Consider the following 144,179-nt stretch of genomic DNA (forward strand, 5'->3'; position numbering starts at 1 on the left):
CATCCTCTGTCGCCCCCTTCTCCTCCTGCCCCCAATCCCTCCCAGCATCAGAGTCTTTTCCAATGAGTCAACTCTTCGCATGAGGTAGCCCAAGTACTGGAGTTTCAGCTTTAGCATCATTCCTTCCAAAGAAATCCCAGGGCTGATCTCCTTCAGAATAGACTGGTTGGATCTCCTTGCAGTCCAAAGGACTCTCAAGAGTCTTTTCCAACACCACAGCTCAAAAGCATCAATTATTTGGTGCTCAGCTTTCTTCACAGTCCAACTCTCTCATCGATACATGACTACTGGAAAAACGATAGCCTTGACTAGATGGACCTTAGTCGGCAAAGTAATGTCTCTGCTTTTGAATATACTCTCCAGGTTGGTCATAACTTTTCTTCCAAGGAGTAAGCGCCTTTTAATTTCATGGCTGCAATCACCATCTGCAGTGATTTTGGAGCCCCCCAAAATAAAGTCTGACACTGTTTCCACTGTTTCCCCATCCATTTCCCATGAAGTGATGGGACCGGATGCCATGATCTTCGTTTTCTGAATGTTGAGCTTTAAGCCAACTTTTTCACTCTCCTCTCTCACTTTCATCAAGAGGCTTGTTAGTTCCTCTTCACTTTCTGCCATATGGATAACCAATTCACTTTGCCGTACAGCAGAAACTAACACGACTTTGTAAATCAATTATACTCCAGTGAAAATTAATTTTGAAAGGGAAGAAATAAGACTTTCCACACCTCATCACTAGATGTTAGTTAATAAGTAAAATTACAAATCAGAAAATTATTCCATAAACATGGCATCCAGGAAGGACTGATTTTGGGGGGAGCGGGGAGGATGGGGAAGGGACTAATGTATTTAAGTCATTTTAGCTGCTTTATGTTACTAAACTAGGAAACTTGATATCTCCATCTCCAGTCTAAAGATCTAGCAGTTCATGGCCCCAACATTTATCCTTCCAGTCATTTACTGCAAATGTGTTGACCTCTATGGGATGATGTAAAGAAATACAATAATCAAAAAAAAGAAAAGAAATATGGTAATCAAGACCTCATGATGTCAATCAACTTCCATTTCACCAGCAAAATCTCTCTGTTCCTCCCATCTTCCTGCCCCAACTATCTTTATCCTTTAGCAATATCATCTCTCACCTGTAGCTGATACATGTCTGGTCTCCTCATCTCTTCCCCTCCAGTCTCCTCCCAAGCCAGTCCCTAAACAACACAGTGATGTTCCTGCCACGTGAAATTTGATCATGAACCACCACTGTTGTAAGCCAACTGGTGGCTTCCCACTGCCTCTCTAAAGACCAGGCTCCCAAACTTTGGTCCACACTGCTCCGTCTGCCTCAAACAACCTCCGTGGCTCGCCATGACTTACCAGCTTCCAGTCTTCAAGACTGAGTCAGCATTCTTTGTTCCTCCAGGAGTTTTGCTCCCCATCAGGCTTGCTTGTGTGTTCCTGTTCTGCCTTTCTAAACACAGCACCTTGGGTTCACTCCAGTATAAAGTGTATCACACTGACATGTATTCCCCAAGCCCACTTCAATGCCTGGCTCTTCCCAAGAAAGCAGATCTACACAGCATCTTAGGTAAAGAGTCACTCAAAACGAAACTGGTCATTCAAGATGAAACCTGGGGGGAATATCTTAGAAATTCCCATGCCCACCTACTTCTTTATCAGGCCCGAGATTTCCCTCTTTGTTATAAAACTCTGTTACCAGTGAGGCTCTTTCCAGAAATCAATGTTACAGAATCATTAAGAAGACTTAGCACGATGACCACCACATCAGGAATTCACTATATCTTTCTTTAAAATCAATTGTTATTGGAGTAAAGTTGCTTTACAATGTTGTGTTAGTTTCTAATGTACAGCAAAGCGAATCAGTTATATGTATACGTATATCTCCTCTTTTTTGAATTTCCCTCCCATTTAAGTCATCACAGAGCACTGAGTAGAGTTCCCTGAGCTATACAACAGGTCCTCGTTATTTTATCTATTTCATGCGTGCATGCTCAGTCTCTCAGTCATGTCCTGCTCTTTGTGACCCCATGGACTTGTAGCCCACCAGGCTCTTCTGTCCATGGGATTCTCCAGGCAAGAATACTGGAGCGGGTTGCCATTTCCTCTTGGAGGAGATCTTCCTGACCCAGCAATCAAAACCACTTCTGCTTTGGCTCCCTCATCGTAGGCAGATTCTTTACCACTGAGTCACCTGGAAAGTCCTATTTTATATATAGTATACATAGTTAATTCCAGTCTCCCAATTCATCCCACTCCTCTTTCTGTCCTTGTGTCTTTTGTTTGTTTTCCACATCTGTATCTCTATTTCTGCTTTGCAGATAAGATCATTTATACCATATTTCTAGATTCCACTATATGCATTAATGTATGACATTCATTTTTCTCTTTCTGTCTTCACTCTATGACAGTCTCCAGCCCCATCCATGTCTCCACAAATAACTCAATTTAGTTCCTTTTTATGGCTGAGTAATATTCCAAAAGCTATGACCAAACTAGACAGCATATTAAAAAGCAGAGAGATTACTTTACCAACAAAGGTCCATCTAGTCAAAGCTATGGTTTTCCAGTAGTCATGTAAGGATGTGAGAGTTGGACTATAAAGAAAGCTGAGTGCCAAAGAATTGATGCTTTTGAACTGCGGTGTTGGAGAAGACTCTAGAGAGTCACTTGGACTGCAAGGAAATCCAACCAGTCAATCCTAAGGGAAATCAGTCCTGAATATTCATTGGAAGGACTGATGCTAAAACTGAAATTCCAGTACTCTGGCCACCTGATATGAAGAACCAACTCATTAGAAAAGAACTTGATGCTGGGAAAAATTGAAGGCAGGAGAAGAAAGACATGACAGAGGATGAGATGGTTGGATGGCATCACTGACTCAATGGACATGAGTTTGAGCAAGCTCCGGGAGACAGTGAAGCGAATGGAAGCCTGGTGTGCTGCAGTCCATGGGGTCTCAAAGAGTCGGACACGATTAAGCCACTGAACTGAAACTGAACTCTATATATGCACATCTTCTTTATCCAAGGAATTCACTACACGCTTTATGCAGGTCGTCACCTGCAAGCTCTGGGCCCATTCAGGGAAACCAGACAGCATAAAACTAGGAAAACACAAACCAACTCAAGTTCCTGAGTGAGAACAAACACTTACACAATAAGTGTACCCAGTATCTCCTGGGCTCCCATTTAGTGCAACAGAGAGCATTCCAATTACATAGAGGCAGAAAAGAAGTGGGAAGGTTTCAGCTCAGTTCAGTTCAGTCTCTCAGTCATGTCTGACTCTTTATGACCCCATGAATTGCATCACACCAGGCCTCCCTGCCCACCACCAACTCCTGGAGTTCACTCAAACTCACATCCATCAAGTCGGTGATGCCATCCAGCCATCTCATCCTCTGTTGTCCCCTTCTCCTCCTGCCCCCACTCTCTCTCAGCATCAGAGTCTTTCCCAACGAGTCAACACTTCACAAGAGGTGGCAAAAGTACTGGAGTTTCAGCTTTAGCATCATTTCTTCCAAAGAACACCCAGGGCCGATCTCCTTTAGAATGGACTGGTTGGATCTCCTTGAAGTCCAGGGGACTCTCAAGAGTCTTCTCCAACACCACAATTCAAAAGCATCAATTCTTTGGTGCTCAGTTTTCTTCACAGTCCAACTCTTACATCCATACATGACCACAGGAAAAACCATAGCCTTGACTAGATGAACCTTTAGGGGAGGAATTAGTCTCCATATGCTTAACTTTGTAGCTTTTGCTCACAAATTATTTCAAGTGTGTCATGTTAAATTGCTGATACATGCCTCTGCTGGATGCCCAGTAGCCTCTGACCTTCCAGAGGGAGGAACTCACTGCCCTCTCTCCACGCTGTCATCCATCCCGGTGATGAATACACAATAGGTACTTAGGGCCTGATGTGTGGCAAGATTTGGAAATAAATTCATTAAGGAATGTTATGTTCACCTGTGTCTGGTCAACTGGAATTGGGTCTGTGTTTGCCTGCAGGGACCTTGTATTTATTGTAGTTCTTATTTTGTTTCTGTCTGAGATGCATCAGCCTGGAATTCCTCTTCCCTGAATGTAGTCTCCATCAGGGCTCACACCAGTATTGGATGAGTATTCTTCACCAGAACTCTCATACATGATCTCTGCCTCCCTTGCCTGAACACAGATGTCTAAAGTAGTAAATTTTTATCCATACAGATAGGATGGGGGTAAATGATGAGGGTCCTCACAGGGTTCCCTCTTGAAGAGTCACACCCATTTTTGGACACTGGGAACAGGATGCTCAGGAGAGGGAAGAAGGAGGAGGGAGGAGCCTGCATTGCACGGCAGTTCTCGAGTCTGACTTGCTTCCACATCTGTCACTTACCAGCTGGAAGTCATGAAACATTCTAACCTATGAGTCTTGGTTTTCTCATCTGCAATTTGGAAATAACCATAGTGCTGAGGACACAGTTCATTTCAGTTCAGTTCAGTCGCTCAGCCGTGTCCAACTCTTTGTGACCCTATGGACTGCAGCACACCAGCCTTCCTGTCCATCACCAACTCCTGGAGCCTGCCCAAAATCATGTCCATTGAGTTGGTGATGCCATCCAACCTTCTCATCCTCTGTCATCCCCTTCTCCTCCTGCCTTCAATCTTTCCCAGCATCGGGGTCTTTTCCAATGAGTCCATTCTTCACATCAGATGGTCAAAGTTTTGGGGTTTCAGCTTTAGCATCAGTCCTGCCAATGAATATCCAGGACTGATTTCCTTTAGGATTGGCTGGTTGGATCTCCTTGCAGTCCAAGGAACTCTTAAGAGTCATCTCCAACACCACAGTTCAAAAGCATCAATTCTTCAACACTCAGCTTTCTTTATAGTCCAACTCTCATATCCATACATGACTACTGGAAAAAAAAAAAAAAAACCATAGCCTTGACTAGACGGACCTTAGTCAGCAAAGTAATGTCTCTGCTTTTGAATATGCTATCTAGGTTGGTCATAACTTTTCTTCCAAAGAGTAAGCATCTTTTAATTTCATGACCACAGTCACCATCTGCAGTGATTTTGGAGCCCAAAAAAAAAATAAAGTCTGCCACTGTTTCCACTGTTTCCCCATCTATTTGCCACGAAGCAATGGGACTGGATGTCATGATCTTAGTTTTCTGAATGTTGAGTTTTAAGCCAACTTTTCACTCTCCTCTTTCACTTTCATCAAGAGGCTCTTTAGTTCTTCTTCACTTTCTACCATAAGTGTGGTATCATCTGTGTATCTGAGGTTATTGATATTTCTCCTGGCAAACTTGATTCCAGCTTGTGCATCATCCACAGGTAGTGCCCAAATCCAGAGCCCAAATCTTACGCAAACAGGTAGTGCCCAAATGCTAGCTTCATTTTTCATTAGAAGAGAGGATGAGGCTTGGGATTCAAGACACCATGTCTCCTCTTAGCATTTCCTGAAATGAAAGATGTTCATGTTTTCCAATTCTGACTTATGGCATGAAGAGGAGGGAAGGAAATGATCAAAAAGAAGTGACTAAAGAGGCTGTCTCTTTATGGAAGAAGGATTAAATGGGTACAGCACCCTACCCCCTCCACAATAAGGAAATAGAGATGATGAATCCCAGCTACTCTATTTATGAATTGTGTGGCATTAGAAAGGATGTTGAACCTCTCTTATCCAGTTTCTCACTTCTAAATGGAGGATTGAAAAAGAGCTACTTTGATTTGTGAGATAAAATGCCACTCTTTAAATGAGATTAAGGTTGATAAAGTTTTTATTCCCAGATAGGAAGATTCACCTTATTGCTTGTTAACTAGTGAATGGGACATATTCACTGGATTATGTGAGAGTTGGAACCTTAAATTAAAGTGGGTCAAACCTTTTGAGGGCTTCCCTGGTAGCTCAGCTGGTAAAGAATCCACCTGCAGTGCAGGAGACCCTGGTTCAATTACTGGGTTGGGAAGATCCCCTGGAGAAGGGAAAGGCTGCCCACTCCAGTATTCTGGAGAATTCAGTCCATGGAGTTGCAAAGAGTCAGACACAACTGAGCAACTTTCATTTCACCTCTCAGGAAGAGATGAGGATTCAACAAGGGCATATAGAGAGCACACAGAATAGAATGTCAGCAGAGTCTCAACTAATAGGAGTCCTGCCTTCCAAGGAGACAGGGAGCAGTTTACTCAGTTCTCTGAGACTCAGTTTCTATAAGAGAGAAGCCATATAGCTACCTGACAAGTATGTAGATTGAGAAAGAGAAAGAGAGATTATAGATAGACAAGAGATAGATAAATAGAAAAGAGATAGATGATAAATAGATGAGAAATGATAGCTAGATATTGGATAGATAGATTACACATGCATAGATAGATGAGAGAATGATAGGTGATAAAAGATGAGAAATGATAGATAGGTATTAATAGATAATAGATTATAGGTGAAAGATTATAAATCATAATCTATAATAGATTATAGAGAGATTGTCTGTATCTGCATAAAAAAAGCACCCAAAATTGAGTGGCTTTCAAAAACAGTCATCTGTTTCCTTCATCTCTGTGGGTCACAAATCTGAGCACAGTTTAATTGGGCATCTCTGCCCCAAGAACCCTCACAGGACTTAGATCAATGCCTTGGTCTAAACCAGTCTCAGCCCGAGGAAGGATTCGCTTCCAAATTCCCAAACAGCGTTGTGGTCAGGACTCATTCCCTGGACTGGTGGACTGAGGCCATCACCTCTTCCTTGGCTGCCCAGCCCCAGTTCCTGGCCACATGGCCTCCCAAGGGCAGCTCACCGCTTGGCAGGTGGACACGTGAGCCCATAACAAGGGCTCAGGATGGAAGCCACCATCTCCGTGGAACCTCTTCTCGGAAGTAACATCCCATCATTTCTGCTCTGTTCTGCTGGCCAGAAGTGAGTCCCTAGGTTACATCCATAGTTGAGAAGAGGAGATTACACAAGGATATCAATACCAGGAAGGGGAGGTCATTGGGGGGCAACTTAAAACCTGCTGACCATGATGCCAAGGACTATGAAAAAGCCTTCATGAGTCTATTAAACTCATTGGAGCCACATGTTAGCAGAAGGCACTTTACTCTTTCACATCTTCCCATGTCAATTGCATGTCTGATTTTTTCCCACCCACGCTTGTTTCCTCTGACTTTGAGGTGCAGTCAGTGAGGTGGGGTTGGGAGAGTGAGCCCAACAGGACATGAAGGAGGGCAGTGAGCTTTGGATGATCAACAAGGCAGAGGTCAGCCCTGGCTGTCCTTACAACACCTCAGCATTTCCCATTGTGTATTTCCTCCATGTCTAGCTGCAAGATGGAGCCACCCCTTTGGAAAATTACATTTCATAGAAAGTCGGCTGTGGTTCCACTTTCTTCTCCCTGTGTAAGCAAAAGATGGGAAGATCTCTGACTTGTCACAACTGTTGAATCTTTCTCAGACAAGATTTGGATGGGGCCTGAGCCCTTTCTCTAGGAAAGAAAGTGAAAGTGAAGTCGCTCAGTCCTGTCCGACTCTTTGCGACCCCATGGACTGTAGCCTACCAGGCTCCTCCCTCCATGGGATTCTCCAGGCAAGAGTACTGGAGTGGGTTGCCATTTCCTTCTCTAGGGGATCTTCCCAACCCGGGGATTGAACCCGAGTCTCCTGCATTCCAGGCAGACATTTTAACCTCTGAGCCACCAAATGCGAAACTTTAAAAGCAACCCGAATGATGTGAGCAGCTCTCAAGAGCAAAGTGATCCAGTTCCCATGTGATCTGGATAAAGTGGAAACCAAGACACAGGCAAAGAGACACAAGCTAACAGACAGAAATGAGATGCTTCCCAGAAATTAGGGTAAAGGGTGAGGGACATTTCCAGAGGGAACGCTCTCCCAGTGAAAGAGGATTTAGTACCCTGAGCTTTGCCATCAGCCTGCTACAGCAGACTCCTCCATCACTTTATTGTGATGCTCATAAAATAAAGGCTAGTCCCATCCTAAGGAAATCTTCCACCTTTTCCAAACCATACTATTAAGTAGTATTAGCTCCTTGGGGTTAGGCCACCTTAACACAGAGAATGTGTGTTCCTGTGGTTTGCCTGGAGTTGTGCTCATTTAAAAACCTAGGATACCATGGAGAAATCTCCCCGGGGACTAAGATAAGTTTAATGAATCTAAATCTCAGCAATGAACTCATCTACAAAGTTTCCAAAATAATTAGCCCTAGGAAGGGCACTGCTTGTTCATTCCAGTCCCCACCCTCATCTCAGCAAATTGAATGCTTAGGAATTGAAAGACAGGGACTTCCCCGGTGGTCTAGGGGCTAAGACTTCACCTCCCAATGCAGGGAATAAGGGGTTAATCCTTGGCCAGGGATCTAAGATCCCACATGCCACATGGTGCAACCAAAAGTTAAGAAATTAAGGAATTGAAAGAATGAAAATGTGTTTTCTTTCTCAGTTCTGTATGATTGAAATGGTAAGTCTCCATAGACACTCAAAGGTGTTTATTCACCCATTTTGTCCAATGAAGAGGGTTGAAGAGCTTGATCTCTTGGCTTTGTGTATAGCCAGTGTTCTTATCAGCCCAGCATCACTTCCTCCTTTTGGTAACAGCACCCGACTCTTATTTCAGGGACTGCACTTTGGGAACTGCACATTGTCCCTGGGAGGCTGTGAATCAGGGCATCCTTCTCTGCCCTACCCTCACTAGCAAGTGGTCATGTGACTGAGATTGACCAATCAGAGGACTTTTTTTTGCAGGGAGCTGGGGTCCAAAAATGATATAACTCAGGCCAATTACAGTCTTCTTTAAATTTTTTTTCCCATTATAGTTGATTTTAAGTTATTGAGTATAGCTCTCTCTGCTATGTGGTAAATCTTTATTGATGGAACAGATGGTTGCATCTTTGAAAGTTCACAACTTGAAGACTCGTATGTAGGGGACTTACTGTAAGGTGTGAGAAGGTAAACCACAGTTGTATGAACAGAAAGAAGTGCGATCCTTGGGGGCCATCTCGAAGGCTGTCTTCACCTCTCGATTGCCTCAAAAGTACCACTGCCGACAGTCTGAAATGCAGGCTTGCCAACAAGAAACTAGGATGACTTTGTCCCAGTCCTTGTGCTTAATAGAAATAGGAAGACCGTGACTGTGGTATCTCTGCCAAATAGCAAATGAAAGTGGCATTTGAAAACTGCAATTGGTTCTCCTTTCAGGGAGAAGGTCTGTTCTGCTGAATGATCTACATATCAGTGCACTGCAAGTAGAGATATTAAACGCCTTAGTAGATGCAGACGCTCAGCAATGCAATACCATCTTCAAAAGACATCAGTGAAATGATCATTACTTGAATTGTCTTTAAGGAAAACTTCAGAAGGTCCAGGTTGCCTTGAAATGCAGCATCTCCCAGCGTCAAGAGGGAAGGGCTATGGTTTCTACGAGTCTACACCTCTTAATTAACAGCCTTGCACTATCTGACTCCAGCCCAGCTCTCCAGCCTTGGCACCCACCCTTCCCTACCAGAACTCCATGCACAATGGAAAAAACGCTTCTCCGAACTTGGACACAGAAACACTGGTCCTCAAGACCAGAAGCATCCCCAGGGATATGCATTCACAGTGAGGGGCCCGGCTTGCCACGATGAAGGGGCTTCAGACATAGACATTCCAATCCCAGGTTTCATGAGTGAGGTTGGCAAAAAAAGGAGAAGCAAAGGGAAAGTCTGTGTTATACCAAAATTGATCAAGTGCCGCAGGAGCCTTCATCTGGGATTTGTGATTGTCCCCTCTCTGTTCTCCAAACTGTGGCCAGATAAGTTGTTCTGAAACCTTATTCTCCTCATGCCATTCTCCAGCTCTGAAACACTTCAGAGACTTCCCATTACTTCTAGGAGGAGGTATGAAATATTTAGTTAGAAGCTCCAAACTCTGGATCTGGTACTTCTCTTCCTCCTTCTCAGAGCAACAGTTGCACTGAATCTCTTGATGGGCCAAATTCCTTTGGCCTCAGGACCTCCCTTGTTCTTCCGCATCCCCACCCCACACCTTTACCATCACTTCTAAACCCCTGTCACTCACTCCTAACCCAGCTTGCCCTTTTGTCTTTCTTTATTTGGCTGCATCGGGTCTTAGTTGTGGCACATGGGATCTCCATTGTGTCATGAGGGATCTTTTGTTGGGGCACACAGACTCTCTCGTTGGGCTTAGTTGCACTAAGGCATGTGGGATCTCAGTTCCCCCAACCAGGTATCAAACATGAGCCTCCTGCATTGCAAGGCAAATTCTTAACCTCTGGACAATCAGGGAAGCCCCATGATTAGTTATCGATTACTTGTTCCCCACTATCCAATGATAGACTCCAAGAGAGAAGAAACAGTATTGGTCTTGCCCCACCGCTATAACCCCAGAGCCTGAGATGGTGCCTGGCATGTGGAGATACTCAATAAATATTTGTGGAGTGAGTGAAGCTGAATAAAGATGAAATAGTCTACAAACTCTAGCCCATGAACCAAATCCAGTCTATCATCGGAAGTTTGATTACAATACAGTGACAGCCACTTCTGTCTGCCTCATTGCCTGTGGCTAATTTCATGTTATGATGGCAAAGTTGAGTCACTGTCGCAAGGCCGTCTGGTCCACAAAGCCTAAACTATTTAGCCCTTTGCAGAAAAAGTCTGCTGATCCCTAGACTAGATGTCAGTGCTTCTCGGGAGGTGAAATGGATAATCTGAAAGCAAGAAAGTCTTATGAAGCATAAATGCATTCTCCTCCCATATCCATTTTATGTCCAGCAGAATGATGTAGATGGGCAAGGAGGCTGTGTTTCAGAAACTTCAGGAACTTGGCACTGTTGACCAGGCTGCAGTGAGCACTGAATATAATGACCTTATGCCTTGGTTGAGGCATAAGTGACTAGGTACTCAAACCTGTGACAACTAGTGATGATAGCATTCAAGGTCAAATTCAGAAGCTGGACTCTGGCCTTATTGTAGGTGCTGTCACTGACCTTGGCTTCTTGTCATTCTTGGTCTTAATCAGCCCTAATGGCTCTGTCACCTTCCAAGGCTAGGTGGACCCACTGCATGTTATGATTGATCATCTGTGTCATCTCAGGGCTTCTCAGCTCATTTGTTTTGCCCTAAATGGACAAGGGCTCTTTGACATCCAAGAATGACTTCATTGACGTGCAGAGCAAAGTGTCAACCCATCAGGGCCCTGTAGACCGAGAGGCAGCTGGACTGGAGAGCTTGACAAAGCAGCGGGGGTCTGTGGAGTGACACTGAGTGTCCAGCCCATGTTGGAAAGAACTGGTGGTGACTGCAGTGCACACAGGAAGACAGAACTCAGAACATCAAAGGCAGAGAGGACTGTGATGAGGAGTTGGTCTCTGAACTTAGGGCCATGCCTCAGAAACTAAGAATCACCAGCCTTGGGCTAGCAGAGCTTATAAAAAGCTTGGACTTCTGGGGCCAGCTCACATGCCAAGAACCAGAATCTCTTGGGGGAATCTGAGACTCTATATTTTTAGCAAAGACTCCAGGTGATTTGGGTGTCCCTGAGGCTTTGAAATGTTCTGAACTAAGTCCATACTATTTCCCTGTTTTACTTTCTACTACCTAGACCCATGGGTCATAGTTGAGGGAGGAGAAAGATTTAGGTAAACACCTCTCTTTGGAACAGGAGGGGGAAAATTCAGGGATCAGCTTCACACTAAAGAAGACAGTTCACCTATAGACTTCACATGGTATGTTTGAATGAGCCGGTCTGGCCATGTGCTGGGTCCACTCAATAGCATTGCTTTAATTACTGCACCAACCTTAAGTCAGTGAAGTCTTGACTGAGAGGAAGTTGAGTCACAGGTTAGAGGAACAACATACTAGACAACTCCCAAGTGGCAGAACTAGAATTGAGACACGGGACTGCCAAGGATTCAAGGATTCTTTCTATTGCCCCTCAGTTGTCTTCCTACAAAGAAAGCATTTATCCCTCCCACCCTGTCTTCTTTCCTCCCTCCCTCCCTCCCTCTTCCCTTTGCTTTCTTCCTTCAGTGATGTTGTCGTTCCAGCATTAAGTCATGTCCAACTTTTTGTGACCACATGGACTGCAGCACACCAGGCTTCCCTGTCCTTCACCGTCTCTTGGAGTTTGCTCAAACTCATGTCCATTGAATCAATGATGCCATCAAACCATCTAATCCTCTGTTGCTGCCTTCTCCTCCTGCCTTCAATCTTTCCCAGCATCAGGGTCTTTTCTAATGAGTCAGCTCTTCACATCAGGTAGCCAAGGTATTGGAGCTTCAGCTTCAGCATCAGTCCTTCCAATGAATATTCAGGGTTGATTTCCTATTGGATCCACTTGTTTGATCTTCTTTAATATGGGGGGGTCATCAGACTGTCTTAGATCAGGTCACTCAGAAGCAGACCCTAAATGAAGGATTCAAGTACATGTGATTTTTTAAGGAACCAGTCCAGTAAGGGAGTGGAGACATCACAATAGGGAAGGGAAAGAAGTTTCAAGGAGCAGTTGTGGGAGAAGTTCCAAATTCAGCCTGAACCCATACCTGTCTCTGGACCAAAGCTCATCCCTAAACCTTGAAGGAAAGGTTTCATACTTTCTTGCTAGTCATTGTCAGGAGCCATTGGAGTGAGAGGTGAAACTCCCAGACATTTCTGGCTTTCAAATAGAATCTTGGGAAACTCCAGCATTGAAGGAGATGGCTCCCAAAGTCAAAAATTTTGGATATACCCCACAGTTCCCAGTCTGATTCTCTTCTCCCAGCCGTTGCCCGTGTCCGTGTTAGTTTCTAGGGTCCCTAGAAGGTTGACATGGATTATAGGATTTAGGATTGTAATAAAAGAGAGAAAATGTATTGCCAACAAGGGCATCTTTTACTACCTCACATCCGTTCTCTGCTCATTGCCAAGGATGCGATGCTTGCCTTAAAGTGGAAAGGTTTGACTGCTGATCCATTTGCATACAAATTTTCCTTTTGTTCCTTCTTCAGCCTAGCGGTAGCTCATTTGTTAAGGACTTGCCGGCTGATTCCCTATAACCTTCTTGCTTCTAGTCCTTTATGGCCTTGATGGGGACCTGAATTTCCCTCTGGTTTGGAAAAAAAAAAAAATGACTCAACTTGGGTTGTCACAGACAAAATGCTCCAGACGATAAAGGAGATGATTTCAGTGAGGCTATTGCAATAGGAGGAACATTCATTAGTAAGAATGCCTCCGGTGAAAGGAAGGGGTCTCAGGTTTTACAGAGGCAGGGAGGCAAGGACGTCATTGACAAGTCTTATGGGGGAGCATGAGAAACGATGGGAACTGCCATATTTGAGTCACTGGGGGACGTAGATGTGAGTCTTATCTTGGGATGTGCAAGAACAAGGTCCTTTGTGCTTATTCATTTCCCTGGGAAGCTAAAGGGTGAGGGTACTTCCCTGGTGGTCCAGTGGTTAAGAATCTGCCTTGCAATACAGAGGACTGGGGTTCAGTACCTGATCTGGGAACTAAGATCCCACAAGTCATGGGGCAACTAAGCCCACACCACAACTAGAGAGAAGCCGGCATGCTACATCAACAACAAAAAAAGATCCTTTGTGCCTCAACTAAGACCCAGAGCAGCCAAATTAATAAATATTGGGGCTTCCCAGACGGCATTCCTGGTAAAGAACCTACCTGCCAATGCAGGACACATAAGACACGGGTTTGATCCCTGGGTTGGGAAGATTCCCTGGAAGAGGACATGGCAACCTACTCCAGTATTCTTGCCTGGAGAATCCCATGGACAGAGGGGTGTGGCAGGCTATGGCCCATGGGGTCGCAAAGAATCAGACATGACTGAAGCAACTCAGCACAGCACACCTCTTAAGCATCACTGTTTTCCAGGGACTACAGGGCTCATGGAAAGTTCAACATTGCCAGGATCTTCATAAACACGACACAGAAATTAGCCCCAGAAAGTTGGAAATGATTACCAAAAACCCTTGAGGGACTTTTGCTGTGGATACTCAATCAAGCTGATATTAACATCTAAACATCCAAAGCAATGCTGTAGATTGAAAAGAAGGGATTCCTCAGCCTAATTTCTATCCTTAGAGAAGAGTTGGAGTCATCACTTGACATTTTTTCCCTAGAGATTCTTGTTTTGATAAGGACGACCTCCCCAAGTTTCAGTAGCTTTGGGTTTGACATTTATTGGTCTCCCTGGGAGCTGGAGAAGGACATAGCTGAATGGAAAGTCAGGGAAGGGAGAAAGAAAGCAGGTGTGGAAGACCGAGCGTGATCATCATGCGAAAAACTCATACAGTTAGGCTGCTGTGAACAGAGACCTCGACCTCTTATTTATGGCAGGTCAGTAATCTGTAATGACTATTCAGCAATCTAGATGAGGGAGGCAGTGTCTGAGCTTTTGGGAGAGTAAAATCCAAGCAAAGAAATTACACCTAAATTTAATTCAGTGTAACAGGCATAAGCAGCCCCTCTACTCGCCAGAAAGTAGGAGCAGTCAACCTGCACCCCCGGCTGGCCTCCATCTTCTTCTTGTTCATGCACGCTGCGCGCTCAGTCGCTTTAGTCGTGTCTGACTCTTTGCGACCCCATGGACTGTAGCCCGCCAGGCTCCTCTGTCCATGGGATTCTCCAGGCAAGAATACTGGAATGGGTTGCCATGTCCTCTTCCAGGGAATCTTCCTGACCCAGGGATTGAACCCAGGTTTTCTGCATTGCAGGTGGATTCTTACCATTTGAGCCACCAGGGAAGCACCTGCCTCTAATTGCAGGCTTTCTCTTGCCCCTTCAGGACCACAGACAGCACCGTAATCACAGCTGCATATATTTGCATAGCATGCTAGACTTTTTCCACCTTTTCATCAGAGTTGATTCCCAAAGCGAAGGGGGCGGGGGTGTCTAGTCCATTACACCTGTTTTCGCAAAGAAGCCAGGTATGGGAAGTGACCCACCATGCGTCTCACAGCTGGGAAATAGCACAGCTAGAGAAACCCAGGTCTCCTGGGTGACGTTCCTGACATCCTGTCTCATTGCCATGTTTCTCGCTTGAGTTATTTGCATTAATAAGTAGGGCTTGGAGACGGAAATTATCTCTGTCCTGATCGTGGATCTCAGCTGCCCCACGAGGGGTGTATTCCATTTGCCCCCCAATTGCTTCACCTTTGGGCATAGAGAAGGCTCCACTGGGTTTTTCTAGTCTTGCCCTTATCTGCAAAGGATGCTGCCCATAGAGAAATCTTTCTATTTTCCCCAAAGGTAAAAGAAAAGAAAAAGAAGAAAAAAAAAAAACTTTAATTCTGTTTTCATTTAAATAGCCATGAGAATTGGAAACTCAAGATAACCAATCAGTTACTTGCTAGTGGAATTTTCCTGGTAAGGAGAAAGCACTTAGACCCAAAATGTATACATTTCTTCCAAAATGTCATTCAACATCTATCTCTTTCCCAGATAGTGACAAACGCTCCATGTTCCTGTCAAAATGCCAGCTTTCAGCACCAGCCTTAATAATAAAAGCCAGATCCAAAATCCAACAGAGAAATTGCAACTTTGCCAGCAAAGAGTTTATCATCACATTTTATTTTAAGGTCCCAGGCTCACTTTTTTTTTTAAAGAGCCTTTACTGTTTTCTCTTAATTAAAAAAAAAAATCAGTGTATGGAACCTGCCAGGTGGTCCAGTGGCTGAGACTTCACATTCCCAATACAGGCAGCCCAGGTTCCATCCCTGATCAGGTCACATGCCATGACCTGATGCAGCCAAATAAATAAGTAAATATTTTTTTAAAAATTTCTACCCAGAAGTAATCTCTCTACTCACATTTTTTTAAAACTGTGAATTTATTCCCTTCAGTTGAGCTTCCTTCACGAGAACCTTTCACGAATACACATTATTTTTTTATTTCCTAAAATATGATTGTTGGGATGTTTCAAAAACCAGAAGAGTACTAACACAAATATCACTTGTGCTTCCAATTTGGCTAAAGCTGTTAGCAACTACATGGCACTAAATAATAAGCATAGAATAAAAATAGATAATTGCAATTATTTATTTTTTATTTGAGATAGAGGATCCATCTTCCCCATTTTCCCCTGATCTTTCTTTTATCTCCTTCACCCTGCCCCCACTTCCATCAGAGTCGGGGGTGGCAGGGCTAGGGGGAGTTTATAACCTAGCCACGCACTCAGGTTATGCTGTGTGTGTGTGTGTGTGTGTGTTAAGTGCTCAGTCGTGTCTGACTCTTTGTGACCCCACAGACTGTAGCCTGCCAGGCTCCTCTGTCCATGAATTCTCCAGACAAGAATACTAGAATGAATTGCCATTCCCTTTTCCAAGAGATCTTCCCGATCCAGTGATCAAACTCATGTCTACTGCATTGCAGACAGATTCTTTACCGCCTGAGCCACCAGGGAAGCCCATGCACTCTGGTCATGCTATGAGAAGTTATCAATATTATTACAAGATTTATCCTTCTTGCATCTCTCTGAAGAAACCCCAAGGATCCCAGCAATGAGACTCATTGGCCTGAATCCAAGCTAGGAACATCAGGATGAAGTGAGGACTCTGGAGAGGTGGGAATGCAAAAGATGGAAGATGAGAGACTGGGGGAAAGGGACTTCTGAAGGGGATTCACTGGGGAACTTCTGTGTACTGTGTGCTGTCCTACGTGCTGTACACAAATTATCCCATTTTAACCTCACGAAAATGCCACAGAGTGGGTATTAATATGTCCCTGAGAAGGAAATGGCAGCCCACTCCAGTATTCTTGCCTGGAGAATCCCGTGGACAGAGGAGCCTGGTGGGCTACTGTCCGTGGGGTCGCACAGAGTCACACACGACTGAAGCGACTTAGCAGCAGCAGCAGCATTTTACATCTGGGAAAACTGAGGCTGATGGAGATCAGACTTGCCAGTGTCACACAGTTATAAGTGACAGAATCAAAAATCTAGCCTGGATAATCTGACCTCAGAGCACAGGCTCTGAAACCTTTGCTGTCCTTATTGTCCTGGGGCAGCCCTCCTAGTCCCAAGGGGTTCTGGAAGTCTGTGTTTTTCTGGAAAGAAGGACGAGCTCTGGTCGGAGGTGTCCTACCCTCCCTCCTTCCCCTACCAGAAGCCACTGGACAACTATCTCTGGGACTGTGGAGGCAGGGGCTTTTCCTGTGACTCTTCCTGGTCACAAGGGCCTGCTGCCCTGATTCATGGCATCCAGGTGTTAATTACTTAACACCAAAAACCCTGCAAGTGGGGCCAGGGCACCTTCTTGGCCCCTTCCCACTGTCTTCCAAGAGCCACACAGTAAAATCCCAGCCTTTGGAAATTACTCACCTGCGTCAGTCTGTGGTTTCTCTGGCCCAGCCCCAAACTCACTCTTCAGCCTCATTTCCTACCAAACTCGGCCCTACCCAGTGTCAAAACATGACTCGCATGCTTGTGAAGCCCAGGCTAGGAACCACGTTAAGCCGTTCAGAAGCACTGTCTCCTTCCATGCCCCAGCCGCACTTGATGTGAGGCTTATCATTATCTTCCTTTACAGACAGAGAAGTGAACCAGAGGCTACATGATGGAGCAAGGATCTGACTCCAGGGGTGTCAGACTGCTGAGTCCATGTTCTCACTACTGGGCTAAATGTCTATAAGGGGTTATCACAGTAGCAGGAACAAAATAACCTTTGGGTATCCTTTGGGGAAAAAAAGTTCACAAAATTAATTCAGCTCTCTGAGAGCAGACAAGCTCTAAGAGAACAGGGAGGGAATTTGTCTCAGATGCCTAGACTAGAATTCAGCACATAGTAGATGCTCGATTAAGAACTTTGAATGAATGAATGGCTTGAAGGCTCACTTGGTTCATTTATTCTTCCAACAGACACACCTATGTGTCAGACCCAAGGATAGGAACTGTGATTGCAGAGATGATCCCACAAGGAGTTCAGGGTCCAATGAAGGAGACAGGCATATCTGATGCAGATTTCTAAACTAGAAGGAAGCCAAGAGAGAAGTCTACATTGTATATGCCTCACCACTCTGTGCAACTTGCATTCACAGTAGGACAGGTCTGTAATTCAAGTTTTAACCATCAAGGGTTGCCATTCCCCAGTTGTGGACTGAGGGTTAGAGAGTGACTTCAGGAAAATGAAATGCATAGGGTCCCTCATCCTAGGATCCTGTACCAGGTGGACTATACACATCAGGTTTAATGAATTTGGTTCATCTGTCTGGTGAATGACTCTGCACATCAGGTTTAATGAATTTGGTAGACTGCTGTTTACAGGCAGCCAAGAGTTATTCAACAGCTGCAGCAGACAGCAGCTGATAAAGAGCCCTGGCTCTGCAGACTGAGGTAGTATGTCAGGCCTTTGCCACCTTACAAATCACATAAGAATAGGCAAATTAGCATCAAGGAAGAATAGATACACACAGACCTCAGATCTTTCTTTTTCTTGAAGTATCAGCATGGAGAGAACTTAGAGTAGGCAACAGGCCATCAAACTTTTGAAATATGAAGAAAGATGGCTGGGGGAGGGAGCCCCCAATTTATAAATTACTGGAGTGAGGAGATGCTACCTGGTGGGGGGCTGGCATGGGATGCGCATGGGGAAGAGAGATGTACTCCATAATTTTTGGGTCCTGACATAACCCTGATGATTGGTCTTGGACTCAGCATCCTTTCATTCAGCTGTCCATTCACTCACCTGCTCAACACATAGTTTTATTTTCTGAGCACCTCCTGGGTCCCACGCACTGTTCTCTTTGCCTGTCACACAGAAGTAAACGCCTTTTGGGATTTGCATTCTGTTGAGAGAGACAGATCGTGAAAAGAAAAATGAACACACAACAATGGCAAGAGCAGCGAATACAGACACATACCATGCAGGCAATTAAATAGGACAATGTGACGGAAGACACAGAAGGACTACGGGGTGCCGTTCTGGTTGGGGGTTCAGAGAAGGCTCTCTGAGGGGGTGACGTATGAGTGGAGAGGTCAACCCCCAGGCCTGAACTGTCTGGCCACATGTGGCCATGAGCACTTGACCTATGGCCAGTTCAAATGGAGGTGGCCATCAGTGCAGAATCCATACCAGATCTCAGAGACAACGTATGCAGGAAAAAATGTAAAATATCTCATTAATGTTTTCTAATTCTGGTCAGATATAGAGACAATACTATTTGGGATCACTGGGGAGGGAAAGAGTAGGAGTTTGGGATTAGCAAATGTCAACTATTATATCCACCTAGATAGTATATTCAAAAGCAGAGACATTACTTTGCCGACTAAGGTCCGTCTAGTCAAGGCCATATTTTTTCCTGTGGTCATGTATGGATGTGAGAGTTGGACTGTGAAGAAGGCTGAGCGCCGAAGAATTGATGTGTTTGAACTGTGGTGTTGGAGAAGACTCTTGAGGGTCCCTTGGACTGCAAGGAGATCCAACCAGTCCATTCTGAAGGAGATCAGCCCTGGGATTTCTTTGGAAGGAATGATGCTAAAGCTGAAGCTCCAAAACTTTGGCCACTGCATGCGAAGAGTTGACTCATTGGAAAAGACGCTGATGCTGGGAGAGATTGGTGGCAGGAGGAGAAGGGGACGACCCAGGATGAGATGGCTGGATGGCATCACTGACTCGATGGACGTGAGTCTGAGTGAACTCCGGGAGATGGTGATGGACAGGGAGGCCTGGTGTGCTGCTATTCATGGGGTCGCAAAGAGTCGGGCACGACTGAGTGACTGAACTGAAACGAACTGACCTGAACTATTATACAGATGATGGATAAACACCATGGTCCTACCGTATAGCACGGGGAACTATATTCAAGACCTGTGATAAACCATAGTGGAAAAGAATATTTTAAAAAAGAATGTCTGTATGTGTATAACTGAGTTTAGCTGTATGGCAGAGATTGATACAACACTGTAAATCAACTATACTTCAATAAAAAAATGTAAAAAGGTTAAGGTCATAAGAGACTTAAGAAAAGCTGGGCAACTATTCCAGATGAAAGATAATTGATCGGGACTTCCCTGGTAGTCCAGTGGTTAAGGCTCTGGGTGTCCACTGCAGGGGGAGTATGGGTTCAATCCCAGGTCGGGGAACTAGGATCCCACCAGCCGCAAAAACAAAAGTGTTATTCTCTCAGTCGTGTCCAGCTCTTTGCGACCCCATGGACTGTAGCCCACCCGCCTCCTATGTCCATGGAATTCTCCAGGAAAGAATACTGGAATCAGTTGCCACGCCCTTCTCCAAGCCACAGGTGTTGCAAAAATAAATAAATAAATAAATAAACAGACTTAGTAACTAAAAAAAAAAAAAAAAGATATGGCTAAAGTGAATTTTCTGTTGTTTTTGTTTTTTTTTTTTAACATGATGCCTATAAAATGTAAGCATTGCCTTCGTGGCTCCCCTTCATGGGTCACATTCTATGTCCAATGGATGGTGCAGCTCCATCCAGAGAGAAAAACAGGCCCTAAACATGAGGACAACAGAGGAAGGAGGCCTTGTCCTGGGTTGGCCGCTTGCTGGTTACGTGGACCTGGGAAGTTTGGAGCATCCTTGGCAGTGAAAATGATGTTGATGTCCCTGAGTGGATATTGAAAGAAATATGTGCAATCATGCATTTGCATTAAGGAATTTGTCTCACCTATCATGAATAATGAAACACCGTGGGCCTCCCGATGGTCTTTGTGGCCATGGACAAACACTCCCCAGAATTCTGCAGAGTCAGAGCAAGCCTTCCGTAATCTACAGGCCTCTCTGGGTTGTCAGCCCATCACCCCCTCAGCCTGGGAGAGTGTGGGGGACACCCTCACCCCAGCCCCGGCTCCAGCCAGGAACAGAACTCTGCTAATCCCCTGGGCCTTGCCTCTGACACCAGCACCCATTTCGCAGTCACCGTAGTCCTTTCTAGACATGAGCTCACTGAAAAAGACAAAAGTCAAATTTCATTGCAGAGACTTGGGAAGGTTTTACTTCAATGAGTGGCTGGAACAGAATGAAGTTATCCAAACTTGATGGAAGTGGGCCATTCTGAACCAGCTGATGGAAGGGGGGAAAAAAGACATTTCTATGGAGACTTTTAATCTCTCTCCACAGAGGCAGAGCTGGGGATGGGGCCATTGGCCTTCCATGGTAACTTTTGGACTCAGAACCAACTCAACTAGATCTCCCCTGCTTTTTTTCTGCTGGAGAGCTTTTTGGTGTTTGTGGTAGTTGGTAAAATGGGGGTTGTGATAACAACTGATGAGGTTGATGTGAGTTTTTAAAATTTATTTTTCTTTCATTGAAAGATAATTGCTTTACAATATTGTATTGGCTTCCACCATATATCAATCTGAATCAGCCACAGGTACATGTATGTCCCCTCTCTTCTGAACCTTCTTCCCACCTCCCACCCATCTAGGTTATCACAGAGCACCAGATCTGAGCCCCCTGCATCATACAGTAAATTTAGCTCAGTGGGTAAAGAGTCTGCTTGCAATGCAGGAGACCCCGGTTCGATTCCTGGATCAGGAAGACTCTGTATATAATAGGTTCAAGGTTCATTGACCTCATCAGAACTGAGTCAGAGGTGTTCCTTTTATGGGTGAGTAATATTCCATTCTGTATACATACCACAGCTTCTTTATCCATTCGTCTGTCGATGGACATCTAGGTAGCCTCCATATCTAGCTGAGTTTATGAACAATAAGTCCTCAGTGTACTGTATTTGTATTTGTATTTTATTATTATCATTTTCTTTGACTTGGGAAGAACGAGATACCCGTCTCTGACAGTTCTGCTGCTGTTCCAGGTGAATCAATTGAATTCTTTTCCAGATCATCCCGGGCTCTTGGGGCTAAAGACAACTTGGACGACTCTGCCCCAAGCCCAATCCTCACTGGGAAAACATCAGTGACCACCAGTCTCCAAGAGCCTTCTATGGGGAGAACGCTCCACCCTGAGCTTTATAGACATTATCTCTGTATTTCTTCATTTGACAGAAGGGAACTAAATTTCATAGCTCATGAGACTTGACAAGCTCCCATGAAGAGTGAATGGGCAGAAACAGGACTCCAAAGACAGCCTCCTAAACATTCCATCACTGTCTCCCAGGCTTGTTTCAGAAAGGCAGCTCGTCCTCTGCTTAAAACCTCCAGTGGTGGGAACTCACTACCTCACAAGATTATTAATTAGCATTCACTGTGTACAACAGGATGCCGCACTCTGCTCTAAGAGCTCCCTGCACCCTAATTCAAATCAGTCCTGATTCTACTCCTGTGCACAGGCGCACAGTAGCTTCGGTTGTGTCCGATTCTTTGCAACCCTATGGACTGTAGCCCCTTCTGTCCGAGGGATTCACCAGGCAAGAATACTGGAGTGGGTTACTATTTCCTACTCCAGGGATCTTCCCCACCCAGGGATCAAACCCGCACCTCCTGCACTGGCAGGTGGATTCTTTACCGGGAGCCCCTCCACTCCTGTGAGGCAGGTACTATTATTGTCCTGCTTGCCACATGAGGTGTTAAAGTCTTGGTCTGCCAATGTGCCCACAAGCTAATACATGACAAAGCAGAACCCTGTTGCTTGCTGTTCAGTCGCCAAGTCGTGTCCGACTCTTCGAAACCCCATGGACCATGGCAAGCCAGACTTCCCTGTCCCTCACCATCTCCCGGAGTTTGCCTAAATTAAAGTCCATTGAATCCATGATTGGTCTACCCATGTGTCCATAAGCTAATAAGTGGCAAAGCGGAACTCTAATTGATGCCCAAGACCAGACTCAGAACCACTGCACCCTTCTGGTCTTGTGGTCCAGGACGTAGACTCATCCTTGTAAACACGGGCCACAGAGTTTGAGCATCTCCCTCAGTCTCCATCAGTAGAAACCACTCCAGTGGCCTGGAGTGGGCATGCTTCCTATGGCTCTCACGCTGAGGACGCCCATGACCCTCGGCAGACAAGACAAACCCCAGCCTAGAACAAAAGCTGTCTAGGAACAATCCATCAGCATCCCTGAAGTAGACCATGCTGCTCCCTTCACGATCGCCTCCTACTGTCCGTGATAAGCGTATGAGGTTCATTTACTCCCGCGTCTCCAGAAATATGGCGGGCCCCATCAATTTCCCTGTTTGTTCTCTGACCCGCTGTTGCCGGGTTAAGCAGCCTGCTTTGTCTACATTTGTCAGTGGGTACAAGCTTCTCCCTGCCATAGGCACTGCTATTGATGAACGTCGTCAGAATACCGGAGCCTTGAATAATGTATAAAGATTCAACATGCAAAGTCTGCGGCAGAAGGGGAGGGCGAGGGTGGGGGCGGGGAGAGGGAGTGTTATATGTTTTCTCTGTTGGAGCGCCTTAATTTACAAAGCATATTTGTCAAGTCTTTTGCTAAGAGTAATGCTGGGCAGCAACTTCCCATCATTCTTGTTAATGGGACTGTCTGTGTGTTACAGTAAACAGCTATAACTCTTCTGTTGGAGCCATTGTGCGGCAGGAGGACTTTTTTCAGCATCCAATTAAGGGTGTCTCCAATTTGCCAGCCGGGATCATGAGAGCTGTGACTCAGCCATCAGGCAAGCCGGGTATGGTGGAGGCTTCTCCAAGTGGAGAGTGACCTGGGACGGCAAAGCTGCCCTTCCTCCACTAGGGTGAGGGTTCTGGAGCCCCGTTCTCAGCCTGGGCGTTCTCTGCTGTCCTTTAGAGGCCACCGTGTCCCTGCAGCTAAGTGTTCAAAGATGTTAGCCTGGGTGTTCAAGTCTTTTCTCAGACTCTCATAGAGGTGGGAGAACATATATGCCCAGTTACTGGTCCACACGCAATGTTATCTCAGTTTAGCCATGTGCTTGCTGTTTGACCTTGAGCAAGTTATTTAAATTCTCTGAGCCTTGGTCTCTCATGTGGAAGGGGACAATCCGCAGCACTTGTTTTATAGGATTGTTTTACAAATCATATGGGAGTGTGTGGTTTCCCAGTTGGCGCTAGTGGTAAAGAACCTGCCTGCCAATGTAGGAGACACAAGAGATGTGGGTTTGACCCCTAGGTTGAGACGATCCCCTCCAGAAGGGCATGACAACCCACTCCAGTATTCTTGCCTGGAGATTCCCATAGACAGAGGAGCCTGGCGGGCTACAGTCCTTAGGGTCACAAAGAGTCAGACATGCCTGAATCATTTTAGCATGCGTGCACACGTGGGACTGTGTGATGCATAGCAAACCACCACCATCATCGTAACACCATCCTCATTTCCCAGCCCTAGGCATGCCTCATTCCTCACCTCTCTGTGCTTAGTTGATCAGTAGCCATTTTTCATATTTCATCTCAAATCTTACCTCCTGGTGACTGTGATCAACAAGGACTCTTCTCTCCATAAATAATCACAATAGAGAGAGAGGCTACTATGTAGAAGGTCCATGTATCTATTTTATAGCTATGCTATGGGGTGGATTCTATTGCCTCATTTTACAGATGAGAATATTGAGGCTTGGAGGGTTCCAATAGCTTTGTCAAGGACTCATGGTGACAGGTGAAGGCTGGATGCCAGGCCTGCCTGGATCCAGAGCCCTCTGCTCCCCGCTTCTCTCAGATATAGGCAGACCCCACCCCAGGATCAGCAACTCTGGCACAAATTACAACCTTTGAAACAAAAAGGTCCTACTATATAGCGCAGGGAACTATATTCAATATCCTATGATAAACCATAATGAAATAGAATATGAAAAAGACTCTGTGTGTGTGTGTGTGTGTGTGTATATATGTGTATAAGGGCTTCCAGCTGGTGCTGGGAACCTTCCTGCCAATGCAAGAGACACAGGTTCAATCCCTGGGTTGGGAAGATTCCCCTGGAGGAGGGCGTGGCAACCCAGTATTCTTGCCAGGAGATGCCTAGTGGGCTGTAGTCCATAGAATCGCAAAGAGTTGGACATGACTGAAGTGACTTAGCACGCATTTATGTATGACTGAGTCACTTGGCTGCACAGCAGTAATTCACACAACACTGTAATTCAACTCTACTGCAATAAAAAATGAATTCAAAAAATTATAACCTTCAATGATTGCTCTCTCTCATTTCTTAGTCCCAAGGAAGATTTTGAAGTCCTTAGAACCACAGAATATCTTGTTTTCATTCTATCGTTTAATTCCTCTTTAAAATGTCTGAGATGCTAAGAACCCGAGCTATTACTCAACCTGTCCTCTGGGGATTTTATGAACTGAGAAGCTAATACCTGGTTTCAGGAGCGCTCCCAAGGCCATTCAGAGAATCTATAACAAAAGCAGGATTAGAACTCAGCTCCCCTGATTTGCAACCCCCAAAACGTGCAGAGAACCAGGCTTTACAAAGATGCTTACTTATTTGGGGCATTGGTTTTTGCGGTTTGGGGGGAGAACAGTGGCAGGTCTTGAATCACTTCCTCTTTTTCAACTTGGGTTCTTTCCACTGTAGCCCCACCTCCTCTTCCTCACTGCTACTTCTCCCCTCCAGAAAGATGGGGAGTGGCTGGTGCCTTCCTGCAAAAGGAAAACTTTCTTGCTCACTCACTCAGTCCTTAGCAAACTGAGCATCAAATTTGTGCCCCATCTTAAGCTGAGAGCTGGGGAGTCAGTGATGGACAAAATAGTTTCCTTAGAGCATTAAGGAAGAAAGAAAGATCACCAGGTATGTGCAGTTCAGAGGGGTGCAGGCTGCAACCACTTCCACCAAATCCTGCATGCAGTGCTCCATTTCTAAATGTTGGTCTGAGTGTTATACATGCATTCACCCATCGACTCCTCAAAACCAGAGTCAAGCAGATTATCATTTCTTTTGTCTGAGGAGGAAATTAATGCACAGAAAGGCTTTAAAAAATGTTCTTTAATTAATGGAAGCGTGTGCCAAGTGCAACGGGACCATGAAACAAAGTGTCCAAATTTGGGAGGGATTTCCAGAAAAAAAGAAAAGAAAAAAGAAAGAAAGTTTGTTCATGTTGGAGATGATCCTTTTTAAAAACTGGCTTGCCAAGAAAATAGTTGAGCCGTGGGAGTGGAGGCCTAGATGAAGGCATGCAGATGGCAGATACAAAAAACTATAAGACATTGGGACACAAAAGAACATGGCTTGTTTGGGGGACTGCAAGCATCTTTATGCTGCTGATGCTTTAGGAGAAGGTATCAAGGCAGGAACAAGCCGAGGGCATCTCTCAGCTTCCCGTTCCTCAGGGCCATTTGCTCCTTCAGCAGTTTTTTTGAAGTACAGTTGATTCATAATGTTTATTAGTCTCAAGTGTATAGAAAAGCAGTTCATCTATATATATATGTGTGTGTGTTCCTTTTCAGATTCTTTTCCATTATAGGCTACTACAAGATATTGAGTATAGTTCTCTGTGCTATTCAGTAGGTCCTTGTTGTTGATCTGTTTTACATGTAGTAGTTTGTATCTGCTAATGCCAAATCCCTAATTTATCCCTTCCTGCTCCTTTCCCCTTTGGTAACCGTGGCTTTGCTTTCTGTATCAGTAAGTCTATTTCTGCTTTGTAATCAAGTTCATTTGTATCATTTTTAAAATTCCACATATAAGTGATACCATGTGATGTCTGTCTTTCTGTCTGACTCACTTCACTTACCTGGTCATCTCTAGGTCCATCCATGTTGCTGCAAATAGCCTTATTTCCTTCTTTTTTATGGCTGACTCATATTCTGTTGTATATATACACCACATCTTTATCCATTCATCTGTTGATGGACATTTAGGTTGCTTCCATGTCCTGCATACTGTAAATAGTACTGCTAAGAACACTGGAATGCATTTATCTTTTTAAATTAGAGTTTTCTTTTCTTTCTTTTTTTTTTTTTTTTAGATATATGCCCAGGACAGGGATTGCTGAATCATATGATACCTCTATTTTTTTTTTAACTTTTTAAAGGAACCTCCATACTGTTCTCCACAGTGGTTGCCCCAGTGTTTATTTCTGCCAACAGGCTAGGGCCCCTTCATCAATTTTACGGGTGTTTCCTGTGTGCCAGGTTCTGAGATGTCAGAGTGAAAGAGACCCATCCTAGGAACCTGGCGGGCTACAGTCCAGGGGATCAAAAGGAGTCAGACGCAGCTGGGCACACATGCACGCATCTGCTTGCAAAGAGCTCCCAGTCTTGTGGGACAAGCAGATCATCATAAGGATGACATTGCAAATGTAGGGCTTGGCATATGCCTGGGGCTCTGTGAAACTGCAGGTGTAAAGTAACAAAATCAGGGTGACCCTGAGAATGTGGTGCCAGGGCAGCTTAAAGTCTGAGCAGGGAGTGAGACAGGTATTACCTGCATCTGAGGTCACTGGATGACAGAAGAAGAAGGTGCGGCAGAAAAGCACAAGCAGAAGCAAAGACGCAGAGGTGTATAAAGGCTGCCTTGTGCAGCAGCCTCTGCTGGTCCAGGAGGCATTTCCTCCTTAGCTCTGGTTCAGGTATCAGCCAACAACAAGGTGCTCAGGGAAGACAGTCGCAGTCCTAGGACATGAATGATGATTCATCTGCACCAATCAAGGCCATGGTTATCCCCTGCAGTGATGGGTTTAGACATGTGATCCAGTGGTAACCAGTGGGGGAACTTGGAGGAAAAACATTCTGCCTGTAAAAAGAAATAGACATAGAAAAACATCTCCATCCTTCCTGTGGATAGAGCCATGGAGAACAGGATCCCTAAAGCTGTTCAGTTTCTTATAATGATGAGACAGGTTGGGGAGGGGAAAGACCTAGACTCTAAGATGGATAGAACAGAGAGATGGGAAAAAACCTGTATTCTTATTGGGGTCATGTGAGTGCACGCATGCGTGTTAAGTCGCTTCAGTCATGTTCAACTCTGTGCAACGCTATGGAATGTAGCCTGGTAGGCGCCTCTGTCCATGGGCTTCCCCAGGCAAGAATACTGGAGTGGGTTGCCATGCCCTCCTCCAGAGGATGGCACCTTCAAATCAGGGCTTCCCAGGTGGTGCTAAAGAACCACCTGCCAATGCAGGAGACATAAGAGACACAGATTCGAGCCCTGGGTCAGGAAGATCCCCTGGAGGAGGAAATGGCAACCCACACCAGTATTCTTGCCTGGAGAGTCCCATGGACAGAGGAGCCTGGTGGGCTACAGTCCATGGGGTCACAAAGAGTCGGACACGACTGAGTGACTTAGCATGCATGCATCTTCAAAGCCATGAGCCCAAGAGCTGTCCACCTCTGGACGTTTTGCTATATGAGCTATGAAAGACCTGTGTGTTTTAAGCCTCTGTTGGCTTGGATCATCTCTTCCTTGAAGCCCAAAGTAACATCAAAGTCTATGAGAGACTATAAATAGCCAAGTGGAGAAGGCAATGGCATCCCACTCCAGTACTCTTCCTGGAAAATCCCATGGACAGAGGAGCCTGGTAGGCTGCAGTCTGTGGGGTCTCTAAGAGTCAGACACGACCAAGCGACTTCACTTTCCCTTTTCACTTTCATGTATTGGAGAAGGAAATGGCAACCCACTCCAGTGTTCTTGCTTGGAGAATCCCAGGGACTGGGGAGCCTGGTGGGCTGCCGTCTATGGGGTCGCCCAGAGTCGGACACGACTGAAGTGACTTAGCAGCAGCAGCAGCTAAAGCATAAGGCAGTCGTGGCTGGTGGGAATGGGAAGGCAGGCCTGGTATAAGGAAAGTTGACGCGTTCAAGAAAAGTTTTATCACAAGGTCAGCAGAGAGAATGGGGTGGGCGGGGGAAAGTGTAGGGCTGCAGGAAATGGAGGTTTAATGTTTGTGTAAATTGAAAGAAGGAATCTACTCGGAAATGAGAAAAAAAGCAAGATTAAAATGGAAAACACAGCCCCAAAGCCATTAATACCCAACAGATCCAAATTGAAAAATAAAAGCGATGGGTGAAGCATATAGTTCTCAAAATGAGTTCATGTCATAAACCATTAACATCAGCTCTACGTTATTACCTGTAATTCCGGAGAGAGGGGTTGCAAGCGGTAAAGGGCAGGTGTCTGATTGGAGACCGGCTACAGCTCTGCTCCCAGGCCAGCCCACTCCCCACCACCCTGCTCTCAGCAACCCCTTCTCAGCCCTTCTGAGAAACTCCAAGGCACCCTTGTCCCTAGGAGGATTGCAAGCACCCACAGGTGCTATTCCTGAGAGATTCTGAACTCAGAGAGAACTCTGATCAAATCTCTATTTCTTTCCTCCTTTGAGTGTCTCTCCAGTAGAGGCCTCCAGAATTGCCCTGTCCATATATTTTTAGAATTTTTGTTGGAGTATGTTGCTTTACAATGTCCTGTTAGTTTCTACTGTACAGCAAAATGAATCAGCTATATGTAAACACGTATCCCCTCTTTTTTGAATTTCCTTCCCATTTAGGTCACCAGAATATTGAGTAGAGTTCCGTGTGCTGTAGAGTAGGTTCTCATTAGTTATCTATTTTGTACATCATATAAATAGTGCATGCAGCAATTCCAATCTTCCAATTCATCCCACCACCCACCACCCCCTTGGTATCCATATATTTATTCTCTACTTCTGTGTCTTTATTTCTGCTTTGTAAATAAGATCATCTATACCAATTTTTTCAGATTCCACACAAATGCATTAATATACGATAATTTTTTTTCCTCTCTCTGACTTACTTCACTCTGTGTGACAGCCTCTAGGTCCATCCATGGCTCTACAAATGGACCCAATTTCATTCCTTTTTATGGCTGAGTAATATTCTATTGTGGGACTTCCCAGGTGGCATAGTAGTAAAGAATTTGCCTGCCAATGTAGGAGACCCAAGAGATGCAGATTCAATCCCTGGGTCAGGAAGCTTCCCTGGAGAAGGAAATGGCAACCCACTCCAACATTCTTGCCTGGAAAATCCCATGGACAAGGGAGCCTGGTGAGCTACAGTCCATTAGGTCACAGAGAGTTGGACACGACCAAAATGACTTAGCACGGCATGCTGAATAACCCAACCCCTCTTGCTCCAAGTGGAACACTAAATAGCTCTTTGCTGTCTCTCCTTCCACTCTTGCCCTGCTCCATTTCATTGCCACATAGGGCCATACTTTGTCAACCCACTGCTCAAGACTCATCAACAGTTTCCCACTGCACTTAACAGCAAGTCCAAAACACTCCATCAACCATAAAACTCTTGAATCATCTCATCCATCATATCTCCCACCACTCTTCTTGACTGCATGTCTTAGGCTACGTGATAATTTCCTCACCTGTAAAATATAGATGGCAAAGGCCGAAGATGATGGGAGATGAAACAGGAAAAGAGACAGAGGACATATGGCACCAGGCTAGTCATCTCCCACGGTCTGTGGGATTTCTAAAAGGCAGCTCCTTATCCTGAAGGTGGGCTTGGTTTTCTATTGCTGAGTACCCTCTGCTCTTCTCAAATGGAGCTCTCTTACCATCCTGTCTGCCAACCAGGCTACTCAATACACACATACACACACAGACACACCCCTAATAGATGGCCAGACATGCTAAATTATACCCTGAAGAATTAGGGGAACTTAAGCACCATGCCATTAGCAGCAACCAAGCACTCCTTGCACAGAGCTGCAGAGCTTATTAAAAGGCTGCCAAAGCCCCCAACATTTTGCATATCTACCCTGAGGACCACTGCCTTCCTCCACAAGCCCACCCTCAGAAGCCAGCTCAAGGCCATACTCTACTCACTAGCTGGTGCCATCTTACCCTCCAGGATACAGAACCGTGATCATCTGAGCTCTCTAGGGTGACCACCAAGGAGGTCCACACACATCTCTGTCCAAGTCCTGATGCTAATGCCTGATTTTTGGTCCAAGAAATGCCTCCAACGAGCCGCAGTTAATGGATCATCAATCTGCAGGTCAGAAGAGCCCTTCAGTTCTTTCTGCAAACTCCCCAGCAAATGTGAGCCCCACTGATTCTTGCAGGGGAATCTTCACATGTTCTGTGTATCCATCCAGCTTTAGGGCCTCCTTTGCATTAGGCAATTCTTCATAATCACCTAAACTTTATGTCCCAACAAAACAAACCCAAGACTGAGATGGAATGCCTCTCAGATCAGTGTCTCTATATCCCTGTGTGTGTTCATTTGGGAACACAAGTCATCTCAAGTCACCCCATAGTACACTAGTTGATGTGTGTTGTCATGCTTATTTCTTCTAGTGCACTGGGAGCTTCTTGAAGGTGGAGGCCGTGTCTTCTTCATCTGTTGCTCCATTAAATAGTGTTTTGGTTTTCTTTTGTTTTGTTTTTAAAAAGCAAAACAAACCAGCAGACACTGTAGAGCCTCAAAGATATGAGTTCAAATTCTGGGTCTTCTACACATCAGCTATATAACCCAGAGAAGAGACTTGATTCCTTTCTGTCCTTCTCTTGTCTATAAAATGGAGATAAGGGACTTCCCTGGGAGTCCAATGGTTAAGAATCCGACTTGCAAGGCAAAGGATGTGGATTTGATTCTTAACCAGGGCACTAAGATCCCACATTCATTTGGGGTAACTAAGCCCATGCACCATAACTACTGAGCCCAAGTGAGCCCCAGCGTCACAGCTAGAGAATCCGAGAGCCACGATGAAAGGTCCCACGTGACCCAGCAAACACCAGAGGCAGCCAAATAAATAAATATTTTTAAAATAATAAAAATCTTAATGGAGATGATCATCTCTGCTACATAATGTTGCCATGTTGAATACAGTGGATAAAAATATCCATCAATTACAGAGTGTCTACTAATCCACTATTATTACTGACACAGAGCAGATGCTCTATCAAAGTTCATCCCCTCCCATCTCTGCTTGACACTCGCTCGGCCCTGCAGGTGAAAGGGGCCCAGTCCCCCACTCACTCAACTCCGCTCATCTTGTTCCTATTAAACATCATGCATCACGCTGGATACTGTGGATGCAGAGGTGAAGTAGGGTCACTCCCCATCTTCCAGGATTTTGCAGTTTGTGTTCAGTCGCCCAATAATGTACGACTTTCTGAGACCCCATGGACTGTAGCCCACCAGGCTCCTCTGTGCATGGGATTCTCTAGGCAAGAAGACTGGAGTGGGCTGCCATGCCCTTCTTCAAGGGGATCTTCCTGACCCTGGGATGGAACCTTGGTCTCCTGCATTAGCAGAGTCTTTACCATCTGAGCCAGCAAGGAAGCCAAGACATATGTATCCTTATGGATGATCCACATTGTTGTCGGGCAGAAACCACTACAACATTGTAAAGCAATTATCCTTCAGTGGAAAATTAACAACAACAAAAAAAAGACACCCAAGAAAAGGAGAAACAAGTTTACCTAGCCTGAAAAAAAATACTTGGATAGCTGCAAAACTAGAAGAAATAGCTTCAGGAAGCAGAGCCCTGAAGGCTGGAAGGAAGACTCAAAGCCCCAGTGCATTTTCCCCTCATCCATCTTTCATCTTTGCTTAACTTTGTTCTTCAGAAGAGCTGTGTACAAATCCTCAGGGAGACCACTCCCAGATCCCCAAATCCGTATTCTCCCAGTTTATCAAGTCAAGCAGAAAAAAAAAAGACATAATTTTCAAGGTCCAAATATCTTGCCCAAGGCAGCATTCTACTGGTTCTGTTTGAGGCCCTCTCCTTCACCAATTCCTGTGGCCTGGCGATGGGGTGCTGTAATTGACTGGTTCTGGGTTGTATGCCAAGTGGGATGCAGGTAAAATTGAAGTCAATCACGGAGCTACCAAACCATGGTAAGGAGTTTGGTAGCTGAATAAAAATGCTTAAATCTCTGACAGCTCAAGAAATCATGGTTGAACAATGCTATCCTTTTTAAAAATTTTTTAAAGATTTTTTTTTTATGCAGACCATTTTTAAGGTCTTTATTGAATTTGTTGCAATGTTGTTTCTGTTTTATGTTTTCGTTTCTGGCTACAAGGCATGTGTATTCTTGGGAGATTTTCATGGACAGAGGAGCCTGGCATACTACATGCATGGGGTCAGACACTACTGAGCGACTAACACTTTCACTTTCCTGCGGGATCGTAGCTCCCCGACTAGGAATTGAACCTGCAGCCCACACATTTGAAGGCACAGTCTTAACCATCAGATCACCAGGAAAGTCCCAAACAACATGGTCTTAAGAGGGAAGGAGAATTGCACAGCTTGGGGAAATTCTAGATTCTTAAACTAAAATACTCCTAAAGTATATTTTCATTTACTCTTCTGAAGACCTTTTCCTGGGGCATCCAGGACTGGCTCTATGACCTTGAAAAATACAAATTCCTGGAGGTTTCTGCTGCTATGGGAGGTGTCAAGGGGAAACACGCTCTTCTCCAGACCCCAGAAATTAGCAGACAGAGTCTTGAATCAGGTGACTGTCCAAGTCAAGGAAGCGTTAGTCACTCACCTTTCCCTGTGTCCTACCCCGAGGAGACCACAAGCATTTCTTCTCTCTCTTTGTCAAGAGAAAAAAAAAGCATTTATGCTCTGTCCTGCCACGTGGCCACATTCCAAGGACTCCTTGTGACTTTCATAAATTTTCCTTTTTTTTTGTTTTGTTTCCGTCAAGCCATCTGGGGCTCTGAAAAGGAGTCTCACTTTGTTTCAAGTGTTTTTCCTTAAGGCAAAGGATGAGTGCCCTGGGAAAGAGCCTTGTCAGACTCCTCAAGGTCATGGAATGTTGGGAATCTAGATTCTTGAGGCTCACGTGTCCAGGTGTAGTGGATTGTGTCTCGTGCCTGCTCTCGTGTTGGTGTGGAGATGGGCAGAAAGCTGCACAGACCCCAGAATCGCATCCCCCAAGCCCTGGACAGCATCCCCAGTGTCCTCCCCTTACTCTCTTCTGGGTTGGATTATTTTAGAATAAAAGATAAGATAGTTGCTCAGTCATGTCCAACTCTTTGTGACCCCTTGGACTGTAGCCAGCCAGGCTCCTCTCTCCATGGAATTCTCCAGGCAAGAATACTGGAGTGGGGTGCCATTCCCCTCTCCAGGAGATCTTCCCAACCCAGGGATCAAATCTAGGTCTCCTGCATTGCAGACAGATTCTTTACTATTTGTGCCACCAGGGAAGCCGTTAGACTGAAAGTCTAGATATGATTTCCAGCTCTAAAGCCGAGGAGAATCAAGCCCTTCGGATACCTTAGGTGAGTCACTTGACCTCATTAAGTCTGGGCTTCCCTGCTGGCTCAGATGGTCAGGAATCTATCTGAAATGCAGGAGACCCCTGCATTTCGATCCCTGGGTTGGGAATATCCCCTGGAGGAGGAAACGGCCACCCACTCCAATATTCTGGCCTGGAGAATTCCATGGATAGAGGAGCCTGGCAGGCTACAGTCCATGGGGTCACAAAGAGTTGGACATAATTCAACAACTAACATCCACACAATCTCTGTAAAAAGAAGGAAGAATAACACCTTGCAATATGATCTTCTTACCTTTTTTATCCTCTTATTTTTTTATCTCTGTTAGCAAACACCACACATAAACTTCACTCATTTCACGTTTACCAGACATCACTATTTTGTAGCAGAAATGGTGGGGGGCAGTGACAGCCACCAAACATTGAGTTTTATCATATTTGGGGAATATGGTTCTCCGTGGCTGACACAGTTGGGCTTGATGAAGCCTCATCAGTAACCAAATGGTGATCACACTGTCATTGTCCTCAGCATGCAGGCAAGGCTAGGGAGGTACAGAGTGGCAAAGCAAGGGGCCCCCAGTGACACAACTCGTAAATGACAAGTGAGGATTTAAACACACATCGTCAGGTTCTGGAGCTCACGCGCAAGTGCTTAGTCACTTCAGTCATGTCCGACTCTTTTGTAACCCCAGGGACTGTAGCCCATCAGACTCCTCTGTCAAGGGGATTCTCCAGGCAAGAATACTGAAGTGGGTTGCCATTTCCTTCTCCAAGGAACCTCTCAACCAAGGGATCAAACCTGCATCTGCTGCTTTAGCAGGCAGATTCTTTACCCACTGAGCCACCAGGGAAGCCCCATATATAGAGAGAAAGCACTCGCAAGGAAAATTTTTCTTCACGATTTGAACATTCATTCATTTATAAGAGTTGAATAAAACTAAGCACTTTCTTATTTGTTTTTATTGTACTCCTTTTTTTGACAAATATCTATTAAGCTCCTATTATGTTCTGGGCACTGAGCTAAGTGCCACAGGCCTCATAGTTCCACGGGAACAAGAGATCAGACCAGTGTGGGTGCCATAGTATGGCGGCTCTTATAAGGAAGCAGTGTGCTTGCCGTGGATACACCAGGAGAACAGAGATTGTTTATTTGGGCCTGGGTCAGGGTTCGGCAAAACCTTTCCAGGGAAGATAAAAATTTAGCTGAGCCTCAGAGATGAGAAGGAGGTTCTTTGGTCAGGACAAATAAAAGAACAAAATGGTACTCCTCTGCACCTCCCAGTAATCATCAATTCTCCCTACTCACCACGTTTTCACCTGGATCCATCCTCTCCAGGCAAAGGGTCTTGTGTGTGTGCTAAGTCGCTTTGGTCATGTCCAACTCTTTGCTACCCTATGGACTGTAGCCCGCCAGGCTCCTCTGTTCATGGAATTCTCCAGGCAAGAATACTGGAATGGGTTGTCATGCCCTCCTCCAGGGGATCTTCCCAATGCAAGGATCAAACCTATATCGCTCACATCTCCTGAACTGGAAGGCAGGTCCTTTACCATAAGGGTCTTGAGATGGGGACATTATCCTGGATTATTCAGAAGGGTCTAGTGTAATCTCAGGGGTCCTTATAAATCAAAGAGGAAGAACTTCCCTGGTAGTCCAGGAGTTAAGACTGCCTGCCAGTGCAGGGGAGACAGGTTTGATCCCCGGTCCAGGAAGATTCCAAGTGCCATGGAACAGCTAAGCCAGTGGACCACAACTACTGAAACCACACACCTTAGAGCCTGTGCTTTGCAACAAGAGGAGTCATTGCAACAAGAAGCTACAGCAATGAGACACACTCACACTGCAACTAGAGAAAGCCCATGCGCAGCAATGAAGACCCAGTACTGCCAATAAATAATAAAGAATTTTTTTAAAGAATCAGAAGGAGACAGAACCAGAGAGAGATGTGAAGATGCTACACCTCTGGAATTTGCTTTGTGAAGAGCTTTATTTACGTATGATTGTGTATATAAAAAGTGTGCATAGTTCATGTCCACTCTTTGATGCATCTGGACTTAGGCGTGGAGGGTGAAATCATCACCACAATCAAGATGAATAAAAAGGAAAGGAGGAGACAGAAGAAAGCTCATGGAGGTGACGTCTATCACATCCCTGGCTTTGCAGATGCAAGAAGGGACCATGAGCCAAAGGATGCAGGCAGCCCCTAGTAGCTGGAAAAGGCAGAAAAATGGAATACAGCCTGGCCAACATCTTTATTTTAGCCTAGGAAGGCCATTTTGAACTTCCGACCTTTAAGCCACTGAGTTTGTAGTCATTTACTACAGCAGCAATGAGAACTAATACAGCCTTGTTTCCAAACTTCATCTAAATGCCTTTCTCACACTTTCCCCAAAACTCAGCCAGCCTATCTGATGAGTTGGTTTCCTTCTCTTGGATTTCTCCCCATAATTGTCAACACTCAGCCCCACTGTGGTGGTAATAATAATCACACGTTTAATGCCAGATGTGTGTGCACATACTTAGTCACTCAGCTGTATCTGACTTTCTGGAACCACATGGACTGTAGCCCACCACACTCTGTCCAAGGAACTCTCCAGGCAAGAATACTAGAGAGGGTTGACATTTCCTACTGTAGGGGATCTTCCTGACCCAGAGATCAAACCCTCATCTCCTGCATTGGCAGGCAGATTCTTTTACCACTTAGCCACCTGGAAAGCCTGGACACTGTATTTTATATGAATTGTCTACCTTAATCTTGACAACCATGCTCCATGTAATCATCATCACCCCATCTCACAGATGGGAAAAGTGTAGCATCAAGTCCCTAAATGGAGAATTTGGTAGATCTTTGGTCTTTTGACTCCAGGTCTTTTTGATTAACCCCTAAGCTGCATATCCTGTACTGTGTCCCCGCCTCCCTCTGCACCTTCCCGTCTCCCACCACTGATCACCTCTCAACTCAGCAGATCTGAATCTGCATCTGTTACTGGGACACCTGGGAGCTTTTTCATCCTGCTTCAGATTTCACAGATGGCAGGATAATGGGAGGAATAACTTACTGGCGCCTCATTTTGGAGTAGAGATACCATGGAAACAAGAGAGAACTGTGCGGTTTGTTCTGTTTTGATGATTTGAACCATGGCTGGATATAAGTCAGTGCGTCCCATATGACATCACCCACAACTATTTAGAACAACCACTGGAGCTTTAGAGGGATTTGCCCAAGGTCAGCAGCTTGGGCAGAGGCTGACCAGGGAGTTGAACTCAGGAAATCTAGCTGCAAACCATGCCTGCTTCATGCATTTTATATAATAGACTGTAACTGACAGAGCACGCTTGCTCAGACACTCAGGCATGCCCAACTCGTTGCAACCCCATGGACTATAACCTGCCAGGCTCCTCTGCCCATGGATTTTTCCAGGAAAGAATACTGGAAGTGGGTTTCCGTTACCTTTCTTCGCAACCCAGGGATCAAACCTGCATCTTCTGCATTGCAGGCAGGATTTTTACCACTAAGTCACCAGGGAAGCTCCTAACTGACATAGCACTTTCACTGACAGCAGTAGCTCTCCAACTGGCAGTTCACAAACCAGCTGCATCAGAATCACATGGGAAGCTTTTAAAAGTGCAGATATCCTTGCCCCATCTGAGACTTTGAGTCTGTTTATCTGGATCCATGCCTGGGAAGATGAAGGAGGTTATTTGTTTTTCTTCTAAGCTTCTCGGGTGATCACCAAGGCCAGCCAGGTGCAGCAAACACAGGCATAGGCTGCAACACATATATTCTTGCAGAGGTGGGATATAAGGATGCCTTCCTTCCACCTTTGTGTCAAATAAGATCAGCAAGTCACGCTGGGCAGGGAGTTCATCCCTGACTCAGATGGTATCAGTAAGTCACGTGGAGGTGATAATGGCCTGAGGCAAGGCCATGGTGGGCAGATATTCTGGACATATTTTCAGAAAGATCTCGAGAAACAAGTGGACAGTCCTGAGCCAGAGCAGCCTTTGTAAAACCCTCAGAGTGAAGTCGAAAGTGAATTTGCTCAGTCGTGTCCGACTCTTTGTAACCCCATGGACTGTAGCCTACCAGGCTCTGCCGTTCATGAGATTTTCCAGGCAATAGTCCTGGAGTGGGCTGCCATTTCCTTCTCCAGGGGATCTTCCCAACCCAGGAATCGAACCCGGGTATCTGGCATTGTAGACAGACTCTTTACTGTCTGAGCCATAGGTCTGTCCAAAACCCTCAACCACCCCTTAAAATCATAGCATTCAAAACCTAAAGGTTTGGCAGTAACAGATGTTAGTGGAGTGGAAGAAATGGATATTCTTAAACACTACTGAGAAGGGGGTGGTTATGATTGGCAATGCCATTGAGGAGGAGATAGGGCTTCCCAAGTGGCTCAGGGGTAAAGAATCCGCCTGCCAAGCAGTAGACCATGGTTCAATCTCTGGGTCAGGAAATGGTGACCCGCTCCAGTAGGCTTGCCTGGGAAATCCCATGGACCGAGGAGACTGGCAGGCTACAGTCCATGGGGTTGCAAAGAATCAGACATGACTGAGTGACTCACACTTTCTCTTAGAAGAATTAGAAGGCTTGAGTGTATTTTGTCACAACCTGTGTCCAGGGAAAATATTTTTTTCATTGACTCAAGTCTACAAAGGTTGACTGAGGATATCTTGGATATCTGGTACCAGAATAGGTACCAAGAGAAATGAGGGCTAGACTTCATGAGACATTGGGGGCTCCCCAGCGGAGCTGAGAGTGTGAAAAGTTATACCATATTTAGTAAGGGAGGATGTCACATCTCTTAACCTTCTTTCTCCTCCTTCCCCACCTCTCTACCATCCTTATTTGGAACTTGATGTGAGAAGCATGGTGTGATGAACTGGTTTCAACTACCTAGCCATGGGCCAGTTGCCTTAAGGTCTCCTGGAGGAGTGATTTCAAAATACAGATATTCCGATTTAGTAGGTCTGTTGGGGATCCAGGAGTTTGTCTGTTCAATAGCACCTTCCATTTTCTGTTACAGCAGATCTTAGACATTTGGTGGCTTCACTGCTTACCAGCATTACGATCTAACTTGAGTCTCATGTGCTGTGCTTAGTAGCTCAGTCACGTCGACTCTTGGCAACCCCATGAACTGTAGCCCACTAGGTTCCTCTGTCCATGGAATTCTCCAGCCAAGAATACTGGAGTGGTTTGCTATGCCCTCCACCCAGGCATCTTTCCAACCCAGGGACTGAACCCAGGTCTCCCGCACTCCAGGCAGATTCTTTACTGATCCAGCCACCATACTTGAGTCTCATAAGCTCTCCAAATTTGATTTCTTCAAAGTGAGAATTAGTGTAAATCTCTACCCTCACTCACTCACCAGATTTTTGTGAAAACTAGCCTCTCTCCAGTAAAGAATCTGTCTGCCAGTGCAGGAAATACAAAGAGATGTGGGTTAGATTCCTGGGTCGAGAAGATCCCCTGGAGTAGGAAATGGCAACCCACTCCAGTATTCTTGCCTGGAGAATCCCATGGACAGAGGAGCCTGGTGGGCTACAGTCCATGGGGTTGCAAAGAGTCAGACACGATTGAGTGACTCAGACTTTCTCATGGAAGAATCAGAAGGTTTGAGTGTATTTTGTTAACAGTCATAGCCTGTGTTCATGGAAAAAAATTTTTCATTGACTCAAGTCTACAAAGGTTGACATCTCGGGTATGTGAACACACATATACATACACACAGTGTATACGGAGTAGGTCCTTAGGGTTGTGATTACAGGTTCCTTGTTCTCTTTATTCTAGGAGCATATGTGTGGTTATCACTATGTCTGTAGGATGGGGTCAGGGTTTTCTTGGCATCACGTTCTCCATCTCCAACCCATCCAGTGAATCCCGCCCCTGCCTCCAGCGCCCTCAGGAGTCGACAGTACACAGCCTAACACAGCTAGAGTTAGAAAGACCTGAGTTTGACTTCCAGATGGGATATAAACTCCAAAACCTGTTCACATAATTCTCTGTGAGCCTCTTTTTACCTCAAAGATAAAAGTAAGCATGAAACCATGTATCTGTTGTCATCATTCTAGGGATCTGATGAGACGTGCATGCAAGTAACGTTGTTTTGTCTTCTTTTAAATCTCAGACTTCATCATTACCGCTCTTATGGTTGCAATAATTCGAGTATTTCAGGAACCTCAAAATTAAGCCCCCATCCATAATCTGACTCCCAGAGCATGGCCCTGGTCCAGAGACTTCCCCAACACCTGGCGTTGTTCCTGCACCCCCATTTCTATCCCAGAAAGTCAAACCCGATGCATTTTAGAGCCAACAGCACACAGGCCGGCTCTTTCTGTGGGCTGCGTGCCAGCCCAGCTCCCGGCAACCGCCCCCAGCTGTCGGAACAACTCTCACTGTCAAAACTTTCTGAGAAGTCATTAGTTTCCCAGAGACGGGGAGAGGCAGGATGTTTTGCCTGGGGCATCACTTTGAAAAGGTCTAACTTTCTAAAATGGTAAATAAGCCAGACTTCTTTTCCAGGGGTGTGCAGAGGGCAGGAGGATCTCCATCAGGGTCTGACCTCCGGGAGCTGGCTGGTGTTGGAAACATCATTACTTCCCCAAGTTTTATCCCTCCCTCCAACGAGTTTCTGCAGTGCAGCCTGGGAAGAGAGCTCCGAGAGCAGCCTGCACAGCCCTGATTACACAGGCCGGCACAGCACTGAGGATTTATTAGGTGGAAAGAGGAGTCAAAGAAAAAAAAGAAGAAGAAGGAAAAAGCCAGAACATTAGCTGGGGGGAGGCGGGGAGGGGGAGAAAAGCCCTTCTGCCTTTAGATAAAGGCGAAAATTATTTTATAAGCTTCTGGAGCAGCAAAGCTTGTGAAAGGTGAATGTGGCATTCAACTCCACGCCGAATCTGCAGCTCGCAGCGCCTACATTTCTGAGTCAGCTCGTGTCGCCTCCAATGTGAGCAGGGGAAGTCAGATTAGGCCTAACAAGATATGACTGAACGTCTGAGGTCGGCTGTGACAGCCTCCTAGTTCAGATTTCTTGCCTCTGCTCTGAGGTCTAAATTTTAGGGTCTAGTTACTTCTTACTTAAATCCCAGGAACTCCTGTTCCCTGGCATTCATCCTTTATCCTGCTGTTCTCCTAGAATAAAATGCTCTGGAGCCCAGAAGCTTCACCCTTAGTGACTTCAGATGAACTACGAGCAGTTTGTAATAGTCTCTCGTTTTAAGAAAAGGAAGCTTGGAGAGGGGAAAGAAAGGAAGAGGGGCACTTGCTCCGCTGGAATCAGATAAACTGGTAGAGCACTGCCTGAAGAGTCAGACCTAGGGGGCAGATAACCCCTCTCAATTCCCCATTTACAGCGGGGTAGGTACAACAAGCATCCATCCCCAAACTGATTACATGTGGGGACAATGAAACAGAATCAATTCTTTTTATAAAATTCATGTATTTATTTTTGCCTGTGCTGGGTCTATGTGCCAATGGGAATTTGCAGTATGCCCCAGAGAACTCAAACCCAGGTTCTGTAATAACCTAGAGGGGTGGGAATGGGCGGGAGGCAGGAGGGAGAGTCAAGAGGGAGGGGACATATGTACACCTATGGTTAATGCATGTTGGGTATGACAGAAATCAAACCCATATTGTAAAGCAGTCATCCATCAATTAAAAATAAATCAATGTTTTTAAAAATGGATAGGTTTCCCCAGAAACTCAGCGGTAAAGAAACCACCTGCAATGCTGGAGACGCGGGTTCGAGCCCTGGGTCAGGAAGATCCCCTGGAGAAGGAAATGACAGCTAAAGCAACAGCAAGATGTATATATGTGGAGGAGAAAACTCCAGGTAGAGAAAAGCACGTGAAAAGTACCTAGTGGTAGAAGAAGTGCGGTCATTCACACAAGCCTATCTGAGGATGGAGTGGGAAGAGCCGAGTGGGGGATGGGAGAGCAGTACAAACGGAGGCTGAGAAACAGGCAAGGGGCAAATCCTCTGGGGTGCCCATAGCCTCTAGGCTAACATTCCAGGTCTTTCACACAGCTGACAAGGCCCTTTGGGATCTGGCTTCGGGCCATTTCATCTTTCATCTCTTCCCCGCTAACATCCCATAGAGACAAACCAAGCCACAGGGAAGTCCTCAAATGCTTCGTGCTCTTTCTTGCAGCCCAGCCTTTGAAAAGGATGTTCACTGGGCCAAGCCCCCGCTCACTCTTGTGTTCTGTCTTTTTCATCTTTCCAGAGTCAGTTCAGAACTCAGCTCTTAGGGGAAGACTTCTCTGAGCCCAGCAGGTAAAATGCATTCTTTGTTTATTCAGCAGAAGCTTGGAGAGCTTCCATCCTGTCCAGACACCTGCACTGTCCTGGGGTAAGAGCTATAATGTTGATATCAAAAATGCAGTCCTGAGACTTCTGTGGTGGTCCAGTGGCTAAGACTCTGGGCTCCCAATGCAGGGGACCTGGGTTTGATCCCTAGTCAGGGAACTAGATCCTATATGCTGCAATTAAGAGTTTGCGTGTTGCAAATAAGACCCAGCACAGCCAAATTTAATACACAAAATTTTTAAAGGATAGGCCCCTCCCTTGAAGCTCCCACCCTGGGGTCTTCCTTCTTCCTTGCCCTCATGATCTTCTAGGCCTGCGTCAGCAATGACATTGGTGCAGTGCTGTAGACATGCTGACACAGAGGTCTCTCCCACTGGATGGTCATCTTTGCCTTGCCAGCTCCTCTGTGTTTGTCTTCTGTCTGTCTCTTCATCTTTTCTTATAAGAACACCTGTTTGGAGGCTTAGGACCCACCGAAAGAATCCAGGATCCCCCTTTCGCCAGGCTTCTACAGCGGAAGTTCTTCATTCCAACTCCAGGACATTTGATTGACCACATTTCTGTTGTTGTTCAGTCCCTCAGTTGTGTGTGACTCTTTGCAACCCCATGGACTACAGCATGTCAGGTTTCCCTGGCCTTCACCATCTCCCGGAGTTACTCAAACTCATGTCCATTGAGTTGACAATGCCATCCAACCATCTCATCCTCTGCCGTCCCCTTCTCCTCCTGCCCTCAATCTTTCACAGCATCAGGGTCTTTTCCAATGAGTCAACTCTTCACATCAGGTGACCAAAGTATTGAGCTTCAGCATCAGTCCTTCCAGTGAATATTCAGGGTTAATTTCCTTTAGGATGGACTGGTTTGATCTCCTTGAAAGCAGTCCATGGGACTCTCAAGAGTCTTCTCCAACACCACAATTTGAAAGCATCAATTCTTCAGTGCTCAGCCTTGTTTATGGTCCAGCTCGCACATGACTGCTGGAAAAACCATAGCTTTGCCTGTACAGGTCTTGGTCGGCAAGTGACGTCTCTGCTTTTTGATACTGTCTACGTTTGTCAAAGCTTTTCTTCCAAGGAGCAAGCATCTCTTAATTTCATGGTTGCAGTCACCATCTGCAGTGATTTTGGAGTCCAAGAAAATAACGTCTGTCATTGTTTCTTACTGTTGACCAGGTAACAGTGAGTTAAAACTCTGCCCATCTCACCTTAAAACGCCTTTATTTGCATTGTTTCCTGCTTGCAGCTAGAGCAGGGCAAGACTTTTGAATTTTGTGAAGGTTTAATTGCATGAAGATGCCATTGCTGCAAGCACTTGAGAGCCAACTTCTGTCATGCATTTTTCATGCAGCCCCAAGGGGCGGAGCGCAGAAAACTTTCCCCTCTATGTGAAAGTCAATAGGCCTCATGGAGCCCTGCTCCCAGCAGCGTCTTCACACCAGAATATTAATTTAATTAATTTTATAATGGCAGATTTTACAACTGACCTCTATGTGGCCTAGAGGTGCCTCTTCTGAATCTCAGCAACCTAGAAAAGGTAAAAAGATATTAATTCCACCACCTGTGAATTCTAGTGGATTATTAAAGATAGAGGCTTGAGAGATAGAGGCCCCACTGGGGAAGGTGGGGGATTTATTCCAAAACCCTACATGAGTTCTAAGTGTCTTTAGTTGAGTCTGACTCTTTACAACCCCATGAGCCCTCCAGGCTCCTCTGTCCATGGGATTTTCCAGGCAAGAATACCGGAGTGGTTTGCCATTTCCTGCTCTAGGGAATCTTCCCAACCTAGGGATCGAACCCACATATCTTATATCTCCTGCATTGGCAGGCAGGTTCTTTACCACTAGTGCCATCTCAGAAGCCCAGAAACCCTACATGTGGTAGGAAAAAAAAGCACAAAAGACCCAGGTTCAAACTTTAGTGATACTTCTTGCTAGCTCTGTGTTTTTAGCTAGTTGCTTAGCTTCTCTGAGCTTCAGTTACCCCATCTGTGAAATGAGAATAATGTCACCAACCTTGTTGACACATTAAGAGGATTAAACGGGATGATGGATGAGAAAATAACCTGGAATACAAATGTGTGTAATTGGTGTTTGCTTCCCACAGGTTTCATTTTCCTCACTTCCCCCCCCCCCCCTATTTTCTCATCTTAAGAATGAGGGATTTGGACTCTGTACTACCCTTAGTGAAATTCCAGATTTTACTGGTCTGGAAAATGCCTGTTAACTCATTATTTTCCCAGGAATGGAAGCCTAAAGGCATAAATGCAGGAAAACTCACCTGCTTTCTCCCTTACCCCTCTGTCTTCTAGAGATTTCAGATTCTATTTCCTATTCTCCACCCAAATCAAGCAAAGAGATTTCTTAGTCAAGCAGACATTTTCCAAGGAACTTCTCCATGTCCATCTCAAAGCAGAGATCATCTCAGACCATCACATATGAAAGATTAGAAAGAAAATTGAGTCAGATAATGTAACACAGTTAACTCTAAATACAGACAATCTTGGAGAGGGGGAAATCAACAAGTACTGAAACAATCCTGGAAGACTTCCAAGAGGAAGAAAACATGGGATTATGTAGAAAAGGAAGCTAATGAATCAATGATTTTCTTACACCAACTATATACCAGGGACTGCTCTAGACATAAAGGATGTGGTGATGAAAACACCGAGGTTCCTGATCTCATGGAGAAGGAGCTTACGTTCAGGTGGAAAACAGAAGGAAAAAAAAAGATGTACACAATAATGGATAAGAAATCATTTCATGTAGAGGTAAGATCATAAGCTAGTATGGTGCACCAACTGAGAACAGCAGATTAGAGTGTGGCGAATGACATTAGGCTGAAAAGGATACTTTTCATGAGACTCAATGACCAGAAGGAGCATCCCTGCAAAAACCTGAAGAAGAGTATCCCAGAATAGAGAGCAGCATGTTCCAAAATCCTGAGGCAGGAAGTTGGCCAGACCTGTTCGAAACACTGAATGTGTGGCCAGAGCAGGGAGGGGAGGGAAAAGCAGAGGTGATCAAGGAAACACAGAAGTCTGGGATTCCATGGAGAAAGAGGCATTAGAAGATGCTTGACTTCTGAGCTTCCTGCTGCTGATAATTCCCCAGGCCCTTTAGAACCTTCCCACAATGACCCTCACCAAAGAATTAAATCAATTCACTGGATCCAGAGCACAAAGAAGGTCAAAGAAGTGATGCCTGCCTTGCATAATCTTACAAACTAGATGGGAAGCCCACTTCTAAGAAAGAGGAGAAAATGTAGCTGCAGAAAATAGCAGATACTGTAACCCTCTCTGGGTTCCCTGGTGGCTCAGCAATAAAGAATCCGCTTACCAAAACAGGAGACTTAAGAGGCTCCAGTTCAATCCTTGGGTTGGAAAGATCCCCTGGAAAAGGAAATAGCAACCCACTCCAGTACTCTTGCCTGGGAATCCCACGGACAGAGGAGATTGGCAGGCTACAGTCCCATGGGGCTGCAAGAGTCAGACATGACTTGGCACCTAAACTACCACCATAAACCCCTCTATGTCTGATACATTTTGAAAGACTGGAAAACAACTGCCCATCAATTAACTCGTATAAATGTAACAACCATCCTGGGAGGTGAGTGGTCTGTTTCACTGTTTCTCCATTTTGCAGTTAAAGAAAGATAAGAGGTGATCTGATGGGTCCAAAGTCAGGTGTCAGACTCAGGACATGAACTCAAATCTCTTTAGTGCCCCATGCTAAACACTGAGCGAGCCAGGCAGATAGCACACAGGTCTACTGGACAGAAGGATCAACCTGAGACAGAACAGATGGAAGGTGGCTTTTAAACTGAGGTTCAGCTAGACATTTACTGAGCACTTGCTATTTGCCAGGTACCCCACTAAGGGCCTTCAGCTCTAGGTCAAGGAATTCCATCTTCCCAACAGTTCTGGATGCAGAACACTCTGATGTTCTCATCTTAGACTGAGAAAATCCTCAGCTGGGATATCCTAAGTGGAGTCTAGACTTAACTCCTGCTCACTGTCTTTCCCTGCTTTTATGAGAATAAAAAATGGACTTTCTCTCAGAAGCCATGGATGGTTTCCCTGGGCTGATTAACGTGAGGACACAGCCACATCCTTCTGGCTCTAGAAAAAGATTCACAAGAAGCAGCCCCATTCATGACGTCTCTGGTCCCCCGAAAAGACAAGCTGCTCAAAGTGTGAAAGCGCAAGTGTTGTCGCTCCATCGTGTCCGACTCTTTCCAGCCCCATGGACTGTAGCCTGCCAGGCTCCTCTGTCCGTGGGGTTTCCCAGGCAAGAATACTGGAGTGGGGTGCCATCCCCTTCTCCAGGAGATCTTCCTGACCCAGGGATCGAACCTGGGTCTCCTGCACTGCAGGCAGATTCTTTACCATCTGAGCTACCAGGGAAGCTAAGCTGCTCAAAGGCAACCCCTGTCTCCTCCATGTTTGTTCTGCCAAAGGGGAAAAGCAGGGGCCTCACTTTTTGCAACCTCAGCCAGAAGCACCTCTCCAAAAAAACCATTCAGACTCATCAAAGGCAAAGACAGAAGACAGGCTGCATCCAATGCCTCCTTCTGTTTGTTGGTTTGCTGTAAAGTAAAACAGCTGCTAGGGAATGACAGGACTTATTGAAATAAATTCCAACATTTATAATCAATTACACAGCCCTGTCTGAAACCGCTGCTTGATTTAAGCACAATTTCAACAGCCGCTGAAGAGGCAGGTTTTCATCTTCCTTGAATTCCTTCCCTCCAGAGTTTTCTCCCATCTTTCCTGGTCTCTCAGTAAAAACAAAAATGATCCCTCGGGAAGGGTATGATTTTTTTTTTAATTCCCTTCTTTTTTAAATGTTTCCCCAAATCCAACAGATCACGTCGCTGCTGTTTGACCTTCAAGAACGCAGTCGAATGGTTGTATTTGTGCCAAGGGCCTTTCCTGACAGAAGGGCTTAAAATAAAGCCTTTAGGTTTTTTCTCGGCACAAGCTTCTTGTCATCTCTGCTGAGAGGCTTAGCGGACAGCGTAAGGACAGGCGTCTAAGCGAGAAGCAGTCCCTGGCCAGGCTCCGTGGCCCTTGCCCTCTAGTCCTTCAGCTGCAGACTTGAAATGCCCATTCACTTATTTAATTTACTTCTTTAAAGATTTTTTTTTTTGATGTGGACCATTTTTAAGATCTTTATTGAGTCTGTTACAATATTGCTTCTGTTTTATGTTTTGATTTATTTGAGGGGAGGAGGGCCATGAGACATGTGGGACCTCAGCTCCCTAACCAGGACTCAAACTCATACATTGCCCTGCATTGGAAGGCGAAGCCTTAACCACTGGACCGCCAGCAGAGACTCTATTTTATGTTATATTTCATTTTGTTTTATCATGGAAGGAACACTCCACATGAGATCTACCCTCTTTAGACATTTTTTAATGCATAGTACAGGACTGTTGACCTGGACACAATACTGTGCAGCAGATCTTCAGCGCTTACTCCCCTTGTTTGATTGAAACTTTATGCCCGTTGATTGGGCTTCCCTGATGGCTCAGTGGATAAAGAATCCGCCTGCAGTGCAGGAGAGACTCAGGAGACACAGGTTCGATCGCTGGGTCAGGAAGATTCCCTGGAGGGGGCATGGCAACCCAGTCCAGTATTCTTGCCTGGAGAATCCCATGGACCGAGGAGCCTTGGGGACTACAGTCCAAAGGGTTACCAAGACTGGGGCACGACTGATCGACTGAGCATGCACGCATTATGCCTGCTGATTTGTAACCCCCTCGTTTTCTCCTCCCCCATCCCCTGGCAGCCATCCTTCCTCTCTTTGACTCTCTAATTTTGACTGTTTTGGATTTCTCATGTAAGTGGAATCACGCAGTATTTGTCCTTCTGTGACTGGCTCATTTCCCCAACATAATGTCCTCAGAGTTCATCCGCTTTGTCGCAGATGTCAAGATTTACTTCCTTTTCAAGGCTGGATACTATTCCATTTTGTGCGCCGACCACATTTCTTTTATCCATCCACCCATCAGTGGACATTCAAGTTGTTTCCAGACACTTAGCACCATATCTGGCATGTTCTGGAGGTTGCAAACCCCAGGATGGACCCAAATTTTCCAGGTAAGAATTCTTCCTGAATCCTATAAGCATAAACTCTGTGGACAGAGGGGGGCATTTTTAACAAAAATCTTGATGGCTTCCTTTAAATAATCTAATGAAAGAAATCCAAGTCAATGGGACATAATGATCATAGAAATGAACACTGATTGGGTGTCTACTGAGTCCCAAACACTGCAACATGCAAATTACATAGTTTATCTCATTACACAATCTGGTCTGTGCCACCATCCCCATCCCCCACCCCCATCATCCTCTTACTTCCTCAAGTCACTAAATCCTACCCCCTGTAAGATATTTTTCTTTCCATTCCCTGGACTCTCTAAGCTTACTCCCACCTCAGACTCCTTACTCACCTGGATCTCTCTTTCCGGAACTTTCCATCCCATGAAAATCTTCACTGACATCCCATCTCTTGCTCTTTCTCATCCCTTTGATTTCAACATAAACTATCTGAGTGGACTTTCAGCACCACTTTCTATGACACTTTAAGCATAGTAATGTAGTGTTAGTTGCTCAGTCGTGTCCAACCCTTTGCAGTTCCATGGATTGTAGCCCACCAGGCTCCTCTGTCCATGGAATTATCTAAGCAAGAATACGGGAGTGGGTTGCCATGCCCTTCTCCTGAGGATCTTCCTGACCCAGGATTTGAACCCGGATCTCCTACATTAGCAGGCAAATTCTTTACCATCTGGGCCACCAGGGAAGCCCATGACACTTTAAGGTGCACTTTAAATCCCTACCTCTTAGCACTCTCTGCCGTCATTGTGGTCCGTCTCTCTGTATTTACAGTACTTTAAATCCCTACCTCTTAGCACTCTCTGCCACCATTGTGGTTCGTCTCTCTGTATTTACAGTACTTTAAATCCCTACCTCTTAGCACTCTCTGCCGTCATTGTGGTCCGTCTCTCTGTATTTACAGTACTTTAAATCCCTACCTCTTAGCACTCTCTGCCGTCATTGTGGTCCGTCTCTCTGTATTTACAGTACACTACCGGTTTGCAGTGTTTGTTGTTGTGGTTGTTGTGTGTCGTGTGTGTATTTTCTTGTTTGCCTGCTCTTTTGGTCTGTGTGTATGTTTCCTATCTGTCTCCCCAGCTACATGGATAGGCAAATCCAGAGAAGGGATTTTATCTGCTGTCTTCAGACTTCCTGGGTTCAAATCCTGCATCTTCATACCCTAAATGCATGACCTTGAGTTTCCTATTCTAGAAAAAGGCAATAGTAGTAGAATCTATGTCCTGTGCGTGTGCCAAGTCACTTCAGTTGTGTCCAGCTCTTTGCGACCCTATGGACTGTAAACCCCCAGGCTCCTCTGTGCACAGGATTCTCCAGGCAAGAATACTGGAGTGGATTGCTGTGCTCTCCTTCAGGGGATCTTCTCAACCAAGGGATCGAACCCGTGTCTCCTGCAGCTCCTTCACTGCAGTCAGATTCTTTAAAACTGAAGCCACTGGGGAGGCCCACCTACCTCCTGGGCTTGCGTGAAGATTAAATGACTTCGCAGGCAGAAGCTTGGTGTAGAGGAAGCGTTTTATAAGTGTTCGTCATGATTGTTTCTTCCTTTAAGGCTGTTTCTCCTTACCTCCAGCTCCTGGCGTGGTACCTGGTATATAGTGGTCATTCAGTAAACACCTGTCGGATGAATTCTGTTCTTTTCACGTTTTATCTGCCCTGGAAATTGTAGTAAAGTGGAACTTTCTTAATTGGCATCAATGCAGGTGGTAGAAAATGACCAATGCAAACTAATAGAATCCCAGAATAATTGCCTCTTAGGGAATTGGCTTCATTGAATAGATAAGAATGGCCTGCAATTCCCTGGCTTTTCTCCTTTTGTATGGAAAAGAATGAATCCCAGGTGCTTCAGAATAATTTGTTCTCTTAAATAGTGTAAACATCTCCAAGACCATCTGTGTGCATTATTGATTTCCTCATTTAGGCCATTCTTTTAAGACGGTGCACAGGAGCCTCGAGCTGAAAAACCTCCGATTCCTAAAGTAAAGGTATCTGAGTGAACGCTGCCTTCTTTTACCCTTTCTGAGCCTGCCTTAACCAGCCACACTGACCACCGTTAGAAGGTGGCTTTGTGGTCCATCAAAGGACATAGAGAACAGACCTATGGGCACAGGCAGAGGAGGGAGGAGGAAGGAGAGGGTGGGATGAATGGAGAGACTAGCGTGGACACAGATGCACTGCCATGTGTACAATAGATCCCCAGTGGGAATCTGCTGTGTGACTCAGGAGACTCAAAGTGGGGCTCTGTAACAACCTGGAGGCGTGGGAAGGGGTGGGAGGGAGTTTCAAGAGGGAGGGGATATATGTATACCTGTGGGTGATTCATGTTGCTGTATGGCAGAAACCAGCACAATATTGTAAAGCAATTATCCTTCAATTAAAAATAAATATTTTTAAAAAAGAAAGAAAGGTGCTTTCTTACCTGGGAATGAAACTGACAAGGAGGTGACAGTCCCTCACAGATGGGTGGTTCTGGCCTCTCATGCCTAGCCATAAATGTAGTCTTCCCTATTGACCAGCTGTACAATATTGGAAAAATGACTGAATCCCTGTCTGCCCCAGTTTTCTCATCTATAAAATGTGGCTAACCATGGTTTCTACCTTATATGGTGGGCATAAGCTAATACACGGCAAGTGTCAAGCACAATATCTATCTTATATTAAGCATTCAATCTATGCTAGCAGTTATTATGCCTAAAACAAATAAACATATTACTAATACACAAACCAGTGGATAGAAATAGAAGTCACTGAAAAAGGTGCCTCACTTCTGACACATACTTATTATCTGAGCAAGTTATATAACACTGATCATTCATTTGATTCAACATCATTTGATCATTCATTCAATGATAGAGTAATACCTATTGGGAAATGTCATCAGGAGAATTAAACAGCACAGGTAAAAGCTCTGGCTAAGATGCATGAAATGGGAGCTCTCCCCATTAGGAATATAGGAAGTTATGTGAAGTTTACAGATTGCTTTAAACTTCAGTCATTTTACGAAGGAACCACCGCCTTAAATAAGTGATATAAACATTGAGGGACAGTGTACACGCAGGGCAGGACCTGGTGAACATCTACAGAGAGCAGAGCAGACGCCCAAATGCAGGATCAAGTTTTATCCCTCCTTTTGCCCCAGAGGTAGGTTAGGAGGAAGCTGGCCTTTGGGAAATTGGAAAGGATGGCACAGAGGCTGAAAAGTGTGAGGAATCCTTGTGTGTGTGCTCAGTCATGTCTGACTCTTTGCAACCCCATGAACTGTAGCCTGCCAGGCTCCTCTGTCCATGGAACTTCCCAGGCAAGAATACTGCAATGGGTTGCCACTCCCTTCTCCAGGGATCTTCCCCACCCAGGAATAGAACCTGCATCTCCTGCATTGCAGGCAGATTCTTTACCACTCAGCCACCAGGGAAGCCCAGAGGAATCCTCGCTGCTGCTGCTAAGTCGCTTGAGTCATATCTGACTCCTTGTGACCTATGGACTATAGTCCACCAGGCTCCTCTGTCCATGAGATTCTCCAGGTAAGAATACTTGAGTGGGCTGCCATTTCCTTCTCCAGAGGATCTTCCCAACCCAAAGATTAAACCCATGTCTCTTGCATCTCCTATATTGGCAGGCAGGTTCTTTATCACTAGCACTTCCTGGGAAGTCCATGAAATCCTTAGGGAACACCAAATAATACTGTTTAGCAGGAGCACCAAGGCTGGGATGGGTGGGAGAAAAGATTGCCGAAGAAGGTCAAGGGAAGTGTTTATAAGAATCGGCTGGGGAAGCCACCAAAATGTTTATGGAAAACAACAAGTTTTATCCTCATTTTTCAAGTGGGAGACTGAAGTGCAGAGGACTAAGGATGCATATGGGCTGCCCTTGTAGCAAAGGCCTGAATCTAAGTCAGTCCACTTCCATTCTGGTGTTACAGCCACACTGCCTTTCTTTCTGCCCCTTACTCCTTCCACAGGACCTTTGCACTTGTGGTCTCCACCCCTTGGATATGCCTCCTTATTTTCCCTCACATCCTTCAATTAACTAAACCCTGTCAACTCTAGCACCACTTCTTCAAGGATCTGAGTCCCCAGCCAAGTCAAATCCCCCTCTTACACATTCTGCTGGTGACTGCAGCCATGAAATTAAAAGATACTTGCTCCTTGTAAGAAATGCTATGACAAATCTTGACAGCATGTTTAAAAGCAGTGACATCACTTTGCCAACAAAGGTCTGTATAGTCCTTTGATATACAGGAAAAAAGCTAGGGTTTTCCCAGTAGTCACGTGAGTGTTGGACCATAGAGAAGGCTGAATGCCAAAGAACTGATGCTTTCAAATTGTGGTGCTAGAGGAGACTCTTGAGAGTCCCTTCGACAACAAGGAGATCAAACCATTCATTCCTAAAGGATATCAGCCCTGAATAGTCATTGCAAGGACTGATGCTGAAGCTCCAGTGCTTTGGCCACCTGATGCAAAGAGCTGACTCACTGGAAAAGACCTTGATGCTGGGAAAGATTAAGGGCAGGAGGAGAAGGGGGCAACAGAGGATGAGATGGTTGGACGGCATCACCGAGTCAGTGGACATGAGTTTGAGAGATCTGGGAGATAGTGAAGGACAGGGAAGCCTGGTGTGCTGCAGTCCATGGGATTGCAAAGAGTCAGACATGATTTAGTGACTGAACAGCAGCAACACATCCTGAAAACCACGGTCCTTGTATAAGAGTTCTTGTTACAGTTGCAATTTTTTATTTATCTGTGTGATTATCTGATGGATGTGTGTCTCCCACCAGGCAGTAGTCTCTTGAAGGTTGGGACCCTGCTAGTTCTCAGCATGCCTGGCCCATAAAATGCATTCGATAAATGCATATGAAATGAACAAACAGAGGAATGAATGAATGAGTGATTGCAATACCTGTGCAGATGATCGGGAAAAAGAAATCAGAAACCAAGACACTGAACCCCACATCGAGATCTTTGCCAGTGCCCAGCATATATGCTGGGGTCCTAAGGGTTGTTTCCTGGAACTCTGGGGGTTCACGCTGGGCCATGCTGGGGGCAGAAAGGAAATGTGTCTGACAGCTTCCTCCCCTGGGAAAAGGGGCCGGTGGGGTGGAGGGTAGGGGGAGAGGGGAGTCACAAACAATTTCTGCTTTAATTAGAGCTCTGTCGGCTTTAGTTAGCCTGGGTGTTTGTTCCCTTGTGTGTGTCAGGGAATTTGGAATGACCCCAAGCTTGTGAAATAATTAGTACAATAGTGCCGATCTAGCCATTTCTGAAAAGAGTAATTTACTCCCAGTGTAGCCTCCCGGCAGAGCCACTCATTAATCAAACCAGGTTGCGTACATCAAAGCGGGTGCCCCTTTCCACCGCGGCATCCATCATCCAGGCGTTAGGAGCCACAGAAGCCTGAGCCAATATATAGCCTTTGCTGGGCTAAACCCACCTCCTGTTGTCACGGACTGCCCAGAGTAGGGACAGCACAACAGCCAACACTGGGGCAGGAGGGCAGGGCCCTGCCCCTCTGGGTTTGCAGAAACCGCCACCTGTTTGGGGCACACCTCAAAGATGGTTTTCAGCATTTATCACTTCCTTGACCATCGGGAACAAAGACCTCACCTTAGCTCTACTGATCACTCTTTATCACCTTCCCTCTTCTGCCTGTGTCTCCACAGGTGATATTTTTCATGCATCTGAAAGAAAGGGGCTTCCCTGGTGGCTCAGACAATAAGGAATCTGCCCACAATGCAGGAGGCCCCAGGCTCAATCCCTCGGTGGGGAAGATCCCGTGGAGAAGGGAATGAATGGGTACACAGATGATCTTGCTTATTTACTCTATTTTCTGTCTCTGTCCCTAGAGTATATAAACATCAAGAGAAGAAGAGCCTTGTGATCTTCACCACTTTAACTTCTGAGCATTAGCACAGTACTTGGCACATAGAAAATGTTTAACAAATTGTTTCTGAATAAGAGACTGAGTGACTTTACAGATTTCTCAGTGCTCTTAGCTAAAGGTGACTCTTCATCCCGTACAGTCCATTACCTGAAATTTTATTGGCCCTCCGAACATCCTCTCATGTAGTAGACATGTTTGTTTACATTTCTCAGTTTCTCTGTTGAATTGTTAGTTGCTTGTATGAGTCATCTGCTGCTGTGTAACAAGTGAGTTCTCAACTAAAAGGCTTTAAACCATAGAAAACCACAGACATTTACTATTTCAGTGTGAGTCGGGCATCTGGGTGTGGCTTAAATACTTTGATTCACAGTCTCTCATTAAGCTGCAATCAATGTCTCGGCCAGGACTGAGGTCTCATCCAAAGGTTCTACCGAGGATGGATCTGCTTCCAAACTCAGTGGGTGCCATTGTTCCTCAAGAACTATTGTACTGAGGGTCATAGTTCCTTGCTGGGTGAACCTCTTCAGTGATGTCATGCTTCAATAAAGCTTGCAAACTGAAAAGGCAATAGAAAGAGTCTTCCAGCAAGAGAGGAGACAGAATCTCTTGCAACTTAACAGAAATGACATCCCTCCACCTTAATACAATCTGTTGCTTAAAAGCAAGTTACTCAAGGGGAGAGCATTACACAAAGTCATGACTACCAGATTACCAGGAAGTGAGGATGGTTGGGGGTCATCCTAGAGTTTGCCTTTCATAAAATAAGACAGAAATGGGCACACATATAATTACTCCTTTCTGTTTAGTATATCTCTTAATGGGAAATTATCTAAGTGCCTCTCAAGAGAGGAATATTGCTGTTCAGTTGCTAAAGCATGTCTGACTTTTTGTGGCCCCATGGACTGAAGCACACCAGACTACTCCTCTGCCCTTCACGATCTCCCAGAGTTTGCTCAAACTCATGCCCATTGAATCGGTGGTGCTATCTAACCATCTTATTGTCTACCACCCTCTTCTCCGTTTGCCTTCAATCTTTCCCAGCGTCAGGGTCTTTTTCAATGAGTCAGCTCTTTGCCTCAGGTGGCCATAGTATTGGAGCTTCAGCTTCAACATCAGTCCTTCCAATGAATATTCAAGGTTGATTTTCTTTAGGATTGAGTTATTTGATCTCCTTGCTGTCCAAGGGACTCTCAAGAGTCTTCTCCAGCACCACAATTCAAATAGAGAAATAGTTGAAAGTAAATTATAAAACTTCAATTATAAGAGAATGTTGTTCATTGAGAAGTGAAAAGCAGGTAATAAGCGGAAAGTGCACACTAATCCAAATTTTATAAACATACAAAAGTAAGGTAAAAAAAAAAAAATTAATGGTGAGGTGTTTCCAATCCAAGCAAAACATTACCAAAATTTTTTTTTCTTAGAATGTTTATCAGAATGTTAGAAATGACAAACATTGGTGGTTTCAGCCAGAAGATATTCCAGCCCCTTTCCTTGGTTGAAAATACCTCATATTAAGTTTATTTGATGCCTCCACCTTCCATTCTATTCTCAGCCCAGTTGGGATTTAAACACATTCAGCATTAGTCTATTTTTGTTGTTTAACCAGGAAAAGTGAAAAAGGAGATTCATAAATTATATAGACTCACTTTCATGTGAGATCATTTCTATCTGTTTCCTGAATGGATGGATATTTTTTCTTGTTGTTGGATTCTGCTTGCTCCAAGAATCCATTTAACTTTGTCCTCCTGTGTCCTCTCCTTCGGCTTCCGCTGTCCTTTCATAGCCGGGTGTCTGATGACCATAATCGTGACTTATTTCTTTCTCTTATCTCCCTGCAGTCTAGTTCAGAATTTGGCACAATGTGATGAAACAAATTGGAACCTGCCTGATTTCAGACCTGTTGTAACTCCAGCCGTGAGGTTTTAACTCCATTTTCCATAACCAAGTTAGAACTTAAGTTTACAGCATTATCTGCTTCAACTACATAGTAGGAGCTTTCCATGTGTTTTTTTAAATTTTTTTAAATTAAATGAGGATGCTATAGAATCTGTCTCAAGGGGGAAAGGGAAGAAGGTACCAAAATTACTGATTTCCTCTTGTATATGGTACTTCTTACGATTATTTATATACTTTCTTTCACTTAATCCTCACAGAGTCCCGATGATATAAGTATTAAAATACCCCACTCTACAGATAAGAAAAGGTAAAATTCTGAGTGATTCAGCAACCTGCCCAAGTATTCTTTCCTAGGAAATCCCATGGACAAAGGAGCCTGGTAGGCTACAGTCCTGGGGTCAAAAAGAGTCGAGACATGACTGAGCAACTAACACTTTTCACTTTTCCACTGCTGGTAGACACAGCATGGCAGCTGCTAACCCTCAGCTGGTGCTTCATCCACTGTGTTGACCAATTTGCTGACTGTTTCAAGCTTGTCTGTGAGCAGATTTGATTCTACACTATGGAGTCAGTTTTGTTTAAAAAAGATGAATCCCAACGAAGAAATAAATGAGGGCCATCCAAATGAGAACAAGCAAAGACTATTTATCCAGAGCTTGCTATAGCAAAAGAGTCGGCCACCATCATTTATGTTTGGCAGAGACTCCAAGGCAGGCAAGAGACTGGGAACGCTTTACAATGGGGAAAAAAATAAGGTTTTCAGTATGAAGGCTTTTGGCATGGGGAAGTGGAGGGAGGCTAACAAGAAGCGGGCACCCTTGTGATTGCCTGCTTGCATGCGCAGTCTCTCAGTCGTGTCCAACTCTTTGTGACCCCATGGGCTGTAATCTGCCAAACTCTTCTGTCCATGGAGTTCTCCAGGTAAGAATACTGAAGTGGGTTTCCATTCCTCCTCCAGGAGATTTTCCAACCCAGGGATCTAACCCCAGTCTCCTTCACTGGTAGATAGATTCTTTACCACTGAGCCATCAGGGAACCCCTCTTATGTGATTGATTATGGGCAAATATTTTCTCTGTCCAGTTTGTCCTAAATAGGAAGTAGAATAAAAATTAGGGAAGCCGTCAGTTATTAATCAAGTACCAGCCATTTGGGGCCGGTTTCTACAATCATTTGGCTTCCTAGACTGGTTGCTGGGACTTTCCAGGTGGCACTAGTGGTAAAGAACCCGCCTGCCAATGCAGGAGACTTAAGAGATTCAGTTTGATCACTGGGTTGTGAAGATTCCCTGGAGAAGGTCACGGCAACCCACTCCAGTATTCTTGCCTGGAGAAAGAATCCCATGGACAGAGGAGCCGGGTGGGCTACAGTCCACGGATCACAAAGAGTCAAACACGACTGAAGGGACTTAGCAAGCACACAGGCTGGTTGCAGCAGGTTGCAGATGCAAGTTCTATTTTTACTCAGGATCTTGCCGTTATCTCTTTGTATATTCAGTGTCTCATCAAAGACATGTCCGCAGGCCTTGCAATTAGCTCTCTTCTTTTCTTGTAAATTTCCCAAGCCTCATGGGGTTACTTTCTATTGGAAGGGAGTTTGATATTCTGGATAAAAACCCAACCTGAGATTCAGAAGACTCTGGTTCATGTTTGGGAATCTTCCACTGATTTGTGGGATGTCTTTGAGCAATTTCTTTACCTGGATGGGTTCCAGCTGTACTTTGAGGATCTCATCTGTATGTTCATCAGGGTATATAGTCATAGCATCAATCATCTACAAGGGCCAGGATGAGCAGACACTGCAGACTCCAACTGGGTAAGCTTTAACAAAGGGGCAGGATTTATGGAAACCAGTAAACCATGGTCCAGTTGCCTGCGGATGGTTGCAGAAAGAGATGTTACAAAGTTTAAGCCACAGGCGCAATTGAGGGAGGGTATGGAAGTGTTGTCTGATAGGAGCTGTGGACTTCAGTGAGAGGATGGGACCAACCCACCATGTCCCACAGGAAGAGAATTGAGGAATACCTACCCCAAACTTGCCTGCCTGCTCATTCACTCAGTCTTATCCAACTCTTTTGACTTATGGACTGTAGTTGCCAGGTTCCTCTGTCCATGGGATTGTCCAGTCAAGACTTCTGAAGTGGGCTGTCATTTCCTCCTCCAGGGGATCTTCCCAACCTAGGGAATGAGTCCATGTCCTTACATCTCCTGCACTGGCAGGCTGGCTCTTTACCACTAAAGCCTTCTGAGCTTACTCTCCTCTAAACCTCAGCTCTCTCCTGCCATTTCCTTCCATTAGGCAAGCCCAGTTAGAAGCTAGAGAGCAAGAAAGCCAGTTCCTATAATCCCTAGAGATCAACCCCCCAGGTCCTGGAGTAGAATAGAAAATAGAAATGTGTATGTAGTCAGGAGGGGCTGGAATATAACCATTTGCCAACTCAGGGGTTCATCTTGTACTAAAATTATTAAAGCAGTTTATTCACAAAGATATGATTTCTGAAGCGCTCTCACTATCATCTTCTCATTCTTAGAACTTTATATCAGGAGACGCTGTTCTTTATTAAAAGAGTATAATGGAGCCACCACGGCTTTCCCAAACCCGACACGGTGATAACAAAACTGACCCTTTATGGCTTATATTGTAGAAGCACATGGCATACATGCTTTCATTTGACCATCACAGTAAGCCAATGAGAGAGGGATGGTTGCCACTCTCATTTTACACATCAGGAAACTAAGTCTTAGGGAGGTTGAGAAGCTCACTCTAGATCATAACATCCAGGCAGGGCTGCTGCCTGGTACCCAGAAGACGCTCAGAAATACTAAGGGACCAGGGCAGAGAATTGAAGAGAATTGAATCCTGGAGTTTCAACTCCAGTGCCCAAGTTCATAACCATTTTGCTATACTGCCCCCTGCTTAGTGAGAAATCCCCCAAAGGAGATGCTCTATTGTCATCCTGTGAGTGTCTGGGTGTTTTTGGGTTTTTTTTTTTTAATTAAAGCAGAAATTTCTTTACGACTGGAAGTCTTCCCTTGTGGCGCTCCTGGTTCTGCGTTCATTGCTGTTGAGCGCTGGTGGTCATCGCCTCCTCCATGACAAATCCGTCAGGCTTATCCAGGATGCGTTGACGATGCAATCCAAGAGGAGGTCCCTGGGTTTTGTTGTTTGTTGTCTCACCACCTTCCTTTTAATCTCCCACACTTCACAGTCTAACTGTTTTCTAAAACAAGCTCATCTTTCTCCAAAGCACTATCAGAGATGCTGTCAGTCGAGGAGAAGCACAATAGATTTTGAAAGAAGCTAGAGAAGACTCCCAGTGATGCTTACAGTCAAGGACCACATCATCCCAGGTTGAAAGGGGAAACACACCTGTTCAGTCTCTCTGCTTCCTCTCCTCTGAAATTCCTATTTCTAAGCTGGCTAACTAACATCTGCATATTACCAGGTAAATAAAACTTTGAGGAGAGCAGAACTACCCAATTAAGGGCGCCAGGTGAAAAGAAGGTGATAAAACGCTTCATTTCAGCAGGCATGTCTTTATGGAAACGCCAGAATCCGTTCACCAGTTGCATGTAAATGAGCTGTGCGGGTACCGTAATTACATCACCTAGCCGTCTTGCTCCAGTGCGGAAGCTGATGGTTCTCTGGTCTGGGGACACCTTGAGGAAGGGGGACCCCTTGACTCCCCCAAACCAAGAGGGTGTGATCCCAACAGGGGAAACTTAGCTCAGCCTCTGAGCTTGCAAACTGTTCGTTATAATCCCCAAAGTGTCACATCGCTCCCCCTAATGAGGGTGTACATCTTTGGCAGCCTCGGGACAGTAGTAACTTATTTCATGACACATCCTGGGAGTTTTACGTGCCTGCTCCATAAAAAAAGAAATGTGCCGTTTCCATAGCAATGCAGGGTCTTCCGGGCAGCCCCGTTGTGACAGCGAGAGTCCCTGCATTCTTCTGGGAACTGTTCCCTTTTTTTTTTTTTTTCTGGAAGCTCTTAAATTGTCCCCCAAGCAGTCTCCTCTGCCCTCATTTCAGAGAGGACCAAATGGCACATTCCCAGGTTTTCCAGCCTGATTAGAAATTCTCCAACGTGCTCAGACCATCCATTACAGACCCTGGCAAACCTGAAGAAGAGGCTCGTCTCCACTCTTGGATTATGTGCTCCGTCGTGTCTGACGCTTTGCAACTCTGGGCTGTAGCCCACTAGCCTCCTCTGTCCATGGGATTTTCCAGGCAAGAATACTGAAGTAGGTTGCCACTTTCTCCTCCAGGGGATCTTCCCAGCCCAGGGATTGAACTCACATCTCCTGCATCTCCTGCATTGCAGGAGGATTCTTGACTGCTGAGACATCGGGGAAGCACCCCTACCCCCTTGGATTAGAATAGATACAAAGCATTGCAAGGAGCAACACTTTTCAATGGCTGGCGATATTTTACAGTGTCAATCTATGGCTTATCGAACTGCAATGGAAATGGGCTGAGGCAGTGGTTGGGGCAGAAAAGCCAGTTCTGACGCTGGTTCGGCTACCAGCTCTGGGCAAAGAATAAACACTCCAGAGCCTTGCTTTGGTCATCCCACTGACTTGGGTTGGTCAGGACCAACCTCCCTCACTGGGTTGTTGAAATCATTAGATGGGATGATGCATGTAAAGAATGGTACCAGGCACTTTATAAGTGACATATAAATGTTAGCTAGTATTTTCCCATCACCTTGACAGGCAGGTCCAACAAGGCCATTATCCTTCCAAGCATCACAAAGTCCTAGTAACTTTCCACTGGCCACCTGATGCAAAGAGCTGACTCACTGGATGCTTTCCTGATACTGGGAAAGATTGAAGACAGAAAGAGAAGAGGTTGGCAGAGGATGAGATGGTTAGACAGCATCACCGACTCAATGGACATGAATATGAGCAAACTCCAGGAGACAGTGAAGGACAGGGAAACCTAACATGCTGCCGTCTGTGGGGTCACAAGTCAGAGAGGACTTAGTGACTAAACAACAACAACAAGTGTGTGTGTGTGTGCATGTGTGTGTGTGTGTAAAGAATCTGCCTGCAATGCAGGAGATACAGGTTTGATCCCTGAGTTGGAAAGATCCCCTGGAGAGGGAAATGGCAACCCACTCCAGTATTCTTGCCTGGGGAATCCCATGGACAGAGGAGCCTGGTGGGCTGTAGTCCATGGGCTCACAAAGAGTCAGACACGACCAAGCAAAAATGCACACGTGCACACAGTTCATGACACAGAGCCACCACCGTGTTCAGGCAAGTCTCTCTCTTGCTTTCTTCGGCCCTTTACTATCAGTCCCCAGCCCCTCATTTGGCAGTCACTCTCCTGGGTCCACTATGTAACCTTCCTTTGTTTGTGGCCCTGTCCATTGCATGTTTAGGGTTTATGCACCATTTTAGTTACACACATGGTCCAGGATTATGGCTTTCATTCTGTGCCTCTCTTCTTTGTACCCAATGCTGTGCTTCTGAGTGCTGTGTTGCTCCCAAAATACCTGCTCATCCTCCTAAAGACTCACAGAGTTCCACAGTGTGCGTCCCCCCTGCTTATGTGTCCCTCCTCCAGGGACCAGACCCACTTGGCCTCCAGCCCCCACCTCGCAATGTCACAGTAAATATCTCTGCACATAACCTCTAGGAGCCCAGTGGAGAATCCCTTCAGGATTTCTCAGGGAGTGGGACATGTATATTTCCATTTTAACTGACCAAGTATTGCCAAACTGTCTTCAGAATGTCTGCACCAATCCACAACTTGTAGGCCAATGTTTCACGTGTCTATTTTAATATTGGGGGGCTTGGGGATTTCTTTGAGAATCTGATGGGACACATGGAAACTTTTCCCTAGAAAAAGTAAATCTTATCACAATAATCATTAAAATAATATTTCTTTAGGGAAACAATATTAATATTTCTTTATCTACATATATATATTAGTTCATTTAATTTTCACAACAACTTTTAGAGGTACATATTATTGTTTTTTAATCGAGATAACATATAATATTTCATTAACCATTCTAGAGTGTACAATTCAGTGGCATTGAATGCATTCACAATGTTGTATAACTACTGCATCTCTGTAGCTTCAAATTTTTTTAATTTACTTTGATTTTTCCCAGCTTTATTGAGATGTAATTGATACATAACAGTGTGTAAGTTGAAAGTGCTGATTCCATATATTTGCAAATTGTAAAATGATTACTAAAGTAGTGCAAGCTACCACCCCCATCCCAGATGAAAAACTCTGTCTTCTTCAAATAATCATTCCCATTTCCCCACCTCCACCCCCAAGGGGCAACCAAGAATCTGTTTCCTATCTCTACGGATTTGACAATTCTGGACATTTCATACAAAAGGACTCATACAATATGCAACCTTTTGTGTCTGACTTTTTAACTCAGCATATTTTCAAGGTTCATCCATGTAGTAGCATTTGACAAAGATATTTCATTTCTTTTATGGCTGAATTGTATTCCATTTTATGTATATACCATAAAATGAAACAAACATTCATTTACAGGTTTCTGTGTGGACATATGTTTTCATTTCCCTAGGAGTGAAATTGTTGCATCACAAGGTAATGCTGTGCTTAACTTTTTAAGGAACCACCAAACTCTTTTCCACAGTGGGCATACCATTGTGTATTCCCACCAACAATGTCCTTGAGTTCTTATTTCTCCACGTTTTTACCAACACTTGTTGCTTTCTGATTTTCTATTGCTGTTATAGCCATCCTAGTGAGTATGAAGTAGTAGCTTATTGTGGTTTTTATTTGCATTTTCTTTTTTTTAATTGAAGTATAATTGATTTACAATATTTAGTTAGTTTCAGGTGTACAGCAAAGTGATTTGATTTTATAAGACCCTGAGGCTGGGAAAGAATAAAGGCAGGAGGAGAAGGGGACAATAGAGGATGAGATGGTTGGATGGCATCAGCAACTCGATGGACATGAGTTTGAGCAAGCTCCAGGAGTTGGTGATGGACAGGGAAGCCTGGCATGCTGCAATCCTTGTGGCTGCAAAGAGTCAGACACAACTGAGCAACTGAACTGAACTGATATATATATATCAGTTCATATATATATATATATATGCTCTCAGTAAAAATATCCACCTGCCAATGTAGTATTTCAATCCCTGGGGTGGGAAGATCCCCTGGAGAAGTAAATGGCAATGCACTCCCATATTCTTGCCTGGAAAATCCCATGGACAGAGGAGCCTGGCAGACTACAGTCAGTGGGGTCACAGAGAGTCGGCCACAACTCAGGAACAAAACAGCAGCAACATATATATATATATATATATATATATATATATATATATATATATATATGTATATATATACTCTTTTTGTTCTACTCTATTATTGGTTATTATGACCTATTGGACATAGTTTCCTGTGTTATACAGTAAATCCTCATTGTTTACCTATTTTATATATGGGAGTGTGCATCTGTTAGTCCCATATTCTTTATCCCTTCTCACCTCATTAGCATTTTCTTAATGAACAGTGACTTGAAACATCTTTTCATAGACTTTTTAGCCATTTGCATTTCTTCTTTAAAGAAGTACCTGTTCAGGTCCAAAGGAAGATGTCACTATGAACATCATTTTATAAATTAAGGAATTGAGGCCAAAATGAGTTGGGAATGGAGATGAGCAGATCGCAGAATTACTGAATAGGAATGCCCCACTTTGCATTAGGTTTATGGGGAGGGAGTTACTGAACACTCTCCCCCAAGATTCTGTAGATTTCATGTTCAGAATTCTGCCTGGGATAGTGAGTCTAGGACAAGGTGTGATTCTCAGTAAAAGCTCAGGTAAATAAATGAAGCAACTACAAGTCCCTTCTTTTCTGATGGCTCAGATGGTAAAGAATCTGCCTGCAATGCAGGAGACCTGGGTTTGATCCCTGGGGTGGGAAGATCCCCTGGAGAAAGGAACAGCTACCCACTCCAGTATTCTTGCCTGGAGAATCCCATGGACAGAGGAGGCTGGAGGCCTAGAGTCCATGAGGTCACAACTGAGTCAGACACAACTGAGTGACTAATACCCTACACACCCAAGACCCTTCAGAGTTCCCTTTGCCTCAAAAGAAAGAAGCTTATCACACAAGGATTCATAATTTAGCCTCAGATTCTGTGTATACCCCAGGACATCTTCAGAAGGTCCCCCACCCCCTGCAAACAGAAGCCACCTGCCTAGTACCTTAAGGGCACCCAGTGGGAGCCTGACTGTCTAGTCTGGGTTGTTATTACATCTGGATCAATTCTTAATATTTCAGTTTAGCTTTGAGCAGCTTGGTGACCTCTGACAGATCAGGCATAAATCATTCCATCCAGAATAGGTAAGAGATAACTCACCAGCTGTGGTCCCATGACATTTGAGACTTACTTTGAAGGCCAGCCCTCCTCTAAAAGCAGGGTAGAGTTCTCAGCCGAGATTGGTTCAAAGGCAGGCTGATTCCACAGCTTCAGTAAAAGGTAAAATCAACAACAGCGTGTCAACTCTGTCTTTGCTCTAGGTAGAAAGAGGCCATGCTTCTCATCCTCTGACAGAGCACCTCGGTGCTAGGAGTCACTTTCTGGGATGCCATAAGGCTGATCTACATTATTGATCTAGTTCAGAATTTGTACCGTTTGGATTCAGAGAGGCAGACAGTGAAAAGTGGAAAACGGAGAAACGCATATTGGGTTGGCTAAAACATTTGTTAAGGTTTTTCTGTAAGACATTACAGGAAAACCTGTGCAAACTTTTTGGCCCCCACAGTATTTAGTGATCACTTCCTATGGGTTGGGCTTCCCTGGTGGCTCAAACGGTAAAGCATCTGCTTGCAATGCAAGAGAACGGTGTTCAATCCCTGTGTCAGGAAGATCCCTTGGAGAACAGAATGGTTACCCACCCCAGTATTCTTTCCTGGAGAATTCCATGAACAGAAGAGCCTGGTAGGGTACAGTCCACAGGGCTGCAAAGATTTGGACAGACTGAGAAAGTAATACTTTCACTTTTCCTATGGGTTAAGCAGCAGAATCAACACCGTCACATAATAAACCATGTACTCTCTCATTTACTCTTCACCAGCAATCTCGTGAAGCAGTGATTATTGTCAGCATTATTTTACAGGGAGGAATTTTAGTTCCAAGAGCTAAATGGCATTATGGAGGTCACAGGGTAAAGACTGAGTTGAAAACCCAAACCTGGCCGATTTTCATGGTTATACTCTTTCTCCTCTCAAAATGTCATCAAGTCTTTATCTTCTGCCTCACCCTTCCCAGGAGTTTCTCCCTCCAAATACATGTGGAAGATTGGGGAAAGGCTCTGTGGTTGAAGAAACCCAAGTTCAGGCATGGCCAAGCTAATACGTAGGTGTAAACTGCTTCAGCTCGCTGCATCAGCTTTCTCATCTGGGGAAAATGGAATCATTGTGAGGATAGTCTGAGTTACGAGAATTGAGTACAGTTTGAAAATTAAGTGTCTTGTTAAAAATTTCTTTATTGAGTTATTCACACTTTCAAGAAGGTTCTTAAAGATGACATAACTTTAAGACCAAAAGGAATACTTATTTAGTGTGAAATTTTAGAAACTGGGACAGTTCCTTATGCATATCATGAGAAAGCACCTTAAATTACATCTCATGGGTAGCCTCACATAATACAAAGGAAGATATGTGCTAAGGTTGGCAAGGGCCTAATCACTGAAGAGAAAAGATTCATACTTTGTCTTGTAGGTAACCTAATAACATCTTCAGGAAAAAAGCAACTGAAGTCTCAGCATTCTATCTGCCAGGACTCTATCAGTCTGATTTCTGATTTGTTTATTTTGAAAGTTATTCTATCATTCTGACTCCCAGGCAAAGAGAAGGCTCTTTTTGGCCAACGAGGGCTAAAAGAACCTGGTCAATGGAAAATCGATCTGTCCGTGATGTCTCATCAAATCCACAGTTCATATTAAGCAAGATGAAGAGAGGTCAACAGAGCTTCATTCTTCTGATGAGGAATCATGGCCCAACTTTCATTTTCTCTTCTATTCATAAAACCCTTTATTTTTTCTTGTACCACTTTCTCCTGATTTGAAATGAAATATTGGAGTCAGTCAGTCAATCAGCAAACCAATCAGTCTGCAGGGAAATGGTGTTGTGTCCTTGTAGCAGAAATAGGTGTATTAATAATAGCAGTGGTGGTGACGGGAATTGTAGTAGTGGCAACATACTAACTTTGCTGGAGTGCTTACTGTATGCCAGGCACCATTTTAATCCTTTTTATTCTCACAACCATCCTATGAGATATGACATGATTAATTATTCATTTTCCAGATGAAGAACTTCAGGTATAAGAGGTGAGGTGGTTTGCCCAAGATCACAAAGCTATTGAGTGATGGAACCTGGACTTGAACCCAGGCATTCTGACTCCAGAGCCCTTGCTCTTGGGCATGATGCTATTCTGTTAATAACAGTAGCAACCACAGCTTACTTTTACTGAGTGTTTATTGTGTGCCTGATTCTTTCTTATCTATACCTACAAGGTCAACTTACCCCTCCTGGGCAATAACAGGGGATGTCAAGAACTCATAGTGCAGCAGCCTCATCTGTTGCCCCAGCCCCATGCCAAACCACAGGTCCACAGGCTATTGAGGTCCGCTGCTCTTCAATCCAAAATCCCTTCCAGGTAGCAATGTGGATTTCAGAACAAGCAGGGTGACAGGATTCATGAACACGAAATCTGTTGGCACTGAGTCAGACCAGTCTTCATCCAAAACCACAGGATGCTCATTAGCATCTGTATCAATATAGTTTCATGGATATTTATCTTATTTTCTGGGTTAAAATCCAATATTATCATTATTTGTTTTTGTTGCTTAAATAATTCTAACTTAGCAATGGTTAAATGGCATCACCAACTCAATGGACATGAGTTTGAGCAAGCTCCAGAACCTAGTGAAGGACAGGGAAGCCTGGTGTGCTGCAGCCCATGGGATCACAAAGAATCAGACATGGTTTAGTGACCGAACAAACAAAACAGAGCAACTAAATATTCTATCAGGTAAACTCCTAGATCCCTTTGACATGCCTTTATCCTTTTATCTTCTCTTTCCTCTTCTCTGCACTTCTTTACTTTCTGGTGCTACAAGATGCTTCAGGTTCAATGTTTATGATCTCTGCCCCATCTCTAGATTCAGGCATTTCCCTAAGGAAATGGATAATGGAATTTAGAAAGCAATATCTTGGCATTAGCTATATTTTAATGAGTTAATTTCTAGCAACAGTCCCAGCTATAGTTTCCCTCTCCAATAAAATTACTGTCTAAAACATTAGCCAACACTAGACCTGGGGCTAATCTTTTTATGTAAATGCATACATGGCCTCATTCAATCCTTAACAAATCCTAAAAGGTAGATCCTAGTGCACAGCCCAATTTTAGCAATCGAAAAAGCAAAGCCCAGAGGAGTTTATTACTTTTGGCACTGTCACACAGCTGGAAATTGGTGGAGTTGAGTTTCAAGCCAGGTTGGAGTCTAGACCCGCCAATCTTGCCCTCCCCCTGTGCCTTAAGATCTAAGAGAGGTGGGTTTGAAGTCAAACCAACCCAAGATCAAATTCTATCATTTCCTAGCAGTGCAATCCCTCTGGGTGTCCTCATGTGTGACATAGCATTAATAAAACCTATTTTCACAGGTTGCTGTTAGCATTAGAGCGTACATGTATTGCATACCTAGTACCAAGTACTTACCTTTTATGAGGACCTGCCACTCCTATTAGACTTAGTGGGTAAATGAATATATTCTGGGACCAATGTTTTAATTCAAATGCTGGATCCACCACATCTAGCTGCTTCTGTCTCTATGCCTCTATTTTGTCTTCTGAAAAGGGAGGCATTTTGTAAGTGGGATTGCAAGGGGCACCCAATGCAATAACACCAATAAAGCATTTACTGCAGTGTCTGATGCATAAGACGAACTCAAGAAACATGTATTGTTATCAATATTATCATTTGATCCCCAACATCCCAAAGAGCGCCTGGCTAGATGTACTTGGATGAATGTATTTGAATGAACGATAGGCTCAGCAAAGGTAGCCCACAGCATAGTCCTTTCAATTCAGGATTAATAGATGCATTCTGCCCGTCTCTCTGGATGCCTCCCTGGTGGTCCATTCACCTGGTTGCTCTGTTCCTTATCTCCCTAGGAATGTGTCTCTGTGTAGTACCCCCGTGAAGAGGACTCTGTTGTGATGGATGGTTCTGTTGGAACTACAGGGCATTGAGAAATGCTAGCTTCATACATCACAGAGCCATCAGGACTGGCACTTTGATAATATATTATGTGAATACATCGTCAGAATGCTGTCACCCTAGTGACAGATTCATCAACAGACAGGTCTGTGATGAGAAGGAAGGATAAGAGAGTGTAGGAGGAAGGGAAATCCTCTGCTTGATGAGGAGGAGATCTTCACAATGAGATACAGTGTCCCAGCTCGTCCTGCTGATAAATGCTAAGAGTGTCCTGGGGGTGGGAAAGATGGCAGGGTACCACAGTAGATGGATGATTAGTCTGAAGACCTGGAGCCTTGGGGTCCAGTCATGACTCATCTTATGACTCCTACTAAGCCCTCATGACCTTCTCTCATCAACAAAGTGAGCATGTTACAGAGTACTGCTGAAAAGTGAGGCACAGTACTGAAGGGCTTTCCATCAATGATCTCATTTAATTGACAAAATTGCCACATCTTATAGCCATCACTGGGCTTCCCTGGTGGCTCAGTGGTAAAGGATCCACCTGCAGGGCAGGAGATGTGAGAGATGTGGGTTTGATCCCTGGGTGGGGAAGATCCCCCTAGAGAAGGGAAGGGCAATGACAGCCCACTCCAGTATTCTTGCCTGGGAAATCCCATGGAAAGAGGAGTCTGGCAGGCTATAGCCCATGGGGTTGCAAAAGAGCTGGACATGACTTAGCAACTAAACAACAACATAGGCATTGCTAAAATTATCCTCAGTATTCATATAGGAAGCTGAGGCTGCAAGAGTTTAAATAACCTAACCAAGAGCAAGTCTGTGGAACATATTCAAACACCAGCTGTCAGACTTCCAATCCTATAGGCTAAATCACTGTTACTATGACCTACCCCTTACATAAATTAAGGGACTCTATGAAGGCTTGATCTCCTTATGACCAGTATAGTCCACCCTGCGTACTACTAACTATTGAACTACAAAGTCCATTGGCTATACCTCAGCTTTTTAAGATGAGCATGCTCTTTAAAACCCTGAATTCTTTCCTTTTAATTTTTTTTTTAATTTTTTAGTGGAGTATAGCTGATTAACAATGTTGTGATAGTTTCAAGTATACAGCAAGGGATTGAAATTCCAAGGGACTGAAAGGGACTCAGCCATACATATACATGTATCCATCCTCCCCCCAAAACTCCCCTCCCCTCCAGACTGCCACATATTGAGCAGAGTTCCCTGTGCTAGACAGTAAGACCTTCTTGGTTATCCATTTTAAATATAGCAGTGTGTACACGTCCATCCCAAACTTCCTAAATAGCCCTTCCTCCATCCTTCCCCTCTGGCAACCGTAAGTTTGGAAAACCCTAAGTTCTTGAACATTTTTTATGAAGAATTTTCCTGCAAATGTGAGGAATTCCTAAGTCAACATTCTAGAATGGTATTATTACAAACTCTTGGAATATCATTGTCAGCAAACTCTAGCTTTCAAGTCTGGTGTTGAATACCAATGGCGATGTAGACAGGGCATACTTATAGGACTTGAGGGAAATAAGTTTACAGTGTTCAAACTCCTCACCTCCCCTGGGATTTACACAGCCAACCAGTTTGCTCCTACCCAGAACCAGATCTGGTGTGTCCAACTGTAATAGATACCAGACAATAAATGACTTAGAGCAAACTTCATGATGTAGCTACTTACACATGAGGGATGGAAGTGCCAGAAATCTGTATGACCTGCAGGAAAATCATGGAACTCGGAGTCAGAACACTTGGCTTATTGACTCGCTAACCCTGTAACTTTAGGCAAAACATTTTTGTTTCTCATCAGTCTCCTAACCTTTAAAAAGGAAATCTCTAAGCTGAACCATCGCTGAGGTTTCCTCCCATCCTGCATCCTGTGATTCTCTGAGCATTATGCTCTACACTCACCTCATTTGCAAATTGCAAGACTACAACAAAGCCTACCGAAACACTAGTGGAACAAAGTACCTAACCCATCAAGTCGCAGCCACTGGCATGCGCAAAGTGAAAATGCTAACTCCATGGATTTGGATATTCACCCTGTAATGGTGAGATTTAATTTCAGCAGAGAGCTTCCATCTCACATAATGGTGTATCATTGCACTATGTTTTACTTCCCTTAGCAAATAAAGTATACAGGAAAAAAAAATTGAAAAGAACATACATTGTTTTATTGTCTTGTGAAATGGCTGAGTTTCAAGCCAATAGAATGCCTTAATGCTTAAGTTCTCCAGGGTGATACAAAGTGCAGTGCATCTCTGTTTGGGAAGCTAAATTTAATAAACAGAGTAATCCCCTGACAGACCCTGGGATTTTTCTAATATCCTGATGGTGTCAGGGGAGAAGGGCTTGAGATGTGAAAAACAGCATAAGACCTTACAACCAAGACTTACTAGAAACAATCACCCTTTAATTGAGCCATCTGCTTTTTGCATGTTGTGGTGCTGAATTGGAAATCACATTAATGGTGTGTGTACTGTCCACGAGCCTTGGGGTGGGTGCTATCCACAAGTCATGGTGTTGAATCAGAAGCCTCTAAATCTGGTGTTGCACAGCATAGTCTTATGTCACAAAGATCTCCATCATTTCTCAGCTATAAAGGCATCTTTATCCTGTACCCCTTCGGGGTATTTTAAATATACACTGGAAATTGAGCTGGAGTGGTGGCTGCATGGTGCTGGAGTGACTTTGAGGAGATACCCCAGGTCCAAGTGCAAAGAAGAAGCCCCAGCAAGATGGTAGGAGGGGTGAAATTGCATTTAGAATCAAACCGCCTACCCTCCAGAGACGCTCAGAGGGCTGAAACAAACCGTGTGCACCAGGACCCAGGGACCCCACAGAGACTGAAACAGAACTGTATCTGAGTGTCTCCTGAGGAGGTACGGGTCAGCAGCCTGCCGCAGGGGCAGGGGCTCTGGGTGCAGCAGACCTGGGTATGGCAGAAGCCCTCTCGGCGGAGGTCACCATTAACCCCATCACAGAGCTGCCAGAACTTACAGGACAGGGAAATAGAATCTTGGAGGGCCCAAACAAAACCTTGTGTGCCAGGAGCCAGAAGAAAGGAGAAATGACCCCACAAGAGACGGACACAGACTTGCCCACGAGTGTCCAGGAGTATCCAGCAGAGGCTTGGGTCAGCGGTGGCCTGCTGCAAGGTTGGGGGCACTAAGGGTAGAAGCTCGTGCATGGGACTCTTTGAAGGAGGTTGCCATTATCTTCATGACCTCCACCATAGTTTAAGTGTAGTGAAGTCACTCAGTCCTGTCCGACTCTTTGTGACCCCATGGACTGTAGCCTACCAGGCTTCTCAGTCCATGGGATTTTCCTGGCAAGTGTACTGGAGTGGGCTGCCATTTCCTTCTCCAGGGGATCTTCCCAACCCAGGGATCAAACCCAGGTCTCCCACACTGTATGCAGACAATTTACCCTCTGAGCCACCAGGGAATACCTTGGAATACGGAATGAAGCAGGGCAAAGGCTAATAGAGTTTTGCCAAGAGAATGCACTGGTCATAGCAAACACCCTCTTCCAACAACATAAGAGACGACTCTACACATGGACATCACCAGATGGTCAACACTGAAATCAGATTGATTATATTCTTTGCAGCCAAAGATGGGGCAGCTCTATACAGTTAGCAAAAACAAGACCAGGAGCTGACTGTGGCTCAGATCATGAACTCCTTGTTGCCAAATTCAGACTTAAATTGAAGAAAGTAGGGAAAAACAATAGACCATTCAGGTATGACCTAAATCAAAAACCTTATGATTATACAGTGGAAGTGAGAAATAGATTTAAGGGACTAGATCTGATAGATAGAGTACCTGATGAACTATGGACAGAGGTTAGTGACATTGTACAGGAGACAGGGATCAAGACTACCCCCATGGAAAAGAAATGCAAAAAAGCAAAATGGCTGTCTGGGGAGGCCTTACAAATAGCTATGAAAAGAAGAGAAGCAAAAAGCAAAGGAGAAAAGGAAACGTATACCCATTTGAATACAGAGTTCCAAAGAATAGCAAGGAGAGATAAGAAAGCCTTCCTCAGCGATCAATGCAAAGAAATAGAGGAAAACAACAGAATGGGAAAGACTAGAGATCTCTTCAAGAAAATTAGAGATACCAAGGGAATATTTCATGCAAAGATGGGCTCAAAAAAGGACAGAAATGTTATGGACCTAACTGAAGCAGAAGATATTAAGAAGAGGTGGCAAGAATACACAGAAGAACTGTACAAAAAAGATCTTCATGACCAAGATAATCACGATGGTGTGATCATTCACCTAGAGCCAGACATCCTGGAATGTGAAGTCAAGTGGGCTTTAGAAAGCATCACTACGAACAAAGCTAGTGGAGGTGATGGAATTCCAGTTGAGCTATTTCAAATCCTGAAAGATGATACTGTGAAAGTGCTGCCCTCAATATGCCAGCAAATTTGGAAAACTCAGCAGTGGCCACAGGACTGGAAAAGGTCAGTTTTCATTCCAATCCCAAAGAAAGGCAATGCCAAAGAATGCTCAAACTACTGCACAATTACACTCATCTCACATGCTAGTAAAGTAATACTCAAAATTCTCCAAGCCAGGCTTCAGCAATACGTGAACCATGAACTTCCAGATGTTCAAGCTGGATTTAGAAAAGGCAAAGGAACCAGAGATCAAATTGCCAACATCTGCTGGATCATGGAAAAAGGAAGAGAGTTCCAGAAAAACATCTATTTCTGCTTTATTGACTCTGTCAAAGCCTTTGACTGTGTGGATCACACCATAGTTTCAGTTCAGTTCAGTCGCTCAGTCATGTCTGACTCTTTGTGACCCCATGAATCGCAGCACACCAGGCCTCCCTGTCCATCACCAACTCCCAGAGTTCACTCAGACTCACATCCATCGAGTCAGTGATGCCATCCAGCCATCTCATCCTCTGTCGCCCCCTTCTCCTCCTGCCCCCAATCCCTCCCAGCATCAAACTCTTTCCCAATGAGTCAACTGTTCGCATGAGGTGGCCAAAGTACTGGAGTTTCAGCTTTAGCATCATTCCTTCCAAAGAAATCCCAGGGCTGATCTCCTTCAGAATGGACTGGTTGGATCTCCTTGCAGTCCAAGGGATTCTCTAGTTTGGCCCCAGGTAAATAACAGGGAGAAAACACAGCCCCACCCATCAACAGAAAATTGAATTAAAGATTTACTGAGCATGGCCCCACCCATCAGTAACTGGAAGACCCAGTTTCCCCCTCAGTCAGTCTCTCCCATCAGGAAGCTTCCATAAGTCTCTTATCCTTCTCCATCAGAGAGCAGACAGACTGAAAAACACAATCACAGAAAACTAACCAATCTAATCACATGGACCACAGCTTTGTCTAACTCAAAAAAACTATGAGCCATGCCATGTAGGACCAACCAAGACAGCTCATGGTGGAGAGTTCTGACAAAATAGGCAAACTGGTTGTCTGACTCCTTACAAATAGCCGTGAAAAGAAGAGAAGCAAAAAGCAAAGGAGAAAAGGAAAGATATACCTATTTGAATCACATTTTGTCAGAACTCTCCACCATGAGCTGTCTTGGTTGGTCCTACATGGCATGGCTCATAGGGAATGGCAAACCATGTCAGTATTCTTGCCTTGAGAACCCCATGAACAATATGAAAATGAAAAAAGATAGGACACAGAAAGATGAGCTCTCCAGGTCTGTAGGTGCCCAATATGCTACTGGAGATCATTGGAGAAATGACTCCAGAAAGAATGAAGAGACGGAGCCAAAGCAAAAACAACACCCAGTTGTGGATGTGACTGGTGATGGAAGTAGAGTCCGATGCTGTAAAGAGCAATACTGCATAGGAACCTGGAACGTTAGGTCCATGAATCAAGGCAAATTGGAAGTGGTCAGACAGGAGATGGCAAGAGTGAACATTGACATTTTAAAATCAGCGAACTAAAAGGGACTGAAATGGGTGAATTTAACTCAGATGACCATTATATCTAGTACTGTGGGCAAGAATCCCTTATAAGAAACGGAATAGCCATCATAGTCAACAAAAGAGTCCAAAATGCAATACTTGGAGGCAATCTCAAAAACAACAGAATGATCTCTGTTTGTTTCCAAGGCAAACTGTTCATTATCACAGTAATCCAAGTCTATGCCCCAACCACTAATGCTGAAGAAGCTGAAGTTGAATGGTTCTATGAAGACCTACAAGACCTTTTAGAATTAACACCCTAAAAAGATGCCCCTTTCATTAGATAGGGACTGGAATGCAAAAATAGGAAGTCAAGAAATACCTGGAGTAACAGGCAAAATTGGCCTTGGAGTACAGAATGAAGCAGGGCAAAGGCTAACAGAGTTTTGCCAAGAGAACACACTGGTCATAGCAAACACCCTCTTCCAACAACATAAGAGAAGACTCTACATATGGACATAACCAGATGGTCAATACCAAAATCAGATTGGTTACATTCTTTGCAGACAAAGATGGAGAAGCTCTATACAGTTAGCAAAATCAAGACCAGGAGCTGACTGTAGCTCAGATCATGAACTCTTTGTTGCCAAATTCAGACTTAGATTGAGGAAAGTAGGGAAAACCACTAGACCATTCAGGTATGACCTAAATCAAATCCTTACAATTACACAGTGGAAGTGAGAAATAGACTCAAAGGATTATATATATCTGATAGACAGAGTGCCTAAAGAACTATGAACAGAGGTTCCTGACATTGTACAGAGGCAGGGATCAAGACCATCCCCAAGAAAAAGAAATGCAAAAAGGAAAACTGGTTGTCTGACTCCTTACAAATAGCCGTGAAAAGAAGAGAAGCAAAAAGCAAAGGAAAAAAGGAAAGATATACCTATTTGAATGCAGAGTTCCAAGGAACAGCAAGGAGAGATAAGAAAGCCCTTCTCAGTGATCAATGCAAAGAAATGGAGGAAAACAATAGAATGGGAAAGACTAGAGATCTCTTCAAGAAAATTAGAGATACCAAGGGAACATTTCATGTAAAGATGGGCACAATAAAGGACAGAAATGGTATGTAACTAACAGAAGCAGAAGATATTAAGAAGAGGTGGCAAGAATACACAGAAGAAGTATACAAAAAAAATCTTCACAACCCAGATAATCATGATGGTGTGATCACTCACCTAGAGCTAGACATCCTGGAATGCAAAGCCAAGTGGGCCTTCAGGTCTGTTCAGTTCAGTCGCTCAGTCATGTCCGACTCTTTGCAACCTCATGAATCGCAGCACGCCAGGCCTCCCTGTCCATCACCATCTCCCAGAGTTCACTCAAACTTATGTCCATTGAGTCGGTGATGCCATCCAGCCATCTCATCCTCTGTCATCCCCTTTTCCTCCTGCCCCTAATCCCTCCCAGCGTCAGAGTCTTTTCCAATGAATCAACTCTTCGCATGAGGTGGCCAAAGTACTGGAGTTTCAGCTTTAGCATCATTGTTTCCAAAGAAGACTCAGGGCTGATCTCCTTTAAAAGGGACTGGTTGGATCTCCTTGCAGTCCAAGTGACTCTCAAGAGTCTTCTCCAACACCACAGTTCAAAAGCATCAATTCTTCAGTGCTCAGCTTTCTTCACAGTCCAACTCTCGCATCCATACATGACCACTGGAAAAACCATAGCCTTGACTAAACAGACCTTTGTTGGCACAGGTGGGCCTTAAGAAACATCAGTATGAACAAAATACTGGAGGTGATTCAATTCCAGTTGAGCTATTTCAAATCCTAAAAGATGATGCTGTGAAAGTGCTGCACTCAATATGCAGCAAATTTGGAAAACTCAGCAGTGGCCACAGGACTGGAAAAGGTCAGTTTTCATTCCAATCCCAAAGACAGACAGTGCCAAAGAATGCTCAAACTACCGCACAATTGCATTCATCTCACATGCTAGCAAAGTAATGCTCAAAATTCTCCAAGCCAGGCTTCAGCAATACGTGAACCATGAACTTCCAGATGTTCAAGCTGGATTTAGAAAAGGCAGAGGAACCAGAGGTCAAATTGCCAACATCCGCTTGATCATTGAAAAAGCAAGAGAGTTCAGAAAAACATCTACTTCTGCTTTATTGATTATGCCAAAGCCTTTGACTATGTGGATCACAATAAGCTATGGAAAATTCTGAAAGAGATGGGAATGCCAGACCACCTGATTTGCCTCTTAAGAAACCTATATGCAAGTCAGGAAGCAACAGTTAGAACTGGATATGGAACAACAGACTGGTTCCAAATAGGAAAAGGAGTACGTCAAGGCTGTATATTGTCACCCTGCTTATTTAACTTACATGCAGAGTACATCATGAGAAACGCTGGGCTGGATGAAGCACAAGCTGGAATCAAGATTGCGGAGAGAAACATCAATAAGCTCAGATATGCAGATGACACCAGCCTTATGGCAGAAAGTGAAGAGGAGCTAAAGAGTATGACAGCCAGCCCTAGTCTGCCAACCATGGGAATGATCATTCTTGAAAGTGGATCTCCTGGTTGAATCACCCCACTTGATGCTGCATCAAACCAGGAGGGTTTTACAATCAAGAGCAAAATAAGCAAAGATTCCTATTTTAAATCACCAAGGTTTAAATCACCAAGCAATCACTTGCTCTTTGTAGTAGTAACTGGAAGAGACTATAAGAAAATGATAGAAGGAAACAATCTGAATAGGGGTGAAGCACTTTCAGTGTCATAGAGGCATCCTAAATTTTCATCAAGAATGGAAATGAAAGAGGAGAGTGAAAAAGTTAGCTTAAAACTCAACATTCAGAAAACTAAGATCATGGTACCTGGTCCCATCACTTCATGGCAAATAGATGGGGAAACAGTGGAAACAGTGAGAGACTTTATTTTTGAATGCTCCAAAATCACTGCAGCCATGAAAGTAAAAGACACTTGCTCCTTGGAAGAAAACATATGACCAACCTGGACAGCATATTAAAAAGCAGAGACATTACTTTGCCAACAAAGGTCCATCTAGTCAAAGCTATGGTTTTTCCAATAGTCATGTATGGATGTGAGAGTTGGACTATAAAAAAAGCTGAGTGCTGAAGAATTGATGCTTTTGAACTGTGGTGTTAGAGAAGACTCTCGAGAGTCCCTTGGACTGCAAGGAGATCCAATCTGTCCATTCTAAAGGAAATCAGTCCGGAATATTCTTTGGAAGGACTGATGCTGAAGCTGAAACTCCAATACTTTGGCCACCTGATTTGAAGAACCAACGCATTGAGAAAGACCCTGATGCTGGGAAAGATTGAAGGTGGGAGGAGAAGGGGTTGACAGAGGATGAGATGGTTGGATGGCATCACCGACTCAATGGACATAAGTTTGAGTAAACTCCAGGAGTTGGTGATGGACAGGGAGGACTGGCATGCTGCGGTTCATGGGGTCACAAAGAGTCGGACACGACTGAGCGACTGAACTGAACTGAACCTTTCTTCTAAAACATCTGATCAGATTACAACAGCAATGATAATGATCATTTCATCATCATCTTGCATTGTGTTTGTACAAAACTCACACTTTTTAAAATATGTTGATCCTCTGCAGTAACTGTGCCTGGGTCTGTCTGTCCTAGGTCAAGTTCCCTAGGAACACAGCCTGCATTGGAGGGTAATCTTTATGTAAACGATTTATTAATGGAGTCTTCAGAAGGGGAAGAGAGGGAGGGCAGGGGAAAAACATAGACAAGGACAAAGAGACCAGATTCAGTGTGATCCCATGGGAAACTCTGCAACACAGTGGCACCACTGAGTTGATTCCATCTTGAGACAAGGGACAAGCCTTTTCATACCACTGTGTCAGTCAGCTGCTGGCTGTGAACTTCCAAGAGGAAAGGATACCTCCCGGGGGAGGTGACTCCCATCTGGCCCAGGGCAATGATCACCACTCGCAGGTTCTAGGAGATGGGGCACACCAGCATGGCAAAGAGAATCCGAACCTAACGGCAAGAGCTCCTACAACACTGTAAGTGCTTCACCCAGATTCAGATTGATTCCTTCCATCACTTTCTTACAGTCTGTTCCAGTCACTACTACAAAAGCAAGCCACTCCCAAACCTTGGTGATTTAAGACACGAACCATCGTTTATTTTGCTCCTGATTGTGCAACCTTCCCGGATCAATGCAGCATCAAGTGGGGTGATTCAACCAGGAGATCCACTCTCAAGGATGATCTCTCTCATGGCTAGCAAACTAGGGCTGGCTGTCAGCAGGAACTTCATCACAGCGAGGGCTGGTGTTCTTGATTCCCATTTCTATGGGTCCTCAAGTGGCCTGAGCTGCTTTGAAGCACTGTACCTGGGTTCTGTGGGCACGTGTTTCAAGAGAACTGTATAATATGACCAAACCTCACAAGTTACATAGCGTTGCTTCCGCTGTTGTCTAATCGTCACGGCAGTCACCTATACCCAATAGACGATCTGTAGCTCTTGAAAAATGAAACTGTCATGGTTCAGTTGTGTCTGACTCTGTGTGACCCCATGAACTGGAGCCCGCCAGTCTCCTCTCTCCATTGGAATCTCCAGGCAAGAAGACTGGAGTGGGTTGCCATGCCTTTCTCAAGGGGATCTTCCTGACCCATGGATCGTACTGGGGTCTCCCTCATTGCAGGGAGATTCCTTACAATCTGAGCCACTAGGGAAGCCCCAAGGGAAGTAGTAAAATCTTTGAAGAGTTTAAGGAATAGGAAATACACCATTTGGGGAAATATAGTTTTGCAATATAAATCCCCTCATCAATTTCTGTGTGGTGTTGGGGTTTGTTTTGATTGTTCCTTTTTTTTTCCTGTGGCTTGTGGGATCTTACTTCCCCAACCAGGGATGGAACCCAAGCCTGCTGTAGTGGAAGTCTGGAGTCTTAACCACTGGACCCACCAGCAAAGTCCCTATGTGTTTTTCTTTTAATGACTGATCCTTGTAACCCTTTTTGGAGAACTGTAGAGAAACCAAGAAGTGTCCAGGAATGTAGCCCACCCAGGGGCAGCCCCAGCCAATGATTGATGATAGAAGTATCAAAAGCCCCTTGTTGCATTTGGAGGCAAACTCAGAGATGCAATATACATTCCAGAGCATCTCTGCAGGATCGCTGCTGCCACTAAGTCGCTTCAGTCATGTCTGACGCTTTGTGACCCCATGGACTGTAGCCCTCCAGGCTCCTCTGTCCATGGGATTCTCCAGGCCAGAATACTGGAGTGGGTTGCCATGCCCTTCTCCAGGGGATCTTCCCAACCCAGGGACTGAACCCTCACCTCTTGCATCTCCTGCATTGCAGGTGGATCCTTCACCCCCTGAGCCACCAAGGCTGAAATCATACCCTTATTTGACTTCCTCGCCACCTTTCCCTGCTGCCCCCACTTCTTTAGCCAGGACTATTTCATTTTAAAAAAAATTTTTTTACTTTACAATATTGTATTGGTTTTGCCATATGTTGACATGAATCCACCACGGGTGTACATGTGTTGCCCATCCTGAACCCTCCCTCCCACCTTCCTCCCTATCCCATCCCTCTGGGTCATCCCAGTGCACCAGCCCCGAGCACCCTATATCATGCATCAAACCTGATCTGGCGATTTGTTTCACATATAATATACATGTTTCAATACCATCCTCCCAAATCATCCCGCCCTCGCCCTCTCCCACAGAGTCCAAAAGACTGTTCTATACATCTGTGTCTCTTTTGCTGTCTTGCATACAGGGTTATCGTTACCATCTTTCTAAATTCCATATATATGCGTTAGTATACTGTATTGATGTTTTTCTTTCTGGCTTACTTCACTCTGTATAATCAGCTCCAGTTTCATCCACCTCATTAGAACTGATTCAAATGTATTCTTTTTAATGGCTGAGTAATACTCCATTGTGTATATGTACCACAGCTTTCTTATCCATTCATCTGCTGATGGACATCTAGGTTGCTTCCATGTCCTGGCTATTATAAACAGTGCTGTGATGAACATTGGGGTACACATGTCTCTTTCAATTCTGCTTTCCTCTGTGTGTACACCCAGCAGTAGGATTGCTGGGTCATATGGCAATTCTATTTCCAGTTTTTTAAGGAATCTCCACACTGTTCTCCATAGCGGCTGTCCTAGTTTGCATTCCCACCAACAGTGTAAGAGAGTTCCCTTTTCTCCATACCCTCTCCAGCATTTATTGCTTGTAGACTTTTGGATAGCAGCCATTCTGACTGGCGTGAGATGGTACCCCATTGTGGTTTTGATTTGCATTTCTCTGATAATGAGTGATGTTGAGCATCTTTTCATGTGTTTGTTAGCCATCTGTATGTCTTCTTTGGAGAGATGTCTGTTTAGGACTATTTCTTTAATCATTTGCAGATAAATTCTTATCTTAGAATCCACTTCTCAGGACCCTCACCTAAGACACCCTCTCTTTTTGGAAGTCATAACACTTATTCACAATGTCATTTATCTAATATTTAGACAAGTATCACTTTGTAATGTCCTGTTTCATATTGTTTCACAAACTTTGATATCATCATTTATCTTGATGCTTGATTTCCCAAGCACTGGATGGAGCCGTAACTTATGTATCTCCATTTCCTCCCACTTCTGAAAAGTCATGTGGGAAGAGGATGTATCCTGTTGAACGGTGCAGGTCATTGTGAACTTCTCTGTGGTCATTATCCTGCCTCATTCTAAAAACAACCCTTATGAAGATGGTATTCTTGGATCATGCTCTTTTTATAAACAAAGATTATGATTTCCACAGGCAGAGAAATTGTGCTATACCGACTGCAGCAGGGGCCGTGTACATGAACAGTAGGAGCCAAGATATTCTTTGTGAGAGCAGAAAGAATGGCGCCCCCTGGAGTTGTTGTTGTTGTTCAGTCACTCGGTCATGTCCAACCTTTTGTAACCCCATGGACTGAAGCACACCAGGCTTCCCTATCCTTCACTATCTCCCAAAGTTTGCTCACACTCATGTCCGTTGAGTCAAAGATTGCCCACTAGAGCAATCTGCTGCCCCCTAGAGTTGAGCAATATACAAATCTTTGGAGGAATAAAGAAGCTTCTCTGAGATTTATCAGCTGAAAAGTAACAGATCACACAGATTTGACTGTCTGCTTCCTTGCCTTTATACTCAGCCAAGATGCCTTCTGGCAGTTAAGATCTGTGGATTATTTTTAACCTCTTTCTTTTGCCCCAAGTCAGATTTTTAAGATGGCATGATGAGGAAAACATTTTTTTAAATAATTTTTTATTTGGCTGCATCATGCAGGATCTTAGTTTCCAGACCAGAAATGGAGCCCATGCCCCCACCTCCCCTCAACTTGCAGTGGAAACACGAAGTCTTAATCACTGGACTACCTACAAAGTCCCAAAAATATTTCTCCTAATAGTGAAATAGATTCTTCATCATGTGAAAACAGTCTGCTCTATTCTGTAATCAATGTCTATGGCAGGGGAGGGACTTCCCTGGTGGTCCAGTAGTTAGGACTCTGCGCTTTCACTTCTGGGGGCACGGATTCAATCCCTCGTTGGGGAACAATTATCCCATACGCTGTGAGGCCAAATCATAAAGGACAGAAAATTCAGGTCTAAATAGAACTTTTTAAAAAAGTCTATGGCTGGGAAAGGGCATGGGGCGGGGGCAGTTTCCTCATAAGTCCCGATGACCTAAGAGGTACCTTCCAATGAAAGTTGAGCAGGAAGTTACCAGAAAAAGGGTCTGGCCCTGGGAAAATGAAGAAAATACAAATTGTCTGCCAAGTGGGGCCACGTTTTTCTCTTCTGATTCTCTAGCTGGCTGCCTCACTCACTGCCTTTCCTGCAATCAGTACCTCCACAACTGTGACTGGGGGGCGGGGTGACATGCTCTAGCCTGATGCCTCATCTCAGGTGTCAGCCTCCCAATCTGAAAAACTGAAGTTTCAGCTCCAGAAATCGCTGTTTGCAGAAGTGACGTGTGGTAGGAGAACAATGCTCTTGACCGAGAAAAGAACCCCATATGAATCTCTCAGGGTAACTGACAGGCCTTTCCAAGTTATAAAGAACCTGGGTATTTAAACCAGACAGATCCAGGTTTGATTCCTGGTTACAGTAACCTAGCTGCCATGTCGCTGAAACCTTGGAAGCCTCAGTTTCCTCATCTGCAAGACGGGGATTCATGCTATATAGGTAAATGGAAGAATGGACACTAATCAATTCAGTATTTGGAGCATATGGAGCTATTACTGTTTTTGCTAATCATCTTTCTTATTAGTCATAGGGCCATTCTAGATTCAAAATCATCGGCTGCACTTTTACTGAAATGAAAAGTCCAAATTAATTTGATTTTCCTTTAAACCCTTGGGCCTGGCTATAATTTTTCTTAACCTTAAGAATCTCACATTTTATAGTTCTCCTCCCCTCCCCAATAAACACACACACACACTAACGTGTGGGCATCATTAAATTATATTATCCAAGCCAGTTGCTAGTGGTTTTTGTTCAGTCGCTCAGTTGTGCCTGACTCTTTGCAATCCCATGGACTGCTGCACGCCAGGCTTCCCTGTTCCTTTACTGTCTCCTGGAGTTTGCTCAAACTCATGTCCATTGTCCAGAAATTTTTCCAGGGAAGTATTAACAGCAGCCAGTTAGTGGAAGGGCTGCAGTTAAAACTGCAAGCAAACGGTCACCTAAAAGGCAGCTCATGATTCATTTTTGAAATGATGGCCGTGCCTCACATCTCTGTGATACTTTACCATTTAGCATATGCCTTTGACATTCATCACAGCACATGACCCTCTCAACATCTATGCAGTGGATACAATTACCAGGCAAAATGACTTGCCCAGAGTCTCGCCGCTGGCCAGGAAGTGAGAGAACTGAGGCTCAGACCTAATTGCACTGCCTCCAAACCTGGAGCCCTTTTCACTCTACCTTTTTGCCTCCTAGCATTGTCAGAGCATTTCACAGCAGACACTTCCTCTGTGGCTGGCTGATTCTAGGGCAGATCAGCAATAACCCAGCAGGTCCCGCCAGGCCTTGCTGAGTTTAAGATGTCGAAGCAGAAAGAGTTTGGGGGAGAGAGGCAAGTCTTCTCCCTACCACCACTCCAGGAGCCTGACACACATCCCCATGCTCACAGATGTCACCATTAATGTCCTTTTCCCCAGAAGATTCAGGCAGGGGAGCTGCGTAAATCCATCATTGCCCCAAACATAATGTTGATGAATGATCTCATTAACCCGGCAGCCTGTCCCACGTCAACAGCGGCCCTGAGTCTTGGTGTGAAACCTGGCTCAGCACCTTCATCCTCCTCTCCCTTCCCTAATGATACTCCCACCCCCCACTGCCAAGTCCCCCAGCTCCAGATACACCAGGCTATGAAGCCCCATATAATTACTACCTTCCCCATACACAAGCCTCAGAGTTGGTTAATATCAACTTCAGTCATATAGATAAAGACACTGAGAAACGCAGGGGTTAGATGATTCATTCAAGCTCCAAGGGACTTCAGCTCATATCTGGCTGACCCCAAAGCCTTGTTCTTGTCTCAATGCAGTAGCAGCTTTTCTGGACATTTTAGCAGCTTGCAAAGCCTTATGAAAATTTTTACCCACTTTTAATTGAAGGAGAACTGCTTTACAATATTGGCTTCATTTGTACCATACATCAACATGAATTAGCCATAGATGTACATATGCCCGGGAGCCTGGCGGGATACAGTCCATGGTGTTGCAAAGAGCTGGACATGACTGAAATGACTTAGCATGCACGCATGTACATACGCCCTCTCACTCTTGAATGTCCCTCCCACCTACAACTCTTTCCCCACCCCTCGAGGTTGTTACAGAACCCCGGTTTGATTTCCCTGGGTCATACAGCAAACTTCCATTGGCTATCTAATTTACATATGGTAGCATATGTATTCGGAGAAGGCAGTGGCATCCCACTCCAGGACTCTTGCCTGGGAAATCCCATGGACGGAGGAGCCTCGAAGGCTACAGTCCATGGGGTCGCTGAGTCGGACACGACTGAGCGACTTCACGTTCACTTTTCACTTTCATGCATTGGAGAAGGAAATGGCAACCCACTCCAGTGTTCTTGCCTGGAGAATCCTAGGGACAGAGGAGCCTGGTGGGCTTCTGTCTATGGGGTCGCACAGAGTCGGACACGACCAATGCGACTTAGCAGCAGTAGCAGCAGCAGCATATGTATCTGCCCAACCAGTCCTATAGGGCAGACTTTCTCACAACCAAACTTGGTAAGAAACTTGACAAACTGGTTTAAAATTTGTGTGTAAGAATGAAACTTCCAAAATAGCAAAGGACATTTGGGAAGTTAAAAAGAAGAAGAGAGAGAGGATGACTCACCCAACCTGTTATTATGATATCTTCAAAAAGCATAGTAATAAAAGCAAGATGGTACTGGCGGGGGGCAGAGGGAGGGGTGGGAAAAAAAAAAATATATATATATATATATATGCCAATGGGATAAGGTATATAGTACAACACAAAGAGGTAAAGAGAGAAAGAAAGAGAAATTTGACATATAATGGAGGTAGCGGGACTTCCCTGGTGGTCCAGTGATTAGGACTCCATGCTCCCTGTGCCATGGGTTCAACTCCTGGTGGAGGAACTAGATCCCACATGCCACAATTAAGAGTTCATGTGCCGCACTAAAGATGGAAGTTCCCATGGGGAACAACTAAAACCAGGCACAGCCAAATAAATAAATATGTTTAAAAAAAGAAGTAGAATCACAAATATGTGAGGGAAAATAATGGATTGTTTTATAAGTGTTTAGCATATTTGGCAATTATTACACGTATCATAAATTTATTTATAGAGAAGACTGAATCTCTGCCACACACCATGCACAAAAACAAGCTCCAAATACATTAAAGGTAAGTCTTTCCCATTCAAACAGAAGAAAAATGTAAATAGTTTTGTGACCTCAGGCTATAGAGTGATTTCTTAGGTGAGTCCTCAAAAGCACAAATTTGGGGTGAAGGTATTTTTTTTCACTCTATGACAAATCTAAGACGTGTTTTCAATGAAGAGCATCATTAATGGCTGGCAGACTGGAAGAAGGTAACTGCAATATCACAGAAGGAGAAAATAAATTGACAAGAAAGCGTAGGATGTAGGGCCCCAACTTCTGGTATTGAGGGGAATAAAAGTGAAAGCAACGATAAGATGGCATTTTTTAATTTTTTAATATTTATTTATTTATTTGGCTGCACTGGGTTTTAATTGCAGCATGCGGATCTTTAGTTGTGGCATATGGGATCTAGTTCCCTGACCAGGGCTTGAACCTGAGTCCACTGCACTGGGAATGTGGAGTCTTAGCCACTGGACCACCAAGGAGGTCCTCAGATGGTATTTTATACCCTTCAGATGGGAAGGGTATTCTATATGAGGACATAATGAATCTCTCTGTATCAGGAATGACAGTGTGAATTCTTACAGTTCCTCAAAGTGGAAGCATTAGAATAACTAAGCTTTAATGCCTACGATCCAGCAAACTAACTCTTGTATACATAATCTGGAGAAATCCTCACAAAGGTCCATAAAGAAACACATGGGAAGATCATCAGTCCAGCTTTGCTTATGGTAGCCATAGTTGGAAGAAACTGTATGTCCATCACTAGGGGATTAGATAAATTTGGTATGAGAGACTGTGACACACCAGGGAGCATTCAGGAGTATGACGTAGGTTTACACATAGTAACAAGGACGGATTCCAAACTACAACACCGGGCCAATCAGAAAACAAGGACTAAAACACAACGCCATTTATGCAAAATTTCAAATACAGTTGCCCAAAGCCAAATCCGATGGTGCCCACATATCTAAATAATATAGGAACAGTAGAATGGGAAGTCATACAATTAGTACACAAAGTGCCTAGGAATCAGGTGAAGGAGAGGAGGGTAGAGATGATACATAAAGGGAAGAATAACAAAATATCATGTCTGACTCTTTTTGACCCCGTGGACTGTAGCCCACCAGGCTCCTATGTCCAGACAAGAACACTGGAGTGGGTAGCCATTCCCTTCTCCAGTGGATCTTCCCAACCCAGGGATTGAACCCAGGACTCTGGCATTGCAGGCAGATTCTTTACTGTCTGAGCCACCAGGGAAACCCAAAAATAAAACAGGGTCAGTGCAAACTCTGATTATAACAGTATGTCATAGATTGAAAAGGCACCAGTTCATTGGAGTAATGAATCGAGGGATAAAAAGGAGGAAGCAGGGGATTGCAAGGAAGACAAGGAAACAGGAATATTAGATCCTCTTGCTCACAGCCTGCTCACTTGCACTCCATTATTCGCAACCCCACAGACAGCCCACCAGGCTTCTCTGTCCATGACATTTTTCAGGCTAGAATATGAGACTGGGTTGCCATTTCCTCCTCCAGGGGATCTTCCCAACCCAGGGATCAATCAAACCCCCATCTCATGAGTCTTCTGCATTGACAGGCAGATTCTTTACCACTGAGTCACCTGCGAAGCCCATTAGATCCTCAACCTCCTGTAAAAAAAGAAAAAAGAGTGAAAATTGGAAGGCTTGGAGGTTGAAATAAAGGAAGAAATAAGGCGAAGAAAGAGAACTGTTTTTCGGGCAGTTTTAGAAGAGTGTCAGAGAGAATCATACGGAGGCCTGAGAGTTTATCACTCAAGCTGCACACAACAGGAAAGAACACGCAGCGACTGTGGGCTGGGTCAGCACAGAGGGAGCTGCTGGTCCCTGGCTAGAATTATTCTGAGCAAAGCCACTGATAGAAAAACCAGCGTCCTGGGAAGAAGATTAAAGAAAGCCGCTGGTGCCCACAGAGCTTTCTCCTTCGATTAAGTCAGGTCCATCCATAACTTGAAGCCCAGTCACCTCAAGTTTTCCCTGCAAGATGGACTTGGAACTCAGATGACCTTGGTTTGCCTCCATCACTTCTCAGTCCTGTCATCTTGGGTCAGCTCTCAGCCTCTCTGAGCAGATTGCAGAAAATCACAGTTCCTACTCCCTGGAGTTAGGATGCTTAAATGAGATGATACATGCAAACACATACAGTGCTTGACATGCAGAAAGTGTTTGTTGAATGAATAAGGGTAGGGTGTTGGTGGGGGTGAAGGAGGTTGCAATTTGCAATTGTTATATTTGTTGCTTTAATCACAGCCCAGTTGTTCGATACTCCTAGAAACCCCCTACAATGGGTAGGAAGCATCCTGGATCCACCAATTTTCTGGCAAGTCTTGAACAATTCCCATTACACTCTTTGGGCTTAGTCTCCTCCATGGCCAATGGACTGGTTCATTCTTTCCTGCAGCCTTGCTGGGCAACCCTCAGAGTCCTGGCCAGCCGGTCAGAAGGCAGACCACGGAGCAGCCACCTTTTCAGGGTGAAGACCATGAGGCTAAGATTTCTGCTGTTATACTAAGTCAAGTGAAATGATGATAAAAATGGCATTTGCAGATGAAGATCACTTCACACTGCAGACAACCGGACGACACATCGGCATTATTATTATTTAGTATTTTATTAGGATGAATACATTTTACAGATAAAAAATTAAGGATGGGGACTGTCGGTGGCAGCTCGTCCAAAGTCACTGGTGAGCAATGTAAGAGCTGAGATGGAAACCTGGCCCTCCAGATATTTGAAGCTCTGGTCTTGTGTGCAGAATGATGTTCCTGCTGCAAAATAAAAGGGGACTGGAAGCTGAGTCTGAAGATGCAGGCGAGCACAGACAGGTGTCTCAAAGGCTGGGATAGGAAGGCATGCTAGGCAGATGTTCTAAGCGTTATATATAAAATAGATAAACAGGGAACTGTATTCAATCACTTGTAAAGATCTATAATCAAGGAGCATCTGAAATGGACTACATACACGTATATATGTAGTCGAATCCATGTATATATATAGTTGAATCTCTTTGCTATATACCTGAAACTAACATTACCTAACTAACTAACTAACTAACTAACATATACTAACTAACACTACCTAATACAACATTGTAAGTCAGCTACACTTCAATAATTATTATAACTATATTATCAAAATATAATACACATAGCATAATAATAATAATATCAGGGGCTAACTTTCACCCACTGTTCATTACACACCTGGAGCTGACTTCAGGGCTTTCCATTATCCTACTCATTTAGACCTCTGATGCCAAGAGGCAGATATTTTGGTATCTCCATTTCACAGATCAGAAAACTGGGGTTTGGAAAGGGGTAACTGACCCACCAAGATGCAGCCTTTAAGGGGTGATGATCCCAGCTGGCTGAATCTGGTGTTTTTACCCAATATGCCACGCTGAACAGTCATGATAGCCAATAAAGGATGTGTAGAATACCCAAAATGACCATTAGAAATGCCTCGGAGTTACAAAGAGTGTCCAGAAGAGAGAAGAAAAGAATTTACAGGAGCCAGGAGAGCAATTCTTTTACTGTGAAATTTTTACCGAGGTTAAGATTCTGTGCACCTGGCCTTCTGGGAAGAGGCGTGATGGTGTGCGTTGGGGGTGGTGAGGCTGTGTGTGAGAGGCGTGATGGTGTGTGTTGGGGGTGGTGAGGCTGTGTGCGAGAGGCGTGATGGTATGTGTTGGGGGTGGTGAGGCTGTGTGCGAGAGGCGTGATGGTGTGCATTGGGGGTGGTGAGGCTGTGTGCGAGAGGCGTGATGGTGTGCGTTGGGGGTGGTGAGGCTGTGTGCGAGAGGCGTGTCGGCGTGTAGGAAGAGGGAAAGGTGGAGGAGAGACAAAGGCGGGGTGAGCAATCTTTGAGAGAAGTGAGTGTGTAATGTGAGTGAACGGTGATTGTGTGTTTGTGGTGGGTTGTATGAGTATGCAAACAGATCCATGGTAGTGTGAGATGAGTGTGTCAGGGGGTAGATGAGGAGGCAGGTGACCGTGTGAATACGAAAGGGACGTTGGTGATGGAGTTGGGTGGGAGAATGTAGGTGTAGGCAGAGCCTGAGTGTCTACCGTTGCATGGTGTGTGTGGACTGCAAGGAGATCAAACCAGTCAGTCTTAAAGGAAATCAGTCCTAAACATTCATTGCAAGGACTGATGTTGAAGCTGAAGCTCCAATACTTTGGCCAGCTGATGTGAAGAACTGACTCATTGGAAAAGACCCTGATGCTGGGAAAGATTGAGGGCAGGAGGAGAAGGGGACGACAGAGGATGAGATGGTTGGATGGCATCACTGACTCAATGGACATGAGTCTGAGCAGACTTCGGGAAATAGTGAATGACAGGGAAGCCTGGCGTGCTGCAGCCCATGGGGTCGCAGAGTCAGACACGACTTAGCTACTAAACAACAACTGCCACTGCTTGTGTCTACAACCCCCCTTCTCCATCTCTGCCTCAAGGATCCCCCTCCCCCAGAGCTCAGAATCACCTGGCCCATGTAACTTCCCTGATCATCCAGGATGGATGCGATTCCTCCATCCTCCGCACCTCCGGAGCCCTGTGTCTGTGTCCCGCCTCATCCCTAGCCTGCTCATTTGTAATTGACAGATGTCTCTCCATCATTAACCCATGCTTTCTGTCAATGCACAGACAGTGTCATGTTCATTTCCGCATCTACAAAACCTAGCCCAGGGCCAGGCGCACAGGAGATCCTTGAAATGCTGATTTTTAGATGCAAAACACTGTCACTAGTGCTTTTAATTCTAGGCTCCGAATCATGAAACAAGCAGCTGGGCCATTATTCTCAGATATATCGTATGAAAGGATGGTAGAGGAGCAGCAATGGGATAGGGGAGGACAGAGAGACTCTGAGGGTATTTTTCCTCCCAAATCCCCTGCACTAATGGCAGAGAGCTTCCAAAACCATCTGATCAGCAACAGAGCTGACCTAATACTGCAAGACGACTCTCCTTTGAAGAGGAAGAATGGCTTTTAGTTCCTCTTATGAAGACCTTGTAACATAGACACAGTTTATAGAAACTCTGCCTTGCCTGCCTCAGGGTATTATGGAGATATATTAAATAATAGAGGAGGTAAGTTTTAATGACCCACCCTTGCAGTTGTCAGCCTGTGAGCCTCCTCCCCTCTGCTTGGTGGTACCTTTATGACTATAACACGCTACTTGAGATGAGCTCTTTATAGATTCTAGGTTATGGCCAAAACCCAAGTAACATGCTTCATTGTTGTTCATTAGCTAAGTTGTGTCTGACTCTTTGCAACCCCGTGGACTGCAACACACCAGATTCCCCCATCCTTCACCATCTCCTGGAATTTGCTCAAACTTATGTCCATTGAGTCGATGATGCCATCCAACCATCTCATCCTCTGTCATCCCCTTCTCCTCCTGCCTTCAATCTTTCCCAGCATCAGGGTCTTTTCCAGTGAGTCAGCTCTTCGTATCAGGTGACCAAAGTATTGGAGTTTCAGCTTCAGCATCAGTTCTTCCAATGAATATTCAGGGTTGACTTTCATCTGGATTGATTGATTGATCTATCAGTGTCAAAACATAATTTGAGATTATTTCAATTGCATGTAAAAAGAAATACTTTGATATTTATCAACTTTCTTTAGAAGAGGAATTTTTACTGGTACTTGATGACTTTTGCCTTCTGGGAAAAAAAAAACTATTCTGGAGAATCTGCTGAGCAGAAGAGGAGGGTGACGTGCTGAACTCTTGTGCACCCTGCCCTGGGCACTGGGAGGCTGCCCAGAATGGACCACTGCAGAGAGATCCCTGGCTCCTGGATGGGTCAGCCAATGGCCTTCCTCCTTGGGTCTCTCCATGGAAAAATCACACTGGACTGATTCTGTCCTTGGACCGAAAATCACTATTCTTCTCAAAACAGCCTGTTTTACATGATGTTTTACAGGATTCCAGCAACTGCTCCCTTCCCTTGCCCTCCAGGTTTAGAGTGGTAACCATTCTACTGGACTTCCCTGGTGGCTCCGTGGGAAAGAATCTGCTTGCCAATGCAGGAGATGCTGGCTCAACCCCAGGGCTGGGAAGATCCCCTGGAGTAGGAAATGCAACCCACTTCAGTATTCTTGCCTGGAGAATTCCATGGACAGAGGAGCCTGGCAGGCTACAGTCCATGGGGTTGCAACGAGTTGGACACAATTTAGTGACTAAACAGCAACAACCATCTTACTGTTCCTAGCTCTGGGCTACTGAACCATCCCTGTGGTTCCCGAAACCTCACTGTCACTTACAGAAATGTTCCCTAGCATGTGTACTTATGGCCGACTCATGTTGATGCGTGGCAGAAACCATCACAATATTATCAAAGTAATTATCCTCCAAATAAAATAAATAAATAGAAGAGGTCCGTTAACTAAGTCTCCTGGGACATCCCCAGGATGTCCCCAACTTGTGTGTGTCACCTGTTTTGTCTTAGGACCCTGACTGACAGAATATGAGTGCAAATTCCAGATGAAGCTTTGAAACCTGGCTCCCCAATACCGTACAATTTGGAGTAAGGCATTTCACACCTATGCCTCAATGTCCTCAACTGTAAAACAGGAATAAAATAAAACCATGATGAAAAACTATCTGAGCATCAGATGAGTCTATGTAAGGAAGGTACCCAGGAAAGTCCTGGTCCTACAAAGGGAACTTAAGAAGTCCAAGGTCCCTCCTTTTCATCCCATTTTCCCTGCTCCAGTATTTCCCCTTGTCTTGTAACAATGGGAAGCTCGGGATGATTTAAATCCTCTTGTCCGTTGCATGAGTCAGAAACAAGTAACAAAACCAAGTGATAAATTCACCTGGGCCACCGACAGCAGCCTTTTTGTGCTTGTCAATAAAATGTTTAAAATAGGACTTGATTTGCTTTCGCTTTAAAGAAGGTTATTAACTGGCTTAGATCTACCCAAGCAATAGAGATGTGTGTTGTCCCCATTACTCACCAGGTTTTTAATCAGCATGCAGGGCTCCACCAGCCACTGTGGTGGGGACTGAAATGGTGCAGGGAGCTGCTGGGTGACGGGAGGAGACCAGGGCTCCTTGCTGAAGACATTGATAAATGGGAGGACGCAGCTCCAGCCCCAGTTCCTCCACAGATGGTTTGCTCATTTTAATTGCTGCCAGCCCCTAATCCTCCTCGCATTCCAACATTTCCAGTCGGCAAACAGGGGGTAGGATCTCAGGACAACGGGCAATGCCAGTGCAGCAAGGGCCATGAAGAATTCCCCTTTGCCCTTAAAAGCACCAAAAATGCATTCTGTTACACCAAACCTGGAGAGCTACCACTCAGGTTCTTTCCTCTTATTTCTATTTTCCAGCAACTTTTTTTTTTTTTTTTTTTGATGTCCTGGGTCTTCATCGCTCTGCAGGCTCTTCTCTAGGTGCGGTGAGCAGGGGCTCTTCTCTAGTTGTGCTACGAGGGCTTCTCATCGAGGCGGCTTCCCCATTGCAGAGCGTGGGCTCTAGGCTCATGGGCTTCAGTAGTTGCAGCACGTGGGCTCCATAGTCACGGCTCCCGGGCTTTAGAGCACAAGCTCAATAGTTGTGGTGCACGGGCTTAGCTGCTCTGCCGCACGTGGGGTCTTCCCAGATCAGGGATCAAACCTGTGTCTCTTGCATTGGTAGGTGGATTTTTTACCACCGAGCCACCAGGGAAGCTTCCCAGCAACTTCTTTTGAAAGGAAAATATAAGCAGACCTTGAAGATTTTTTAGGATTGTTCCAGATCTCCCCAAAAGAGCAGATATTGCAAGAAAGCAAGACACATGAAATTTTGGTTTTCCAGAGCATTTAAAAGGCAGGGGGGTTCAGGATGGAGAACACATGTATACCCATGGCAGATTCATGTCAATGTATGGCAAAACCAATACAATATTGTAAAGTAAAAAAGTAAATAAATAAATAAAACTGAAAAACAAATTGATGCTTACACTATCCTGTAGTCCATTAAGTGCGCCAAGGCTTTATGTCTAAAAATAAGGATATATTAATACATATAATTTAGAAATATTTGTTTGCTTAAAAAATGCTAGCCATCATCTAAGACTGCGAGTCATCATCTTTTTGCAATAGTAACATCAAAGATCACTGATCATAGATCACCATAACAGATATACTAATGATGAAAAAGTTGGAAATAGTGTATGAATTTTCAAAATGTGACCCAGAGACACAAAGTAAACATGCTCTGTTGGGGAAAACGGTGCCAATAGACTCGTTCGACAGAGGCTTGCCACAAAATTTAAATTTCTAAGATACTTGGTACCAGTGAACCACGATAAAGCAGAGCACAATGAAATGAGGCCTGACTGCATCTTGACCTTCCTCCTCTAATGTTCATATTAACAATAAAAAGGGGAGGAAAGATTAGAGTCAGGTCTTCTCAGAGAAAGAAGAGAGATAAAGCTGGGATGCCTTTGCAAAGGTTGGTCCAGGATTCTATCAAGTTTTCTCAAACACATCCTTCACCTAGCCCCATCCAATTCACCCTGAAAAATGGTCGATCGTGTATCAGCTCTTCAGAACCATTTTCATGGAGGTGTGTTCCGCATCCTCGGGAAGTTCTGGGTTTAAGACGTACTTGGATTTAATAAGATAATAATGACACCTTTATTTATTCGTCCATTGTATTAAGTGACATTCCCCTTATTTTGTAAACGATCACCCTGGTCTTCATGGAATTCATGATGGGGAAGCAAACAGAGCGATGATGTTTCTTTATAGATTGTCTCATTAAGGGAGACTGTGATGAAAAATCTGAAGCCATATCACAAGGCAACTTTTCATACACCTCTTCTACCAGCCCCCTATATCTAAATCAAGAACGTTATCAAGAGAAAGCCTGGATGTATTCCCAAACATTCCAGAAGGCTTGTACAATGAACCTAGTGACAATAAGCAACCTATTTAGCCTCTTGAAACATCAACTTCCTCATCCGCACCATGAAGACAGTCTGACCGACCTCACAGACTTGCTATGAGCATTCATAGCTACATCCAAAGCCCTTCTCCTCAGGCCTGGGACAGAGCAAGCAGGCAGCAAAGCCAAGTCCTTTGCCGTGTATCAATTGCCATTGTTGCTATGATCATAATCTTCATCATTTCTATTTTGGTGGCTTCTTCACAACTTAGAACCAACCCATTAATATGAAATAATTCCACAAATGCTCAAGGCACCTGACCTGTGTGCAAGGGAGACCCACCTGCATAAATCCTAAGAATGCTACTCAACTCCTCCTAATCACACCCAAGAAAAGGCCAAAACTTGCTATTGGAGGAAATAAAGTCAGCATCTCACTGGGAAAATCAATGACCGTGGGATGCTGAAGAGCAAAGGAAGACGACAAACCCAGGCGGGTGTGAGGACCCACCTCAAGTCCTCAGTCGCTCTAGGGGATGGAGACATTCATCTTTCTCCCCACATCTCAGACCCTCTGCTGACACCCCCACTTGGCTCCCCTAAGAGGATGACTTGCTAATTTGACCGCTCCAAGCCTTGCACCTCCACTGAGCCACGTTCACTGCTGGATGCGGGTGTTGGGCCTCAAATGCCTACACCCTGAAGCAGATCTCCCTCTGGTTTTCCACCACATTGTCAGCACATCGAGACAGGATATGGCAAGCAGGGGACCTCAACGAACCTTCCTCCGGGCTTAATCCACATTCCCTGTCTAGTGTTTTACTGCCATGCACTGGGGGTGGTTTTAGGTGCTTACCCAGCTATTTGAAAAGCAGTGCTTTCTTTCCCATTTAGCTGTTGCTTTTTGCACACACCGTACTTTCCTTACTTAGGAATCCTTGAGAGAGCAAGACTGACTGTCGGGGCAGAATTGGAGCATGCCTTTGTTTGGGTTCCCCCAGAAGCAGACCCCTGAGGCAGTGAGCTGAGTGCAAGCTGTTTTACTGAAAGTTCATGGAACACTGGACAGAAAGTGGAGAAATAATACAGGGGAAGGAAAGCAACCAATAAAAGGTACATTAACAACTCAATTTCCACAGTGGGCGACTGAAGCTTAATCCACCAGGAAAACTTGGCAGAAAGGTGTAAAAAGTATGCCTTAGTGTTGGGGAGCTGGCTTATATCTGCACATCCACTCCCATCAGACACTGGGGGAGGGCTGCTCCGCTGGCTGTCCACTCCCTGCCTTGCTTGCGAGCAGAATGGCTTTCCAGAAAATGTCAGGAGGCAGAAAGGCACAAAGTGGTAGCTCAAAGCCACTTGGTGGATCACCTTGAAATGGGAAGATACAGGGAATCCAAGCATTTCCAAGTCTCCCCCCAACACGTCACCCCTGAACCATCAGATGTTGCCTAGAAATTGGAACTCTTTACCAAGACGACTCAAATGGTCAAGAGTCCACCTGTAATGCAAGAGACCTCAGTTCGATCCCTGGGTCAGGAAGTTCCCCTGGAGAAGGGAATGACAACCCACTCCAGTATTCTTGCCAGGGGAATTCCATGGACAGAGGAGCCTGGTGGTCCACAGTCCATGGGGTTCCATAAAGTCAGACGTGACTGAGGAACTAACACTTTCTCACATGGAGCTAAGCCCAAGGATATCTCACCCAATTTTCATTTGAGAATTTCCCTCCTAAAGCTTCCTGCCAGTGTTGAGGAAGGCACTCTTCAAGGGGCTGTGGGCACTGTAGAAGTCTAACCCGTCAAGGTGCCTTAGCAGAGTGGTTGGTTAAGAGAACAAAGTCAAGAGTCGGAGTGTTTGGGTTCAAATCTCAGCCCTTTTGCTATGTGGCTGTGCATAAACCACCCTTCACTTTCCTCATTTGTAAAACAAAGGCAATTTCCTACCCACTTCTGTTACTGAGCCAAACTTGGTTCCTCTCACCCATGCAGAGTAAAATCAATCTGCTGACACCAGATTCTGGTGAACTAAAGAAGTGCAGTGTGCTCAGTCGCGTCTGACTCTTTGCGCCCCCATGAACTGTAGCCCACCAGGCTCCTCTATCCATGGGGCTTTCCAGGCAAGAATACTGGAGTGGGTTACCATTTCCTCCTCCAGGGGATCGTCCCGACCCAGGGATCTAACCCATGTCTCTTGAGTCTCCTTCATTGACGGGCAGTTTCTTTACCACTAGTGACACCTGGGAAGCTCCAGGCTGGTGAAGTAAAGAGCAGTGTTTATTGCAGATGCCAATAAAGGAGTCCAGGCAGCTAGTGCCTTAAACTCCTCCAAGCCTCTCAGGGAAAGGTTTTTAAACACGGGGTGAGGAAGGAGGTTGTGGGGTGTGTCGTCAACTCACTGCACACTCTCGGCTGGTGGTGAGGTAATCAGGAGTCAACATCATCAACCATCTGGTTCTGACTGGTCTGGGGTCTACGTGCTGTGGGCAGCATGCAGTTAACTTCTCTCACCTGGTGGGGGTTTCAGTATCTGCAAAACAGAACAAAGAACATGGCTCAGGACATTATCTATAGCCCTTGAGGAGGAACTAAAGGCTCTTGATTTTACCTAATGACTAGACTGTTGTTATTTTGTCTTGCTTGGGTGTGTTCCTTTCTTTCTGCATGTTCTCAATTCTGTGATCAAATTTATCCTTTGGCTAAAATTTTTCTACAGACAAAGGCAGGTGGAGGATATGGCTTGGGGGGAATCCTATTCTGGAGAGGTCCCATAGGGTCCTTCTTGGTTACATTTCCAAGGGTTGGTATGAGCCTTGGTTAACATCTTGATTAATACCAACAGCTTGGTATGAGTGGGTTAATTAATATCTGTAATGTCTCTAACCTCTAGTAAACATTATGTAGGTACAAAATAAATGCATCTGGAGGGAAGCCCAGTAAGTTCAAGAACAATCACAAACCATGTATTGGGCCAGGTGATGACATCCATTACTACATAGAATCCTTGCAAGAATCCTTTGAGCTAAAACTGACAGTTATGATTTTTCATGCATGGCAACTGACTCGCAAAAGCCACATACTCTGTCTTATTCAAGCAACTAAGTCCCCAGCGTATCAAACACAGCACTTATGCAAACAACTAGTTTTATAAGAAGCCAATTAAATAGTACTTCCCCAATCATTCCTGCTCCATGTTAAGTTTACCAACAATTACTCAGCCAACCAGAATAATTGTATGAAGCTGATTCTCTGAATGATGAATAGGTTTGATAATAACTTCTAAGAGTCATCCTGACTCCCGTCGAGGAATTGAGTCCTTCTCTAGGAACTAGCCTTGTGTCTCATATGTGTGTGTACTCAGTAGCATCCGACTCTTTGAGGCCCCCTGGACTGTAGCCTGCCAGGCTCCTCTGTCCATGGAATTTTCCAGGCAAGAACAGGAGTGGGTTGCCGTTTCCTCCTCTAGGATCTTTTCGACCCAGGGACTGAACTGATGTCGCCTGTGTTTCATAGGATGCTCTAATGAAATGGGGAAAGGAATGCCAGAGTTGAATGGCAGCGCCAGGACCTTGAAGATGCTTTCAAAGATGCGGGCTCATGGTTTTAATTCTTATCACATCTATTGCAGTCCAGCTTTGCCTGGAATCTAGGCACTGCCGACGAGCACATCGTCTTTCCATCCAGTTTCTGGCAACCCTTCTTACCATCCTTCCTCCCTCTGACACAGTACTGATCATTTGCAGATCAGCTCTCTCTCTCTCTCTCTGTCCTCTGGGTGTTTTACCTTCATCAGAATTAAACTTGCCTTTTCAGACTTCCTGCTGACAGCCGAGCCAGCCCTGGCATCCACTCTGTTTACCCTGAGTTTTTAGATATGCATGGCTTTTCACTCCCAGAGCCAAAGCACCAGTGATTAGAGCTGAGCTTAATTAGACCAGATCTCTATCAGCATCTCCTCCCATATGCTTGGTGCTCAGGTACCTGCAGGCCCCTCACTTCCTCCAGCAACTCTCATGGAAGATAAATTACTTTCTTTTTTCTTCCCCTGCAAGACACTCGTTTTGGATGAGAGAGACTTTGTGGAGTAGCGAGAATGTTACTGAAAGTGGGGTTCGATTGCTTGCTGCTCTGAAGCCAATACTTGAGAGACAAAGTTGGTAAAAAGGAAAGTCTGCTTTATATTGGAGGCTGGCAGCCAGGGGAGAGGGCAGACTCGTGTCCAAAGGTGGATGATCCCCCCAGTGACGATCGGTGGGCAAGAACCTTTAAAGGGGAATTTCAGGGGTGTATGGGTGGAGGGAGGGGGCTACAAGCAGAAACAGCACAGTCAGCTCTGATAGTCATCTTGAAAGGGGTCGGCTTTTCCTATCATTGTGAAGCTGAATTCACCAAGCATTGGATTGTTCCCCCTGCAGCGGTCTGATCAACACTGTCTTGATTATTTTGAGTACAGTTACTCTTCAGTTCCAGGGTGGATTGGTTCCCGTTTCTCTGAGGCCAGTTCTTGGAGCTGTGGCAGCCTGCGTCATGGCTACTGTCTGATCTTCATGCAGTTACCTTCTTCCACCTGGTGCGGGTTTCAGCATCTATAAGACAGTTCCACCTGGTGTGGGTTTCAGCATCTATAAGACAGGCCAAAGGACGGCTCAGAGTATTATCCACAGCCCAAGAGGAGGAGCTAAGGTACAGCCCCAGAGGAGGACTTTACTTCATGACTAAACTACTATTATTTTGACTATTCACCTTTGCTTCTGCATTTTCCCACCTCTCTAATTAAACTTATTCTTGGGCTAAAGTTTCTCTACAGACAAAAGGTAGGCAAAGAACATGGCAGGAAGGACCGCAGAGTCCTGTTCCATTTTGAAAAGAGGCTGGGATACACATTTAGACAGATTTAAACCCCGTAACATACAGCATCTAAGCTTGGTCAAGTTGCTTGACTTCTCCGAGCTTCCAATTCCTCATCAATAAAGTGAGAAGAAAATACTAGCTAGGTATCATAAGACCCTCTGATGAAGGTTAAGTTAAAATATGCCTGGTATTAGAGCCTGAAATGCAATCAAGCCTCACAAATAAATTCCTATTTGTCAAAAGTACATACCTACTGTACTTCAGGCATGGGGTTCCACTGAGATTATAGTGGTGAACATGGTCCCTGTCATCAAAGGCTTTATCTCCCAGAGCACGCCCTAAGAATAACTGTTGGAGATTGCTCACATGTCACTCTATCCCTGGGGTGAGAAACTAATTTTAAAGATGGTCCGTGGGGCTTCCCTGGTGGCTCAGTGGTAAAGAATCCACCTGCCAGTGCAGGAGATGTGGGTTCAATCTCTGATCCAGGAAGACCCCACATGCCAGGGAGCAACTAAGCCCATAAGCCCATGCAGGTTAGTCGCTCAGTGGCGTCCAACTGTTTGCGACCCCATGGACTGTTGCCGTCAGCCTCCTCTGTCCATCTCCAGGCAAGAGTCCTAGAGTGGTTAGCCATTCCCTTCTCCAGGGGATCTTCCCGACCTAGGGATTGAACCTGGGTCTCCTGCACTGCAGGCAGACTCTTTACCATCTGAGCCACCAGCGAAGCCCCAGCTAAGCCCGCACACCACAACATTTGAGCCTCAGCTCTAGCGCCTGGGAGCCACAACCACTGAAGCCAGCACACACTAGAGTTCATGCTTCACAAGAGAAGCCACCCCGCTGAGAGGCCACCCACTGCACCTAGAGAGCTGCCCTCACTTGCCACAACTAGAGAAAGGTGCACACAGCAACAAAGATCCGATGTAGTCATAAATTAATTAATTAAGTAAGGATGGTCCCAAATCTCCCCGTTTCTCAGCTGATCTTAGCGCGTTCTGAAGCCCTTCCTCTCTTGAGTACCACATTTCCGAAGATGCATTGGCACATTTCTATTGCAAAGGAAGAGTAACTTGAGCTAAACACTTCCTTAGTCTCTTCCTCAGCCATCCCAAGTCACATACACTTTGAAATTGGTGCACAGCCTTCAGTCTTCATAATCGGGTGTATCTTCCCCCTCCCAGATGATCCACTCAGGCTCAGGAGTGACGTTTCTGGCTCCTTCTGTACTGGACAAATCTGTACTGGACATCACACTCCTCACCCCACCCTCAAGGTATCTGATGATCAGACCAGTGATGAAGAGCTCAACAAATCTGGAGAAATTGGATTTTTCTCTCCTGGAAATTTGGAATTGGGACTTGAACTAAGACAGAACTCTGGAGGTCATACTGGGGAAAGTAGCAAAAAGCATTTTTTTTCCCCCTCCTGCAGAGAGAGAAAAATTGATCAGATACACAGACAGAATCACAGAAAAGAGACCAGGGAGTTTTGCTGGTTCTTGATTCTTGCTAAAAAGCTCTGATTATCTTTCAATCATCCTGCCTCCCATCACCTTTTGTTTTCTTATTCCAGCCCCAGTGGATTGTACCTGCAGCCAAGATGACTCCTCCAAAGCCCTGAGCCCTGTGTATAACTTAAGTATTCAGCTAGGAGCCCCTCTTCCAGCCATATCACTGGGTAGTCCCTCCATAGTCACCTATTCATCCATCAGACACTTGTCCAGTGCTTTCTGTCAGCCTGTCTTGAATCAGGCTGGAGGGGAAGGGAACGACAGGGGACGAGATGGTTGGATGGCATCACCGACTCAATGGGCATGAGTCTGAGCAAGCTATGGGAGATGGTGAAGGACAGGGAAGCCTGGAGTACTGCAGTCCATGGGGTCACAAAGAGTTGGACACAACTGAGCCACTGAACAACAACAATGCACCAATTATCAGACCTGAAGTCACCCTCACTGGGGACATGGGGTGAGAGCAAGCTTAAATATCTGGGATCGTGAGACAGCATATAAAGTAGAAGACAATTCTAATCTCTACAGCTTGGCTGTGTGCACGCATACATGCATGCTAAGTTGCTCAGTCATGTCCAACCCTGTGACCCATGGACTGTAGCCTGCCAGACTCCTCTGTCCATGGGATTCTCCAGGCAAGAATACTGAAGTGGGTTGCCATGCCCTTCTCCAGGGGATCTTCCTGACCCAGGGATCGAACCTGCGTCTCTTATGCCTCCTGCATTGGCAGGTGGATTCTTTATCACTAGCGCCACCTGGGAAGCCCAAAACTAATCTTGGTGAGAATGAGATGGAACTCAAACTCACAATCCCCAGCCTTATCCATTAGGCCACTGGGTCACCACTCCTAGCTTCGGGAAATTACTTTTCCTCTCTAAGCCTCAGTTTTCCCCTCTTTAAAATGGGTGTTGAAAGTATGGATTGTTGAGAAAATTCAACAAAAGAACCCATGCTCAGAACAGCATCTGATGCATTTAAGAAGTGTTAGCTTGTGGGAGGGACGAATACCTTTAGGCTCTTTGGTTCTATGTTTTGAAAGAAGGGTGCCTTGGTACCCTTGTTACAGATAAATAAGATGATTGATTTTTTTCTGACCAACATTTATCACATCTTAGACACTGTCACCACAGGAAGAAAATTGAGATTGATAACTGCAAGTTGACCAAGCAAAACTGTGTGGGAAACAGCACTGTGGCTCTCAGGATTGAAAGCAGATAATGAGAAGGTGGCCAGGGCTCAGTTCGAAGGATTTCATGCCAGACCTCATTCTCAAGCTTGCACGCAGTTTTAGGAGGAGAAATATTGGTCCAGTCACAGCCTGGCCATAATCAAAGTGTCTGTGTAAGGAGGAAAAAGTAGGTGATGTAACCTAGTGAAATACTGGGAGTTTCAAAGATGGCCCAAACCTCCACTGCAAAAAGATGACAAGAAACACAGCTTGAACCAAAGGTGGAAGGTTCTAGGTTCTATATGAGACCTCAGAGAAGTGCAGGACACACCAGGGGACAGCTGGCCTGGATGGGCAAAAAAAAAAAAATCCTGAATCCCCAGTGCTGAAGCTGAGAAGCACAAGGAGAATCCATCAGGAGGCTGAGTAAGTCTGCAGAGGAAGAGAGAAGAGCTGAGAAAATTCCTGCTGAGTTTCCTGAAGCCAGGAATACACATGACAACCTGCTGGAGTTTGTTAACATGGCCTTTGGGGTAAAACTCAGAGAAATGAAATACCTTCATTCAGTACCATGTTAGTGATAATTCAGGATGGTGTGGTTTGTGAATGAACTAGGTTGCCTCCTTGGGAAACTTTTGAAATCATAATAAATATTCTGGTTTTGCTTACACTGGACGTTTATGGGGGTCACTTTATTTCCCAGGATGTAGAGATGAGGCATGGGGTTTCCCTGGTGGCTCAGATGGTAAAGAATCTCCCTGCAATGCAGGAGACCCAGGTTCAATCCCTGGGTTGAGAAGATCCCCTGGAGAAGGGAAAGGCAACCCACTCCAGTACTCTTGCCTGGGAAATCCCAGAGACAGAGGAGCTTGAGTCCCACACTGAGCGTGCACACGTGCAGTATTACTGACCCATCTGACAGATAAGGAATTTGGGTTCAGAGAGGTTAAATGACGAATTCAAGATCACACAGCATGAATCTATATTTGGAAAACCCAATCTCCTTGCTTTCAAAACTCCCCTTCCAGTTGGGGTATCAAATGGCTGTTGAGCAGTTTTCTTCAGAATTTTCAGTTATAACCTCCTCCTTCTCTCTCTCTCTCTTTTTTTTTTTTTTTGTTTCTATTCTGGTTGAACAACCATATGACAAATTGCATATCTAATTAGGGCCGGTGAGATAAAGAGGTACATGGCGATCTTCGCAGGCAGCGTCTGGGGTTAGGCCTTGACAATGTGATGAAACACCATCGCTAATCAAGTTGACGAGGTCAGCCACACTCCTTCCCTTCACTCTTTTCATTCTTATTAGGATAATTTTACACTTCCTGTGCTCGGCAATTGAACAATGATTACTTTGCTAAATACTACATGAGTTTTGACAAAACAAACCCCTGAGGAATCAAAATAAGTAATTTCTATTCAGCAGAAATCATTCTCCGATTAGTCTGTGTGCCATATTATACAACCCAATTATCTCAATATGCAGACATGTATAATCAGTGAAGAGCACACCAATGCCAGCATCTCACGCGAGCTGGGGTTAGGCAGGCGGTGGGATGGCAGCATTTCCATGTAGGACCTGTTGATTTTTAGCCTGGGACCTCCAAGAAATGGGTTGTCCGGAGCACTCTCTGATTGGGGAACTAAGATTCCACATGCTGCACAGTAGGTCTAAAAACAAAGCCTGTGCAGTGAATGAATGAATGAATGAAGACGGTGTGTTGAAGCATCAATCAGGACCTGTAGGAAGGAGGATGTTGTTTAGTTACTAAGTCGTGTCCAGCTGTTTGTGACCCCATGGACTATAGCCCACCAGGCTCCTCTGTCCATGGGATTTTCCAGGCAAGAATGCTGGAGTGCATTGCCATTCCCTTCTCCAGGGGATCTTTCTGTTCCAGGGATGGAACCCACATCTCCTGCATTGGCAGGTGGGTTCTTTACCCCTGAGCCACCAGGGAAGCCTAGCAAGAGGGAAAGACAGGGTTAATTAGGGCATCCATGACTGTAAACCAGGCATGAACTACATGCCTTACTCAGGCTGACATGTGTGAAATCCAACACAACCCCATGAGGCAGGGATTGTGTGCATCTCAGATCCCCAGAACCATACTGAACACAAACCATACTGAACACAAAGGGTTCTGAATCCAAACATTAAATAAATAACCAAACATCTCTGTGACACGTATGGAGCTGCAAATTCACCTAGAAAAGAATTTCAGCACTGCTAAGAGGGAGACACGAGCACCCTCAAACCCATGCCCCCATATTAACCACTGGACCACCAGGGAAGCTGATGTTGAAGCCGAAACTCCACTACTTTGGCCACCTGATGCGAAGAGCCAACTCACTGGAAAAGACCCTGATGCTAGGAAAGATTGAGGGCAGGAGGAGAAGGGGGTGACAGAGGATGAGATGGTTGGGTGGCATCACCGACTCAACAGGCATGAGTTTGAGTAAACTCCAAGAGTTAGTGATGGACAGGGAAGCCTGGTGTGCTGCAGTCCATGGGGTCGCAAAGAGTCAGACACGACTGAGCGACTAAACTGAACTGAACTGAACAGGGAAGTCCCTGCACAGTCTTTACTGAGCCCTTCTTATGTGCCCATCCTAGAGGCAGACACTATGGACACAGTGGTGAACAGAGGCCACTCTCAAGCCTGCCTTTGTGAGGCCTCCAGGCTGTCAAGAGAGGTGTTGAATAATTGTATGAACACATGTACACCTGCCATTGTGTGAGGTACCAAGAAGAATGATACTCAGCAGGTCGGGGACTTGTAGGAAGCAGACATGCCCCAGCCAGAAAGATCAGGGAAGACTCTTCTTGAGACTTGCGTGGTGTGCAAATGTACTCAGTCCTGTCTGACTCTTTGTGACCCCCTGACTGTGACCCACCAGGCTCCTCTGTCCATGGAATTTCCCAGGCAAGAATACTGGAGTGGGTTGCCATTTCTCCCTCCGAGGGTCTTCCCAAACCAAGCATAGAAACCGCATCTCCTGTCTTGCAGGAGGACTCTACCTCTTGAGCCATCAGGGAATCACCAGACAGCATCTCCTAAAGCAAGAGTTCCAGAGAGCAGAGAGAGGTTAACTGGGTCACTGAGGGTGGAGGAAGGTACTCATCAGTTACTTTCATCATGCTGTAAGGGAAGAGACGCAGAAATTAAAGCTCGGAGACTTCAGGTCATTTGTCCAAGATCACAGCATGTAACAAGGAAGCTAAGATCCAACCTCAGGACTGGAGCCAGCAAGGGGTCAGTTTCAGGTTGTGCCCTCTTTCTGATGGATATTGCTTTCTCTTTGGAGTCCCTTTGATAGCTGTCATTTGATGTTCAAAGTTAAAAAAAAAAGAAAAAAGAAAAACAGAAGGATGAAAGTAATCAAGTCTTCACAGATGGTTCCTTAGACTTAACCCAGGCTTCTACATGCCAGCATTACCTTTTGAGTCCACCCCCAGGAGTAGAAATAACAAGTCACCAAGTAATCTGTGCTCTGAGGGGGATTTATCCAGTGTTGTCTGTGCCAACATAGGAGCAAGCACAGAATGCTCCATGGAAAAAAAAAATTATCCAATAAATGTGGGGGAAACGGAGCAGTATACAGTCTTTCCAAAGTGCCTCAGCGATCCCTGACCTTCCACAAGCCTTGGCTTTGAGTGTGCTTCTGAGCTTCGCCAGTTCTATTTTCTAAATAAAGGCTAAGGCCAAGTTTGAGCCCCTGGGTTATTTATTAGGCAAAGCAAGGCATTCAAGGTTCCAGTCAGTGAACAAAAAAACTGCAGTGAGGAGCTGTTCCTGATTAGATGTGCTCAAAGGAAGCCTTGTAAAACAGGAGCTTGGCACTGTAATTGAACAAGTGGCTCCAAGCGGAGCCAAGACATTAGCAGTGAAGGAGAAAGGGCATTAGCACAGCCAACATTATCTTTGCAGAAAAAGGCTCTGAGATCCCACCTGCATTTATTTTACTTGTTTATTTATTTAGCCCTATCTCAACCCCACAAAGATCTGAGTCCCTTAGAGCAATAACACAGACAAATGCAATTTTTTTTAAAATCAGGGTAAATATCACAGAAGGAGCAGGAAAGCAAGAAACAGTCAAGGACAGAGTTATATACAAGCTGTCCAGCAGAAGTTCTGTGCACTTGCTACAAGTGGAGCTTTTGTTGGACTTTGAGCTTCCTGGCAGCCAAAGCAAAAAGGGAAACAGTTTTCAGGAAATGAAAATGTGGCTGCTTGGGTGGGGTGCACATTTCCCTGATTACTGAAGCCTGAGAGCAGTTTGGCCTTATGGGAACTCTGTTTTAGGACCTCAGCCACCTCCCACAATAAATACATAAACTGGTTTAATTCTAGGTTTCACATCTTATGGTGAGGCTTCTGTCAAACAGAAATTCAGCACAAGCAGTGCATGTGTGTGCATTCACTCAGTCCAGTCCCTTGGGACTGTAGCCTTCTGTGCATGGAATTTTCCAGAGGAGAATACTAGCATGGTTAGCCATTCCCTTCTCCATGGGATCTTCCCAACCCAGGGATTGAACTCTCGCTTCTTGTGTCTCCTGTGTTAGCAGGCAGAGTCTTTACCATTGCGCTACCTGGAGGGGCCAAAGAAAGACATGCCAAACATAAAGTTCCCTGGTCCACCTTTAGTTAGAATTTAGACTTTACAATATGGAAAGCAAGCTTCTAAAACTGGGTCATGTAAAACGCTATTCAGAGAATCCATCCAGGTTAAAACTCGTTTGGCCACTGACCTAGGATATTCATGCCACAGACACTGAGCAGTCCTCTACTCAAGATACCTGCTTATTTTGCACAGCGTGCTTAGTTGCTCAGTCATGTCCCACTCTTTGCGACCCCATGGGCTGTAGCCCACCAGGCTCCTCTGTCCATGGGGATTCTCCAGGAAAGAATACCGGGATGGGTTGCCATGCCCTCCTCCAGGGGGAGCTTCCCAACCCAGGCATCGAACCCAGATCTCTGCATTGCAGGCAACTGAGCTAGCAAGGAACACACACACACACACACACACACACACACACACACACTTAAGTACTAGGCCTTTTTTATTTACATCCCATGCTGCACACTCAAGAGATGACTAGCCCAGCAATAAAATGCTTCTTAAGTGTCCAGTGTCTACCATTAGTAACCTCCCTATAAGTGACTGTTATATGCATCATTATTTCATTTCACCCTTAATGGTACCTGTAAGATGAATGGTAGGCCACCCCTGCCACAGTTGGAAAAACTAAAAAGAGAGAAAGTTAAGATCATTGCCCAGGCACATCACCTGGAAGCAATAGAGCCCTAATTTCTCCGTCTCCTGTGGTGTGGGCAGAACTGCCAATCACACTTCCTGAGTGTGTAACATAGGCTGGCCAACCCTTAATCCCTCCCATAGTACTGTTATTGGCTCAGGGATGGGCACATGACCTATGCTGTCAATCATACTCCCTTGGTTTGTAACACAGGCCAATCAATCCTTATCCCTCCCACAGCTGCTGTGATTGGCTCAGGGTTGGGCACATGATCCCAGCCAAGGCCAATCATTATCTTTGTCAGGGATAATAAAGGAAAGGCACTTCCTACTCAATGGCTGCTGCAGCCATCTTCCCTCCCATGGAGTAATTCCTCTGGGAAGAATGATGTCAGGCTGACAAAAGGAGATACGAGAAATACGGAGTCGGAGAGAGAGTCCCAACAACATATTTGAACCACGTTCACCCTTGGACTTCTCACTTACACAAATCTCTACATTTCTTTTTGGCCAGTTTTATTTGGGCTTCTGTCACAACTGTTACTGTCTTTAGTGACTACAGCAGCTGTAGTAGTCACACACAGTGTGTGTGTGTGTGTGCGTGCACACGTGTGTGTGTGTGAAACAGATCTGAGACGGAGTCACACACACGAGTGGTGATAAAGCCCATTTGTCTAAATATCAGAACCAATAATTGAACTATATTCAGAACCCAAGGAGAATAATAATAAGGGCGGAGGGGGAAAAAAGTATTTAAAGCAGACTCTGAAATCCCCAAAGAACTCAGTTTAGCCTGGAAATGCTGACATAAGCTGAACCACACTAGAATTAGTTTACCTTCCAGTTTTATCCGAATTCACCTCCTGAGGACTTTGAGCATTCTGAGAGGAATAAAGTCTCAACCACCGATGGCACCGCCAAAAGTCCCCGCAGACATCCTATTGACTTTGCTTCGTTCATTCTGAATAACCTCAGAGCGGCCTAGAAGACTGCCAACAGTCGCTTAGAATTCCTTATGGGGCCCAGACTCTGGATCCAGGTCTTGGGGGCACCAGTCAGCAGGATCTGAAACATTCCAGGAGCCAGGGTGTTTAATGAATGCAGAGCAGGGAGCTACAGGGGCAGCTGTGAATGGAAGGAGGGAGAAGACGTGGGTACAAAGCAAGGCTGAATGCAATCTATTGCTGCTGTTTAATGACATCCAGTGCCTGAATCCTTTGCTGATGGAAAGTCACCAAACTTGTGTGCACTGACACATATACATGCACGTAAATACACACACACACATACACACACCCCACAAAGAATGTAAAGGAAAAAGAAACTCCATGGCAAGCATCCACAATGCAGCTTTGATTGATTAGCTAGCAACCTCCAAAGCCAGTGATGCCAGCAACCCTAGTTTCTGAAAGCTCTCAGCTTCTCTTTCAGGAAAAAGAAGAAAGGAAAGACAGAGGAGCGCTAGCTCTCCTTTGTCTTTGAAATGGTTACAGCATAAAATGATAGGGAGATAAGAAAACGTGCTAGTCGTTAATGACAGCAAGGGCAACTGAAGAAGAGTGGGTGTGTCCCCAGCCATCAGTGGAAACGGCACCCAGTGGAGCTGGGCAGGGCTGTGTGTGGAGGGTCTGGACAAGAGAAGAGTCAAGATGTTCTGTCTGTCCATTATGCAGTTGCTCCCAATGTTATTCCCAACGCCGCTTTCCTCGTGTGTTTTGTTTGTTTTCTTTTACTTTTTGGCCACACCGCATGGCATGCCAGATCTTAGTTCCCTGACCAGGGATCAAATCCACACCCTCTGCAGCGGCCGCACAGAGTCTTCAACACTGGACTGCCCGGGAATTCCCTCCTTACATGTGCTTGTAAAAATTCCTGTCTCATCGCCCCAGTGTCTTCATCTGTAACAGGGTGTTGGACCAGAAACCATCTAAAGAATTACCTAACTCCAAGAACTTGTCCGTTATATCTGTGAGCTGGGAAAGATCTATAAAGGTCAACCGGTCCACAATCATGTATTTCACGCTCTCAAGATTAGTATAGTTCATTGGTTAAGGATGTAGACTTTGGTGTCAGACAGAACTGAGATAGGGCCGCATCTCTTTCAGTCCCTAGCTCTAGGTAATTAAATGAACCATCCCTTTGTATTTCCTTGTCTGTAAAGTGGGGTGATAATAGAATCCCAGATCATAGAGCTATTGTGAACATTTCATAAAATAAAGCACATAAAGCTGAGAGCTCACTGCAGGCCCATGATTAGCGTTTTTTTAATGTGGCTGTTGTGAGTACACTCATCTTTCATAGGAAGTGATATGAGTCCCCCAGCTGGTCAGGAAATAGAAGGGGGAGAATGTCTCCCACTTTAGCGTTTCTTATGCTCATCATTGTCATAGAGCAATGGCAAACAAGAGGGAAATAAAATGTCTTCGATGCTGCTGCTGCTAACTCACTTCAGTCATGTCCGACCCTGTGCGACCCCATAGAGAGCAACCTACCAGGCTCCTCCGCCCATGGGATTTTCCAGGCAAGAGTACTGGAGTGAGTTGCCATTGCCTTCTCCGTGTCTTTGATGGAAGAAGTGAAATGGCACTGCCTTCATCTCCATCCTCACCCCTGCAGCTCCACAGTGCTGGCCTTGGGACCTAAAAGAATAAATTCAGAATATGTAGCTGAATTTGCAGGGCTCTGAGAATTCCCTGAGTCCTCAGAAACTTTTCCTATTGAAAGGAAAGATCTGAAATGTCACCATGAGGAGTGCCACCATCTGGGTAAAGACTCTGATCTCCATGAAAAGCCAGATATCCATGGGAGAAGAGTTGAGTTACTAGGAATGAAAAATAACCAAAGAGCAGATTTTGATTGAAGAAGGAAAACTGTGAAATATTAGAGACAGGAAATAAATAACACATCACCAAAAGGTGAGAACAAGAGGTAGGAATTTCAGCTTTGCCCAATTTCCCCTTTGCTAAGGACAGATACAGGGTTGAAAAGTGAAAGTTGTTCAGTCGTGTCTGACTTTTTGCCACTCCATGGACTATACAGTCCATGGAATTCTCCAGGCCAGAATACTGGAATGGGTAGCCTTTCTCTTCTCCAGGGGATCTTCTCAACCCAGGGATCAAACCCATGTCTCCCACATTGCAGGTGGATTCTTTACCAACTGAGCCACCAGAGAAGCCCAAGAATACTGGAGTGGGTAGCCTAGCCCTTCTCCAGTGGATCTTCTTGACCCAGGAATCAAATGGGGTCTCCTGCATTGCAGGTGGATTCTTTACTAACTGAGCTCTCAGGGAAGCCTGGTATAGCATTGAAGAGAATACATATTAGCATTCATGGCGGGTTTTTTTTTTTTTTTTGGTCTTGAGTTGAAATTCAGTAAATTTTCTGAGCGTTTAGAGAAACCTGATCCCATCTGCCTGAATAAGCCAAGTCATAGAAAGAGTTAAAGAACAGTCTGAGATCACATAGCAAGTTAGATAGAAGACTCACCCCTCCTAATGCTCAATCCTGGGTTCTCTGTATGAAATCGTTCCATCCCCTAACACCATCCTTCTCATAAAGAAGCAAAGAGACAAGATAGATAATTCAAGTCCTCTGGTGTTGGCAGAGTTTGGACTTCAGAGCTATTCCCAAGAGCCCCCAACCCTGTAAAAACAGTTCCAAGGACATAGGCAACACTTCCATTGATGGGTCCTATGACATGAAGGTGGAGATTACAAATTCAAGTCCTGATGGCTATGTGATCTTAGCCTCACTGTTGTTGTTGCTGTTTAGTCACCCAGTCATGTCTGACTCTTTTGTGACCCCATAGACTAGCCTGCCAGTCTTCTCTGTCCATAGGATTGCCTATGCAAGAATACTGAAGTGGGTTGCCATTTCCTTCTCCAGGGGATCTTCTTGACTCCAGGGATCAAACTCGTGTCTCCTGCATTGGCAGGCAGGTTCTTTACCACTGAGCTACCAGGGAAGCCCTTAGCCTCATTATGAAACCTCAACTCCTTCAGTTGAGGAATAGCAGTAACATTCCTCCTTATATCCTAGAATTTTTAGAAGATTCATGAGATGCAACGTGAGAAATATTCTGTCAGCCTCTGATGTGCTGGATCAATGTTTCTCCTTTTTGTTTTTCCAAAATCCCTTTAGATCTGATTATTGACCTTAGAGTAAGCCCACATTCAACACACGCTATTACCTTTTTTCAATTTTCCCCAATATCCAGTGCTCCAAAGTTCTGATTAAATGAGGAAACCCACACCTAAATGTATTCAACAAATCTATTTATTTTCATTTCTATTCTGCACGATGCGTACCGGCCTGCAAGTATCTTCCCAATCATATCTTGTGAAGAATACCTGAAGGTACCTCTCTGATTGACTTCCTCAATCTATATGCAGATTTGTGCGAAGCCAGTAAATAATTTGTAACAATTTGCATTGAGTTTATGGTTTCTCTAATCCAACCCTGATCATTTGTAAATTGTTTCTATTCATGTGCAGATCAACTGTAATAAGATTGCTAATAAAAGAGTGGTTAATAAAATTTATAATGGGAAGACAAAGCATAATTTAGAGGTGGGTATTTTTTACATAAGGGCTTTTCCAGGCTGTAGGCGAAAATAGATTAATGAAATTCTGTTTTGATTTTACATTCTAAAGAATACTTCATGGTGAAATGTGGTCTTGAATCCTATTTCTTCTTCCTAGCCTTGACTGCTGGTCTTGAGTGATAGGGTTTTCTCACGTCTTAAAAAACTTTTCTAATAAGGGCTCAACTCCTTAGCGACTTCGTGTTAGTGGTTGGAAGGATGAGTGGTTTGTACGTACGCATCTACTCATCTCCTCAGGAAACACTATTTGGGTGTCCACTGTGTTGCAGATACCATGACAGGTCATGAAATATCAATGGGAGAGAACCAGGGCTATTTCATCCTAAATTGGCAAACTGCTGACAATCAAGACTTTATATGTATTGTTTGCCATTAGGTCCTTGCTGTCTGGGAAAATACCCAGTACCTAGTTACATGACCAATAAAGGTTCATGGAATAAATAAATCAACATTCAGAAAATCATGGCATCCAGTCCCATCATTTCATGGCAAATAGGTGGGGAAACAATGAAAACAGTGAGGGACTTCATTTTTCTGGGCTCCAAAATCACTGCAGATGGTGACTGCAGCCGTGAAATTAAAAGACGCTTGCTGCTTGGAAGAAAAGCTATGACCAACCTAGACAGCGTATTAAAAAGCAGAGATATTACTTTACTGACAAAGATCCATCTAGTCAAAGCTATGGTTTTTTCCAGTAGTCATGTATGGATATGAGAGTTGGACTATAAAGAAAGCTGAGTGCGGAAGAATTGATGCTTTTGAACTGTGGTGTTGGAGAAGACACTTGAGAGTCCCTTGGACTGCAATGAGATCCATCCAGTCCATCCTAAAGGAAATCAGTCCTGAATATTCATTAGAAGGATTGATGCTGATGCTGAAACTCCAACACTTTGGCCACCTCATACGAAGAACTGATTCATTTGAAAAGACCCTGATGCTGGGGAAGATTGAAGATGGGAGGAGAAGGGAATGATGGAGGATGAGATGGTTGGATGACATCACCAATGTGATGAGCATGAGTCTGAGTAGGCTCTGGGAGTTGGTGATGAACAGTGAAGCCTGGTGAGCTGCAGTCCATGGGGTCACAAAGAGTCGGACATGATTGAGCAACTGAACTGAACTGTAAAACAGGGTGTTGGAGGATGAGATGGCTGAATGGCATCACCAATGCAATGGACTTGAGCTTGGGCCAACTCCAGGAGATAGTGAGGGACAGAGGGCCTGGTGTGCTGCAGTCCATGGGGTTGCAAAGAGTTGGACACAACTGGGCGACTAAACAGCAGCAACTGGAAATATCAGGCAATAAATCATGTTAAGACTATCCATCCTCATCCCATTTGTCCATTGCTCTAGGACTTTTGGAAGGAAGGCAAACTCTATTTGGCTGAAAGAATCATAAAATCTTTTATTAGTCACAAAATATGTGTCAGACCATGGGAATCAGGTGAAACCCATACCCAATCTGACCAAAAGAGGTTTTCTTCAAGATTTCTGAACTCTCCTAACTGCTACAGCATCCCTGGAAAACTGATGCTGTAGTTTTTATTTGCAAATGAAAAAAATCACGATTCATGGAAGTTGAACCACCTTCTAAGGTCACAAGTAGAAAGCGGCATGTCTGCCTTAAACTGGAGCCCATGTTTGTCAAGAGCCCTTTTCTTGAGCTGTGTTTAAGGGGATAGAGAGAGAGAAAGAGAAGGAAGCCCAGACATATTATTTTAACAGAGATTTCTCCACGTGGATGGCAACATTATAAGGATGCAAGATGCTCTCTTCCCAAAAAAAAGTCTCTTCTGCTATTTGTTATTGTTGTTTAGTCATCAGGTAATGTCTGACTCTTTGGAGACCCCATGGACTTTAGCACCCCAGACTCCTCTGTCCATGGGATTTCCCAGGCTAGAATACTGGAAAGCGTTAGTCATTCAGTCATGTCCAATTCTTTGCAACCCCATGGACTACAGCCCGATAGGCTCCTCTGTCCATGGAATTCTCCAGGCAAGAATACTGGAGTAGGTTTCCATGCCCTTCTCCAGGGGAGTCTTCCCAAACCAGGGATCGAACCTGGGTTTCCTGCATTACAGGCACATTCTTTACCATCTGAGCCATCAGGGAAGCTTCCTTCTGCTATATTTGAACCTATTTCTTCTTTTTTAAAACCTTTAATTTTATATTGGAGTATAGACAATTAACAGTGTTGTGATAGCTTCAGATGACCAGTGAAGGGATGCAGACACACATATACATGTATCCATCCCCCTCTAAGCCTCGCTTCCATCCAGATTGCCACATAACATTGAGGAGAGTTCCCTGTGCTAAACAGTAGGTCCTTGCTGGTTATCCATTTTAAATACAACAGTGTGTACCTGTCATTACCCAACTCTCTAATTATCCCTTCCCCCATCCTTCCCCCCCTGGCAACTCTAAGTTCGTTCTCTAAGTCTGTGGGTCTCTTTTCTCTTTTGTAAGTAAGTTCATTTGTATCATTTCGTTTAATGGATTGTCTCAGACAGAGGACATATCAGTTATTAAACTGATAAGAACAGATACTACACTTGATGTTAGCCAAAAGGCCAAGAAGCAATTGAACCTATTTCTTCTTATTTGATCTTTTATCACCCAGTTCAAAACTTAATACCCATCCCTACCCCAGGAAAAAAACAGCCCTTCTTGTGTCTAGACCTATCCTAGTCTCCTTTTTTTTTCTTTTAAACAAAACCATCTCAGTTCTTCCTTTTAAGTTATCCTCCATCAATTTCCAGTGGAGGAAAATTCAAAGGGCATATTCTGGAAATAGAAAGCCCCCTACCATTGCAGACCAGACATGTCAAATATTTCATGGGACTACAGCACGACCAAAAGCTGTGACGTGGTCCCAAGTGGCAGCTGCCAAAGGCGTGTTGTAAGAAGATGACCTCAATTTCCCCTTCTGTCAGTCAGGCCATCTTCCCAGGCCCCGTGTCTAATTCCGTGCACTTCAAATTCACCCCGTTTTGCCCCTGGGGCGCCGGGACTCGAGCCCACGGCTTCCGTAGCTGTCTTTCTCTTTCAATGCTTTTTCTTAAATAAGAAGTGATTGAGGGTGGGAATTGCAGATCAAAAGGAGACAGCGAAATGTCATCAACATTACATAATTTGTACTATCACTTGTCAACATTGATCCCCTTAATACTATCGCTTTGACAGATGAACGAAGCAGGATTGTAGAATACTAAGAAGTAAAAGAGGGGGATAAAAAGACAACCATGTTTGATTACCCTCTGAAGTCCAAAGGATTTGAAAGTCATGACACTGGTTATTACTACGGTCTTTGGAGAGATGAACAGAAACTTAATCTATCTAATAAAATTGCCTCGGGAGATAAACTTAATCTAAACTTTCTTTCAGCTATCTCTCAGTATAATCTAATGGATTTTTCTTGGTCTCCATTGCAACACAAGACAGCTGGGTAGAAGATAGACCCACCATGTTAATTAATCCACTTCACTCTTGTCAAATGGACATGGTGCGTGGAGCAGAGGTTGGTGCTTCTGAATGTATTGGGGTCCCCTATTTAATAGAACTCAACTGATGGGACAATCACAGCCTTTCAGACTATGGGGACTGCCAGAATGCTGGTGAATGTAGCTTGCAAAACTTTTGGAGGAGAGTGATTGGGAAATGGGCAGGCGGGATGGGAGAGGGGTGCTGGAAAGAGCTAAATGCATCCTTTTAAAATTTTTATTTATTTTTAGGTTTGTGCTGAGACTTCACTGATGCACACAGGCTTTCTCTGCTTATGGCGAGTGGGGGCTTCTCTTGTTGCAGAGCCCAGGCTCTAGGGTGTGTGGGCTTCAGCAGTTGTAGTGCATGGACTTAGTGGCTCTGCTGAATGTGGAATCTTCCTGGACCAAGGGTCGAACCCGTGTCCCCTGCATTGGCAGGAGGATTCTTTACCATTGGGCCACCAGGGAAGCCCTTCTACATTTTTACTTATTTATTTTTTCATCCTTTTAAGAATTTCTGAGCTATCACTAAAGGACTGTGGCTTGGGGTTGGGGAGAACTGACTGGTCACCATATACCAGGGGTGGTGATGGACCCTTGGGAAACAATATGTAAATAACAGAGAGCCTGACCTTGCAGAGATTAGAGCCTGACATAGAGGCAGTTGATTTTAAAAGCACAGTTCCTGGTACAGACTATATGTTGACTGACACCTGGTTGGAAGAAGATATTGTGTCAGGTCAGACACGCGTGTTTCTGCACCAAGAAAACAGACCATTCCCAGGAAAAGCTTGGTCATGCTAACTTCTCCAAGCCCTGTGAGATACTTTCTTCCCCCTCTTGGATAGTCAGGCCAGAAATCAAAATCAACTAGCAAAATCTGGGTCCAGCCACTGTGCATAGCTAGAGGACTAACCAGTCTCAGAATTTATATGGCAAACTTCCTGCCCTCGAGCGAGGACAATTTCCATCAGCCTTTCTTCCCCGGATCCATTTCCTTCCCTGAAGGCTGAAGAGAGGTGCTTGAAAGGGAACCCAATCTTATTTTAAAGCCGAGAGCCCCCACTGATAGAAATCGTGCAAGAATGAGTGACAATCGTTCATGAGCAAAGCGAGCAATTTCCCTCTCCATCCCTGGAAAGGGGGGTCCCTGCTGCTTTCTCACGCCTTCTCTAATCTCTGTTTTTAATTTTTCCCCTTTTTACTGCATGCTTCATATATGGGAAAAAGGGAATTGATATTTATGCATACTTAATATGAGCCAGACCCTTGCTCAGTGATTTGGGTCATTACGAACATATTGCCTTTTTTTTTTCCTTAGCAGAAAGGATGTAGAGAGTGACCGTCATTGACTCAAGTCACATCATTGATAAGTCTGCTGCAAGTTAGATGAGCTTCCCAGCTGGCGCTAGTGGTAAAGAATCCACCTGCCAATGTGGGAGATGCAAGAAATGTAAATTCAATCCCTGGGCCAGGGGAAGATCCCCTAGAAGAGGAAATGGCAACCCACCCCAGTATTATAATAACCTATGATGGAAAAGAATCTGATGAGGAATGTACGCTTGAGGCTAACACAGCACATCCCTGAGTCATTCATGCTGCTGCAAGTGGCATTATGTCATTCTATTTTATGGCTGAGGAATATTCCTCTGTGCGTATGTACTACGTCTTCTTTCTCCATTCGTCTGTCAATGGACATTTAGGTTGTTTCCATCTTTTGGCTATTGTACATAGCTCTGCCATGAACCGCGGGGTGCATGTTTGCTGTATTTTCAGTAAGTCATGTTCAGCTCTTTGCAACCCCATGGACTATAGCCTACTAGCCTCCTCTGTCCATGGGATTCTCCAGACAAGAATACTAGAGTGCTTTGCCATGACCTCCTCCAGGGGATCTTCTAAATTCAGGGATCAAACCTACATCTCTTACGTCTCCTGCATTGGCAGGTGGGTGCTTTACCACTAGAGCCACATGAGGAGCCCACAAGCCACGTGGGAGGTCCTTATTAAAGTACAGTTGTTTCACAATGTTCTGTTAGTTTCTGCTGTGCAACAAAGTGACTCATCTTTCTTTTCTTGTTCTTTTCATTTTTTCTTTTTCATTTTCTTTTCCATTATGATATGATATTGCATATAGTTCAACATAGTTCCCGGCACTATATTTTATTTATCCATTCTGTGTATTTTTGTCGTTGTTCAGTCACTAAGTCCTGTCTGACTCTGCAACCCCATGCACTGCTGCATGCCAGGCTCCCCTGTCCTTTGCTATCTCCCTGAGTTTGCTCAGGTTCATGTCCATTGAGTTGGTGATGCTAACCATCTCAGCCTCTGCCACCTTCTTCTCCTTTTGCTTTCAGTCCCAGCATCAGAGTCTTTTCCAATGAGTCAGCTGTCTTCACATCAGGTGGCCAAAGTATTGGAGCTTCAGCCCCAGCATCAGTCCTTCCAACGACATTTTTAAACTTTTTATTTTATATTGGAATGTAATGATTAACAATGTTCTGTTAGTTTTGGGTGCACAGCAAAGAGACTCAGCCATAAGTATGCATGCATCCATTCTCCACAAACATCCTATATATATTATTGATAGTTTGCATCTGCTAATCCCAAACTCCCAATCCATCCCCCTCTTCTCACCTCCCCCTTAGCGAGTTGGTTTTATCGAGCCCTTTCAAAATCTCCAATTTCCAATTTCCAATCTGTTAGCTTCCTTTTAAATACCCACTTCCTGATGTTTTTCTACCACAACAACCACCAGTGAACATGCTCTGTGTCTCTCAAAGATAAAAAGAAAAAAAAAAAAAAAAGCTCATTCAAGACAAATATCAAAGCTCACTTTTTGCTTGGAAAGCAGCTGAATTCACTGGGCTCCCAAGATGTGATTTTTCTCAAAGGTCTGGCTGAGAAGTCGATTTGGCAACAAGGAAGAAGTGTTTGCCAGACAGTAGGATGATTTGGGGTAAACGTGCAGAGAGAGGACCACAGGGCAGGAAACCCATGAAGGAGGGGAGGAGGGGCATGCCAGCGGAAAACGACCGCTCAAATGAGCCGTTCCAAACAGACCCACGAGTACAGGGCTTGCTGATTCATTTATTTATTTAATTGTGCCTTTCCCCCTTAAAAAATATTTCTCATCAGCGTTATCAGCGTGGCCTCAAAATGACTTTCCTATTATTGCTTATAAACAAACCTTTATCACAGATAGCTTGCCGGCTGAATTAAGACACTGCGTTAAGCAGTGTATTGCTTCTGTCTGGCAGATCAGCTGTTTGTAGGAAGATAATAATACCTAAAGCAACCACAACAATCAGCTACTGTAAATTAACTTAACTGTGTGAAATAATGCCTCGCCTATCAGATTAGCTTTCTGAATGACTTTATCCTTAAATTAAAGCTTGCTGGGGCTGAAGAGTAAATCATTTAAATGGTGCCGGGTTTTTCAGGTAATGTCTTCATATATTACTGTAATTTCAATCCACCAAGGCATGCAGATGGCTTTGGTCTCTAGCCGCTTGTCTCCAAAAAAACCCTCTCCTGCACTGCCATTTTGTAATTACAGTGTGGATCAGCGCCTGCCGCTGCTAGATTTCCCAGGGTGCACCAGCAGCCGAGGCAATGTATCTTAAAATTATTATTCTTGTGTGGCCCTCGTAACATAAATGTAAATCTTTTATGCTAACGCTGTCAGAGGGTTAGCTCTGGGGCTCCAAGGTGTGCTGATGTAGAAATCACCCGCCATCCATCACCCGTGGACCATTTGGGATCTGGCAAATAACTGCCTTTGGAGGAGGGGAGAGAATTATAAGCTGAATATTACTTGGGAGTCCGAGTGGTACCAAACAAGTCGCTGCTGCTTTTTTTTTTTTTTTTTTGGAAGGGGAGGGTGTCCTAAAAAGCCACCTGTATGGGGGAGACTCATAGCTCACCAGTCTCTCCTGGGAGAGTGGGGAAGTTTACCACGAATATAGGTCACTGTAATATTGCAGCAATGCCTTCCCCAGATTACAGTTTTGGAGAGAAGCTGGTGAGGTGGCATCTTCAGAAAGCTGCTTGGAAATGACCTTTCTCTTTGCGCTCCTGCCTTGAGGAAGACAGTGTTGAGAAAAAGCACCTCACTCCTCCAGTGAAACCGAGCTCATTGGTGCTTGGTCTTCTCATCTGTAAGCGTCCTAATCCATGCCTCCCCTCTAGGAGAGTCCAGGGCTCAGTGCAAGGGACTCAGGTGAGAGATGGTCCTGCTAGTCAACATGGAAACAGGGAGACACCAAGTGACAGGAAGACCACAGAGACAACCAGGAGATAGGAACTCGAGTGTTCGTTCATAGGGCAGCGTGAGCACTAAATCCTGAGGACCTAAAAAAGCAATCGGGGGACTTCCCTGGTGGTCCAGTGTCAAGATTTCATGCTCCCAATGCAGAGGGCCTGGGTTTGATCCCTGGTCAGGGAACTACATCTCACATGTCACAATTAAGACTGAGTGCAGCCAAATTGAAAAAAAAAAAAAAAAGCTGTACCCCTTAAAAAAATAAATAAACAAAACTAAAAAAAGAAGCAGTCAGGAGGGACTTCCCCAGTGGTCCAGTGGTTGGAAATCTACCTTGCAGTGAGGGGGAATGTGGGTTTGATCCCTGGTCAGGAGTTAGGAGTCCCCATGTTATAGAACAACAAGGCCTGAGCCACAGTTACTGAGTTCCCACACTGTAACAAAAGGTCTCACACGATGCAATGAAGACCCTACGAACTGCACCTAAAACCTGACACAGCCAAATTAATTAATTTTTTTTAAGAAAAGGAATCCATGACATACATCTGGGCAGTGAAATATTTTAAATAGCAAGGGAAAAAGAAGAAAAGTGTAGGTCATAAGACCTCAATAGACAAAAACATTACCAGTAATGTAACAGTGATAACAATAGAGAAGAACAATAGTAATGTAATAATAGCAAATATAATAATGATAGTGGTAATAGTAATAACAATGGAGTAATAATAGTGGTAACAATAGTAGTTACAGTAACAAACTGAGTAACAGCAATAGCAGTATAGTAATAATAGTTATAACAACAATAATCAAATGCTATGATGATTACATAATACTGTTATGATTACATAATACTCTAGCAATCAGTTCAGTTCAGTCACTTAGTCTTGTTTGACTCTTTGCGACCCCATGGACTGCAGCACACCAGGCTTCCCTGTCCATCACCGACTCCCCAGAGCTTGCTCAAACTCATGTCCATCTCGTTGGTGACGCCATCCAACCATCTCATCCTCTGTCGTCCCCTTCTCCTCCTGCCCTCAATCTTTCCCAGCATCAGGGTCTTTTCCAATGAGTCAGTTCTTCACATCAGGTGGCCAAAGGATTGGAGTTTCAGCCTCAGCATCAGTCCTTCCAATGAACACCCAGGACTGATTTCCTTTAGGATGGACTGGATGGATCTCCTTGCAGTCCCAGGGACTCTTAAGAGTCTTCTCCAACACCACAGTTCAAAAGCATCAATTCTTGAGCGCTCTGGTTTCTTTATAGTCCAACTCTCACATCCATACATGACTACTGGAAAAACCATAGCTTTGACTAGATGGACCTTTGTTGGTAAAGTAGTGTCTCTGCTTTTTAATATGCTGTCTGGGTTGGTCATAGCTTTTCTTCCAGGGAGCAAGTGTCTTTCAGTTTCATGGCTGCAGTCACCATCTGCAGTGATTTGGGAGCCTAAGAAAATAAAGTCTGACACTGTTTCCATCGTCTCCCCATAGAGTAACAATAATAGTAAGGTAAAAATAGTAATAACAATAGTAATAATGATAATAATAGCAATGGTAATAGTAACAATAACCACACTCATAGCGATCATTACCTGTCAGGCACTGTTCTAAGAGGTTTCTACACTGTATGTCCTCTACCAACCTGTCTTTGGGGCTTTTCTTTATAAACTAATGGGTATGATAGATGAGTAACTCAATCTGGCTTAAAGACAGGGCTCATTGCTTGGTAGGCATTTAAATTGGACGGTGGAAACTGAACCTCACTCGCTATCTGGCATGTGGAGAGCAGTAATTAAATGAGTGCTGGGTTGAGTTACAGGGTGTATAGCTTGCCCAAGACATTTCCAGGAAATGTGTCCCTGGTCAATCTGGTGGGCCATGGCTACAGCGGCCAAATTTCATCAACATGTGAATTCATTATCCAAGGATTTTTTTTTCCCTGATTCACAAGTTTATTGATAAGAATAAAAATAATGGCTCCTTTGGCAGGAGCCAAAATAATACTGTCAAGCAATTATCCTTCAATTAAAAATAAATCAATTTTTTTAAAAGACAAAAAAAATAAGTGGTTTCACCTTAGAGTGCTTTATTTGCGCCAGGCATCAACAAAGAATATTACATAAATCATCTCATTTATTCCCCACAGCAATCCTATTGGAGAGATACCATTATTATCTTTTTTTATGAATGAGAAACCTGGAGCACAAGGAAATTAAATTACAGAGATGAAGCCAGAATCTGTGTCCTAGCCGTTTGAACCTTAACCCTTTTAACTGTTCATCTACACAAACTTGGATGGAAAGAATAGCTGTTCTTAATAGGGAGAAAGGGTACCAACATCTGTAGAGGGTCTCCAAAGGCCAAGTCTTACTTTAAACTCTAGTTATTATTTTAATTCAACCATCTAGAGACTCTGCCAGGAAATGGTAAGCCCCTATATTCAAATGTTTGGGGGGCACCTATTTACTCTTATCCTCTCAGCCAAGAATCTGCCCCCATCACAGCCTCTGATAGTCACATGATGCCCTTGTATTAGTCAGCTTTGTCTAGGTTATGCTGCTATAACAAAACACCCCAGAATCTCAATGATTTTTGAAAACAAAGGTTTATGTCTCATGTTTCAAGTTGATGGAGGGCTGTGGCTCTGCTTCTGCATCTGAAAGAGCAGCCCTATTATTACTGCTCTCATGACAGAGGGGAAAGAGTGGTGCCAGAAGGCACTCAGAACTTCCTCTGCGCTGCCCTTCATGCCACTTCATTCACTGGCTTAAATGGAGCCAGTCACATGATCCAGCTTCCATCAATACAGTGAAGACAAGAATCCCACAAACACCCAAGGAAGAAGGGGCTGTAGGGGATGGACAGTGAGTATTTTACACTAGTGCTACCTACCCCTCAGCCCCACCTGTGAGACCTGCCACAGCTCGTTAGACTACAGATAAATATCCAATTTATTGACGGAGGGTGACAGAGGATGAGAGGATTGGATGGCATGACTGACTTAATGGACATGAGTTTGAGCAAACTCTGGGAGATGGTGAAGGACAGGGAAGCCTGGAGTGCTGCAGTCCATGGGGTTGCAAAGAATCAGACGTGACTGAGCAACTGAACAACACATAGTCCTTGCCCAGAGAGCTTATCCTCAGCTGAGGCCAAGGGAATCCATCTCAGAATTTGGAATTAGGACACCCAAAGCTGGAACTTGAAGCAAAAACTCCTGTTGTAGGTTGGGAGGATGTAACCAATCAAATATGCCAGCTGATGAGGAAACAGAAAACGCCCGTCTTCTGGACAAGCAGCATAAGACAGACATGGGGTACAGAGAACTAAGTGCAATATCCTGTGATAAACGACATCAGAAGACAATATAAAAAGAATGTACATATGGATAACTAAGTCACTTTGCTGTAAACCAAAATTAACACAACACTGTAAAGAAACTGTGTGTGTGTGTGTGTGTGTGTGTGTGTGTTAAGTCATTTCAGTCATGTCTGACTCTTTCGCAACCCTATGGGCTGTAGCCGGCTAGACTGTTCTGTCCGTGGGATTCTCCAGGCAAGAATACTGGAGTGGGTTGCCATGCCCTCCTCCAGGGGATCTTCCTGACCAGGCATCGAATCCACATCCCTTATGTCTCCTGCATTGGCAGGCAGGTTCTTTACCACTAGCGCCACCTGGGAAGCCCAAAGAAACCATACCTTAATTTATTTTAAAAAAAGACACAAGGAAAGAAATAGAAATGGGAGAGATCCTGAAGCCCCCATTTGGTCTTAACTTCCAAAAGAAATTGCTGTGTGCTCCCTGTGTGCTCCAGACACCGGTTGCTAACGCCCTGTCTCAATTATAATGTGCAGGCCAAGGAAGGAATGCCTTGTTTAAGATTTTTAGAGTAACAGGCTATTATTTCTAAGAAGAAGAGATCGTCCCTGGGGGCCACTGACCTGGAGAGCTTTTCCATTTTTCTCCATCTTTTTAAAGCTTTTTCATGACCCAAGGTATCGGAGCTGCAGCGTTATAGAAGAAACTCCAAGCAAAGAGATTTGAACTTGACTTGAAGTCTTTCTTTAATATTCAATAAAAAGTTGGAGATTTATTGGCCGATGGCGGAGACCAATTTCCTGTTACATGGACCAGAGAGGAGATTAAAAAAAGATTTTTAGAGCAGCGCCCATATTTCTTAAGAGAGGCGAAGATCGGAGCACGCCTAATTTTGCGAATCAGGCTTCTAGCATCGTTCTTTTCTGTAGGCTGATCTGAAATTAGAAGGCTGGAACTAAAATCCTGAAGTCTCCCCACAGGGACCATTTCAATTTTCCTCTGAGTAACAACTCCGGAAGGATCGTCTTCACGGCTTTAAGGTCAAGGTTGAAAGTGGCTGAGTGTGGAGAAGATTGAAGACCCTGCCACAGGCTTTCAGAGATGTACAAGGCATGCAGCCAGAGGAGAGAGGAGTGATTTCAGCAGGCTTCTGAATTTAAACGCTCTGCTGCAAAAATGTGGGACAGGGCTGCGGGAAATATGGCAGAAAGTACTGACAACAGGTTGGCATGAGCTATCAATTTCCAAAGGGTACCCGGCTCAGGGTCAGAGCGTCTGAGTTTGAATACTGTCTCTGTGACTCTGAGTAAGTTACTTAACCTCTCTGTTCCTCCAGCTCCTTGTCTGTAAAATATAGACACCTGTAGTACCTACTCCACAGGGTAAATGTGTAGGCAAATAAAATAATATATGCCAAGCCTGGAAACTATCCTGGCGCATAATAAGTACTTAAAATGCTACACTATCACTATTATTATATTTTTCCCATTGGAAAGCCAGCTAAATCTGTTGTGATCCTGGCGGGCTCTGAAGTAACCTTGGTGGAATTAGGATGCAAGGAATTCAACTGGGTAAATCGTTCTCGAGTCCATGATGTACTGGGGTCTGAGCTAGGCACTGGGGAGCCATATATGAAGAAAACATGACTCCTGCACTCGAAAATAAAAAGCAGTACACAGGGCTTCCTTGGTGGTGCAGTGTTTAAGAATCCACCTGCCAATGCAGGGGACATGGGTTCGACCCCTGGTCCAGGAACATCCCACATGCAGTGGGGCAACCAAGCTCCTGTGTCACAACTACTGAGCCTGTCCCCCAGAGACCATGCTGTGCAACAAGAGAAGCCCCTGTAATGAGAGGCCTGCAAACTGCCACTAAAGAGGAACCCCGACTCACTGCTACTAGAGAAATGCTATACAGCAATGAAGACCCAGTGCAGCCAAAAAAATAAATAATACATAAATAATTTTTTTTAATTTAAAAACCAGTACACAGACCCAGCTGCCACACTTGAAATTATGTTCAAGGCACAGAGGCAGCCCAGGGAGTAATTAAGCCTGCTCAGGAGTGGTCTGCAAAGACATCCTAGAAGGATGATATTGGAAAGGGGTTTTGAAAGATGAATAGGAGTTTGACAAGGTGAGCAATGTGTGGGAAAATGTGAGGCGAGGTGACAGCAGGTGCAAATCCATGTCTGTCTGAAAGCACATCGCATGTGTATCAAGCTTCCAGCGTGAATGTGGGATTGTGGCAAGAAATTGTAGGCAGAGATAATCAGAGACAAGAACACGAAGGGCTCTGGATGTCATGATAAGGAGTTTGGACATCCTGCAAACCACGGGAAAATAAGGCTGTGTGTCACCTCCAGATTTCTCCACTTAGTTCCTTGACTTGTCAATTTTGCCGACCCTTCCTTGCTGCACCAGGTCACACTTTCATTCATCACACTTTAATTGGACATTTTCTGCATGTCAGGTCGAGTGCCACTCACTGGGAAGGCTTCAAAAAGAAGTAAGCCCGATTCTCTGTCCTGGAAAATGCTCAAAGTTGAGTAGGAAAGACATATAATCACAATGCAGCCCGAGAGGTCTCATGGTACAGATAATATTGCAGGAACAGAGAGGAAAAAGCCTAGACATGTTTAGAAAATAGGGGCAAGATAAAGTGACATGCTCATGGAATCTTGAAGCCTGAGCTCTCCATCAGTTGGAGAACAAACAGCAGGGTCAACTTTCAAGATCTAGAACTTATTAACTGTACAGAAACATGAAAAAGTTCAGGCTGGCTGAAGTTATTCACTGTGAGTGTGAAGAACGCCCTCTGTTTATTGGGGTAGATCATCTCTCCCAGAATCCACAGGTTCCTGTAAGATCCCATTGGCCAGAATTGAGTCACATGTTCATCCCTAAACCAATCATTGTTAAAGGATAATGAGGTTACCGTGATTGGCTGAGATTCCATCATGGACCATCCACTAGGAACGGAAGCCCTCTTTCCCTGAACCCATGCCTGCCTAGACTTAAACCAAATGGAATTCTCTTAACAGAGAGGGAGGGTGATTATCAGGTAGGCAGCCAATGGTCTCTACCATAGGGAACAGAGGACATCTCATCCAGGGAGAATCCAGATGGAGTTTTAAAGACCCAGAACTGCTGCCTGAAGATCATCAACATTTTGTTTTTGTGTTGTTTTATTTTTCTTTTCTATTGGGGTACAGTTGATTGACAATGTTTGTTCATTTCAGGTATACAGCAAAGCGATTCAGTTATATACATATATGTATCTATTCGTTTTCCAATTCTTATCCTATTTAGGTTATTACAGGATATTGAGCAGAGTTCTTCGTGCTATGCAGTAGGTCCTTGTTGGTTATCTATTTTAAACAGAGCAGTGTGTACATGTCCATCCCAAACTCCCAATCCCTCCCCCTCCTCCACCCTTTCCCCCTGGTAACCATAAGTTCATTCCCTAAGTCTGTGAGTCTGTGTCACTGATGAAGTTCACCAATGTCTTGAAGTTAGGGAAGGGAGTGTGTGCTTCAGCCGCTTCAGTTGTGTCTGACTGTTCACAACCCTATAGACTGCAACCCGCCAGGCTTCTCTGTCCATGGGATTTTTCCAGCAAGAATAATGGAGTGGGTTGCCATTCCTCCTCCAGAGGATCTCTCCAATCCAGGGGTCAAACCTCCATCTCCTATGTCTTCTGCATTGCAGGTAGATTCTTTACCACTAAGCCACTTGGGAAACCCAGGGAAGGGAAATATGGGCAAAGAAGTCTGAGAATGAATAGCCAATGAAGTAGGGAAAAAGTGAACATGTGGTGGAGTCGTGGAGCTGCAAAGATGAGGCAGTGTTTAGAAGAAAGGATGTAAGCAGGTCAATCACAACAAAGTAGAGATAACTTTCAGGGGCAGGAAGTTCAGGACATTTCTCTCTTCCAAGAGGAGTAGGCAGAGGGAACAAAAATAGTCGAAGACCTTGAGAGTCAATTCCAAGTGTGGAGGCACATGGCTGGAAATCCTTCCAATCACAACACAGGATAACCGTGGCCTCCCTGCAAACCTGGCTCCAACTGGAGATGAGTCCGAGGAACTTCTGTCCCAGAAAATCTGGTGGCAGTGATCAACTTCGGGGAGAACGTTTCTCTGGGAGTGGAGAGTTCTTTATCTTTCTGGAGCAGAAAGAAGGCAATCTCTGCTGGCAGTAAGGCGACAGGGTTACGATGGATTCCTCTCCCCCCTATCAGAACGAAACTAAAGTCTGTCAGCCAACCCGCTGAACACTCAGTCTTCCGTCTTTATGGGTCTAGCTACGACATTATTCCAGGAGTCGTTCAGCAAGTGAAAGGAAGGTCAGCCTGGGAAAATATATGCACAGAGTCTTCTGAGTTCTAGGGACTTGGAACATGTATCTGGGCTTGGGAGGCACCATCTTGGACAGACTGACAAACAGAGGGAAGCACAGTACCCACCACCAATCCTAGGCAAGACTAGTACCAACTACATCCTTCCATCCTCCATTGCTAGAGCCAATGTATTTCCTTTTGTGCTTGTGTTGGCTGGTTAGTGGTTTTCTGTCTCCCATTTCAAGATAGTCTAGTCTGTTACACTCTCTGACTTACTCTTTCTGAGCCTTGCTTGGTTATTTTTATTTACAAGATGGAAACAAATAGCATCAGTCCTACCCATCTCATAAGGTGGACATGAAATTGTTTCTGCAAAATGTGTCCTAAGGATTTAAGTCATTTCTGGATCCTGGCCCTCAGTATGAGGAGGGTTGCAGAGCTCTGGACCCAGCAAAGCCTGCTATCCCTTCAGTGATCCTGACTTCTGTAGATGGCGCCACCTGGTTGCTCTGATTGAAAATCACGGAGTCATTGTTGATGCCTTTCTTTCCAAATTCCACATACAATCCCTTGTGCATGCTCAGTTGCTCAGTCGTGTCCGACTCTTTGGAACTCTATGGACTGTGGCCCGCTAGGCTCCTCTGTCCATGGGATTTCACAGGCAAGAATACTGCAGTGGGTTGCCATTTCCTGCTTCAGGGGATCTTCCTGACTCAGGGGATCTTCCTGCATCTCTTGCATTCACAGGTGGATTCTTCACCATCTGAGCCTCCAGGGAAGCCCTGGTCCTACCCAAACATGGGAGGGACTATAGGTTGGATGTGAATATGTAGGTGAGCACACTGTGTGTCCCAGGTCAGGAGGAAACAGACAAACTGTGTGTATAATCGAGTGATTTTGATAGAATAGCCACATAACTAAAGTTAGGCAAGGGGCAGGCAGACTTCAGAGATATTGAGGGTTCAATTATAGATGACAAAAATAAAGCAACTATTGCAATTAAATGAATCACAGGAATTCATCAGTTTCCCAGTGCATTTAAAAGTTATGTTCATACTATACTGTAGTCTATTATGTATGTGATAGCATACATACATACTTAAATTTTAAAATACCTTATTGCTAAAAAATATGAACCACCATCTGAGCCTTCAGCTAGTTGCACTCTTTTCAATAGTAACATCAGAGATCACTGATTGCAGATCACTATAACAAATATAATTTAAAAAGCTGAAAATACTGAGAAAATTACCAAAATATGACACAGAGACATGAAATAAGCAAATGCTGTTGGGAAAATGGTGACAGTAGACTTGTTCAAGGCAGAGTTGGCACAAACCATCAATTCATAACAAATAGAAACCAACAAACAAAAACGCAGTATCTCAGAAGTGCAGTAAAACGAGGCGTGCCTGTTAAGTCATTTATGGCTATTGCAATTGTTTCCATGGTTTTACTTGTTGCATAAAAAAGAATTGCTAGAGTCTTTTTTAAATCAATTCTTGTTGGAGTACACTTGCTTTACCTTGTAGCTGTGGCTCACAGTCTAGAACACGGACTCAAGTAGTTGCGGTACACAGTCTTCGTTGCCCTGTGACACATGGAATCTTCTCAGACCAGGGATCGAACCCATGTCCCCTGCACTGGTGGGCAGATTCTTATCCACTGTACCACCCAGGAAGTCTGTGAGCACATTTTCAATGAGAACCCACCCTTGAAAGCCATGGGGACTTGAGGGTTTGCTTGTTACCACAGCACGACCTACCTTATCCTGACTGATGCATTTCCTCCATAAGTATTTTACTAGGATACCAATAGTTTCCACCTTGATTTCTAAACTTCCAGGTTATCTTCCAAACCTGGAAGATGTGATAGAGATTTCTGTAGTGTGATCACATCATTCTCTCTTTCCTAACTCAGGCATCCACAAACTTTTGCTGTCAAGAGCCAGACAGTAAATATCTCAGGTTTTGCCAGCCATATGGTCTCTGCCACAACAATTCGACTCTGCTGCTGTAGCGAAAGCTGCCACAGACAATAAATAAACAAATGTGAGTGGGCTTGTGCCAGCAAACTTTATTTATGAACACGGAAATTTGAATTGCATATCATCTTCATGTGTCACGAAAGATTATTCTGCTTTGGACTTGTTTCAACACATAAACACGTGAAGACCATTCGTACCTAATGAATCACCTGAAAATGGGCAGGTTGCATTGGGCCTTCAGGCTGCAATTTGCTGACCTAACTGAAGGGTCCTAAGTCCTGAGCATGGTATTGAAAGCCATTCACAGTTTCACCCCAGTGGTTTTGTCTCACATGCGTGTGCGCACACACACACAAACACACACACACACACACTCTCTAAACTCCAGTCTTGAAGTTAACATCATTCTTTGAACCCACTTTGTTCTTGCTTGCCTCTAGAATTCAGCATGTGCTGGTCTTCCTCCTATGAATGCCCTTTCTCTCCTCCCAAACCAAGCAAGCTTTGACTAATCCATCAGGTTTGAGTTCAAATATCACATTCTCTCTCTCTCTCTCTCTCTCCTTTTTACTGATTTATTTCTGACTATGCTGGGTCTTCATTGCTGTGCATGGGCTTCCTCTAGTTGCAGCGAGCAGGGGCTACCGGCTAGTTTTAGTGTGAGGTCTTCTCGTTGCTTTGGCTTCTCTTGTTGTGGAGCACAGGTTCTAGGGTGACGAACTTGTGTCCCCTACATTGGCAGGCGGATTCTTAACCACTGGGCCACCAGGAAAGTCTCAACATTTTTGTTTTGTTAGTTGAAGTATAGTTGATTTACAGTGCTTCAGATATACAGCAAAGTGATTCAGTTTCATATATATATATATATATATATATATATATATATATATATATATATTCTTTTTCACATTATTTTCCATTATGGGAGGGGAGAGGCTTCCCAGGTGGCTCAGTGCTGAAGAATCTGCCTGCAATGCAGGAGACACAGGTTCAATCTTTGGGTTGGGAAGACCCCCTGGAGAAGGATTTCTATTCTAGGCTTTATAGGTTATGACTAGATATTGAATATAGCTCCCAGTGCTATACAGTAGGTCCTTGCTGTTTATCTGTTTTATATATAGTGAAGTGAAAGTGTTAGTCACTCAGTCATGTCCAACTCTTTGTGACCCCTTGGACTGCAGCCCACCAGGCTCCTCTGTCCATGGAATTCTCCAGGCAAGAATACTGGAGTGTGTAGCCATTCCCTTCTCCAGGGGATCTTCCTGACCCAGGGATCAAATCCAAGTCTCCCACATTGCAGGCAGATTCTTTACTGTCTGAGCCACAAGGGAAGCCCTTTATATATACTAGTGTGTATCTGATGATCCCAAATTCTCAGAGGCACACAGAATGTGAGCAACTAAATTGGCCTCTGGCATGGGGAAAGGTTTTATGAAGAATGTGATATTACAGGGACTTCACTGGTGGTCCAGAGGCTGAGATTCTAGGCTCCCAATGCAAGGGGCCTGGGTTTGATACCTGGCCAGGGAACTGGATCCCACATGCTGCAACTGAAGATTCCACATGCCACAACTAAGACCTGGCACAGTCAAATAATTAAATAAATATTTAAAGACAAATCAGATATTCAGTTCAGTTGCTCAATTGTGTCCAACTCTTTGCGACCCAATGGACTGCAGCACACCAAGCCTTCCTGTCCATCACCAACTCCCGGAGTTTACTCAAACTCATGTTCATTGGGTCAGTGATGTCATCCAACCATCTCATCCTCTGTCATCCCCTTCTCCTCCTGCCTTCAATCTTCCACAGCATTAGGGTCTTTTCCATTGACTCAGTTCTTCGCATCAGGTGGCCAAAGTATTGGAGATTCAGCTTCCGCCTCAGTCCTTCCAATGAATATTCAGGACTGATTTCCGATAGGATGAACTGGTTGGATCTCCTTGCAGTCCAAGAGACTCTCAAGAGTCTTCTCCAACACCACAGTTCAAAAGCATCAGTAGCATCAGTGATCAGCTTTCTTTATAGTCCAACTCTCACATTCATACATGACTACTGGAAAAACCATAGCTTTGACTAGATGGACCTTTGTTGGCAAGGTAATGTCTCTGCCTTTTAACATGCTGTCTAGGTTGGTCATAACTTTTCTTCCAAGAAGTAAGCGTCTTTTAATTTCATGGCTGCAGTCACCATCTGCAGTGATTTTGGAGCCCCCAAAAATAAAGTCTGTCACTGTTTCCATTGTTTCCCCATTTATTTGCCATGAAGTGATGGGACCAGGTGCCATGATCTTAGTTTTCTGAATGTTGAGCTTTAAGCCAACTTTTTCACTCTCTGCTTTCACTTTCATCAAGAAGCTCTTTAGTTCTTCGCTTTCTGCCATAAGAGTGGTGTCATCTGCATATCTGAGGTTATTGATATTTCTCCTGGAAATCTTGATTCCAGCTTGTGCTTCATCCAACCCAGAGTTTCTCATGATGTACTCTGCATATAAGGTAGATAAGCAAGGTGACAACATACAGCCTTGACATACTCCTTTCCAACTTGGAACCAGTCTGTTGTTCCATGTCCAGTTCTAACTGTTGCTCCCTGACCTGCATAAAGATTTCTCAGGAGGCAGGTCAGGTGGTCTGGTATTCCCATCTCTTGAAGAATTTTCCACAGTTTGCTGTGATCCACACAGTCAAAGGCTTTGGCATAGAAAACACATTTATGGTTACTAAAGGGGAAAGGGGAAGGATAAATTGGGAATTTGGGATCAACAGATACTCACTACCATAAGTAAATCCGATGATCTACAATGTGATGCGATATCACTTTCTTCATAAAAGCTTTCCCCGTAGCAGAGGCCAGTCTAGTAGTTCTCATTCTATGTTCCTCTATGTGCCTTTGCTTGCACCCTTATGGTAGAAACCAGTAACTCTAATATTCTGAAGCAGGGCTTCTCAGGCTGGGCACCACTGGCATTTGGGGCCAAATAATTCTCTGTTGTGAGCACTGTCCAATAGACTGTAGGATGTTAGAAGCCACCTAGGCCTCTCCCCAGGGGCTTCCCTGGTGACTCAGTGGTAAAGAATCCGCCTGCCAAGCAGAAGACATGGATTGGATCCCTGGGTCAGGAAGGTCCCCTAGAGGAGGAAATGGCAACCCAATATTTTTGCCTGGGAAATCCCATGGACAGAGGAGCCTGGTGGGCTACAGTCCACAGGGTAACAAAGAGTCAGACGCAACTTAACAACTAAACAACAAGGCCTCTACCCACAAGATAACACACTCCCCTAGATGTATCAGTCAAAAATGTCTCCAGATATTGCCACATTCCCTTTTGCCCACCTCCTCCTCCATTGAGAACCACTGCCCTAAATATTTACTTGGCCATTTAAACTCATAGTCCCTTGAGAACAAAGGCTAAATATTCTTCCTTATACCCATAAGCCCCAAGCACCCAGGCTGGCATTTAGCAGACCTTTAGTAAATATTCGATGCCTGGAGAAATGAATAAGACATTGAAAATCATGGACTCCATTAGCATTGATCTGAATAATCTTTTAAAAGATGTAATTCTAGTCATTCTACTGTTTTTTTTCTTTACCTTTGCAAAAAAGGCAGTTTTGTAAAATCTGAGCCTCATAAACGTATTTTCTAGCACGTGTATTGTTTTATTTATGCTGCTCTCACAAGTGCAATTAACACTGCATCTGCTTTACTAACAATTCCCTTTGTTTTATGTAGTGCTTTATATTTCTCAGAATGTGCACAGGCCTGGGCTTTTCACAGTCTGCAAGTGGAGAAAGATAGTTGCATATGGGTTGAGGGGGGAAGACAATGAAAAATCTTCTAGAGCCATGTCCCTGTTCTCTGGCGTGTCCCAGGCTAAATGTGCTCATTTGTTTACACATCCCATCTCACTTCCTGTAGATCAGAGGAGACAAGATGAGATAATGCTCTCCAGTGAGAGCTTTGTATTTGGGAGCCTGAGGAATTTTCCCTTTAGCGATGTTTGGATGGGTCCTTCCGGAGTATCTTTCCTTTTCACAGTCACACGTGCTTCAGTAACATCCACTTTACACCCAGTTGTACACGGTTGGATCTAGAGCTTGTCATACTGAGTGAAGTAAATCAGGCAGAGGAGAAATATCATGACTTTGGGAAGGTCGTGTACACGCTGCTATATTTAAAACTGATAACCAACAAAGACCTATTTATTGTATGGCACATGGAACTCTGCTCAATGTTATGCACCAGCCTGGATGGGAGGGGGATTTGGGGGAGAATGCATGTATGCTAAGTTGCTTCAGTTCAGTTCAGTTGTGTCCAACTCCTTGCAACCCCATGAATCGGAGTCAACTCTTCACATGAGGTGGCCAAAGTATTGGAGTTTCAGCTTCAGCATCAGTCCTTCCAAAGAACACCCAGGACTGATTTCCTTTAGAATGGACTGGTTGGATCTCCTTGCAGTCCAAGGGACTCTCAAGAGTCTTCTCCAACACCACAGTTCAAAAGCATCAATTCTTCGGCACTCAGCTTTCTTCACAGTCCAACTCTCACATCTATACATGACCACAGGAAAAACCATAGCCTTGATAAGACAGACCTTTGTTGGCAGAGTAATGTCTCTGCTTTTGAATACGCTATCTAGGTTGGTCATAACTTTCCTTCTAAGGAGTAAGCATCTTTTAATTTCATGGCTGCAATCACCATCTGTCATGTCCAACTTTTTGCAACCTATGGACTATGGTCTGCCAGGCCTCTATCCATGGGATTCTCCAGGCAAGAACACTGGAGTGGGTTGCCATGTCCTCCTCCAAGGGATCGTCCCAACCCAGGAACTGAACCCAGGATTCCTGTGTCTCCTGCATTGCAGGTGGATTCTTTACCACTGAGCCACCAGGGGAAGAATGGACATGTATATGTATGACTAAGTCCCTTCACTCTCCTCCTGAAACTACTGCAACACTGTTAATTGGCTATACCCCAATACAAAATATTCCTAGTGCTAAAAAAAAAAAAAAATCAATGTTTGATAGGAAAAAAAAGCCTTACTTAACTGATCAAAAATAAATAAATAAAAAGACGTGATACAAATGAATTTATTTACAAAACAGAAACAACCTCACAGACTTAGAGAACAAACTTATGATCCTTGGGGGATAGAAGGCAGGTAGGGATTGTTAGGGAGTTTGGGATGGACAGGTACACATTGCTATATTTGAAATGAATAACCAACAAGGACCTACCATGTAGAACAGGGCACTCTGCTCAATGTCATATGGCAACCTGGATGGGAGGGGAGGTTGGGGGAGAATGAATATGTATGTGTACATGTATATGTGTATGTGTATATGTAGAGCTGAGTCCCTTTGCTGTCCACCTGAAACTGTCACAACACTGTTAATCGGCTATGCTGCTGCTGCTAAGTTGCTTCAGTCGTGTCCGACTCCGTGCGACCGCATAGACGGCCACCCACCAGTCTCCCCCGTCCCTGGGATTCTCCAGGCAAGAACACTGGAGTGGGTTGCCATTTCCTTTTCCAGTGCATGAAAGTGAAAAGTGAAAATGAAGTCATTCAGTCGTGTCTGACTCTTAAAGCCTATACCCCAATACAAAAGGAAAAGTTAAAACAAAACAAAACAAAACCCACTAGTCAAAGTACATCCAGTGCTCATGAGTTCTAAGGCCCATTTGACCAAAGAAGATCAGGCTTCAAGATGTAAATACGTTCCAGTCCTTTACTGTTTCCTCCCTTCTTCCCAGATGGGTCAAATGTACACCAGAACAGATCCCATTTTCCTGGTAATAAGGAGGATAGGCGACTAGCGAGTTTTCGCTTTCGGACAGTTAGGATGATAACATTTTTTTTTTCAGTTTTTTATTTTTTAAATTTTAAAGTCTTTTTAATTCTTACATGCGTAGGATGATAACATTTTAAGAGGGACGGAGAACAGTGCACAGGTGAGCGGCATGGACAGTCGAGCCAGGTCACCTGGACTGCTACCCTGACCCGCCCCTCCCAGCTGGGGGAACTTGGACGTGCTTATTTTTTGTTGTTTTTGTTTTTCTATTTTTTTTTAATTTATTTAGTTTTTTATTTTTAAAATTTTAAAATCTTTAATTCTTACATGCGTTATAATGTATTTTATTGAAGTACAGTTGATTTACAATGTTGTGTTAATTTCTGCTGTACAGCAAAGTGATTCCATTATGTATATATATATACACACACACATCCTTTATATATATGCACACATTCTGTGTACACACACACACACACACACACACACAGTCTTCTTATATTCTTTTCCATCACAGTTTGGCCATAGAATATTGAATATTGTTTTCTGTGCTATATAGTAGGACCTTGTTGTTGATCCATTCTATATATAATAGTTTTTAATGTATTTTATTGAAGTACAGTTGATTCACGATGTGTTGTGTTTTCTGCTGTATAGCAAAGCAATTCAGTTACATATATATAATATACAGTCTTTATGTCTATGTACCATTCTGTACACACACACACATCTCTCTATATTCTTTTCCATCATGGTTTAACCACAAAATACTGAATGCTACTCCCCGTGCAATACAGTAGGACCTTGTTGTTGATCCACTCTATGTATAATAGTTGGCGTCTGCTAACCCCAGATACCCAGTCCATCCCTCCCCCACTGCCTCTCCCCTTGGCAACCACAAATCTGTTTTCTACTGGACATACTTTTTAACCTCTTCATAGACGGTTTCCTCTTTGGCAAAGAGGAATGAAAGTAGTACTAGCATCCTAGGATTGTAATAAAGATTGCAAGACGGATACATAAAAAGCACTTAGTAAAGTGCATGGTAAACACACAATAAATGCTATTTATTATTCATAAGATTCCATGAAAACAGTCAATTAATGTTAGCTATTATTATACCAGGAGTTGAAATTGTTCTTTGGAGATCCTATGGTTCACATCTTCCCTTTAAAAGATATTAGCCCTTAATTCTTATCCCAAGGAAAAAAAAAATTTTTTTTGAATGCCCAGAGATGCTGTAACAATCATCTTAACAGAAAAGGGAAGGAAGATAAAGTTGAACTTTCTTGTTTAGAGGACCTGCAATGTGCCAAGCTTTCTGCTTTAGATGTATATTTTTCCATCAGAGAATGTAAACTCAGTGAAATCAGGGGCTTTGCCTGATCCAGATGATAAAATGTGATAACACAATGAATGGAAATCACAAGATACTGGGGAGAATAAAAAGTGGGTCCCAGGCCTTGCAATCACACTACAGGAAACATGTCTGGAGAAAAACATGGTCTGAAGGGATACATCATTGAAGGACCGTTTACAATAGCCAAGACCTGGAAGCAACCTAAATACCCATTGACAGAGGGCTGGATAGAGAAGATGTGCTGCATATATATATAATGGAATATTGTTGCTGTTGTTGTTCAGTCTCTAAGTCGTGCTCAACTCTTTGAAATCCCATGGACTGTAGCCCACTAGGCTCCTCTGTTCATAGGATTTCCCAGGTAAGAATCCTGGAGTGGGTTGCCATTTCCTTCTTTGGGGAAACCCTCCCAACCCAGGGATTGAACCCTCCTCTTCTGCACTGGCAGGCAGATTCTTTACTGCTGAACCACCAGGGAAGCCCACAATGGACTATTACTCAGCCATTAAAAAGGATAAAATCATGCCATTTGCAGCAACATGGATGGACCTGGAGAGTGTCATACTGAGTGAAGTAAGTCATCCCTTATCAGCAGAATCTAAAAAGAAGTTACACAAATGAACTTACTTACAACACAAACACAGATTCACAGACTTAGAGAATGAACTTATCACCCAGGGAGAAGGATGGGAGGAAGGGATAATTAGGGAGTTTGGAATGGACATATATACATTACTGTATTTTGAATGGGCAGCCAACAGGGACCTGCTGTATAGCAAAGGGAACTCAGCTCAGTGTTACATGGCAGCCTGGGTGGGAGGGAGCTTTGGGGGAGAATGGATACATGTAGACATATGGCCGAGTCCCTTCGTTGTGCAACTGAAACTACCGTGACATTGTTAGTCAGCTATACTCCAACATAAAATTAAAAGTTAAGAAATAAATAAATAAAATCTAGCTCCCAGGGGTGAAGTACTCACAGAGATGGCTACTGAGTCGAGTCTTAAAGAAAAAAGTAGGTGAGAAAGAAAAGGATTGTGTGCACACTCTGCCCTATTTTGCCTTTTTTTTTTTTTTTTTTCTCACCAAACCCTCCCTCTTCCCATACCCTGGGATAATATATGGGCAGGACACAAACATTAACATCAGAGACCATTTTTTATGGTCTTTTCCTCTGACTGAGGGGGGAATATATTTTTTGCAAGTCTTAACAAAAGCTTGATTCCAAGCCTTGATGAAGCATTACTCATTCTTCCATGAGTAACCTGTTTGGATGACCCTCCCCTAGAGATGAAGCCATGTCTGGATACAATGATTGCCATCTTCTAAATTTAACCGACCGAGTAGATGCATTACTTGTGAGCAAGACAGAGCCTTTCCCTTCCTCAGTTGGAGAAGTGGGATGTTTATGACCTGTTTATAAAAGTCTGCATAAAATATAGCTTCAGAGTCATATCTGTGAGTAGGCTACCTGGAGTCAAGTGTGTCTTTTAAAATATGAGGTGTCACTTGCAAGAATGCTTTCTTGGTCTCTTTTCCCCCAACCTTTGGCCCCCCTCAAATCCATAAATAACATAAATAACAACGTGAGGTGATGGCTGGACCACTACTTCCATCGTGCCCTCACCTGTACAAGATGTCCTCCCTGGTGGATTTTTGTTAAGAAACAAAATACAACTTTTATTGAGATCAATAAAAGATTAAGGTGACAAAGTGATTTATTGACTATAGAGGAGGCTCATTTTTCCCTCACAGCTGCAATAGCTACCAGAAAGGACTTTTGTTGTTGTTGTTGTTGTTGTTGTTTTACCCTGGGTCTTTAGGAAAGTTGGGAGAAGCCAAGGCTCATTTATCAAATCAAAAGACAATGATTAAAAACTATAAGGAAACAGACAAAGAACACACACATGAGCCAAAGTCGGCCTTTCATGGGTTGCTTTGCTGAAGTACCAGGTTAGAGAGGATGAATAGAGAGAGGAAATACATAGGTGTGATGCAGACTGAAGCTCAGCTGGATGAGAGGAGCAGTGGGTCAGAACCTCAGGCTGAGGTCGAAACAAAGAAAAAATACATGGTGGGAGGCAAGACACTAGACCAAAAGCACGGAATCTGTTGTTAACCATGGCTGGGCGCAACCTGGAGATCTGGAGAGAACATGACCTCAGGAAGGCACGACCACCCCCGATGCTTCATTTGAACCAGACTCTTCAGATATGCAAGGACTTCAGTGTTCTGCTCCCCAGACACTTTCCCATGCTGTTCCTCCTGCTGGCAACATCCCAATATCCATCCCCCTTCCTTTCTTGAAAACCCACGTACTCATCCTTCAAAGCAAACTGAAATACCTTCTCTTCTGCTCTAATCCCTCCCAAATGGAATGAGTCTCTCTCTATAATGTCTGTTGAGGACAAATGCCAGAAACCCTCATGCACGTGACTCCCTAGTATCCACCAGCCATCACACAGAGCCTTACACATGCGAAGGATGTTCAGGCAGCCAAGGAACTGTGGGAGTTTCTTTTTAGGCCTACATTCCCTGAGCCTCACACATGCTTGGTATTTAGTAAATATCTTTTTAACAACTGAATATATGATTTAATTAAATCCTCAGAACAATCCAGAAGGGACAGATATTATTGTCCCCATTTTTGTTGTTGTTCAGTTGCTAAGTGTCCAACTTTTTTGTGGCCCTATGGACTGCAGGACACCAAGCTTCCCTGTCCTTCACTGTCTCCCAGAGTTTGCTCAAACTCACGTCCATTGAGTTGGTGATGCCATCCAACTGTCTCATCCTCTGTCGCCCCTTCTCCTCCTGCCCTCAATCTTTCTCATCATCAGGGTCTTTCCCAATGAATTGGCTCTTTGAATCAGGTGGCCAAAGTATTGGAGCTTCAGTTTCAGCATCAGTCCTTCCAATGAATATTCGGGGTTTGATCCTCATTTTGCAGGAAGGGAAACTAACATCCAGAACTTCACCCAAGGCTTAAGCATGGCTGACATTTCACGTCTCTCTTCTCTGTCTCTTGCTACAGGAAGTAACTCTACTAACCACACTCCACCCCACCCCCAGAATCCAATAGCACAAGGCAGGAAAAATAAGCTCTGAGACCATAGACAAAGTCTAAATTAGAGACGTTTATAGTACAGAAGATAATACCGATTTCAGGGCTACTTTTAAAGAAAATTACGTCTAACACTACTGTTAACAGAAAAGCATCCTATGATGTTCTCTGCATTGTGTGATCTCTGAGACTTATGGCACCTTCTTAAGGTAGAGAACGGGGTGGGGATTTAGGGATGGGCTTCCAGTTTAATGGTCTTCATGAGCTCTCCATTAACTATCTAATGAATTGATTTTTTAACTTATTGAAGTATTGTTGGTTTACAATATTGTGTTAATTTCTGCTGTACAGCAAAGTGATTTAGCTATACTATTCATATACATATATATGTATATTCTTTTTAATATTTTTCTATTATGATTAATGACAGGATACTGAATACAGTTCCCTGTGCTCTGCAGTAGGACCTTGCTGTTTATCCATTCTGTTTACCACACTTTGCTTCTGCTGATCCCAAACTCCCAATCCATCCTTCCCTCACTCCCCCCCACCACTGGCACCCACAGGTCTGTTCCCCACTTCTGTGAGTCTATTTCACAGATAAGTTCATTTGTGCCATGTTTTAGATTCTGCACATGAGTGAAATCTTACGGCAGGTGCTCGTCTTTGTCTGACTTACTTAGTATGATCAGCTCCAGGTCCATCGATGTTGCTGTGAATAGCGTTGCCTCTACAATCAGTCAATTTTAAATTCTGACATTAAGAAACCCAAGAAGTTCCCTGGTGGTCCAGTGGTTAAGACACCACACTTCTACTGCAAGGGACAGGGGTTCAATCCCTGGTCAGGGAACTAGATCCCACATGAAAAAAAAAAATAGAAAAAAAAAAATACCCAGTAGCATTGCTATCTTCTGGATCAGCATTCCTATGAACACCACTCTAGAGAAAGCTGAGTTTGCCAAGCATTGATTTTTTTTCTTTAAATAATCCAACACAATTTCACTTCTAGGAATCTATCCCACAGATATAGTAGCATTTGTGAGAAATGATGTAATCACTGCTTTATTTATTGTAGTCATGTCTGCAAGAGCAAAGTTTTGGAAACTACCCAAAAGTCCATCACTAGGGGACTATGAAAGAATATATGCATGCTCAGACAATTACATAACAGGCAGGCATTTAAAGAGGTGAAGGTGATTCTTCATGTCCTGCTGCGAGAGGACTGGCAAGATATTAAGTAGAGAAGGATGAAAACAGTCTATATATGATGATATAACAGATTTAGATACATAGGTAGATGCCAAGGTAGAGATGACAGAGTCAGGGATACAGATAAGGATAAGGCTGAAGAGAGACAGAGACACACAGACACACAGAGGGATGTCTGTGTAGAATATCTCTGGAAAGATTCAGGATACAGGATAATCAGCCATCGCAGTTGCTTCCAAGGAGTGAAAAATGCATGTCTAAAGAGCACTGGTTGGGAAGAAAGTTCTCCCTCCTGTATCCTTTTAGTTCTCTGCTGTATACATGTGGTGCCATATACATGCCACTCAGCAAAGACAAACTAGGTGCCTATTATGTGCCAAGTACATGGAAATAATCAACAGACAGTAATCCCTAAGCCCTGTGAGCACAGAGACAGAAAATAAACACGACAAATAAATTAAAAATGTCATCACATGGGCCAGTCACATGTGCTAAGGAGAAGAAAATTAAACAAAAGTGCTAAGGAGGAGTTGAAACTTGAGACCAGTTACTGTTGAGTAGAGAAAGAGAGGAGGGAGAGAGTCTGGTCGGAGTGGGGGGAGGCAGTCTATTCAGGAAGAGCTGGGACCACAGTGTGATGGATCATGTTCCAGGGATGTCTGAGGATGAGTGAGACCCATGTGGCCAGAGTGAGCCGGGGCAGGGCAATGGCTACTGAGGTCAGAAGGGTGACAATGGGTCAGACCACTTGGGTCTTGCAAGGGGAATTTTGGCTTTTACTTTGGATGAAATGGGAGCCATGAAGGGCTTGGAGGACAGAAGTGATGTGACCAGACTTAATGCTTTAGTATCAGTGGTCGCTGTGGCTTCTGTGTGGAGAATGGACAATAAGAGGGTGGAGGGGATACAAGAACCACAATGACCAGTTCAGCAGCTATTGCAATACCCAGAGGAAGGAGGATGATGGTGCCCAGAAAGGGGTGGCTGTGGGGGGAGAGGAGTTCTTGGATTCTGGATGGTTTTTTTTTGTTTTTTTGTTTTTTTTTTTTTTAAGAGTATAGTTTTGAGCTTCCCTAGTGGCTCAGACAGTAAAGAATCTGCCTGCAATGCAGGAGACCCAAGTTAAATCCCTGGATTGGGAAGATTCCCTGGAGAATGATATGGCAACCCACTCCAACATTTTTGCCTGAAAAATTCCATAGACAGAAGAGTGTGGCGGGTTACACTCCATGGGGTTACAGAGGCAAATGCAACTGAGCTACTAACAAGCATAGTTGCTTTACAATGTGGTGTTAGTTTTTGCTGTACAGCAAAATGAACCAGCCAGACATATACATATATCCCCTCTCTTTTAGATTTCCTTCACATTTAGGACACCACAGAGCACTGAGTAGAGTTCCCTGAGCTGTACAGTGGGTTCTCATTAGTTATCTATTTTATACATGATATCAATAGCTCTGGATGTATCTTGAAGGTAAAGCTCACAGGATTCAATAATATACCAGATGGGAGATGTTAGAAAAACAGGAGCCAAAGATGATACTGAAATTCTGGACCTGGACTTCAGGACATGGTGGGAGCAGAAGGGAGAGAGAGGGAAAGAGACAGAAGGAGGGAGGGAGAGAGGGAGTGGATGAATGAATGGGTAAACCAACAGCCAGTCTGGAAGAATGGGAGGCATCTGAGAAGAGAGTGCTTCAGCGGGCCAGCAGCCCAGACACTACCCGAAGCTATGAGACAGTCCTCGGTGTCACTGGTCCCAGGCAAGTCCAGCTACAACCCAGGAGCTCAGCCAGATTGCAGTCTCTCTACTCCCAAGAGGTTCAGGACTTGAGCTCCAAGTCTAACATGTCTGGGTTCTTTACCTAGATCTACCACTTCCTGGCTGTGCAACCTCAAACAAATTACCTAACCTCTCTTGATATCCCCTTTTCTGTCTGCTCAGTGGAGGAAGTAATGCTGTCTGCTTCCTTGGGTTTTGGTCCATGGGAAGTAGTTTAACTCATGTAAAGGGCTGCGCATCACATCTGACTCACCATGACAGCTCAGTTAATACCAGTTGCTTCTAGGAAAATGGAAAATGTTTTACGTGGGTCATATGTTGAACTTTTGGGTTGAAAGAAGCAATGGGTGGAAAACCCTAGACCTTCATAGTCTATATAGTATCACATAAATATAAATGGAAATTGATGACGGTGATGATGGTGGTGGTGATGATAGTACTGATGGAGATGATAATGGTGATGATGGTGGTGATGATGGTGGTGATGGTGATGATGGTGGTGGTGATGGAGATGATGAAGATGGTGATGATGGTGGTGATGGTGGTGGTGATGGAGATGATGGAGATGGTGATGATGGTGATGATGGTGGTGGTGATGACGGTGATGGTAATGATGCTGGTGGTGATGGTGGTGATGATGGTGGTGATGGTGATGATGGTGGTGGTGATGGAGATGATGGAGATGGTGATGATGGTGGTGATGGTGGTGGTGATGGAGATGGTGATGATGGTGGTGATGGTGATGACGGTGATGGTAATGATGCTGGTGGTGATGGTGATGATGATGGTGGTGATGGTGATGATGGTGGTGATGGTGATGGAGATGATGAAGATGGTGATGATGGTGGTGATGGTGGTGGTGATGGAGATGATGGAGATGGTGATGATGGTGGTGACGGTGATGGTAATGATGCTGGTGGTGATGGTGATGATGATGGTGGTGATGGTAATGATGCTGGTGGTGATGGTGATGATGGTGGTGGTGATGGTGATGATGGTGGTGGTGATGGTAATGATGCTGGTGGTGATGGTGATGATGGTGGTGGTGATGGTGATGATGGTGGTGGTGATGGAGATGATGGAGATGGTGATGATGGTGGTGATGGTGATGACTACTGGTGTCACCATCTTCTTGACTCTTGATAACATAATAGGATGGGAGGATTAAATCCTCCTTGAGGGCTAAAAGGGCAAAACCAGGGTACAGCAGAGGACAGGCTGGTTAACAAAGAGACAGGAATTTGGCCAACTGAAGGGACAGAGCTGTTTATCCTGGATACAAGATTTCAGAGCAGGGAGCCACTTGGAGTTAGCAGAAGAATGGATTGTTTCAGCCCCCTCCAAACACCTTCCTCCATGGGGTCTAGTGAAGGTATTTCAGAAGCACCTGTGTGCAGGCCTTGTTAGAAGCAGAAAGAAAGGAGGTATTGATTTCAACACAGGTCATTCTGCCCCATTAGCGTGTTTTCAGCACCTGGCTGCACAGAGCAGAGGGTGGGAGCCGTTCCGAGCGACCCAGCAGGCCAAGCCTCAGACACATCATGAGGATGGCTGCCTGGCACCATAAGGGTCCAGTTCAGTGCAGTCACTCAGTCGTGTCTGACTCTTTGCAACCCCATGAATTGCAGCACGCCAGGCCTCCCGGTCCATCACCAACTCCGGGAGTTCACTCAAACTCATGTCCATCGAGTCGGTGATGCCATCCAGCCATCTCATCCTCTGTCGGCCCCTTTTCCTCCCGCCCCAAATCCCTCCCAGCATCAGAGTCTTTTCCAATTAGTCAATTTTTTGCATAAGATGGCCAAAGTACTGGAGTTTCAGCTTTAACATCATTCCTTCCAAAGGACACCCACGACTGATCTCCTTTAGAATGGACTGGTTGGATCTCCAAGCCCATCATTTTCCTCAAACTTGAAAATAACTGGTCTGCTTCCATCCACAGACAAATAGGGGTGATACAAAGAGGGAAAGGATCCACACGACACGGACACACACACACAAAACCCAC

The 144,179-nt window shown here is 44.5% G+C and overlaps 1 pseudogene; it reads right to left on the bottom strand.

Annotated features, from left to right (window-relative positions):
• Positions 1–114,046: 114,046 nt before the first annotated feature.
• Positions 114,047–114,163, bottom strand: LOC138429798 (U2 spliceosomal RNA; annotated as a pseudogene).
• Between the last annotated feature and the right edge of the window lie 30,016 nt (positions 114,164–144,179).

This window comes from Ovis canadensis, chromosome 24, assembly GCF_042477335.2.
Source record: "Ovis canadensis isolate MfBH-ARS-UI-01 breed Bighorn chromosome 24, ARS-UI_OviCan_v2, whole genome shotgun sequence".
Lineage (NCBI taxonomy): Eukaryota > Metazoa > Chordata > Mammalia > Artiodactyla > Bovidae > Ovis > Ovis canadensis.